The sequence below is a fragment of the Onychomys torridus genome, chromosome 18 (genome assembly GCF_903995425.1).
Source record: "Onychomys torridus chromosome 18, mOncTor1.1, whole genome shotgun sequence".
Classification (NCBI taxonomy): Eukaryota; Metazoa; Chordata; class Mammalia; order Rodentia; family Cricetidae; genus Onychomys; species Onychomys torridus.
In genome coordinates, this window is record NC_050460.1 from 35,513,929 (window position 1) to 35,614,974 (window position 101,046).

At 41.3% G+C, this 101,046-nt stretch overlaps 1 protein-coding gene across 1 annotated transcript; it reads left to right on the forward strand.

Moving 5' to 3' along the window:
- The first annotated feature begins 18,661 nt into the window (after positions 1 to 18,661).
- Positions 18,662 to 72,905, forward strand: Slc9a4 (solute carrier family 9 member A4). The gene is made up of 12 exons (XM_036168463.1): positions 18,662 to 19,467; positions 25,368 to 25,831; positions 42,219 to 42,478; positions 43,958 to 44,175; positions 47,754 to 47,956; positions 48,525 to 48,611; positions 50,844 to 50,914; positions 52,675 to 52,836; positions 60,557 to 60,653; positions 65,238 to 65,369; positions 66,149 to 66,236; positions 72,376 to 72,905. The coding sequence occupies exons 1-12, from the start codon at positions 19,161 to 19,163 to the stop codon at positions 72,732 to 72,734; spliced, it is 2,448 nt and encodes an 815-aa protein (XP_036024356.1). The 5' UTR covers positions 18,662 to 19,160; the 3' UTR covers positions 72,735 to 72,905.
- The last annotated feature ends 28,141 nt before the right edge of the window (positions 72,906 to 101,046 follow it).

A 101,046-nucleotide genomic window follows, 5' to 3' on the forward strand; every position in this document is an offset into this window, starting at 1 on the left:
CTTGGCCAGAGGCCTTTTATGCAGAAATCAAAGTAGATCATCTTACCCTGAATAAGTAGGACTGCAAGTAGGGACTAATTAGACACAGATCATTTGTCCAACAATGGAATGGACTAGCAGTTGCCTACAAATTGGAGAGGTAGCAATAGTGAAGATGAGAGTCTGGGGGATAAATGCATGCTTCTGTTGATAAGCAACAAGAATTGAGTTGGTTACCTTTGTATGAGCCATTTGCCTGCCTAGGGTGGTCCCTCTGCATGCACACTGACAGAGTGGTCTTAGTTTAAGTCTTCCTTGGTAAACAAGATGATGCACTTAAAGGCCAGCCCATCATTTTGGTTAGTAAGGTGAATTTGATTCTCATAAGTTGGTCTGCAGCTAAAATAGGGTTCTAGTTTGGTACAGATGTTTATGACCTTTGAACTCCACCTTCCCCAGGGTGGCTAGACATGGGGAGAGTAAAGGACAGCACCTCATGAACTGATTCACATGTCATGAGTCTCATCCACTGGGGACCAAATGAGAGCCACATGCAGTGGGTCAGCTCTTGCCATCTGGCCGCTTGGTGCCTGTGTGAAGTGCTTTTCTGGTCCTTCTGCATGGGAGCACCACATCATAAGAACCACTTCCATCCTTGCTGGAAATCTCAGAGTTAGAGAGGAGCCAAAGGGTATAAATTATGCTGGGAGGAAGTTTCTTGTGGGAAGGATCCCAGTGGGGAGGAACCCACACTTGTGGACCCACTGTGCCCTGGCTATGGCCAGGTTTCCTGGGTTTCCTGCCAACCTCTTTCTGAGATCATAGACTCAGAAACCTCTTCTGGCCAGTGCAGCCAGGTCTATCTTGTTCCAAGATAGCTGTGCTCCTGAGGATTCCAGAGCCTCCCCTGCCTTTGGCTTCACTGTGTCTCATGACTTGTACATACACGAAAGCAGAAATACCCAGTCCTCGTTTATAGAATGTTCTCTTTCCCATAGCTAGGTCCGATGAAGATGGGAGATTTGCATTTACGACAAAAAGTTATTTACCTCATGCGTCTTAGACAAAACAAAGAGAATAATCAAAACAGATTATTATTGTGTAGCAGAGACTGTGGCTGAGCATTGAGACTCAATAGAGTGAGAGCAAAGTGCTATTTCCTGACTCACCGTTCAGTCAAGGTGGCCATGTATCCTGCCTCTTGCTTTGTACGTACTGACTGAGCAAACACAATGGTCACAATGCTTTGCTTCACTATAAAAAGGCATTCCCCTTTAAATACAGGTGCTGTCCCTCTAGGACACACTTCCAGCCTGTCCTTATCCATCCTGTGTGGTCTCCCAGACTATTCTCCCAGACAGTTCTCAATAACCTTCCTATTATTCCCAGGTTGACACATCAGGGAAGATGAAATAAACACATACAATCCTGACTGCTTGTTTTAGGTCAGCTTGTTACAAGCTAAATCATTTTGGAAGAGGGGACCTTGATGGAGAATGTGCCCCCATCAGATTGGCCTGTGCCCAAGCCTGTGGAGCATTTACTTGATTGATGATTGATAGGGGAGGGCCCAGCTCACTGTGGGCAGCATCCCCCCTGGACTGGTGGTCCTGGATGCTGTGAGGAAGTAGGTTCAATAAGCTGTGAATAGGAAGCCAGTAAGCAGTACTCCTGTACTGCTCTGCTTCAGTTCCTGCCTCCAGGTTCCTGGCTAGCATTTCCTGGACAGTGGACCTGAGAATTGTGAGCTGGAATAAACCATTTACTCCCCAATTTGTTTTTGGTCATGGTGTCTTCTCACAGCAATAGAACCCCTAACTGAGATACTTTCCTTCTTGTTGCAGCCATAAAATCTGGAGACACGCATAGAAAACTCATGTTGAGGGCTGCTGAGATGATGTAGTAGGTGACAGCACTCTTAGTGCCCCCTGATGACCCAACCTCAACCTCTGGTGCCCACATAAAGGCAGAAAGAATGTCAATTTTCAAAAGTCATCCTCTGACTCAAAAGTCATCATCTGACCTCCCTGCATGCTGTATCATATGCATGTGTGCACACTCTTTCTCCCTCTCCCTCACATTCACCCAATAAGGATAAATAAAGTTATATTTTGAGAGGGTAAAAAAGATCAATTCCGGGATTCTGAAAAGTAAATAAAAACAAGTGGGTTAGAAAAGATAAGAATCCGAAGCTGACCAAATCTCCCCCCCTCCCCTTTTTTGGTATCTACTGATCTAGACCATGAGTTGGTCCAAGTCTTCTAAATGTGTGAGGTCTAACCAAAGAGCTGCAGGTAAGGCTTGAAGAATGCGAAAGGATTCCTAGCTCTCTTTCCTCTTGCATTTTCTCTGGGTCCCTGCCCAGAACTTACAGAATCCAGTGTCTAAAACAGTGGCCTCAACAAAGAGTGCCATTGGAGATACTCAGGTGCTTATTTCTCTAAGGACCGAGAACTGTCCCTGTAAGTATAAGGAGCTGGGGTCCCAACAGAGTACAGTGAATTCCTGTTGATATTTTTTCTCTGTCTTTTTACAATGTGAGATGTGCCTAGGAGAATGAGGTTAATACAGCCCTATCCTGGCTAGATAACTTCCAAGAGGTGAAGAGGGAATGCATGAAACCCAAAACAAGTATAGATATTTCAGACAGAAGCATAGGAAAGTAAAGCTACAAGACTGTTTATTACTCCAGGGATCATCAGCAAGCTGCTGCTGCTGCTGCTAAATGTGGTACCATATCCATTGAGAACTGCCATCCTTCCAGACAGGCCACTGGGACGGCATGTCGTGCATGTCATTGATCCTAGCACTCAGGAGATAGAGACAGGTGACAGGTGGATCTGTGTGAGTTTGAGACCAGCCTGGCTTACATAGTGTGTTCTGGGAAAGCTAAGGCTACAGAGTGAGATCCTGTCTCAAAGTGGGAGGGGCATTGGAAGATGAGTATGGAAGGGGTGGTCCCAAACAGAAATACACTACAGCCAAAGATTGGTTGAAGTTTGTGGCCTTCTTCTCATTGTGGGTTGTGCCATCATGGACTGGTGGTCCTGGGTTCTATAAGAAAGCAGTCTGAGCAAGCCATGGGAAGCCAGCCAGTAAGCATCACCCCTCCACAGCCTCTGTGTCAGCTCCTGCCTCCAGGATTCTGTTCTGTTTGAGTTCCTGTCCTGACTTCCTTCCATGATGGACTACAATGTGGAAATCAAGCCCAATAAACCTTTTCATCTCAACTTGTTTTTTGGTCATGGTATTTTGTTACAGCAATAGTAACCCTAAGAAAGAAAACCAGCATTCGAATACACAGCACCCAGCACCCATATAAAGGACACATATGGCAGCCACCTGTAATCCTATCACCTTGGAGACAGAGGATCTCAAACAAGCTGGTATTCAGGCTAACTGGGATCAACAGGCTACAGGTTCAGAGAGAGACAGCCTGCCTCAGAAAATTAAACAACAACAACAACAACAACAACAACAACAGCAGAGATTATCAAGAAAGACTCCGAAGGAGAACACTGAACCTTCACACACATATATGCACATATACACAAACATACACAGGAACATGCCTGCACACATGTATACTATACAAATGTGAACATGTAAATATACAAGCAAAAAAACCAATTATGATATTTCTGAGAAGATTTTTCAATGTAGGTACAGATATTTAATTGTAACACAGAGGAGCCAGGGCAAGATATCTAGTTATCTGTATCTATATCTGTATCTATATATCAGTTAAGGTATATATATATGTATATATATATCAGTTAAAGTGATGAAACATTGACTCTAAGGAGAATGAGAAAGTAATACTATATTATGCTTTAATTCAATGGACAGCCACTAAAAGAAATGAACAAAAATCTGAAAATTGCTAAAACATGATAGATGATGGGATGCTATTCCACCCACAAGGAAGAAATTTCTGCACTATCTCACAACATGGATGAATCTAGAGGACATGTTAGGTAAACAACAAACAAACAAACAAACAAAACCAGGCACGAAAAGACAAACACTAAACACTTACATGAAGACTCTAAAATGGTCAGATGCCTAGGATCAAAGGTTGGGATGGTAGGTACCAAGGGTTGGAGGCTTGGGTAGAAAAGGAGCCTTTGAAAGGCCGGAATGCAGGGTCAGTCCAGCAGAAGGAACGACTTCTGGAGATCTGCTTTGCCATGGTGCACATGTAGAAAGAAACAATGCTCGCACACCTGGAATTGGTCAGCTAGGTACATCTAGTGTTTAGTGTTCACACTGCAACAAAAATGTAAAATATTAAATATTAAAAATGCCCCCAAAAAACCAAAGAGGGAAAAAGAAAATAAGATGAGGAAACCAAGGAAAGAAGCAGAAATACGTCCAGGAAAGGGTAGATAGAATCCATGCGTACTAACATTTATATGAAATATTATGTGTCTACACAATAATTAAAAGTCATGTTATTACTAATACTTTTAATGAAACAATTTGATTTTATCGTATGCTTTTCTTTATAATAAATAGGTTAAAAGATAGATAAAATGGAAGAGGCTAGATATAAATACATGATAGATACAAATTCATGAAGACAAACACATACTTGAAATGTCCACACTGACATCAGTTAGAAAATTTCTCAGGATACAGACAGATGTCACATTATGAGAACAAGATAACTTTGCATAGAAACATAACAATATTAAATGCGGATGCACCTAACAACTGCGTTTCAGAACACACAAGACAAAACAGTGACATGAAGAGGAAGAGACAAATCAGCAGCTGTCATTGGAGACTGAAACTCCTCTCCTGAGTATCCACAGAACTGTAAAAAAGAAATCTTGTTGCATACAAAATCAGACAACAGAAGCGAACTGGCATTTTCACCACTGACTTGACAATTAATTATAAAGCGCTCACTCAACCACAGCAGAAGGGACATTCTTTCAACTTGTGTATGAAACCATTTTCCAAGGAAGGCTACATTCTAGACTGTAGAAACAAAGGTTACTAACAAGCCTGAAGAGCCAACTGAACACAAAGGCTAGGAATAGTGATGCATGTCTGCTAACCCATCTCTGGGGAGGCAGAGACAGGTGGATCTCTGGAGCTTGTTGGTCAGATAGCCTAGCCAATCAGTAAGCTACAAGGTTAGGGAAAGATCCTGTCTTAAAAAAATAAAGTAAGGAATGGCTGAAGGAGACACCCAGCATTGACCACCACTTACAGGCATGCACAGACATAGACAGAGACACAGACACAGAGAGACACTGACACACACAAACACACACAGACTGATACAGACATACACACAGACACAGACACTGACACATACAGACATACACATACACAGAGACACGAATACAGACATGCACAGACACACAGATAAACACAGACACTGACACTAATACATACAGCCACTCACACAGACATTGACACAGACATACACACAGACATGCACAGACAGACACACACACAGAGACAAAGACACACACAGTCACAGACAGACACACACTCACAGACACAAACACAGACACAGATACACACACACACACACACACACACACACACACACACACACAAGCATAGGCACAGACATAGCCACACACACACAAGTAATTTTAAACTTGAAAATATACTCTGCTATGATATTTTTAAACTAGAAATTGTTAACAGGAAGATGTCAGAAACATTTCAAAGCACTTGAAATTAAACCATTTCTAAGAAATCTATAGAAAAAAAAGAGAATGGCTGATGGGAAATTCAATATTACTTTCATGAGGGAAAATGAAAATGCAGCATATCAAAATGTGAGACTATATGGAGCTGTGCTGTGTGTGTGTGAGTGTGTAGTATTAATGGTTCTTACTAGACACGAGAAATATGAGGTTGGAATGATGGCTTTGCAACTAAGGTCACTTTCTACTCTTGGAGAAGACCCGAGTGTGTCTCCCACTACTATAGTCAAACAGCTCATGACCACCTGTACCTCCAGCTCCAGGGCATCTGATGACCTCTTCTTGCCTTCATAGTCCGCTCATTCACATGTGGGATCTATTAGATACCATTATTATATGTTACATACAATGTATCCTGTATTGTAGCTGTACCATGCAAAGAAAGTAGATCTTATATGATGAAATGACTCTTATTCCTCCTACAAAACTGAACTCAAAATGAACTATAGATCTCAAAAAAAGGAAAAAAAGAAAAGAAGAAACCAACCACAGATATATAAACTTTAGAAGAAACCCCCACCAGTTCTTAGGCAAAGACTCCTTAGATATGACACCAAAGCATAGTTCATAAGACAAAAGAGGGATGCATCAGAGATTTCTACAAAACTGAACACTTTATTCTGAACAGGCAGACATCTTTGAAAGGCATCCATGTATCAGAGGAATCCAGAATGTGTAGAGGTCTTTTGAAATTCACTCTTATCAAGAGAACTTCAATTTTCAAAAAGGAAGCCAAACCTTGAATGGACTGGAGGCAATTTCCAGATGGAAAGAAACATGTGAAAAGATGTATGACATCACCAGCAGAATGAAAAACCAGCAGAATGAAAAACCACCAGGACAGAAAAACTTCACACCACGCAAATGGCTAATTTTGCAGGGGTGTGGAGGAAGACCCATACAATGCTCTTCTTCTGCCAATGTCAAGTGCAAGTGAGGAGAGACAGGAGAGCAACATGGAACAGGCATTCTGTCCTGCAAAAATGGTTCAGAAAATCCTCTACTTAGCATATGGCCTCCAAACCCACTCCTTAATATTTGCCCTGAGGAAGTAAAAACCTATGTTCAAAACACAAAGACATTTGTGGCAGTTTCCTTTCTAATCACCCAAACCTGAAATCATCTCCTTGACTATTGTCTGGTATGTAACAGCTTATGTCCAACCAGGAGACAGAAGTCACACACACAGTGGCTTGTGCTATAGTTCTTTGTCAACTTGTTGCAAGCTGGAGTCCACTAAGAAGAGGGAGCTTCAGCTAAGAAAATGTCCCCATCAGACCGTAGGCAAATCTATGATGGATTTCCTTGATTGATGATTGATGCAGGAATGTCTAGCCCACTGTGGGTGGTGCCCCCTCTGGGCAGATGGTCCTGAGTGCTATAAAAAAGCAAGCTGAGCAAGCCAGTAAGAGTGTTCCTGCATGGCCTCTGCTTCCGTCCCTGTCTCCAGGTTCCTGTCTTGAGTTCCAGCCCTGACCTCATTCAAAGACAGAACTGTGATGTGGGACTGTAAACTGAAACAAACCCTTTCCTCTTCCAGTGTAAAGGTAAAGGTGTTTTTATCACAGCCACAGAGAACAAACTAAGGCTGACAGCAACTTAAAATTAGGAAGTTTTGATATAAATAAATTAGTTGTTTTCCAATGATAAGGAAGTGATTTAAAAACAGAACCCCAAGGAGCATCTCAGGACTGAGGGAGAATAGAAAAGCCAACTGGAAAAGGATCCAAGACCACCATGGACTGTGCTGTACATCCCAGCTAAGGACTGACATTCTGCCCTTATAGATCTTCCCTGTCTTCTGGCTGACCTCTTTTGTCAATAATATCAATCTGAAGGTCACACACCAGACATATCTTTGAACTTGAGCTAGAGGGTGAAAGGTCACTCTTCCCAAGCACCAGACAAAGCTAGTCTCTGTGAGTTACCCCCAAGAAGCTCATAGACTCTCTTATCTAGATCACCAAGGGCAGTAACTGCTGGGCTACAGTGTACCCTCAGCAAGTCTGGCAGGGGACATGGGTGTTGTCTGCAGCCCTGTGATAACACAGAGGACTCCTGCCACACTTTTGTTGTTAAATTTATGGCCTCTGTGAAAGCTCAATTTTCAACTGGAAGAGCCACACTTAGCAACCGATTAAACTCTCCCCCAGGTAAGTGTCTGTGCTCTCTGGCTACTTCAAAGCCAGCCACCAACAGATAGGTCTCTAAGCAGTTTGCACAGTTAAATATCACCCACTGGCTGGTCATATGACTCTGCTCAAGTTCACTTCATACCTAAGTTCTCCACAAGGCTCTCTGCTGTAATCTGATCTTTGAATAGGTAGATGTGGCTAAGCTATTTTAGGGAAACTGGTTTCTCTTCCATTGTTCCCTCTCTGTGCTCCTCCTTCACTGCCCCGTTCAGATCCCACAAGTACCAACTATGTATGGGTGATGGGTTATTTAATCAGACAGTAGAGACGGTAGCAAGCACTCACCAAAACTATTTTGTATTCCTGGGCAGAACCATCCATTTCCAGCCTCCTTTGCTTCTTTGTGTGAGCCATTTTCTGCTCCTTAACAAGTATCTGAGATAAACCAACTTATGAAGAGAGAAGATTTATTCTGGTTCATAATTTTGGAAGCTTCTGTCCACAATTCCTTCATCTCACTGCTTTGGGACCTGTGATGACATGGCAAGTTGTAGGAGTAGAAAGGTTGCTCATCTCAGGGCTGAGAAATGAAAAAGATGAACAGGAAGGGCTGGGGTTCCACTACTCTCTTCAGGGACCTTCTATAGATGTCCAGAAGTCAGTGTGACTCACCTTGGAAAGAGTCTATGTCATCGAGTTCGACCACACCCTTCCCTTGTGGGTCTTTGGGAGATCAAAGTCTCAGCCAACCACAGGAATCACTACCCCCCCCCCCCCAGAATGTAGGTATAGGTGGCATGTACTTTCTAGGCAAAAGCAACTCAGGACATTGTAACTTTTACACACCTTCTGCCCTGTCACCGTGACCTTGGCAGCCACATTGTGAAGAATGGCATTCCAACCCTCACCAAACTGTAGCAAATCAGAAACTCTGCCCCATTGGCTGTGCTGCAGTCGACACTGTCCAGACCCTCAAAAGAGAGACGTCTCTCCCCTCCCTTTACAAGATGCATGCTTGCCCTAGGAAATTGCATTGGGGACTCTCAAGCATTCCAGCTAAAGAAGTTCACATTGAAGCAGTTCTGTTTGGGTGGAGAGGGTCTCTACTACAGTTTGAACATTTCTCCTCTTCCATCGCTCATTCTCAAAATGGATTCTTATTGTCACAGTATCAGGAAGTGGGACTATCAGTGGATTCTTAGATGAAAAAGGTGTTTCCTTCATATATAAACTGATACCATTACAGTGAGAGTGGGTTCAGTGTGATCAGAGCTGGTGTGTGTGTGTGTGTGTGTGTGTGTGTGTGTGTGTGTGTGTGTGTGTGTTATGCATGTATATGCAAGTGGGAAGGGGGTGAATTATCTGTACATGTCCATATGGAGACCAGAGATATATGCCAAATACCTTCTATTTTAGCACTTAGCATGGGACTGCAGACATGTTGCCCCACCTGGCATTTTACATGGGTTCTAGGGATCTGAACACAGGTCGTCATGCTTGTATGCACATCAAGCTCTTTCTTTACCAGCGAGCCAAGTCTCAGCCACTTGCCTTATCTCTTCTTGCTCATTTCTTTGTCCTTCTTGGTCCACCATCAACTGTCTTCCAGATGTATAATGCAACAAGAAGGTCCTCATCAGCACCCTGATTTTGGGTTTGCAGACCCTAGACCTGTGAGCCAATTTATTTTGGCTCATTGTAAATGACTCGGCCAGTGATATTCTGATACAGCAACACAAAGTAAACCAAGATAATCACAGGATTTCCCGGCATCTCATTCGCCTATCAGTTGCTTTTATCCAAACATCACTTCTTCTGGGTAAACTATAGCCTCTCCCAAATGCTAGTCAGCATATGTGGTCTAGTGAGAATCCATACTTCTTGAACTCTAATGCCATTATCACTTTAGGAGAATGGGGGCAAAGAAAAAAGAGGACAAATCATCCCAGAATCAATTGAAGAGCAGTTTGACACTCCTAGCACAGGAGTCATGGTGAAGGGTGAGATAAGAGGCAGAAGGGAAGGACATCCACCCAGGAAGAGCATTGAGGTACACTTCTGAACTCAGCCTTCTTGCTCGGGGCTCAGCTGTCTTTGTGACTTGATCTCTGAATGGTAACTATGTGAGTGGGGAGAGTAAGGTGACAGGCTGCATTTGAAACATTTTGTACTTGCTGTTCTACTCCATTTCTCCATTAAATTTAGGTTGCATTGAAGAAAACTTATCACTTATAACAGCTTATTAGTGTGGTGATATTAAAGAATATAAAATGTCTATCTATATGGCATTTTTGACAATGAATATTATGTTGGGGTTATACTTACTGTGGACCAAGGATTTTCCATATGCTGTTATGCCACTTAATCTTCAGCCTATCTTCAAGACAGATGATACCATCACCGTCATCACCATCATCATCAAAATGCAACCAAGACTAGAGATTTAAAACATGCCTAATATCATATATCTTCAAGTTCCTTTTAAAAAAATACCAAGTGCTCTGGGAAAGTTGTCACATTAGACTTGTAAGAACATGGCATTAAAACCCTGGCGTGGAGTTGTGCCTCTTTTTCAGGATCACACTCATGTCTATCCTACCCACCTTGGTAGTCCTCTTCTCTTCCTGCTGGGGTGTTTCTTGAGTTGGTTATCACCAAGTTCGTTTCTCTCTGAGCTGTGGAGGTTTGACTTTGGATGGCAGGGACAGAGTTCATCTTTTCTGTCCTGAAGGCAAGGTCAAAGCTATTGACTCCTCTCCAGTTTGGGATGAAGACTTTCAATTTAGGGAGATGATATACCAGACGTTGATCCAAGGCCACACAGTTTAATTGCTAGCTAAGGACTTGGAAAGCAAATTATCTGGACAGAGCCAACCAGTTCTCTATCACGGCTCCTTCCCCCTTCCTTCCTAAAAAAAGACTAGAAATTTCAGCTTCAACAAAGACACAAGAGCTCAGGGCCAATGTCCAATGTTTAGGCCCAGATATACATGGCTCAAATACATTCTGATGAAGCCACTGACGACTCCTCACTGTGGTGAGGTGGGAAAAGGGGTGTTGGGGATTTTGTTGAAAGCTATTTTAGGGGAAATGTGCCTTTCAAATTTATCATATGGACATGAAGAAAATTATGGGAGGCTTGCTCATTTTTTTCTTTAGGAATGTCTCTGAAACAAAAGTCACCACTGGGTCTAAAGGTTAAGAAAATAGAAAAAGGAAGACCCTCCCCCCAAATCACTGCTTGTCATTGTACAGCTGAAGCCCTGAAGGATGTGAGACTTCCCCACGTGGTATACCACGTTCAATTAGTACCATAAGGGTAGACAGGATATGGTAACCTAAATTATAAGATATGAAGCAGACAGGCAAGTCAAGCTTTTCCTTATTCACTACTGGACTCCATGTGTAGACCAGTTTCCAAGAGCATATAGCAAGGATCACAAGGACTCTTAAGACTGGCTTCCAATGGGGTCAGAAAGGGAAGGCTTTTACTACCAACAGAATTGTCTTCTTATGATTAGATCATAAACTCCAGGCAATTTCAAATCCTAGTGCAGAATTAAGGTTCAGATAGATATTTTATTTATCTGCTATGTACACGATTTTTTCCAGTCTCCTTCAAGTCAATCCTCATTGTCAGTTTAACTGGATTTAGAATCACCTAGGAGACACACTTCTGGATAAGTCTGTGAGGGTGTTCCCAGAGCTGTTTAAAGGAGGAATGAGGAGAAGATCCACCCTGAATGTGAATTCCTTTATTCCATGGGCTTGGTTCCAGACTGGATGAAGAAGGGAAGAGAAGAAAGGGTGAAGCATTAGCTTTCTTCCCTTTCTAAGGGCACAATGAGACAGCTTCCATTTGCCCATCAAGAAGGACTGTACTCTCATACTGTTACATAAAAGTTTGCCCTTTCCACTGCCAAGATGAAAGACACATTTTGTTCATTAGACATTCAGAAGTTGACAATGAAGAGGAAAGATTGAATGGTTACATGCATCTGCTAGAATCACTTCACTCTGGGGACTTCATCTTCCCACTTCAGGTGACATCAGCACCTTAGGTCTCTATTTAGTGAAGCAGAGACTTTGCTTCTGACTCTCTAGAGAGATGCTTGGTAAATTACTCCACAACTGATGCAATTCAGACTTTGCATTTCTTTTAGTATAGAGCCCTGTTTAGTTGTTATGGAACACTTTGACAGTTTTGATGACTGGCTTTGTCTTTCAGAGTCCTGAGCCATTTGGTTTACTATTATTACAAAAAATCCTAACTTCTTGGGGGAGTGTTGTTTCAATCCTCTGATATCCAAAGGGAGGGCCATGGCATCTCTTTATAATGCCTCATTCCTGCCCTGGTGGCTACAAGCTCATCGATAAGCTATCACTTATATGACTGTAATTAGTGAGAAATCCCATCTAGGCTGCCATGTGTAGCGAGGGAGACTGAGGTCCTGTCTCATTAATAAAAGAGTTTAAGAACAGACCCAGAAAAAAGTTCAAGAGCAATTTTATTAAAGAATTTAAAAGAAAAATCACGGGTCAGGAATGCTAGAATCCCATCTGCTGGTGAAGGGAGATGTGGAAAAGGAAGGAGGAAAGCCTTGGTTTTTGTCAGACAGACATGACATTTCAGCAAGCAGCCACATGGAAAGAAGAGAGGTAGCTTCAGAGACAGAGTAAATATAGAGAAAGTAGATTTAAGATCGGGCCAATATCCGAAGAAATAGAAAGAAAAGAAGAAAGAGAAATGGTTTTGTGTTTCTGAGTTAAGACTTGAGAAGGCAAGCCAGGCAGTGATGACATACTCCTTTAATCCCAACACTTGGGAGGCAGAGGCATCCAGTCTTTAGATTCAAGGCCAGCCCAGTCTACAGAGTGAGTTCCAGGACAACCAGAGCTACACAGAGAAACCATGTCTTGAAAACTCAAAAACAAATACGCAAGCAAACACACAAATAGAAACAACAAGACTTGGAAAGGCAGACAGGGCTTCAAGGCAGGTCTGTAATCCCTAGGTTGGGATGTTGGGAAGGTGTGGGAGCCCATTTTCAGGTTCCTGTGGCTTTACCCAGAAGGGTCCACATAGAGAGGATGATTAGGACCACAGGCCTGAGTGCAGGTGTCTGAGTGTAGCATGAAACTTAAAAGGTTCTTATAAGCAAAATCAAACCTGAGGCCAGTTATTGGGGTGAATGCTGGAAGATCAGAGAAGCAGAACAAGCCACAGCTACCTCACCTTGCCAATCCCCCAGCTGATCTTGTTTCCTCAGACTGGAAGTTTCTATGTCCTCATCCCAATGGGTCTCAGCTGAACTGCTGCTCCAAAGCCTAATAGCTTAACCAGCCAAATGCTTCTAGTTTCTGGTCTTCATGCCTTAGGTATCTTTCTGTTTTGCCATCACTCCCTGTAATTAAAGGCTCACTTCTTGGGATTAAAGGCATGTGTTACCTTGCCTGGCTGTTTCCAATGTGGCCTTGAACTCACAGAGATCCAGAGGGATTTCTGTCTCTGGAATGCTAGGATTAAAGGCATGAGTGCCACCATTTTCTAGCCTCTGTGTCTAGTGGCTGTCTGTTCTTTGGTCCCTGATAAATTTATTAGGGTGCACAATATTTTAGGGAACACAATACTACCACATCTGAGATGGTCTGCACTTGGCTGTGCTGGGGGGAAGTCTTTTGCTCCACCCCTTGGCATCTCTATAAATACCTGGGGCAGAGATGGTCAGGGCCTGTTGGAATAGGTTCCAGGCCCTCTCAAGGCTATCCTTTATTTTCTATCTGTTTATCTCTACAATCTGAATCCTTCTATCTATTTCCTGCTGCTTGCACTCAAGAAAACCCTGGGGAACTGTGGGGTTGGTGGGTAAATGCCCCTCAGGAAAGAAAAGCACTTCCTCTTATTAGCATACCTTTAGGCAAATTAGCCTCTCTGAGAAGTGGTCCCTTGTCTAGGTGATTGACGGACCCAGATGGATTAACTCTTGAGTTTTTAAGAGCATGGAATATTAGGTCTCCACCTAAGGCTGGAAATAGATTTTATTATTTTAACCAGTAGGGAATAGCTTTGCCTTGACGGGCATCAACACAGCCTGATCAAGGCTACAGTAACATTCCCCTTTCAAAGGAGGTAACTTTAAAATCATTTACAAAATTAGCTGAAATTGGAATAGATGTATCCTGTCTCCACAACGAAAGTCTGAAGATCTAATTCTAAAGCTGTTTACCAGGGGGTATTAATGTCTGGACTAGAGTTTCAGCTATACCTTCCCATATGCCTCCAAGTGAAGTTTACTCATTTAGGAAGATCAGAAGTCAGATCTCCCTTCTGGCATTTCTAACCTCCAGCAATGATACTCCTGAAGCCACTCCTTTTGGGTTCCTGACCTTAAACTACCTAGTTAGATCCTGTCCAACACTATCAACACTATGCCATTTATGTGACAGGCTCCATCAAGTTGTTGACTCTTTTATAAATTCCAAAAGACAGAAAAGATAGATGTGGTGTCCATTAGCATAGCAAACACATGCCTGCCTCCATGTTTCCCCAGTGTCACAAGCACCTGTTACACATTTCTTCAAAGTCCATGCTAGTTAGCATCCTAGCTCTTCTTACTTCCTCCCCTACCTTAAACTCCCTCCAGCTCATTGGCTTCCCTACCCACAGCTACTTATTCTCCTTATAACCCTGCTATTTCTCAAAATACTCTCCCCATCTCCCCCCCCCCCCCCCACACCTCAACTCTGCTCTTGTTTCTCTCCTGGCAAGATCCACCCTACTGGCCGTGTTCAGTCTACTTTCTCTTTCTGCTCTGGATTTCTTCAGATGTTCTCTCCTTCACATCGACAATAAAAACCTTCCTCCTAACCACACCATGGGGTGGTTATGTTGCTCATTCCATCAGTTTATACAGTGTTCTGTTTCTGTTGAACTATTTGGGTCACTGCCATAATAGAAAAGATTGTAATGTTTGCCCTTTTGTGGCTCGATTGAACCATTTCAGATAGAGAAACAAAGTGTTAAAGAGACCTTGATTGTCATTTGGGTTACCAAGGAAAATGTTACCTGTTATCTTGGTACTTCCCAGGGAGAATTCTGCCTAGCCATCCTCTTCTAAACTTCTTCTAAATCGGCAAGAGGTAAACTTACATATATATATATATATATATATGACTTAAATATATAAGACTCTGTCTAAATTTTATGTATTTTGCAAAAGTTTGACATAGGTTGTTTCTTTGTTTTTGGGAGAAGGTTTTACTTTGTAGTGTTGACTGGCCTATAACTTGCTGTATAGACCAGGTTAGTTCTAAGTGCTGAGATTAAAGGTATGTACCACCATCCCTGGTAATATGTAAGTTTAATACATGCAAAAAATAATTACATGCTATTTATTCAGCATGCATCATGTTTAGACTGTCAACATATCAAATGAACAATAAGTTCTTTTGACATTTCTGCTTTATGAAAATCAGTACCATTAAGACACAAAGCCGAATTTGAGAAATTTTGCTATTTCAGACCTTGGGCGTAACTTTAGAACTAGGTGTCTGGCTTTTCATGATGGAAATGGGTTATATGTATCTTCTAGTTTCAACTGATCTTCTAAAAGATGTTATCACCTCTTCAGAGGGAAGGGTGATACCATGGTCCTAAAGAACATCAGGGCTCCATTAAAGCCTAGCAAGACAAAACTATTTGTTCCTGCTCAAAAGAATGGAATCTGCCTCCAGTTCTGAGTTGAGATAGGACATATCATTGTCATTGTCTCCTCCCTTAAGAGTTAATTTTGGGCTAGGCTCAGTAGTTAATGGTGCTTGTTTTCAAGTTTGAAAACCCGAGTTTGGTTCTATGTGATAAAAACAGAGAACAGACTCAAATAAGTTGTCCTCTGCTCTCCACATGCGTGCAGTGCCGTATACACATGATCACCACTCTACACAATGCAAAATAAACAAATAAGTAAATGAATCAAAAATGTGATTTTAAAAAGTTAATTTATCTGGAGTATTAATCGCTTGGCTCATCACCCACCCAATGGACCCTGTCTCAGGGAGACTAATTCACCTGAAGCCATGCTGAAGAATAAGAGGAATAATTATCGCTTCCATGATACAATGTACTTTTCAGTTGCAGAGATGGATAGGGGCCAACTTCCAGGCTTTCTCACTGTTTCTCAGAAGGACCTCCCAGCCCCCTCCACTTTACCTGCTCGTCCACCGTGGGGTTGTGTGCTGAACCTCCGTTGCTGAATATGGAAGTCTAACTCAAAAGCGTGGTTTCTCTCTTCCTGTTTTCCAACTCTCTTTTCTGGGCAGCTGCTGAGATTTCCAGCTTAATGCCCCCATTGCTTATCTTTAAACTCCTATCCATTTGATTTCTCCAACTTCCTTCTGAGTCTCTCCTTAAATTTTCTTATTAATGTGACTAAGAACCCAGAGAACCATAATTTCCTTGGTAACACATGGCAACCCAGATAGGATTTCCTAAATTTTCTGGTACTTCTAATTCTGGTAGTTTCTAACTGTTGTTGGGTCTTTTATATGTACTTATGCCTCTTGTATTATATAAATCCTCTGTTAGATTTCTGAGGCAGTGTGTAAAGACAGAAGGTAGAAAGGGACCAGAGTCTGACCTCAACAGATGACACTGTTAATTTTAAACAAGGAAAGACAGGCATGCTCCCATGAGATGGAGGTCCTGTGGAGAGAAAAACCTAGCTGAGACCCTTTATGGGAGTATGGGGGTCTTGGAATGAGAAAGTGGATAAAGCTTTGGATGCTACCTGTGGGTCTATCTGTGATCTCTCTTTCCTGGAATGGTCAGCTTCAAGCAACACAATTTATCTTGGGAGAAAGGCCGTTGCTGCAGACTATCCTTGCTGGGCTGAGCAAGGTCAGCTGTGATCTCATAGGGACCCTGGTTTTACAAAGCAGCCTATCACCTTCTACCACGCAAAGCACAAGAGCACACTTCAGATGTTCTTCAAGCTGAAATTGTTGGTGGTATGAAGCTTTTGCAGGCCTGTGTTCACGTGTTCCCATTTGTAGTATGATTAGTCACACTAAGCGCGTAGAGTTAGACAGGCCCTAACGTTGTGAACTCCAAACAGTACCTTGGAATAAATAATTAAAAGATATTGAAGACTGGCTATCTAAGAAGTACATCTGTAGACAGGTATGAATTCGTTAGAGACAATTGTGCCTGTTTCCTTGGCTGTCAGTCATTGGAATTTCCCCAGAAAGCTCAAACTGGGAGAAGAAAAAGGCTAAAGCCTGGTGCCAGGCAGAGGAGGAACTTGTTTCCAGGAACAGGGAGTTCACACATCAGGCCACCTGCGGGAGACAACTGACAGGTCAGTTATGGGCAAAGACTACGCTGATGAGGACTGCTTAGTGATGAACCCTTCTAGCCCTCTGTTAAAACCCAACGTCAGGTCAGGCCCCCAGAAGATGGATGTGGTGCGTGGGTGAGGATCACTGGACCATTTTGTCCTTTTCCCCAACATAGCCATATTCACTCAATCTCCTCTGTTTTCCAGTATTTCATGTCTAATTGGCATAATGAGGACAGGTATCTGGAGCCTGGCTCTTCCAGGCTGCCAAGGCCCAGGAACTGGTTCTGACGACTCTGCTCACAAGCTCCTTAAGTAGATCTAACAGATTTTTAGTCACTTATTAATGATTTTCCATTTAAAAAGATTGTATCACATGCACATAGAAGTAATTTTACTTTCTCAAATCCAACCCGGGTATTCCTTTCTTTATTGTTTAATTCTGCTGGATAGAACCTGCTTGGGGGTGTTGTAAGACCAGGGCAAAGTCTTTAGTTTTTGACCAAGAGGTAAGCTGCTGCCTGTGAATGCTATCATTTCAAGGCATGTTCCTCTACTCCTGTTTTTAATGTCTGTTTTAAAAATGAAAACATGTTGGCTTAGTCTCATATTTTTTGTGTCGGTTGAAATGATCTATATGACTTTGCCCTTCATCCTCCCACACTAAATGGTGTTGAAATTAATCCAATTTTTCTTCCCGGAGTTAAGCTTACTGTGTAAATGCATGCTTCAAATTGTTATGTATCTTCTTGAATGACTGACCTTTGCATTTCTCTAGTATACCGTTTGTAAAGGAAATCAGAAGGTTGTTCTGTAAGGCACACTGGACAAGAGAGGATGCTAACACGGTAAGACTCAAAGGAATACACGCTGTGGCCCTAAGCACAGCTTGTTTGTTGTTTTTAACATCCTTGCTTCAGCTATCTTTAGGAAAATACATAATAAATCTGTGGGAAATTTTGGCTCTTTTCGAAGGTTTTCTCCTTATTTATATTATTGTACTGTCCTATATGCTTCATGAAATGAATACAAGTAGCCACTTCCCGATAAAGAACCTTTGACAAAACCTGTTCTGAACCCTACAGACAGTCCATGCAGACACTTCTTTTGTACAGACAGATCACAATAACGAAATGGTTAACTACAGGTTTGGGCATTCTAGAACATTTTCTCAACTGGGTTTTCTGAAACAGTCTGAAGTTTATAAAGACTGAGAGTCTTGTTTCTTCCATACATTATTGGCCAGGAAATTCAGCGTTCATTATTTCCCTGGTCCTTGCCTTGCTTCCGCTTCCCTTGTCTATGAAGACTGTCTGATAGGTCTTCCAGGACAGACCTCATGGCTTGGTTTGGATGCTAACTCCCAAGGTCAGCAACTTGTCTTCACCAACTCCCAAAGGGTGCCATGTTGCAGGTGCCCACTAGGTGTCAGTAGCGTAGCCTGCCAAGAATCTTCAGAGCAAGCATTTCATCACAAAAATCAAAGCAAAGCAAATAATTAAGTGTGGATCAAGAGCTACCTGCAGCTTTGACCGGTTCAAAACAGGTGAGACAGAAGCGGGAGGTGTGGAGGATCAGGTACACTACAGGTGACTCCTTCCTAGGATCCAATAGGGCAGGAAGGATTCCCTTCCTTATTAAAGGACTTCAGTGATTCACGGAATGAGTATCCTTTCCAATTTACACTGGCAAGATGAAGCCGGTGTTCAATGAGTGAGGAAACAGCTTTGAATGAAGAGGGATTTCTCTTCGTAGATTTCTCTTCAATTCACAATCAGAGGAAGGTCCTGCAGGTAGATCCCATTGGAAACCTACATTTATTTGATCAAGAAGCTGAGCTGCCTGAATTGACAGATATTAAGATTTGAAAGCATGTACCTGCAGAATCATCAAACTGGACTCGTTTGGGAATGACTTCTGGATTGCACATATATTACCTCTCATCCGGGTAATGCGGCTGGAAACCTGCCCTGTCTCAGATGTATGGCACACATCAGCCTCCAGGTGTATATAGTAAGAGACCCACAGGCATGGGTCTTGCAGTGCATACGGCTTTCGGTTCTTGGAGCTGGTTGCTATGGCTGATGGTCCTTGCATTTTCGGAAGCATCATCGTATGTGAACGAATCCTCAAATTCCACTGCCCAACAGGCACCTGATGCTCGGTTTGCTGCTTCCAGCTCAGACCCTGATGAACGGATATCTGTGTTTGAACTGGATTATGACTATGTTCAAATTCCCTATGAGGTCACCCTCTGGATATTGCTTGCATCTCTTGCAAAGATCGGTAAGTTCTCAATATATGTTTAAGGGGGGAATGTATCTTATCTGAAGTATCACATATGAAACTCTCTTATAAATAGACCATGGGTTAAGTAGATATTAATTGTTACTTGTGGTGCATTAAAATTATAGTCCCTGAAATCAAGAGAAAGTCATGGCTTTTTAATGCTTCAGGATTGTGTTGAAATTTAAATGCATACTTCTACGCCCTTCATTGTTTGGAATTTGTAATTCAAGAACACAACCATGTGACTTATCTGTCATGTAAAAATCTCATGCTCTATGTTTTAAAAAATGTAAAATGTAAAGTGTCCAGAGCTTGGGAAATGCCAGAGAAATAATAATATTTCTTTGTACAAAATGGCCTGCCTTCATTCCTAGCCATGGACTGTAATTTGTCAATACCTTTAGTTGTTTATTCCTTCTGAGAGACCCAGGTTTCTTGGGAAGTGACAGGAGACAGGAGAAAGTAACAACAGGCAACTCTCACACCCCAGCAATGTGGGGTGGGGTATGTGAGACAATATCTGCAGGTAAAGTATGGCTTTCCTCCTAACTCAAATGCTGGCCACCTCTGCTTTCCTTTGTAAATGGAAGTGAGCCGAAGCAAATGGATTAAGTTCAAGTCAGGTGCTCTCCATCCACAAGCCACAGCAGTGATTCACATTCTACGACCAATCTGCCGCCCCTTCTCTCCTGAAAACAGCTCATTCCAATGTAGGAAATCCATACAATTTTGTCAGTTACTGCATATAATATTGCCTTTGCCTATGATGAACTGTAGATAATTTGAGTGCACAGATTGTCTTATTGATGTAGAATCTTCAAACATTTTTATTTTCATATGCATACATATATGTATATATATACATATATATGACAGATGCGGAATGTAGATTGAGCCATGTGTAGTGAATATTTATGGGCTCTTGTCTATCTATGTAATAACTCCTTCCTTCCCGTGGGCTGGAGGCCTCAGGTGTACTCAGGTACCTCTTTAAAGCAGCTTTGTATTTTGTATTAAGCTGTGAAGGTATTAAAATGGAATGGAAAGGGTTGGTTGGAAGAAATCTCTTGCGATTTGCTGAATGGTTAGCTTATACAAAGCATACATCATTTTAAAGGAGTATTTGAGGAAACTAAACTGGCTCTCTAAGTGAATATTGTGCTCAGGCCAGAGCAGGGTCTAGCAACTTTCATTTAGCCAGACGAATAATGAGAATTTTCATAGTTGTCTCCCATGACACTTCTGTGCCAGTTGTAAACAATGGGGAGTATTATTTGTCCCTACTTATCCCTCTCCCAAAGCTTTCCTCTCTCTGGTTAGCAACAGCTGAAGTTGTCTGGGTACTTAGAATACAGACCTTTTGCTGACCAGCTGGCCCCTTTATCTATTGATAGACACCTAGAAGCAAGGGAGGGTCCAATTTATCTTTTTTTTTTAACATTTGCATAAGGTGTTGATTGTTATTTAGATGTATTGCACTTGTTCAGAATTCACTATCAGGAAATAGTGAGGAGACTATGGGGGACACTTTTGTTCAAGGGACTCTCAGTTAAATGTTAGTGATTTTCATGATGATGTAATTCAGTACAATTTCAGAAAGGAAAATTACTGTTGGAGATTATCAGTTGGAACATACTTATTCAAAAATGATTTTAGAATTGCTAGTCTTCAGGAATCTAGATAAGTCTGTACTCCATAAGCATTTGAGAACTGAAAAGAAAAGAGGTGTATTTATTAAATGCATGTTATATGCCAAATATTATGCCTGACATTCTGTATAATATGATGGCTTATTTACTGAGAGATAAATAGTAATAATAGTAAAGATGATGGTAACTATGGTGGTTTCTAAACTTTAATATTTAAAGAATGACTATGAGTATTCAGATTATAGGTTCTGAATAATAACATAATTTTAATCCTTATTATCACCATCGCATATTATTTCTCATTCATTCAGGCACATTTGTGGAGTACACATGCAGTACCTGGAAACAGATGGTTTGGACCTTAAGGGATGTAGTTTAACCAGGATAAGAGGTGAACCTAGAACTCACTGGTAGGCACTTTGATGGGAAAATATCAAAATGCTCTCCATTCCTTTTAAATACCTAACTATGAACTATAACACATAGATACTATAGAACAAAGGTATTAAAGTCACTTCTGGCTTTGTGAGTTATCATTTGGTTCCATCAAACTTCTTGGAATGTTATGGGAACTGTTCCTGGACCCACTGGGAATACTAGCATTGAAGGTTCTCTCCCATTTCCCAGGACTTTAGTGTTTCTTTGCATTTCCTTTTCAAGCCCTGGGGTTCTAAAAGTTTAAAGTGACTGACTTTGGGATTCTGCTGTCCTTCATGAAAGGGGACAATGATTTAAAGTGTAGAATGCATTAAGTCCTTCCTATTGAAGTGTGACAAGCATGTGGCCTGTTGGTGCCACAGCTCTGCAGGCCCATTTTACCTTAAGGCAGGTAGATCCATTTCAAGAACCTCAGTTCAAGGGAATGGAGCCAGAATGGCAAACCATAGGTCCCGAGAAAACACACAGGCTCTTCAACATCCATTGCATAGTTTAGAAGTTAAGTTTGATTAACACTAACTGAAAGACAAAAATAAGGAAGGTGGAGATGAAAATAAGGAGGTCAAAAAAGTTATGATGAGAAAACTGAGAATCCAGGCTTTAGAAGGTCTTGAACTGATCTTGACACTCGTGAAGTCTAACTGAGAGTATCAGTGACATCCTTTGGGGATAATTATGCTCAACTGTATCAACCTGCATATATACATGCATATATGTCTCTCTCTCTCTCTATATATATATATATATATATATATATATATATAGAGAGAGAGAGAGAGAGAGAGAGAGACACAGACACACACTTATATACATAGATATATTTATGTATATATGTATAGATATATATATGTATATACACTAGATCATTTCAAAATAGTGCTGAAGGAAACCCATATCTTCTTTTTATACAGCTAAATATATAAAATGCTCCAAAGAGACATTATCTAGTTCCCCATAGCCTCTGGAAAGAAATCTACCTCAGTTAATTTAAAAGTCAAGCTCTCTCTTATATGATACAAAACCATCTTCCAGCTTTTACTCTTCCCAGTTCATACCTTGTTTAAGGCAGGTGACATTTCTCAATGAGGCAGCAAAGTGTCTCAAGTGTCTGCTAGGATCATTCCTACTTTTTTTCCCCCTAGTCTTGATGCTCTCCTCAATCTAAAATGTTCCTTATTTTATTATGTAACTATCCATATCTTAGCCATTTTCCAAGGTGCCCAGTTTCCTTCCATATGCAAAGCATCTCTGATGACCATTTAGCCCATTTATTTATTTATTTATTTTATTTATTTATTTATTTATTCATTCATTCATTCATTCATTCATTCATTCATTCATTCATTCGTACACTTTTAGACCCAGCTATCACACAGATTTAGCTGTTGATATTTGTTAAGCAATGTAATGATGTAAATTGCTAAGCAATATAATGATGTAAATCATCTACTTAATTTTGGGGGAATTTACAGACTAGTACAGATAAGTCATGCACAAAAGTAGGAGATAAGGATCACTGTTACTAAACAAGCATTGTAGAGATAAATTGTTTTGATAAGACACATTAATTTTTGAGGAAGACATATTAATTCCTCTGGTGAGGAGTCGGAAAGGCTTAGCCTCAAATTCTGAGCAGAGCCTAAAGACAAAGAAAAAGGATATTTTAAGCAGGGAAAACAGAGCAACAAGCCAGGAAAGTGGCCTGCTTGCAAAGGATTTTGACTGGCTCTACTGAAGGATGGATGCACTTGGGGTAGGAAGTGTGGCTTGAGGAACCCCATGATGATTCACTGAGTTCTGATGTCTTTGTCTTTATAGACTACTTCATGTACATTTTACTGAAGTCTCATGTGTCATACTATTTCTGTCTTCTCATTCATGTCTTACTGTTAAAATTTTGCCAACAGTAGGGGATGCAGTATAATTCCTATCTTTGGTTTTCTACCTCATTAAATTCAGTAGTACACTGTTCTTGACAGAAGAGTGCTTAAACGCTGTTAGTTTAAAATCTATGCAGTGCTCTGGAGTGCCTTCCACATCTTAGGTGGAAGTGAGATGATAAAATACCCAGGGTTGGAGAACACAGCTTCTTAAACCATGGCTTACAACCTCACCCATGGTCGTACGGTGGAATGTAGGGTTATAAAAAATTTAGCAACAACAATAGCCAAGAAGATTTCTGAAAATCTGGCCAACAATCAATCCAAAAATCAAATGTGTAATGAGGTCAGTGTGTCTTTGTGCTTGACCGTGTTGCACCACAAGGCTTCCACACAGTCTTGGTTGTGAGCACACAGTGTGTGCACAGCTGCTCACACAGGGAACACTGCCTGGGATGTTGGGTTCTTACTGGAGACAGCTGTACTTGCTGATGCACAGTGCTGTGCCTTACACACGAAAGTTTCTGATGGGAGGTTTCTGATTTTACAGAAATGCAGTGATTTTGATAGAAAACAAAGACTTGCGGTATTTTCCTATCATCATCCCTAAACACGTCAAATTCCTCCGGCTTTGAATTGTGTTGGGTTTGGATGCCTGACTTGAAAATTGCTGTTTGAGGTGTTAACATGAATTCTATATATGAAATAAAACTTAAATGCATTTTGGCTTAGGATCAGAGCAGAATTTATTACAAGTTCTGAAATATCCCTAAACATGCTTCTTCCCCTTTGTAGTATGTATTTACACAAAGTGACACCAGGATTGATAATTACGATTTCCCCCATTTTATCTATTCTTTTAGTATTTCTTGCATGCATGTATAGCCTTTTGATCATATTCACCTCCCCACTCTCCTCTTCCAACTCTTCCTGGATATTCCTGAGACTACTTCCCAACTTCATGTACTCTTTTCATTTTTTTTTTTTCCTTTTTATAATCCATGGAGTCCAACTAGTGCATGGGCCTGGGGCCACCCACTGGAGCCAGTCCACCAGGGCCCACACCCCTAAAGAAAACCCACTCTCCTTTCCCCTAGCAGCCCCTGACTTTTGATAGCTCCTCAGCTAGGAGCGGGTGTGGTGTGTCCCTCACCCACTAACGCTAGAATGTTGACTGGCTTGAGCTTGGGCATGCCTTGTGCCAGGAAGCGCTGCTCTTGGGACTTTACAGGTGCAAAGGTGTTGTCAGTAAATGTCTAGCATGTCCTTAGACATGAGCAGACGAATGGATTTTGGAGGGACGTTTAAGATCCAAACTGTAGAAGAGTTAAAGAGAGCTAGGCAAGCAGTAGCATGAGAAATGTAGGGGACCTAAATAAAGGCCCCGGATGTAGACATTCCGGAGAGAAAGGGATGGACTGCAGGGACAGATAATGAGAACAGTGATTGAGGAAATCTGGGTTGACTACATAATTAGCAAAAGTGACGGGGGACTGTTGGCTCTATTGCCTTCTTCCACGGGTCCAGTTGGCAACATTGTTAGTTAAGAAGGGGAGACAAAATAAAGAAGTGTCATTCCTATGATGTGGAATAAGTGTAGGACAAGAAGAGATCTGGGGGCCGGTCACACTGTGCCTGAGCTATGCACTGGGTTGTGCATGAGTGCACACTTTTCACCCACTTCTCTCCTTCTCCCTTGTGTGCCCTCTGGGACCCTTATAACAATCTGGAAGCAGGGAAGGAGTGAGCCTGTAAGCTGTGACTGGCGCTACTGATGGTACCTGATCTTATGCGAAACCGCCAAGTTCCGGCAGCAGATGGGATGCCCGACTTGAAGGTGCCAGCTCCTCATCCACTGTCCCACCTTCCTGACTCTAGACCTTGCCTGGTTCATAGGCAAAGATGATTATCCTGTCTTCTCTGCTCCCAGGTTTCCACCTTTACCACAAGCTACCCCACCTCATGCCAGAAAGCTGCCTCCTCATCATCGTGGGTGCGCTGGTGGGTAGCATCATCTTTGGCACCCATCACAAGTCGCCTCCAGTCATGGATTCGAGCATTTACTTCCTGTATCTCCTTCCACCCATCGTGCTCGAGAGCGGCTACTTCATGCCCACACGGCCCTTCTTTGAGAACATCGGCTCCATCCTGTGGTGGGCAGGTCTGGGGGCCCTGATCAATGCCTTTGGTATTGGTCTCTCCCTCTACTTCGTCTGCCAGATCAAGGCCTTCGGCCTTGGTGACATCAACCTGCTGCAGAATCTGCTGTTTGGTAGCCTGATCTCGGCGGTGGACCCTGTGGCGGTGCTGGCTGTGTTTGAGGAGGCACGTGTGAATGAGCAGCTTTACATGATGATCTTTGGGGAAGCCCTGCTCAATGACGGAATCAGTGTGGTGAGTCTCCCAGATCATGTTCCCGGAGGGGTGGAGCTGGGGTGGCCACAGAGGTCGGGGCTGCTTCGGCTCTCCATGTCATGGCTGTGGCCCGAATTCTGGTAACGTTCTGAAGGATCCACTTGGTGTATCAAATTTCTCATTAGTTGCTTTAAAGAGAGAAAAGGAATAAAAAACATAATTCAACTTACATTTTAATTCAAGGATTTTTTTTTTTATTTAGCATGGAGAAACTACTATTTTTAGCCATCCTGGGTACTCAGTGTGATCAAGACAGTGCCTTTGTTTCTAATATGTCTCTATACGTATTAAGCATACACACGCGTGCGCGCGCGCGCGCGCGCGCGCGCGCACACACACACACACACACACACACACACACACACACACATATATATACATATATATCATGAGACACTAGATGAAGTTAAATAAAATTCCTTTGGTCATTGAGACATGACAGAGCAATTATAGAAATAAATCAGCTTGTATGGTGCTCAGTCACATGTCATACGAAAAATGCTTAGGAATTCTCTAGAGACAAGCAGAGGAGGATGAATAGGCTAGAAAAAGCAAGGCTCAACACCAAGCCCCCGGAAATGTTCACAGCCTGGGTTGTTGCAATATTGAGGACACGTCAAGCTCGGTGATCAGTTTCACTAAAAACTACAGCATTCGCCAGCTGTTGGCTTATACGAGCTGTATACACCCTTTAATGGCCTTTCATTACTTAAAACTTACATTCCTGCACATAAGCAGAACTAGAATACATTTCACTGTAAAAGAGTCAGATAGCACAGAATAGTGAATCATAAACAGCAGCTTCTGTTGTCCTCTCCCTGTTCTGTGTGTAAAGAGCAAGCCTTTAACTCCTTTGCCCCTTGCCCTCCCCATCTTCACGGCATGCATACACGCACCTTCATAGCTGCAGATGCACCGTGTTTTGACAAACACTGAGGGATCATACTATATCTGTGGTTTAGCTGTAGCCACTTTGGGTCCTTCCACATCTCCTCAGTGGTTGCACACTATTTTGTAGATTAAGTTAACACAATTTGTTTCACAATTTCCTTCATAGGTGGTTATTTCAGTAGTTTCTAGTTTTTTTTTTTTTTATAAATAATGTTACAATAAACTATGCTTTTTTTTTCTTCCTGGCCCTGTTTTTGCATTTGGGACTATTTAAAAACAATATTTTGTTAGTAATGAAATGCCCAGGTTATATAGATTTAAAACTTGACGTGTGGGGCTATTTTCATCATTACTGGTTCACGCTATTGGGAAAGGAGAGGTTATCATCCTAGAGTTGTAGGGATGAGCAGAGACATGATACCCGTGTCTTAGTTTCTTTTCTATTGCTGTGACAATAGACACTAAGACCAAAGGTATGTCGAAAAGAAGTGTTTAATGGGGCTTGTGGTTTCAGGGGGCTAGAGTCCATGACGGCAGAGCAAAGGAAGCTGAGAGCTCACATCTTGATCCTCAAGAGGGATTCAGAGAGAATACTGAAAATGAAAATGGTGCAAGTCCTTTGAGAACTTAGAGCCAGCATCCAGTGGCACACCTCCTCCACCAAGACCACACCTGTTAATCCTCCCCAAACTGGTCCACCAACTGGGGACCAAGTATTCAAACACACGGCCGACCTTATGGGGGCCATTCTCATCCAAGCCAGTACAACTTGAAACTGTACAGATGGCTCCCACAGCAGCAGGTCATTAGAAAGTGTAAACACAGTTCAGGCAGGAGGCTGGAGCAACCCTGGTCTTCACAGATGCTTTTGAATTGTGTGGAGAATTTTGTGGACTAGCAAGGGTATGCAGGAATACTGCCTGGTCATTTTGCTCAGAAGACTTATCTGGCTGGGGCTGTGAAACATGGAGCAATGGGGCTAAGAGGAATTTGCAGCTCTGCTGGGCCCCTTTGAATTTTTCAAATGCCAAGGTAAAGCATGACATTGAACTTGGGTGACCTCAGTTGCTAAGCTTTTCCAGAAAGGCTTTATCAGCTCTTGCTTCTACAGATAGAGTTGGCTTCTTTAATTTGCCCAGAACACTCAGTCTCTTTATCAGGAGCATAATCATGTGTTATGCAAAAATTCTTGCTGAGAAATCATCTGTATTCATTACCAAAGCAAGTTCTTGCCTGCTGCCTCCGAGCGAGGATCAGTTCTCACCCGGAAGTTTCTCTTTAACAGTCTGTCCAGAGCAAACCCTATCGTGGTTTCCGGTGCCTATTCCATCACCAGTGACATTTGTTTGACTTTCTCAAGGCTAAATTGTGTCCATAGAGATGTTTCTAAAGAACGATCATTTCAAAATTAAATTGTAATTGCTGAATGACTCTAGCGTCTGCTGAGGGTATACTGTTGTGACCTCTGCTGGGCACCACTACCGTTACATTGGCTCTGGTGAGGTTGCCCACACGTTCATCTTTGGTGTCCCACAGCACAGTGAGTATTAAGTGTGTGTTGGGACACCACTGGGTCCCTAAGTGAAACCAGAGAAGCCCAGGGCCAGATTTAGAAAGCAGCTGAGAGCAACTGGTACTTTCTGTCGTCCAATGGTATTTTGAGCTGAGGGCTTTGAGCTCACCCTTTCATTGAGCAAAGAGCCTGGCCAAGGGCATCAGTCACAACCCTGCAGAAGGCCTGAGTCACCCAGAGGTGGCCTGTGATTGAGGGTTACATGTGATGGCAGTATAGATCTTATTTCTAGAATAGTCGAAATATCCACGAATCTGATTCACTAAGATTGAACCACACCAAGGGTTCAGCTCATGATTTCCCATTTAGTCCTTACTTTTGCTGAATTTCCAGGTATAGTATTGATAGCTAGGACCGACCCTCAGTGGCTGACAAACAGGGGAGAGACACAAGCCTTACTAAGTACTGCAGTCTGCACTGGAGATCTGTGGAGATTTGATATGAGGGTGGGGAGAGAGAAGAGAGAGAGAGAGAGAGAGAGAGAGAGAGAGAGAGAGAGAGAGAAGGAGGTAGATTTTCTACAACAATTGTTTCATCAGGATGTGCACATTGAGGATTGATAGATATTGTGTGACTTGAATATCTACAACTTTCTCTTTAAAAATAAAATATATTTCTAATATTGCTAAAAAAAAAAAAAAAAAAAAAAAAAAAGCTAAGATCACCTACATCCCCAATGGAGTTTCCTAGTTAAGATCCTAGAAAAAGGCAGAGACAGAGCTACCTACTCCTGGACCCATGATGGCCAGCTTTGCATTTACTACCTCATTAAATCCATGGATTTTATTATGAAGCGTGAGAGATGCCCTCCATGCAAAAATGAAGAAAACCAGGCGCAAGTTAAAATCCTGTGGGTTATAGAGCAGACCTAGGTGCCCAGCTCTATTCCTGCCGTTCCCTTTCCACTTTCTTCTTTCCTTTTGAAAGGTCAACCCTGAGTTGTAAGGGGGAGGAGAAAAACCTACCTATTCATGATTGGACTGGTCTCAAGCTCAGTGGCACAGCTGATCTTTCTCTTGGATAGAAATGGCAGACTTCGTGATTGCCACACAAGGCTTTAGGCAAGACTGTTCACTCATGTCTCTTCTTGCTATAGAACTGGGATAAAGACATTCTTTGGCTCACAGGGTCCATGGAAAATTCATATCCAGCTTTAAGTACAGTAACTTCCTGGACTGGAAATGGTGCCAAGTGGTTCCTATCTGTTTATCTGTGACCTTCACATCAGCTCATGGGCACTTCTGAATCAACATAACCAGACAGCTGATTTTAAATATGTCTCACTCCATGACTGTAGAATAGATGTTTCCCTATCTCTATGTATGTATGTATAAATGTATGTATGTATGTATGTATGTATGTATGTATCTATCCATCCATCCATCTAGTTGCCATATATCAACTTGCTGGAGCAACAGATAATTCCATTTATGTTTCTGTCCACCCACCCTATCTCTCCTCATCTCTTACTTACTCTACCTTCTCTGGAAGGATAAAGTTCCATGGGAGCAGGGCTGAGACTAGAACCCAGGCAGTCTTCCTCTGCTTTCTCTGGACCCCCTCCCCATGCCGTTTTGTCTACCTAACCCTCTCCTTCCACTGCCTTTCCCCTGTGTTCCCATGCCCTCTCCAGGCATTTCTCTAGGGAGTCTTCTAGGAATGCCACTGCAGAGGGCGATGACCAACACTTGCCGAGCATTGGTCTTAACCAACTTCACCAATGAGTGCTTTATCAGATTTTTCCCACTCAAGTCTCACGGAACCTCACGAGGTGAAGAATCTTGTCTCACTTCATGAAGTGACAGTCTGTAGTAGCCGAGGGTAGGGTGCCCCTAGGCCCATTCATTGAGGCCCATGGACCCATTCTGGCCATTCTTGTTAATATGTATACAAATTTCTTCACTGTCATGTATGAAATGAAGACAGACTCCCAATGAAATCAAGCACATATTTACTGAGAAGAATCTAGTTCGTGCAGTATAATATCCAGAAGACAGAGTGGCCATCTTCTTGCCTTGATCAGCCAGCGCTTCCCTTTAGCTGAGGCAATCAGTGGAGGTTTGTAGTAGAGACCCTTGGCTTCTCTTTAACTCTGGCATTTGATCCTCTCTGTATACACATTCTATTGGTAGCACTAGATCCTAAATTCCCTGACTCCCCTTCCCCCATATAGAGTTTGATGCCCCCCTTTTTCCCTCATGTATCACATAATCCTTGCTTTGCTGAAGGGATTCCTGGGGCCCTCTTGATTTCTATTCCAACTAATTTTTTGGCATCCATAAGACTCATCATCTAGTTCTGAGCAAGCAAAGGGTTCTCAAGTGTTCATCCTTTTAACATTACCATGGGGGAAGAGCAGTAACGTTCCCTAGACACTGCTTTTGAATGTGGGCCTGAAGGAGCTGGTGCAGTGTGTTCCGGTCATGTTTCTGAGTATTGAGCAGCAGCATTGAGCTGCCTTCCCAGTTAACATCCTGTTTGTGAGAGGAAATTATTGACATTCTGCAGTGTGCTGGTATGCTGAGCTGGGCTAAGAGCTAGATGAAGTAAGTTCAGTACACTTTAGCCATGGTCTTTCTAGCTTGTGATGAGTTCATTGAGATGGGAGACTCCATCCTATGTCAAGGTTGCTTGACCAGTTCTTGCAAGAAGCCATATGAGAGTTGGTGTATGAGAGGATATGAACTTACACATACATGATATTTGAGCAAGGATCTCAAGCCCACTTCCTTATATATGAAATGGGAAGGACTTATCCATCCTGAGAGGGTGGTTGTGAGGTCACAGAATGGGACTTCTGGACATCTGGCACATGGTAGGTGATAAATAAATATCCTTTTGTCCTCACAATCCAGAGGAAGATCCACACAAGAAGTGCAACATTTTTGGTGTCTGCCAGGCACAGAAACAAAGATAGAATCTCTGGCAAACAGAGTAGTGAACTCTTGGTTGGTCAGCTCATGAGCCTGTGACATGCCCAAAGTGCAAGGCCTTCCCAGGGTACTTCCAACCCACTGGAGGCAAGGGAGGAGTCAGATCTGCCTACTGTGATCCCAGCATTTGCCTTTAGAAAGGTGCTGTCAAAGTATTTGGAGGTTTATCTGGTGAGCTGACAGTGAGACACGGGATTAATGTGTGTGTGTGTGTGTGTGTGTGTGTGTGTGTGTGTGTGTGTGTGTGTGTAGTGCAGCAAATAGTAGCCAGTAGCCAGGTTAGAGAGGTAGAGGGTGGCAGGAGCTAGCATAAGTGAGGACAGTCAGAGTTACAGTCCCCATGAGTGTGTTTTGGAGAACAGTGTTTTACCAACACGGGGAGACATTTTTTGCTTTTTTTGTTTGTTTGTTTTTGGTTTTTTGAGACAGGGTTTCTCTATGTAGCTTTGCTCCTTTCCTGAAACTCACTCTGTAGCCCAGGCTGGCCTCGAACTCATAGAGATCTGCCTGCCTCTGCCTCCCGAGTGCTGGGATTAAAGGCGTGCGCCACCACCACCTGGCCAAGGGAGACACTTTTTAATCTTCAGCCCCTCCGCAAGTGGGTGACACCTTGCCTCCAATATATCTGGTGTCTAACTTATAGGCTCTCCAACAAGCAACTTGAAAGACTTGCCCCTTAGGGAGGACAACAGCCTCAGTGGCATGCTAGAAACACATATTGTTAAATAGGGGCCTTCAACTGTGATCTCCTAACAATTCCCCCAATTTGACTCCTGAGCACACATTTGAACCATTTGCTTCTGCCTGAAGGAAGAGACTACTTGAGATTAGAATTGTACCAATTTATCTTTAACCAGAAGACACTTTAGGGCCACTTGGGGTAATGGGTGTTCACTTCAGTCACGAGGGCAGGAAACAAGGATAAAGTTTAGCTAGTCACCAAGCTGCCTTTTCTTTGTCGGGAGGTGGAGTTGAGCATCTGTAGGAATAGATTCAGAGGAAGAAGAGCACTTAGTAGGAGAGCAATCACCCTTTAACTCCTTAGGGGATAATGAGAGAGAGGATAGAAAACCTTAGGAGCCATTCAGTCAACACCACAAAGGACCCTGAATCCCCCACCAACTGTGCCCAGTGCCTTAGACGTGAAAGCAAGCAAGTCTGTCTGCTGCCTTGAGTCCCCACGCCACAAGCCTTCAGAGTCCTTCTTGCTAAGCTATTATTCTTAACCTACAACTGTGTGCTCACCTCCTCTGTGTTTTCTTAGAACCTGTCCCAGCCCCAAGGTCCTGTAGGAGGTTATGTAATATTTTCATGGAAATTCCTGATGGGGGAGAACACCCCGGCATGCTAGATACAGCCAAGAGAACTTCCTAGTCCCTTGGCTTTTGCTAGGCCTTCCTTGGCCAGAGCCTGTGCTAATGACCTCAGTTGGGCATGTTGGGTTGCAGGGTGGAAATAATAAGATTAGTTTCATGTGGAAAATCACACAAGGCAGATTATGGAAGGAGGGGTTTCTGGCGGACAAGTACTTTCCCTATAGCTTCCTTGGTAATTATACAAATGACCATCATCTCATAGAACTTGTTGGACAGGCCTGCATTGCAGCCTTAGATTATGATTGGTGGGGAAGAAAGCCTCTGATTCTGCCTCTAGGATATGATAATCTATGTGTTCTTCCTCCTCAGTACTCAGGACCAGCTTTTGTTATTGGTGAATGTCTCAGTCATTTGGGGTTATTCTAACAAAATGTCTGAGTTTGATTAGATTATGAATAGAAGAGTTGAGTTTGGCTCATTATTAGGGGGCTGAAAGTCCCAAGACATAATGTTACCTGACAAAAACATTTTATCCATGTTATAATATGGCATGGCATAGAAAGTGAGCCTCTAAGGGTAGGAGCCATGTATGATTCAAGGGAGGATCCAGGTCCTCTAATCATCACTGTTCTCAAGAAATGTCCATTGAGAGTGGAAAAGCATTCCTCCAGGAAGAGTGTGTCCCATCGGAAGGTGCCCCCACGGGCCTCATTCTAAAAGCACCCATTTCCTAAAGATCCCTTTATCTCTCCCATCACCACATTGGCACCAAGCCTCTAGCAAATGAAAACTGTGTGACACAAACCACACCCAAGTCAAATCAGTGACTAATAGATTAAATCCACAAGAAAAACTGAGACATCATAAAAGGCTATTTCTTAAAACATTTTGTCTAGATTTCATGAACACTGTATTTACAGCATTCCCACCTCTTTGCCCCACTACAATTTTTCCTGTTCTCCCTCATAAGCCTTTCTTCAATAATTGTTGTTATATATGTATGTATATAAATGCAACCTATGGAGTGTAGTTAGTGTTGTTTATATGTATGTGTACAGGGGTGACCACTTGGAATTGGATAATCCTTTGAGGCTTTTGTCTCTGGAGAAAACTGAATATCTCTATCTATCTATCTATCTATCTATCTATCTATCTATCTATCTATCTATCTCTCTCTCTCTCTCTTCCAGCCACCATCAATTGCCTATAGTTCTTAGCCTAGTAATGGAGCCTTGTGAGATCCCCTCCATCCGAGTTAGCATGTCAACGATTGTCATTATGCTGGTCTTGTTTAAGCACACATGTTGTTGAGCTTCCTTGTCATATATATATATATATATATATATATATATATATATATATATATGTTATATATATAACACCATCTCTCAGTAGACTAGTCCTGCGGCTCTTACAATCTTTCTGTTTCTTCTTCTATGGTGTTCTCTAAGCCTCAGGTATTGTGGCTGTGTTGTAGAAGTATCAGTTGAAGTTGGGTATCTCACATACCAGAGAGCTATACTTATCTGTGAATATAAGGATTAGGTATTTGGAATGAAGTTAGAAAATATTTTGGTTTAGGAAAGCAGTAGTAGTAGGTTTCCTCTAGAGTCTGTGACCTCATCAGCCACAGGTAATTGCATAGGTCTATAGTACTAGGCATGGGTTCCTTTGTATTGAGGGGGACTTAAGTACAATTAGGCAGCTGTTGGTTACTCCAAGATGGAAGTACCACTATTGCATTTCTGTGTATATATCACCATGCTAGTCATTGTTGTCATTCACAAGCTTTACATATGGGTAGGATTATTGATTGCTATTTTTTTTAAATCTTGGCAGCTTGCATAGCAGTTTCATACACTGTAAGAGCTAGTCTTTAAGGAGGAGGTTTCCCAGTCTGTTCCAGCTTGAGTTTTCCAAGTCTTGAGTCTGAAGTGTGTTTTATCTTCAACAATATCATCTTTCTTTCAAGTTCTAGAAAGAAACGAAGGGCAACATCAATAGTCTATATTTTTCTGGTTGGGGGAAGTCTCTTGGACTCTCCTGACCAACAACTCAAGGGAGGCTTCTTATGCTGGTACTGGGGATTTTGAGATAATGTTCCCTCCAAAATCCATAGACTACCCTTTGTATTTTTTTTAATTAAAATAAACTTAAATTATGTCTCCATGTGTCTGTGTGTAGAAATATACTTGTGAATGTAAGTGGCTAGAAAGGCCAAAAGAAGTCATCTTATCCCCTGAAGCTGGAACTATTATTGGTGGCTGTGCGCATCTGGCTTGGGTTCTAGAAATGGAACTTGGATCTTCTCCAGTGGTAGTATGTACTCTTAAACCATTAACCATATCTTAAGCCCCAACACTTTCATTTTAATGATGTAGTTCAGTTGTCTTAGGTGGAGCCAAAGGTTCTGTGCCCTATCTATCCATCTATCCATCCATCCATCAATCAATCCATCCATCCATTCATCCATCCTTCCCTCCACCCATCCATCCAGTGCCTCATATCCAGTCATTTGTCTGTCCATCCAAAAACCACTACTGCACAGTTGCTTTATCAGATATTGCTCCTTCCAGGATGGTAAGAGTAACCTTTTAGGAAAAATGAACTTAAATTGACTGGTCATAGTTGATGTTTGCTTTTATGGCTGAAGAAGTAGCTCAGGTTTTAAATGACTCTTTGCATCATGTGGGTATGCTGACACCAGACAGCAAAAGATAGTATTTGGGGGATTTGCTTCAAGTTGGTGTAGAGCTGATAAAGAGAAATGTTTGTGTAGATGGAACAATGATGGACTTCACACTACCTTGGACAGCAGCAGAGGTGAGCAATGGGGTTGGTAGGGAGTGGGTATATTCTTAAGTTAGTTTTTAACTACTCACTTTAAAATGCTTTATGTCATTTAAAATAAACTATTTGGTACCTTTAGAGATGGGGTCTAGAACCTAGAAGAGAGATCTCACAGAGTCAGTGGCATGCCAGTGGCAACAGCAGCCAACATGTGGTAATGTTCTACGTCAGCATTCTTCAAGTTCAGAATTACATTCATTTTTTTTTTTTTTTTAAATAGAGGGGATTTCCTTAAAGGGCTCCTTCTTATTTGATTATTCTTCAAGGGAGCTGCCATTCAGTTTCTCTCTTTCCCAATGTATCCTCTGATCCCTTTTCAATTTGCCAACTTGACCCTAGCTTTCTGAACTTATGAACAAATGCTGAAAGATGTCCATCCCCAGGAGTTGGATCCCTTGTTAAGCTTTCCATTCTTGGATTGTAGGTCTGCAAGTTTGGGGCAGTGGGATTGTCTTTTCATGGTGGTTACCCAATATCCTGGGCTTTTTAAATCTAAAGCAGCTTTTGAAGCGATCTCCTTTGCTGTGCTCTAACTCAACAAAAGATATCATATAATATCTACCATATTGAATACCATGCCACAGTGAAAAGGATAGCGTCATATCAAGAAGTATGAGACCCATCCTGAAAATGACACATTCCTCATACTACCACACTCCAAACACAGCCAGAGAAACTGGTGATGACAGCCTCTAAAAGGTTGCAAGTGCAGTCCTAAAATGTGTCTATTAGCGGGAGAAACTTAAGGGTAAACAGTGCTGAGGGGCATCACTCCAGAATGAACATGTTTGGTCATTCATTTACATTCTGCTGCAATAGATCTTCTCATTTCTCTTCTCCTGCTGATCAGCTTTCATGGAATTGAGTCATAAAAGAAGTAGACAAATAGCATAAGGATGCTGGTACAGTTACACGGTCATCAGATCAAATAGCTATAGCAAGAGAAAGCATTGCACAGGTGAAGATGAGTAGACCCTCATGATGAAAATGTTAGTTCATAAGGATACCCCAAACTCATACGTGCATATGAGTCTACTTATAAGTGTTCCCTAAACATGAGATAAATTGTGACATATTCACAAGTAGGAGATGAATATTCTACAAGCAGTGCAGGAGAGTCTATTAACTTAGTCTCAGGACAAGCTAGGACAATACCTCCAAGACATAAAGGGTCTGCATCCTACCAACCACCTCGTTCTAGTTGCTATTTATGAGAACTATGCTGAACGACCCCAAATTAGACATTCTTTTTTAAGTACACACTTACCAAAAATGACCACTGTTTTCAACCATAATAAAACCTACATAAACTTAGCAACCTTCTGGCCATTCAGAGTGCTTTCAGTGTCCACTCATAACAGAATAAAATGAAAATAAAACTTCCAATAAGTAGAAATTAGACAATACATTTCTTCATACTCTGTAGCTCAAAAAAGAAACCATGAAAGAAATTAGATAACATTTTGATGAAATAATAAAAATACAGCATTCATAGCATTCATAATTTATGTGATATCTGCTTTAAGGAACATTTATAGCTTTAAAACCTCTTTATTAAAATCAAAATCAATGATATGAGGTTCTGCCTGTAACAAGAAAAGTTAGAGCTAAGTCAAAGGCAGCAATAGTGAGGCATTTGTAAGGATGGTAATAAATAATAATTTCTCATTTTAAAGTGGTACCTTGTCTATACCCAAAAGGGAAATCATATACACTCCTAATAAACTCTTTCAGATATAATGGAGGGAGGATCAATTTCCAACCTTATTATGTAGCCAACTTTGTCCTGACATCAAAACCAGATGAAGATATATTAAAGAAAGAAACCTACAGACCAATATCCATCATGACTACAGGCCAGGAAATTATTAATAAATTATTATAAAGTCAAATTTAACAATATATAAAAGCACAAAAAATTATGACCACAGTGAATTATATCTGTGAATTCAATTCATCACATAATTAAAATAAATGACTTTATTAACAAATACAGTCGATTATTTGACAGGATTCACCACCCATTTGTGATAAATACTTATGGCAATGTAGGAGGAGCAAGCAACCTTTTAGATCTTTATTTTTTTATTTTAAGAGGTTTTTGAAAATTGTATTTTATGTGTATGGATGTCTTACCTGCATATATATTCCTGCACCGCATATGTCCATGATGCTTGAAGATTTTCTGGAACTGGAGTTACAAATGATTATGAACGACAATGAAGGTGCTGGGAACTGAACCCAGTCCTCTGTAAGAAAAACACATGTTTTTACCCACTGAGCCATCTCTCCAGACCCATTTTTTCAGTCTTATAACACATTTAGATGGAAAACTTACAGCTTGCATCATACCAAAGGTTAAACATCAAACACATTTCTCCTAAGATGAAGATCAGTATGAGGATAGCCACTCTCAAAACTTCTACTTCCTATATTAGAGAGAAAAGCATGGAGCTAAGATCACCAAGAGTGTAGTATATAGTCAGCAGATAGCATGATGGCTTATGAAGATCATTAGGTATCCATAGCTCTACTAGAATAGAACTATCTTTAGTGAACTTATCAGGGCCATAGCATAGTAGTCACTCTGTGTCACTAAACACTGAGATGGTTAACACTAAGGAAGATTCGTTCAAGCTCATATTTTTAGTTCATGGTCTCTGTATATCCCCTAAAGTGTTTTTTAAGGGTGTGTAGCATGGCCAGAATCCACTCATCTCAGCAGTGCGTTCTATGGAAATCAATCCTCAACAAATTTGCTAAGATGGAAAAAGCATTCTCATTAGGAATTGATACTCTATTCCTGAGTCTCAGTGGGTCAGCTGATATACTTAGTTATCTCGTGAGGGTTTTCTGGATTGGATAGGCTTTATGAATGTTCACAGTGGCTTCAGTTATAGTCATGGGTGGCTGGAGGCATTTGTCAAAGGCAGCATGACCCTGAGATAATGAGTCAAGAGGGACAAATGAGTCTTATTCTTCATGTGTCAGGGACCTTTGTGAGATTTGGCTTCTTTGTTCATACATGAAAGATATACACATTTGAAATGAATCCAAAGAAAATCTTTTGACATTATAATGACAGCCAGAGATTGATATTTTGAAAAGTTAAAGATTTTTTTCACGGAGTAGTACAAATTGTGTGCAAATATAGTCTATTATTTGTGTGGGTCACTTAGCTACTAAAAGTCCCAAGTCATCTTTCTATACCTACCACTGCTGGAATCCAAGGTCAAAATAGGTCCCAATCATTGTATAGCCACTTGTAATCTGGAAATCTATGTAAAAGAGTTTGTGTTTGTGGCAACAGTATACAAATTTTTGAGCTGCAGTTTTTCTTCATGGATTTCCTCTGGATTTGTTAGTCAAATGAAGGCCCTCTTCACCTCATTTCAAACCTACTTTCTATGGGTTTGTGGAACCATTTTCAAAACAAATTCATAATGTTTCCAGTGGTCTCTGTGGGAGGGATTATGAGCATGCAAGGAGGTCATCTGCCACACTCTCCTTTCTCAACATTTCTGTATTTTAGTGCGTGTGTGTGTGTGTGTGTGTGTGTGTGTGTGTGTGTGTGTGTGCTTGTACTGCTTCCAGCAAATCTGCATGGTATTTTCTCCTTCTCCATTATCCCCAGCCTTTTCTTCTCCTGATGAGTTAAAACTTCTCTTTGGGGAAAGGCAGAAAACCTTGTCATAATCTCTTCATACTTCTATATCTGGCCAATCTTGCTACCAGCTGCTTATAACATTAAAATCAAACAGCCAGGGCACACACTCAGTGTGTCCTTGGCTTTTCCCTGGTGTTTTCATTCTCCCATCAGCAGGCTGTGGTCAATGAGGCATATCAAATGAGGTCTGTTGACAGATACTTGAACTGCTCTGAGGAAAACCTGCTCTGCCAGCTCACATTCTAAAGCTAAGGGCCATGCTGTAAAATTTTTGATATGCCACAAATTTAGGTGGGAAAATAAGTGGATACATACCATCTTAGTTAGGATTTCTATTGCTGTGGCAAAACACCATGACCAAAATGCAAGTTGGGAAGGAAAGGGCTTGTCTGGCTTACACTTCCATATTGCTGTTCATCCTTGAAGGAACTCAAGACAGGAACTCAACAAGGCAGGAACCTGGAGGCAGGAGCTGATGCAGAGGCCACGGACGGGTACTGCTTATTGACTTGCTCAACCTGCTTTCTTATACAACCCAGGACCATCAGCCCAGGGATAGCACCACCCACAATGGGCTGGGTCCTCCTCCAAGAATCACTAGCTAAGAAAATGCCCTATAGATGGATCTTATGGAGGCATTTTCTCAACTGAGGTTCTCTCCTTTCAGATAACTCTACCTTGTGTCAAGTTGACATAAGACTAGCCAGCACACACACATACACAAAATACATATGTATGTACACATACACATACATACATACCATTTTACAGTAAGACAAACAAGGTACATGGTGACTTCATGATCCTCAGAAAAGGAAATTTTCCTCATAGACCACTTGCTACTGTTTCTGCCCATATCTTAGAAGGCTAGAAGGGGCATTGGTTTTCAATGTACTTTCCTTATTCATGATTACATACATGGTAAGACATCAATCTAGAGATGACTTTAGAATGATTGCTCAGTGGTTAAGAACACATACTATTCTTTTAGAAGACCTGAATTTGGTTTCCAGCACCCTCATCAAGTTTCTCTCTCTTTTGCACACACACACACACACACACACACACACACACACACACACACACACACACTCACCTGTAACACCAGCTCCAGGAAATGTGATACCCTTTTCTGGATCCCACATGTAGTTTCACTCATACATGTACATGCCACACTCAGACAAACACATGTACACATAATTAATAATAAAATAATCAATTATGAGTAAATGATCATTAATTGCCAAGCTCTCTCTCTGTGAAATCAACAGAGGCAATTCATAGAAAAGATGCAGAGAGGTCAGAATTGGGAAATCATCTGTAAAGGAATGGCTGATGCAGCCTGCAGACCATGGTCGAGCTGCCAGCATCTGCAGACGCATGTCCTTCTGGCAAGCCCTGCAGGTAACGCCAAAGCCAGAGCTCAAAAGCTGTTAGGTTACAATGAAGAATGGAGGTACTCTGGCCTGATGGTGCATTCCCAGCTAAAAGGGAAGTAGAGGCAGGGAGATTACAAGCCTAAGGTCTACCTATGAATTAGTTACTTTTCCCTTTGCTGTGACCAAATACCTGACAAGAAGCACCATCAGGGAGGAAGGGGTTATTCCTGTTAGAAGACATAAAGACTGTCACAGTGGCAGGAGCTTGAGGCAGTGGGTCACTCTGCATTTACAGCCCAGAAGCTGAGAGAGATGCATGTTCATGCCAAGGTCCTTTTCTCCTTCCTGTGCAGTCTTGGACTCACAGCCACAGAACGGTGTTGCCCAGATTTAGAGTGGGTCTTCCCACCTCAGTGAACTCAGTCTAGACGTTCCCTCACAGACATGCACAGAATTACTGTTTTTATGGGAATTCTAAATCCCACCCAGTTGACAATGAAGATTAACCATCACAGCCTGCTTTGGCTATAAAAATGAGTTCAAGGCCAGATTGGGCAGCTTCTTAGGATCCAATCTCAAAATAAAATAAAATTAAATAAAATTTAAAAAGGATTAGAGATATGCTAGATGAACGCTCAATAATGGAGTACATACTTAGTATGCTTGAGACCCTACGTTCCTGGAGAGTCAATATAAGGAAGAATGCAAACCCAGCAACAAGCAGGAAGTGGTTCCCGGAGAAGCCTAACAGTGTGCAAAAGCCTGCTCGGATTCTGGTGTCACTGGGGAAGATGTGGATTGACCAGTGAGGAGCAGAGAAGTTGGCTGAGTCAGCCAAACTAGAGCTGGCCAAGAGGGACTGGGCAAACTAAAGGCCACTTTCTGAAAGGCAAGCATGACCAGACTTGATAAAACCCTGATGTTGTGAGATTCAGGGTTCTAGAGTGGGCAGAAGGTCGTCAGAGGAGAAGGCTGGGCCCAGGGAAGAAGGTTGAATTGGGCTAGCAGAGAACGTGCTGCTTGGGTTAGACCCCAGCACATGTATCATGCCGGGATTTTTGTAGAAAGCTTTGCAGCAGAACGATGCTGCATGGCTGCAAAGGAATTCTTTTCAGGGCATGTGACTCAGGCAGGCTCTACAGGAAGTCCTCATATCCACGTGGGTGACTCCTCCCAGAGGGACTGAAAGAAAATTTGAGAGGTCCCTTTCCCCTGAAAGTGTCCCTTCTGCACTCTGCTGAGGGAGCTTAACCTTGTGCCCACTTTATGCTCACTTTAAAGGAAAGGCTGAAAGGAATCACAGGGTTTATGACGCAGCGTACTAGGAAGTGTATGCTCAAAGCAGGGGAGCAATACATTAACCACATCTGGAATCACAGCCGAGAGGCTGACACACAGTGAGCGTTCATTTGTTATTAGCACTTTCCTTTGCTAGAAGATTTGCTCTTGTGCATGGGATGGAACAATAACTCAGTATGTGTATAAAATATGTAATAATCAAATTGAGATAATTAGGATCGCCACCTCCTCAAACATTCGTCATGCGCTCAATTATTGAAATCCAAATACTTGCCTTTTTCTTCAGTGAATCTGGATATGTCTAAACATGTTGGAGTGCATTTAAAAAATTGGATGGCTGTGTTAGTATTTGTGTCATTTACTCTTGTACTCTGTTTAACTGGATGCAAAGTTGAGAGAGTCCACGTGTAACATATTCTAATGTCTATTTCATGTTTCTCTCATTTGTATTTTTCCAGGTCTTATACAACATACTAATTGCCTTCACTAAGATGCATAAATTTGAGGACATAGAACCTGTGGACATTTTGGCCGGCTGCGCCAGATTCGTCATTGTGGGGTGTGGGGGAGTATTTTTCGGCATCATTTTTGGATTCATCTCTGCATTCATCACACGTTTCACTCAGAATATCTCTGCGATTGAGCCGCTCATCGTTTTCATGTTCAGTTATCTGTCTTACTTAGCAGCGGAGACACTTTATCTCTCTGGCATTCTGGCGTGAGTACAATCTATGGATGGAGTCCCATGGGAACATGTAGCCGATTTAAGAGCTGTATGGCCTGTGTATTTGGGAAAGGCCTGAAGCTAGTCCCCCGAGGCATCGCAGGGTGGAGGATTTCTTAACTTTCTGAAAACTGATTCTGGTCCTCTGCCAAACAAATGTTCTCTGCGACATTTGCCTGAGGAAAGTCTAGCAATCAGAATGTCAATTTAAAATGTTCAGGAACACTGGCTCGAAGAAGAGCTGGGAATGGTTCAAGCTTAAAGTCCATCTGAACAGTTTCTTTTCTTCCTCAAAAAATTCATTTTAGAGCCAGGCATGAGGGTGCACACTTTTACTCCCAGCACTCAGGAGGCAGAGGCAGGTGGAGCTCTGTGAGTTTGAGGGCAGCCTGATATAAATAGCAAGTTTTACGACACCCGGGGGAGACCCTGTCTGGAAAAAAATTTAAAAAATAAAGATAGTGATGATGATGATAACAACAATAATAACAATAATATTTTTGGAGAAGAAAGGAGGCATGCAGTGAGTAACTTCCATTCTCGGCTCTGTTTGTTGTTAATTCCGCTCCAACCCCATCACAACCTACACTCCCCCCAGGAGAGAAGAAAGCTGGGTACATGGTGTTCAACCTCATATCCTTGTAACTTGGAAAGGTTTTCCTAGAATGAGGCTTCTCAGTTTGGCTTATTAGCTCTGGTCACTTTCCAGGCAGAAAGTTTTAATTGTATTATATAGAAATCCATTTGCCAATTAAATATAATAATATGGACTTTAGGTACTATTGTTTTCCCTCTTTAAAATGACCACAATTGCTAGGACAAGAAAAGAGCCTTCTCTCCACCATCCTAGGTAAATAGCTCCAGAAAAGAAAAACTTGAAATATTTAAATAACGTGGTTGTAAGAAATACCACTTGGGAGCTGGATGGGATATGCATGTAAGGACAGCACTTAGGAGACAGAAGCAAGAAAATATTTGATTAAAAAAGAGAGACTACTGAGCATTCTATCTGTTGAACTCAAGTAGATTTAATTTGGCTTAAGGCAAAGTCAAGTATCCTCTAGCCAGATTTAAGGCTGAAAAAGTTCTCTTTGAGAAAAGAGAGATCCAAATGCATTTTGCTTCTGATTTTCCTGAGTGAATGACTTGCCAGTGTGCATGTATGCATGTGTGCGTGTGTGTGTGCGTGTGTGTGTGTGTGTGTGTGTGTGTGTGTGTGTGTGAAGGCTATGTCACACCCACCTTCCTACTACACTTGCTTTTTCCTGTACCTGGTTGAAGAGGCAGGAAGCAAATCTGTGGTCCACAGCCAGAGATCGACAGGTCCCCAGACAGGCTGAGACACTGATTTTGGATAGAGGTAGGCTTCCTCTCTATACAGCCTTGTTCTGCTCTGGGCAGGCAACCTTGGCGGTGGCAACCTTGGCGATATGACAAACGCGGTGTCTACCTGAACCTCTGCTTCTTCTGTAGAATCACGGCTTGTGCAGTGACAATGAAAAAGTATGTGGAAGAGAATGTGTCCCAGACATCCTACACGACCATCAAGTACTTCATGAAGATGCTGAGCAGTGTGAGCGAGACCTTGATCTTCATCTTCATGGGCGTGTCCACCGTTGGGAAGAACCACGAGTGGAACTGGGCATTCATTTGCTTCACGCTGGTCTTCTGCCAGATCTGGAGAGCCATCAGTAAGAGACATGAGGGCTCCAACGCTCTCCTGCCCTGCTTCCCACCCCAGCTTCCTTTTCCCTCTGTTGAACCAGGAGGGAATCGATGCTAACTGCTTCTCCTGTGCAGGGGCGTGCAGACAGCTCCTCCTTACTGACCAGAAACAGTTTATTGCCCTCCTCAGTCGACTCAGAGCCACCAGCTGACTAGAGGTTCTCCTCAGAAGTGAGGATGGAGCAGGGAGTATTTTGTGTTTTGATGAGAGAGAGAGAGAGAGAGAGAGAGAGAGAGAGAGAGAGAGAGAGAGAGAAGCAACTTTCACATACACATTTAAAAATAACTCAGTAAATATATGTGTTGCTCCACTTCCCTGCCAGTTTGTAGCCTTTTGCATGTTAACTCAGATATAGATCATAAACTGTGGGCGTTTACACTTCTGATACAGGACAAGTGAGATCTCACAACCTGCATTCTATGCAAGGCAAACACTGTTGGGAAGCATTTGGGTAAATGGTATGGCTGGCCTAGGGGAGAAGGGAGTGGTGTGAATATACAGCCAGCAAAGGACCAAGGAGGGAATTATTAATTTTAAGGTGCTCATTTTGGGGGCTAGGGAGATTGTTCAGTCAAGTAATGTGCTTGCTACACTAGAGTGAGGGCCTCATCATCAAAACTAGGAATGGGATTCCAGTGCTGGGGAGAGGGAGGCAGGAAGATCCCTGAGGCTTGTTTATGGTCAGCCAGTCCAGCCACTCGGTGAGTTTCAGTTTCAGGAAAAGCCTCTGCCTCAAAAATGAGGCAGAGAAGAGATTAAGGAAGATAATGACCTCTACCCACTCTGGCTCTGTTTACAAATAAACGCATACACACATACACACACACACACACACACACACACACACACACACACATACATGAACAGAGAGAGAGGGTGAGCACTCTTAATTATCACATTAATTAGTAAAAAGAGCAATACTATAAATAACCTAACTTCTGGAAAAAAAATTCCATTATAAGGAAAAAGATCCAATGGCTACTATGCACTCCTATTTTAGGAGCTAGAAAAGAACATTAGCACTGAACTGCATATATATATATGCTGCCCTTTTATGAATAGAGTAAATATGATTCTGCAAAAGGACCAGAGGCTGAGATCAAAACAAGTATTTACTACACCAACGAAGCAAGGTTGTATGTATAGGAAGCCCATATCTAATATACATTATATATAATATATTTGAGATAAGATCTTACTGTGTAGCCCTGGCTAGCCTGAAACTCTTTATATGACTCAGGTTGGCTTCAGACTCATGGAGATTAACCCATCAATAATGTGCTCAGTTCTGGACTTAAAGCAAGTTGTGTATCACCAGACCTATAGAAATGTGTGTGTGTGTGTGTGTGTGTGTGTGTGTGTGTGTGTGACAGAGAGAGAGAGAGAGAGAGAGAGAGAGAGACTCTTATAGAAATTATATTTTAAACAATGTGGCCAATTGTTTTCAGCCAATTTTTAACACATATGTATTAAAATTAATTTATGATAGCTTTGAGGATGCAAAAATGAATGACAAGAGGGTTGGGATGACTCAGCTGTTAAAAGCATGGTCTGCTCTTCCAGAGGACCTGGGTTTGAGTCCCAGCACCCACATGGTATCTCACAGCTATCTGTAACTCCAGTGCCAGAGGATCCAGTGCTCTGTGGACACTGCACACATGTTTTGCGCATACATGTATATATGGAGGCAAAACACTTGTACACGTAAAATAAAATAAATATTAATTTTTTAATGACAAGAATGTAGAAATATTAAAATAGTAATAAGAGTAGCTGAATATATGCTAATTTTTGGTGGAAAAAAATCAAAGCTGTTGTGATATAAACTGAAAATATCACATCAAATTTTTGCGTAATTTCTGACTCACTATTTGGAGCTGGACAGACATTAATCTATTTAAAGTCTTGTTCCTCAAGCTAAAAATAACAGTTTTGGATAAAAATTATCAGTCCCTTCCTGTTATGCTATTCAACAGATCTACAGGGAATCAGTACTGATGTCAAGAGAAGTGAAATGAGAAAGATTCAACCAAGCAAGCAGGAAAATGAGCCATCTGGATAGAGGGGTTCTGTTACCCTTAGTGATCGTCCATTCCCTCACACAGTCCTTTAACTGAGAGAATTCATGAACCACTGTTGTGAGAGTGGCTGGCTTGGGCAGGTCACCATGACTGTGAGAACCAGTGTGAGAAAACAGATCATTGCCTACTCTCTCCGTTCCAACTCAGTGTCTCTAACCATAGCTAATGACTATGAAGGCTTATGGATATGAGGCAATGTTCTCTGTTATTTATGAGAATAGTGTTTGTTTAACTTTTCACCTCCCTACTTAGGTAAGTACACTTGGTTTTCTGTATCTGTGGGCTCTGCAGATGTGATTTCAACCAGTCACAGATCAATACTTTTGCAGGAAGAAAACACATCTGCATTGCACATGTACAGACTTCATTTATTGTTATCACTTCCTAAATGATATAGCACAGCAACCATGCTGTAAGCAATCTAGAGATAGCTTCAAGTATCCAAGAGAATGTGTACAGGCTAGACCCAAATGCTTCATGCAATAGAAAGGGACTTAGGCATTCATGGAAATGGGCATCTGTGAGCGTCCTGGGCCCTGTCTCCTGTGGAAACTGAGGGTTGACTGTGCTCTTGTCTCTGGTTTCTGATGATATGGGATGATGTGGAACTTTTCGCAAGGTCACATGACTAGTAGGTAAAGAGAAGCTCAGAGAGACCCACCAAAAACCCCATGAATTCCATTGTCCCTTGTAGTCTAATATGCCTGATAGTAAATGCTTTCTATGAGATGTGGGGATAGGAGCACATAGGGACATAAAGAGATGACACTTTTGGAAGGTCCACTCAAAGCTTTAGCACAGGAACCTTTCTTGCCCAGAACCAGTATGTCAGTGGCGGCTTTCATGTGGAACAAATGGCCATGGAGAATCCGTATGGCGAAAAACACTTCTGTACTTTGCACAAGCTCCCTGCCTTCCAACCTCCATTTATTACTACACAGAAGGACAGTAAGAAGTATCCTATGCCCATCTCCAACCCCAAACCCTTGCAAACTTTCTTGTTTGTTTATATGAACCTCAAGCACCAAGTCAGCCAGAATGGATCTGCCCATCATGTACTGTCCACAGTCACTGAGGGATCTCCCCTCACATTCAAACTATAGATCTTTTGGAGGTATCTCCTGAGAACATGAGATAAGAGGTTTTTATTCCACAAACACCCTTCCTTTAACTGGTTTTGAAAGGCACCACAAGTGTGGATACAGTTTAGAAATATATGCCTTGTATTCATTTTAAATTAAGATTTTATTATTTTAAACACACACACACACACACAATGCTTGGGCTGGGAAAACCTCTAACTGGAGAGCCAAAATATCCCAGAAATGCAGAATCTTGAGAGAGGGTCTGGTTGAGATGAGTGATCTTGGGTGTGATAGAATTGGGCTACCTTTGCTTAGTCTCTGCGTTGTCACCACTCATGTCCTGCTGCCTGCTCTAATACGTATCTCCCCCTTTCCAGGCGTATTTACTCTCTTCTATGTCAGTAACCAGTTTCGGACTTTTCCCTTCTCCATCAAGGACCAGTTCATAATCTTCTACAGTGGCGTGAGAGGCGCGGGAAGCTTTTCCCTTGCGTTTTTGCTTCCTCTGTCCCTTTTTCCTAGGAAGAAATTATTTATTACTGCTACTTTAGTAGTTACGTACTTTACTGTATTCTTTCAGGTTGGTAGACTTCTTTCATATTTAATATACATACATCTCTCACAGCTACATACTAAATTCGTAAGATGTAAATAAAGATGCTGTATCTGGTGTTTAGAATTCTGGCTCATCCTCTAATATAGAGTCTAAATAGATTCTAAATTACTTAGAGGCCACGTTCATGATAAAGCTGTAACTTCTGAAACACACTGTCTTTGAGTCAATCCAACATAGTGATCAAAATATTCCCAGGTGAGGTGTGAAAAATTGTTAACTCTGTTTATCTTGGAAAATGTGACAGCAACTGGTACTCAATAACACAGTGTTTTGTTTTAGCGGATGTTAGGTCTTAATGAAGTAATGAAGATTTATTTTTAGAGACATCAAGATATTGTATTAACATAGATTATAACGTATATTTTGTTGGTGTGTGTAGAAGAACTAAGAATTAAAGTAAGTTTGATGCATTTAATCCCATAGAAAATAGAAACAAGCACATACAGATTGGGCATTTTATAGTTTTGATGATACAATGGTTCTCTATAGTAACAGTGTTCACCTCAGGAAAACCCTTTTTTTCATGACCCAGGGAATCACAATTGGCCCACTGGTCAGGTACCTGGATGTCAGAAAGACCAATAAAAAAGAATCCATCAATGAAGAGCTGCATATCCGGGTAAGTCAGCCCTGTCCTTTCTGATGAATGAATGAAATGTTTCCCATGTATCACTTTCAGTAGTCATCTGGAGCTTCCAGGAGACTGTGGACATGTCAGGAGACTCATAGACCTTTTCCTTCTGGCTCCACCAAATAGGACTGGACTTCTTTGCTATTGCTGCTTCAGGGAATTAATACAGCTGCAGTGGCTTCTAACAATGCAAGTGTGTTACCTTAGAGTTTGGGAAGAAGACCTTTGGAAATGGGTCCCATTAGTGGAGTTCAGTGCAATGCTCCCTTCGGGGGCTCCAGGGAAGGATATCTTTGTCTCCTTCAGCCTCTATCGGCTGCCTGCATTGCTGTGGTCAAAGAGTGAAAGCTAGGGGTCCTGTGTATGGTGGCAAATGCTGTGTCACTGGACTGTGTCCCCAGCCCAACGCCTGGCATTCTTAACTAGAGAATCCTAAATGCTTCTGATCTCAAGGTTTTCAGCTGATCTGGTCAGATCTCTTGGATTGTCTAGGACCCTTCTCCTGTTTAAAGCAACTGATGGTGAGCTCTACCTGCAACCACAGTCATAGCAACATACAAATTATCTCTTGTTTGGATGACTGGAGATTTGCCTAATCAAGTTAACACCTCAGAAGAATGTCACACTGACTAATGTTCATCGTGGTCCAAATGGCTGCTGAAGTAATTGTTTCATAGGAATATGGCTTCTACTTGTCTGCTTGAGTTCAACATGGTATCAAAACTATGACATTCAGAATGACCCCCATGAATAGAAACAAGAACTAGTGTGTGAAAGACATACAGGCACACCCAAGAGTGCACATACCCATGCACACATGATCACACAATCACACACAAAGTATTTGCCAAAATGGCTGTGTACAAGCAATGACTGGGAAGCCCTGTCATCATAGCTGCTCCAGAGACTCAAGCTTAGCAGGATGATTTGACTAGACCTTTTTGTTTGTTTTATTTTTACACCAAAGTAATCATACTTCTGATCATTTTAATGCTGTAAAGATTGGTGAAATCTTCATTTGTTAGTCTTGAATTTCATACAAATAGATGCCAGATGAAATAAAGTCATTTAAATTGCAGGAAATCAAAATTAAAAATTGCAAAATTATTTGAGAATATTTAACAAATTAGAAGAGAGAATGTTTAAAAACTATGTTAATACCTTCAACTGATTGTACATTTTTGTCTTTACCCTTATCACCTTATTAAGAGAAATCAGCAACATTCTTTAAATGGAAATTCAGTATTTCACCTCTTCCTCTTTTATTCTTCCTTCTTACAAAGTTATGACTAAAGCCAACTCTGAAGGTTCAAGTCTTTAATCTAACACTTGAGGACCAGAGGCAGATTGGATCTCTGTGAGTTTGAGGCCAGCCTGGTCTACACAGAGAGACTCTGTCTTGAAAAATAAACATTATGACTATCATTAGAAGACAGTAGATCAATTAAAGGTTTAAGTATTAATTTTGCATTTTTAATTTTCTTCAAAATAAAACAGGAGCCATCATAAACCTGCATAATTTTTTATTTCAATTATTTATAGACCTATTCATAGGATTTTAAGAGTATATCTCCTCAAAATTCTTATAAATCATTATGAACAGAACAAACATAGTATAATTGACTTGTGTGTTGAACTGTGAATTCCTGGACTAAAAGATTTAATTTTAAAATGAAAATGAAGATCATATATTGGTTTATAAGTATAAAGATTGGGTTTTTATGCCTTTACCTCCCTAACTACCTGTCTCATGTGGAAAAAAAATGAAAAATGTGGACAAGTGTGCTTATTATTATAATAGAACATCTGAGGAATAATATTTGGGAAACTATGCAAGTTAGACATGTGATTTTCTCTTCACAATGAAATAAAAGTAATACCTAATCATTATACTTTGCATCCATATGATTTCAATAATGAGAAATTTCTAAATCTTCCTAGAAAAGTATTATTCAAACCAATTGCCAGGTATACTATTTTCACTCTATTTTATGGAAATTATCAAGATGTTTATGTTCAGAATCTTTCAGTCATGAAGAGAAGGAATTACTATGAAAAGCCTGTCATATTCTAGCAACATAACCAGAGTGCTAGGAAAGAGGTTATGCTTAAGTAAATTAAAGCCTTCCTTAGTCTCCAAAGCCTATAGTTTGTGTGTGCGTGTGCCTTTCAGAGTTCATATTTTACTAACATTTCATCTTCTCATGTTTGGTTTGGCAGCTGATGGATCATCTAAAGGCTGGGATTGAAGATGTGTGTGGGCAATGGAGTCACTACCAAGTGAGAGACAAGTAAGTAGGTTAGAGTTTCATTGCTTAACAATGGCTCCTTGAGGGTGGCTCCTTGAGGAACAGGGATCCAGGAAGATGAAGGACTGGAGTAGTACTATAACAGAAACATGCCTAGCATGGAAGATGAGAGGTGTCAGGAGAGAGCTGTAGAGGTGGGGCAGATTGCTTTGAAGAGGAACAGCACAAGTAGTCAATGAAAAGTAGAGAGTCATACTTAAGTTGGAAACAAAGACAACACCCCCATCCTCCTGACAACAGTAGCTCAACCATGTGATAATCAACTTCATGAAGTTGTGGAGGCATTCAGTGACTCATTAAGGGCCTGGAGAAATCTTAGTTGGAGACCTCTAAGAGTCATTCATATACAGCAATTCTTCTGAGATGCCCAGAGCCTTCTTGCTCACCACATCCCACAGTTCTGAATGGATTCTTTTAATCTCAACTAGAGGAATGTGGCTGGAGACAGATGGTAAGGCATCATCAAGTAGTTAACAGCTACATCGTGGGCATGTGTGGGATCTTATCAAAGGTGTGAAGAGGAAACAAACTGAGCACAGGACTCGGAACTCCCTAGCTAATGGAGCTGATGAGAAAATGCAAGAGCAGATGAAGCCAGGGAGAAGTGACCAGAGAGGAATGGAGTGAGGCAGGAGAGAACCAACATGGAAGGGATGACCTGGTATATCAAGAGACTTAAGTGGCTAACAGGGTCAGGACAATGGCAGCCACAGGAGTTGACAATTACAAGGTCAAGATGGACTCAGCATCTTGAAAAGTCAAATGCATTGTGAAGACAGGTTATGGGAGGAGCTGATTATAGTGGTTTGAGGAGAAATCACAGCATCTCATAACAAAGGTCAAAAGGTCAAGGGGTGATCTACTTGAAAAGAACAGGTGGATCAAAACCAAAAAGATGACAAAGCTCTGGAGGTCAGTCTAACATACACAGAGAGGACTTAACTGATTTTGTCTGTCAACCTCACTGTCTAGGGAAACAAACACTAGACAATAAGCCAACATTCCAGGAAGTTATGTTCCCTATCAAAAAACAAAGCAGGCAGAAAACCACTCTTTGAATGTGAAATGATTAGAAGCATTGAAAATTGTGACTCCAGACAAGCTCTCAAGACATCATTGCATGTGTGCAGCTTAGGCTAATGGGTCGACCAGATGTTCACAACAGTAGTCAGCTAGCTTTCCTTTATTAAGATTGTTGGGATGTTTGGTGGGGGCAGCGAGCAATTCTTTTCCTTAGTTGGCAAGATTCAAAGTGATCTGCAACACAATGAGGCAAAGCTACTCTAACTGGCAGACAATTTAAACTTACTGGGTTCTGGCTGAATAGACCTATATTACTGTAAGTGAAACAGCTGCTGTGAGGAGCCTTTAGGAAACAATGCTTGTTCAAAAGCCTCAGCTACTTCAATTCTGTTCTTACAGTTAGAGCTGAGTAGGCCTAGCCACCCGCCCCCCGGGGGCCCTCCTCTTATGTGTACTTTCTACCCTGATTGCACCTTGTTCCTTTCTTTTTGTTTAGTTGATTTCATTGTATTCAAGCCACCAGGCCACTCTTTTTTATTAAAAACAAAGTAAAACATAAATACTATGGGTTTTTTGTTTTGTTTTGTTTTTTTTGAGACAGGGTTTCTCTGTACAATGTGTTCAAATGTGATGAGTTTTAGGCACTTGATGTTGTAATTTGTTTAAAGAAAAATCTGTACTTCCACAATACTGATGGATATGTTGGTTTTAATGTTTAGGTTCAAGAAGTTTGATCATAGATACTTACGGAAAATCCTAATCCGGAGGAACCTGCCAAAATCAAGCATTGTTTCTTTGTATAAGAAGCTTGAGATGAAACAGGCCATTGAGATGGTAGAGACCGGAATACTGACCTCAGCAGCTTTCCCCACACCCTATCAGTGAGTTCTATCTGCTTTTTGATCTAGATCAGTGGTTCTCAACCTTCCTAATGGGGATACCCTTTAATATAGTTCCTCTCGTCTTGGTGACCTCCAACCACAAGAATATTTCATTGCTACTTCATAACTGTAATTTTGCAACTGTTATGAATTATAATGTAAACATTGGTTATGTGACCCACAAGAGGGTCACAACCCACAGATTGATCTAAACTTTCAATATCTGAATTTCAAGGCTGAGTCATGGCTCCATTTGAAAGAAGTAGCAGAAGAGACTAGGCAGAAAGATGAATGTGGCAATTAACATTCTGAAATGTAACAAATACTTGAAGATGGGGAAAGGTTTATTGGGGCTCACAGTAGGAGCCAGGTAATTCATTCAATCTGTGACTGGTTGGTGCTTTTGGGCCTGAGGTGAGGTGGCATATTATGGTCACCATTATAACAAAACATTCACCTCATGGAGGAGAAGCTAGATGTTTCAATGTCTCACTCAACAACAGGTCCCCAAAGGCCTGAAGCCCTCCCCACTGGATACCATCTCATAAAGGTCCCCCATTTTTCAGTAGTGCCATGTTCTGAGATCCAAACAATTCTAACCTGGGCTTTAGCTCTGAGGATGGAATCATGGAATAATATTGTCTAGTTCTTGACATTTTGAGCATTGTTTCAAGCTTGACATGTTTTACCAGTTTGGGGGAATTGCTTTTTAACCCAGTTGAATTCTTTAAGTTATATGCCATCTTCTAAGTAAAGACATAGACTGGCAGGCTATTTGATAACATGTTTCTCTTTGGTTAGAAATTTCATACTTGGTGGTGGTGGTGCACATCTTTAATTCCAGCACTTGGGAGAGACAGAGCCAGGTGGATCTTTGTGAGTTTGAGGCCAGCCTGGTCTACAGAGGGAGATCCAAGACAGGTACCAAAACCTCACAGAAAAACCATACCTCAAAAAAAAAAAAAAAGAAAAAACAAGCAAACAAACAAAAAAGAAAGAAAGAAAGAAAAAGAAAGGAAGGAAGAAAGAAATGAAAAAAAAGAAAAAAAAAGAAAAGAAATTTCTCTCCTACAAGCTCTGTTCACTTGGTTCTGTTCTTCTGTTGCATTTTGTGCAAACTGTATTCCTCTTCCTGTCTTCCATGGGGAGAGGTATTAGGTGTCTGGGATGCTGACTTGGATTTGGGAGAGCCTCCTGTGGCACTACAATGAAATGTATGAAGCAGGTTACTTGTAAAAGTGCAGGGAGGTTAGGTGGGGCTCAGAGTTCTGGGGGTTCAAGGCTAATGTCAAGTCTATGGTTCTTTGATAACAGCAGAGTGGGAGAGGCATGCACCCTAGTGAGGGTGCATATTCTTAATCAAGGAGAGAAAGGAAGGATTAAGATGAGTCCTAAAATCCCCTTTGAGATCACACTTCCAGTGACCTAAAAACTTTTCACTAGGACACGCCATTTAAAAGCCCACAGAGACTTCTCAAGACTGGTACTGGAGACCAAGCTCTTACACATGGATCTCTGAGAAGGACTTCTTCTAAACCAAGGCAGGGGGGACAGGAGGTGCTAGTAAGAGGTGAGGTAGCTTGTGGCTCTTTAAAGTTAAAGAGGTGTTTGCAATACAAAGAGTCTATATGAGATTGTGAGTTGCGTCTCAAATCCCCGAGACAAGCTTGGATCAGGACCAGAAAGCCGACTGGCTTCTAGGTGAAGAGAAGACTATAAAGATTCAGTGTGGAGGCAAGGCAGGGGGAGAGGCCTTATTTGGTGTGTGGTTTCTACCATCTGGTAACCAATTGTCCCCAGAGCTGGATAGATATTTTTAAAAAACCGTTTTAATTGTCTGACATTTTACAGAAGCTCCTTCAGTATTTCAAGAATTAACTCCCAAAGATGCCCAGCTTTCTTCTAAGTGATGGCATATAGGTTGCAAAAATTAATCACAGCGTATATTTAGGGAAAGGACATACTGGCATCTCCATACTGTCATTGTCTTCAGATAATGACACTTGATCATGAGCTCCAGTTATGTCTTCACATCAGGGAAGTGAGAACAGAGCTAAGAATAGGTACCAATAAAATTGTCACAAACTGGCTGAGTGTTATTTCACAGGTAACACCTTCCCCCCTCGACCTGCTAATGAATCAGAAACACTAGCACCTTCTTACATGACCGGGGAAGATGTAAACAAGTGTCCTTAATGTCACCCCGTATAAACAGAAAGCTTTGTGCCTTGTTTATCCCTGGGATTGTTTCGGTGGCTTATTTGTCTGTGTTGCGCTGCCCATTACGTAACCAAAAGGAGACGCCTGGTGCTAAAATGGGAATGTGCTATCAAATATTTATTGGCAATGCTGTCCAGAGCCACAGTGGAGCCAGAGGTGGCTGGAAAAACCAGGAATGCTGATTCTGTTTTCATTCAACATGTTAGTATTTTATCCATCCAAGTTTCTCTCCTTGTGTTTTATTTCACTTTTTAAAGCAATGCATGCAAAAATCTTACTTTTGTCCAAGGTTTCTGGCTCTCCCTTACACTTCGTGCCTTAGCTCATGTCCTGCTAGTGTGTGTGCTAAACACACTGTGAAGACAGACATAAGTACTGCCCTTCCAGACCCCAAACATGGACAAGGCATCCCATTAATATAAGAGATCACACAGCGCAGTATAATAAAGGATGGGAATCAATGTGACTATAGGAGCAATGTGTCACACCGGATCTCCTGCTGTGTGGCCTACTCATCAAAGGATGAATTTTAGTTAATGCAGAGGTAGAGGAGGGCTGGACAGTTTCAGACAGAAACTGCCTCCACCAGTGTGCTTGATACTTCTGTGAGCACTTGGTCTAGGAATGTGAGGGTGTTTATCTCTTATCTCAGACTAGAATCTCATCCATGTTTCAGTCTATTGGTTTAAAACATATTTTGAACTTCTGTATAACATCACAATGTATTATTGGCCATAAGCAACTGCTTCAAATCTGACCACAAGGCAATTTTTAAACCAGTTTTATTTGGCACACTTCCCTGCTGACTTTAAGTCAATCATGTCTTCAGACACTGATCCAAGATTCCTAAGAGTCTTACAGGTAAGGGGTTTTTCCACCTCATATAGCCCTGTCAAGTAAGTTAACTGGAGTGAGAAAGATTTTGTTAAAGCTGATGTTTAATACATTTTTAGTATTTAACCTAACATTTATTTGATCTTGCTGGAAATCTGTAGGACACCAAGACAAAAGAAATTCCTCTCCTAAGATCAAAGTCGCCAATTTTTAAAACAAAACAAAACAAAACAAAACAAAACAAAATGCAAACCAAACCTTCATACAATAATAGGAAAAAGAACTGTGTACTCAGGTGCCTCTTGGCAGTCAGTATGAGATGATAACAGCCAAATGCACATATAGTTCTGCTTTATGATTTTAAGGAATTCTTATACAACAATTTAATTTCCAAATTCTTGGACCTTTAGGAGAAGGTTACTACCAGGGCTGACTCTGGTACAGCTGGGACGACATTGGCTCTGTGGGATCCCATTCCTTTCCTCATGGCATAATATTTCCTAGTAATACCTATTTGAATGCCCAGACCATCCTATGGGAGAGCTGGGATATGCATTTCTACTGTTATTTCAAATGTAGAGCGGTTCCTCTTGCACAGGACTGGTAATCTGTTAGACATTATAAACAGATATTGATTCTGATAAGTGTTGAAATGAAGCATATGGGCTTGTGTGATGGCTCTGGGAATGAAGGCACCTACTGCCTAGCCTGACAGCTTGAGTTTGATCCTCTGGACCCACATGGTGAAAGGAGAGAACCAACTCTTAACAAATTGTCCCCTCACCTTGAACGTGCACTGTTGCACATGTGCACCAACATATATATCTGCACATACACAGTAGGCAAATAAATGTAACACAGTGTTCTTCTTACAATTGGATTAGGGCTGAGGATAAAGCTCAGTTGTTATAGTACCTGTCTGGCATGCATGAAGCCCTGAGTTTATTCCCAGCATAAACTGGGTGTGGTGGTGGAGCCTGTAATCTTAGAGTTTGGGAAGTGGAGGTAGAAAGAGAATAAGTTCAAAGCCAGCCTGATTGACACAAAACTTTATCTCAGTTACACACACACACACACAAACACACATGCATATATATATATATATAATTTTATAGATATTAATATTTTAGTATTAAAATAGCTATAAAATTATTGGATAACTACAATTTTGCAATCTTAAATCATTTTATTTCCAAACTTTCAGGAGTTTGAGCATGTCATATTCTTTTTGTTTCCTTTTAAATTGTGTGTCTGTGTGAGTGTCTGTATGTAGTCAGATGTACATGAGTGCAGCTGCCCATGGAAACTAGAGGCATTTGATCTCCTTGGTGCTGATATGAGTGCTGGGAACTGTACCCAGGTCCCTTAAAAAAGTAGTAATATTCTCTACTGCCAAGTCCCCTCTCCAGCCTCCTTGGTTTTTTTATTGTTTGTTTATTTGTTTTGTTTTGTTTTGTTTTGATAATTAGGAAAATTCATTGTAGTATAAGAATTTTTTAATCAATTTCACATTAACAGGGTTACAGTCTTGTATTTGTGTTCTGACAAGAAACTATGGGATGTAGTTTCTTTTGCAAATTCTGTGACTGAATGTGTGTATCCTGTAAACCAGACTTCACTCAAGTTAGATATGGACATGATATGGATATGCATTGGCCTTTGAAAAAGATGCAAGCCAGCCAGCCACACAGATAGAATAACTGATGAAGAATGCTGCATGCATCCATGCAGATGGAGTAACTGATGAGGAATACTGCATGCATCCATGCAGATGGAGTAACTGATGAGGACTACTGCATGCATCCATGCAGATGGAGTAACTGATGAGGAATACTGCATGCAGCCATGCAGATGGAGTAACTGATGAGGAATACTGCATGCATCCATGCAGATGGAGTAACTGATGAGGACTACTGCATGCATCCATGCAGATGGAGTAACTGATGAGGAGTGTTGTATGCAGCCATGCAGATGGAGTAACTGATGAGGAATACTGCATGCAGCCATGCAGATGGAGTAACGATGAGGAATACTGCATGCAGCCATGCAGATGGAGTAACTGATGAGGAATACTTCACGACTGGGATATTCAAAGATGTATTCTCAAATAATTAGGGCACAGTAGTTGATCTTTGGGTATTCTTACTGTGTTGTGAATATACTGTTTGTTATGTTTTGTAATTTAATTAAAGTCTTTTTACATTAGTATAGCATCTCATGAAAGAAAGCAAAGAATGATGGACACAGAAGGAGAGAATCTATAAGAAATGTAAACAATGTATTCAGATGCAATTGGAATTAGTTGTCCTGGTTTATGTTAGCACTAGGGATTCCCTTTACCTGTAATAAATGAATGCTCCAGAGACAAGAGCTGTGCAGTTTACCCTCTGAATTACTGGTCCTAAAGATCCCCAGTAAGACTGTCTTCTAAGGAGTGTGTCTTTCTTGGACCTGTGATGTAAGTATTCCAGGGATGTCTGTGTTCATGAAGTGACATGAAGCCAATTCCAGCATCTCCTGGTTCAGGCTACCCAGCGCTTTTGTATAATTGTAGCTGCCACTTCTTGGTGTAAGTCAGAGAGAGGCACAGCTTTGAGAGTTCTGTGTTACTCATTCTAGCCAGCAGCCCAAGAGGGCTTTAATTAAGTCTGGTCCTTCCTAGAGTGATCAATTTCACACTGGGGAGAATGCCAAGCCCAATCTGCTGCTCTATCAAGTTTCACCTGCCATTTCCTTTATCAGTGGTTTTTTTCCTATTTGTTTTATATAAAGGTAGAACATAGAAATGTTTGGCTAGCTGGTGTTTCTGTTTAGTAATCCATTACACACACACACACACACACACACACACACGTACACACGTACACACACACACACATGAACACACACATACACATGTACACACACACACACACACACACACACACACACACACACACACACACACAATTACGGAATGTGTTCAGATTGTGTGAGCAGGGGTACCTAAATAGGAATAAATTGCATTTGGAGGACATTAGTACAATTACACTTATATAGTTTAGATCATTGAGGGTGGCATCCAATATCAGTACAAGTGACATTTGCAACTTAAGACAGAGAAACTGATTTTGGTCATTATGTAGAAAGGGTGTCGGTCATTCTGCATACCTCATATAAAAGCTCTTTATTCTACCACTGGCTCACTAAATCCAAACAGCTTATTCTTGAATGTCTATAAAGTTTTTGGGACAATACTGTACATGTAGCTTGTATTGAATTTATTGACTTATCCCTGTGACCAATCATCCTGACAACATGGGAAGGAGATATTAAAACCTTCAGTACCTGTATGCTTCCAAGAAACAGGCAGCCCCATGGGCTATAGCATGGTGTTAGGACGGTGGCTATGTTGAAAGGAAGGTTGAGCTTTCAGCTCCTTTTTTATACCCATGTTCTAGAGTAAATGTAAATTTCCAGTGCAATAAAAAGGTTTTCTCAATTACTGCTACTAGATTGCAATCAAATACATCTGTCACATGAGAATTCTTTTCATAGCAACATCTCAGCTTTGAAATTCTAGGGGACAATGGGCATTGATTGCTAACCTGGCCCTAAGGCTAAGTCTTAAGCTCTTTGGGTGCCCAGTGCCTCAGCTGGGTTGACCTCCATGGTACAGACAGTTTCATTCTGTTTAGAAAATGTTATTCCCATTTCTAGTTATTCCTCAATCATTAATAAGGCCCCATCCTAGTTTAGTTACCATTGCTGTGATTTAAAAAAATACTCTGATTCATAGCAATGTAGGGAGAAGGTGCTATCTTAATTCACAGTTCTAGATTATAGTCCATCATTGTGGGGAAGTCAAGGCAGGAACCTAAAGTAACTAGTGACACCACAGTCAAATCTGCAGAGAGAGAAAGAACACAAGCATGCCCAGTGCTCAGCCACCTTTGTGTGCTCCTACACAGCCTAGGGCCCCAAGCCAGGCAACGGGGCTTCCTCGGTCAGTCTGGGTCCTCCTACAGCAATTAAGGCAGTCAAGACAATCTTCCAGGGATTTGTCTGCAGGCCAACCTGATCTAGGAGATCCCTAATTAACACCCTCTTCTCAGGGGATTCTAGGTCATTTCAAGCTGACAATTAAAACTCACCATCGCAGACCTCTAACTGCACAATTCCCAGAAAGCTTTCTTTGCTCCTGTAGCCTCAATAACCCAACATAGCAGTGAGGCTCAGACTGGCGTGGTGTGGGTGGTGCTGGACTCTGAACGGTTTATTGTCCATCCACATGACACTGAGCACAGAACTAACAAAAACTGGCAACCTTTGATTGAGTGTTTTTATTTCTATTAAATTTAACAGTGAAATCTTGGGATTGTATTTTACGGCATCTTTTCCAAATAATAGACTTTTATTGTATTTTATAAATTAGTTGGTACTCATGACCTTAACCCCTCACCCCTTTAAAAATGGGTTGCAAGTGGAAACTGTAAGGGAGAAAATGTTTTTAAATCTTTCAATCAAAACGTATGTTTGGACCTGAAATTGATTTGCTAAGATGGCAAGAATGAGTATGTAAAAATCTGATCCTGGAATTTAGGAATTCCTCTAGGACAGGACAGGGCAATGCCCCACTTCTTGCCCAAATAGAAAAATAATGACTTTTCTCCAATGATGTTTCTAGGCCTAAGAGGATACAGGGAACCAAGCGGCTTTCCCCTGAAGACGTGGAGTCCATGCGGGACATTCTGACGAGAAACATGTACCAAGTTCGACAAAGAGTATGTGTGAGCCCTCTGGGCTGCCCCCTGCCCTGCCCTGCCCTGCCCTGCCCTGCCCTGCCTTGCGCTGCGCCCACCAGGTCTCAGGAGCCTGGTCTTGCTCACAGTGTCTTCTCAAGTAGCTGCTCTGCTGGGTTTGGGGGACAGAAAGCTGCCAGGTTGGCACCAGTGGCCTGAGAATAAATGCAAATCCAATCGCTGGCTCTAGGGGTCAGGCTGCCCCAGCCCTGCAGCCAAAGCTTTCGGAACCCACAGGTCTCCATCTTCAAAGGAAAGACAGATGCAGTCATCCTCCTTAGTGTAAGAAAAGCATGGCACCAGGGTGCTGATGAACCTCCAGTTGTCCTCTGGGGTCAACTATGATTAAAGTCAACAAACAGCACTCATTGGATTAGAACCATGAAGTTACAATGCTGAAAGCCAGAATGAAAAAGAAATACTGGCGTCTTAGTCTGGAAATAGGTCTGGACTCTCTCTTCATTAGTGTTTAGCAAAGGGTCCTTCAGAGACTCTGAGCTAATGACAGTTAAATCAGTGTCATCCCTGCAGAAGCTTTTTCAAGTTTGATGACTCGTTTGTCTGTCCTGTTTCTTGGCTATGATTAAGTATGTCTCTCGTGAGGATATTTGTTTTGGGTAATGGCACAGATTACGCTTTTGATGGGATCAAGAAACCATCTAGTCAAAGCTCTTCATTTTCCAGTAGCTGTTGGCATAAGCAGACTTGATGGTTGGATTTATTCAAGGTCATAAAGTAAATGTAAGTTAAGAGTTCTCTGCTGAGCACCGATCCTGTGTTCTAAGACTCCAGACTTAAACAGCCAGTGAAGGTCGGCGGTCTCCTCTGGAGTTCTGGGTCAGAAAGGTTGATGATTAAGGAGCTTATGTCAGGAAAAGAAAAGGCTGAAGGAATATAGCTCAGCTCTGTGATAGTGTTCTTAGGGTAACTTTCATGACTTTCAAATCATTCCAAGTGAAACTATTTCAGTAAGACTATCACATTTCACCTTCACTAAACAGATAAGAACTTCCTGGTGGGAAGAGTGGCTAGCTTTGGGAGAGCCAGGTCCACTGGGTACCTGGTACTCAGTGCTTTCTCATCTTAATGATACAGGGAAGGAGGTTGGAGTCCTGAAACTCTGATACATTCTGAAATGGTCCATTGCCCACATTCTCCTTTCTCTTTTATTCCCCAGATGTAGATGCCTAGATAGGCACTTTGTTGTTTCATCTGGTCTCCAGCATTCTCTCTTCTGAACTATGTAGCATCTCTCTTCCTTCCTCAATTTTTTCTGAATTTGAGTATGTTGGCTACTTTTCATTAAAGAATTTCTTGATAAACATCAAGTGGGTAAGCATAAATGTAGTTCATTGAAAATACAACTCACCAGTCCCTATTCCCTAGTATTCTAGTCTGATAAACACCATGACCAAAAGCAACTTGGAAGGAAGGGGGTTATTTGTCTTACACTTCCCAGTCACAGTCTATCACTGAGGGATGTCAGGGCAAGAACTAAAAGAGAAGCAGAGGCAGGAACCATGGAGGAGCACTGCTTCTGGGCTCATTCCCCTGGCTTCCACGGCTTGCTTTCTTCTACCACCCAGGACCACCTGTTCAGGGATGGCACCACATCAATCATTAATCAAGAAAATGCCCACAAACACTTGATTCCAGGCAATATTATAAATGCAATCCCTCAACTAAGATTTCTTCTTTCCAGATATCTCCAATTTGTATCAAATTAACAAAACAAATAAAACAAAACAAACAAACAAACAAAAACCATCAGTTTTTCCACCACCTCTAGTATTTCTATGGTTTAAAAAGTCTTCTACTACTCTTTCAAAGGAAAATCACTTCTGGAAATGCTACCCTGAACAATTGAACATCCACTGCTTATAGTGGACAGTCTACAATTTGAAGGATTGATACAAAGATTGTATAGAAGACATCTGTTGTTCTCAAGTCTGGACAAGAGGTGCAGGATTGATGGTTGGAGATGTTTATCACTGCACATTTTAGAAGAGTCTGTCTTGGGACTTAGCATTCACTTTGAGGCAGGGCCAAGCAGAGTATAGGGTCAGATTCTGGACGGTCCTAAGTTACAGTTGATATGAAACTGAGCTGGTCCACTGGCACTCTGGACACATCTTTTTGAAATACTTCCTCTTAACATGTCCAGGATAGATTCTACATGGGTAGGGAGGTGAAAGACTAACTTCTGGAGGTTTCCAGTGGCCAAAACACAAAGGAAACTGTGCAACACAGTGGGATGGAGACATAGAGGCACATTCCAAGCTTATCAGAAAATACACCTCAGTCTAGGCTCTATTACTCTCAATGTTTCTAAGCACTTCCAAAGTAAGTGAGAAGTATATTCTAACTCTGTTCTGTGTTGCTAATGATGTACATACATCAAGCATGTGCAAGGTCTAGGAACACCGTTAAGCCTTCTTTCTCAAGCAGAACTCAAGGTTTAGTGAGAATAAACAGGCTTTCTCCAGACACTGATTCCTTCTCAAGAGAATGGAAAAGGAAGAAAGAGAGAGAAGACACTAGCATAGGACATTGTATGTGTAGAAACTCCTGTGCTTGCTTTCCTTGTAGGATTGTGCTGTCTCCTGTGTGGAAGTCCAAATCGACATGGACAATGGCTTATCAGGGAAAATAGAAGCCTGGATGTCCAAATGTGACTTAAAGCCTCCTAAACAATGGTGTAGGGATATATAAATAAACTTATTAAATGTACTTAGTTTAGACCCGTCTTCACAGAAGATGGACAAACACCTTACATCAAACTGTATTTATAGTTATTTTCCCCTCAAATTATCAGAGCAGTAGACTTGTCCAAAGCAGTGGATAAGGATCTGCTAGGTAGAGCATAGTCATGGGCTTCCTCATTCTCCTTTGGCCTGGAGAACTCCTTGGTAACTCTTTGTTTTAGTAAGATTGAGTTCATTAATAAATAGATAGTGAAAACCACCTCTCTGTGACCTGGGTATTCAATAGAGCACAGTAAAGTGAAATCCATTGAAAGACACCAAGTCATAGCTCTCTTTTAGGAATACCCCCTCTATTCAGGCAGGAAACTGACTATCTCAACTCTGGGTAATGAACCTGGCTCATTACAAACCCTTATATTATATATCATAAAACTAATTTCTTCTGCAGTGTTTGATAAGAAACAATAGAATGGAAGTATGTATGCCTATTTCCACTTCTTATCCCTAGGGATCATCTCATGGTACCTGAGAGTGTGTTTCCCCAGCAGACATCTGGCTGGAAGACAGGGTCTTCACTCCTGGAAAGTGGGTGTGGCCTGTCATCAGCTCTCCTTGCTCATGCTCACTGTCTTTGAAGGCTGTATTTCAGTCACACAATAAGAAACTCACCGGTGGATTTTTCCCCCTGGTCCTCCCTACCGTCCCTTCAAGTTGGTTAGTCATCCCAACCTTAGTTCTCACACCCCTTCCATCTGCACTTCCCCCAGGAGAGTGCCCATCAGGTGCTTCAGGCTTAGCTCAGTGCAGTAAGCCTGCTCCATCTAAGCCTGATTACTTGCCCTACTCCACACCTCCCAGAGGATCCTAACATTTTGTCTCACCTGAACATACAAGCCAAAAATCTTGGTTAACTTGACTCTCCCAGATGGCTGTAGGCATTTAGAAGACCTGAATTGACATTATTTATTTTTAATCCCATGCTTGCTACAGCACCTAGTAGAATATTCATTTTTTTTTGTTATTGACTTGATTATCCTTTTTAAAGAAGCCACAAACCAGTAAGGATGACACAGGCAGCAGAGACCGTCTTACCCAACATTGCTTTGCAGTGTGTCCGCACACCCAGTGTGTCACCTACTGACTGCAGGCAATTTGGCATTCATTGAACTTGCAGTGAGCAGATGTGGGGACAAGAAGCTCCACTTAAGCATCTTTCAGACATACGTTTATGAGTAAATGTTGGCCTGCGATCAGTGACAGATTTCCACCGGTTTGAGGTCAAGGCAAGGAGGATAAGTACTTTAAAGCTCAGTGGGTCCAGTTTGTCAAGCTGTTCCTTCCTTGGCTCTGTTCTTTAAGTGAAGCCTCTTCCTTTCTGAATTTATGAGAATCATGATGGGGACAGTTTAACTGTGTGTGTGTGTGTGTGTGTGTGTGTGTGTGTGTGTGTGTGTGTGTGTGTGTAGGGAAATGTCCTTTATTGAAAATCAGAAATGTGGAAATCCCAAAATTTAATTTTAATATTTTTCTTACCCAATAACTCTGAAGGCCTAGCATGTAAAAATGACCCAAGAAAGAACATATGTGTGCAGGGTAGCCACAGTCTGTGGGTGATGCCTGTGGGGATGGGTAGAGGTGGTGATAGGGCTGCTGCAGGGATTACTGAAGGCACTGTTCACAACCCTAGCCAGGCCTGAGAGTCTGCTTGCTTGCTTTCCTCCCATGGAGGCTTTCTCAAATCATGCTAGAGGCAAAGCTGAGCGCAGGCGCTGTGTCTGCCCACTCAGCAGTCTCTGGACACTGCTGGGGCTCCTGGTAGCCCTGGATTTCATACCTGTCTATTTTTATACTCTTCCTACAGACCATGTCCTACAACAAATACAACCTCAAACCCCGAACAAGTGAGAAGCAAGCCAAGGAGATTTTGATCCGCCGCCAGAACACACTGAGGGAGAGCATGCGGAAAGGCCAAAGTCTGCCCTGGGGAAAGCCGGTATGTGGGGGCTGTCAGCTAATAACTGAGACAGTCCTTGGGGCAGAGCCTCATTAGCTGAGGGCAAATCACTATTAATACTTACTACATACTGAAAACCTCACATGCTGCCAGAGGGATGAAAAAGCCATAGAGGGCAACATAACACAGCAGCTCCCTACCCCCAATCTGAGACTCCCAAGGCCTTGAGCATCTGTGAATGAAATAGCCCCCTCTCTGGATCCAGGACTTCAGGGGGCTCAGACATCAGTGAATTAAGTACGGTGGTGAGATGCTTTCTAAAGTAGATCAGTGACATCTAGTGATCCCTGAGCTGAGTCTATATCCAGAACCCATGGTGGCCAAGTACTGAGCATCTCAGAACTCCTCCTCAGACCAAAGTTTCTAGGCCTCTCAGGATGTTGACTAGAAGGATTTACTTTTGCCTCGTCTCTCAAGCCTCCTTGTCACATGACCAGTGAGCCCCTGACATCTTACTAGTTGAGGCTATATAGCGTTCATCATGCAGGGACTCCTGGATGGACACTGGGTCTAGAACAGACTCTGATTCTAATCCTGTTGGAGGCTATGAGGGTAACTTCGGAAGGTTCAAAAGGGTTCTTTCAATGAGAAAGAGGTGGGGGGTAGATATTGAGCTCAGAAGTGCTTTGCTTCCTTTAAACAGAAGTAATAGTGTCAGTGAACTGCCCAGCCCAGGGCTGCATCCTTCCCTCTATCATCTGTTGGCCAATAGTAACTGCAGTAGCTCATTCTGCTTTGTGTCTTCCTGTTGCCCACAGGCAGGCACCAAGAACTTTCGCTACCTCTCCTTCCCCTACAGCAATCCTCAGGCATCGAGGAGAGAAGCAAGGGCTGCTGAGTCCACAGGTAACCCATGCTTGGCTGTGTTTCCTCCTGTGCAGGGTCAGATGGTGAACATTTGGGGACTCCGGGGCCAAGAGGTACAATCAAGGCTGTTATGTAGATACTTGAATGAGAAGAAAACGATAGTGTCCTTTATGATTAAATTTCAGAATTTTATTTATGGCACAGAAATTTGACTTTATCACAATTTTGTCATGCACTACTATCCTGTTTTAAATTTTCCAGCCATTTAGAGTGCATAGAGAATTAGTAGGTCACATGATCTTGTCACTGGTGTCTTACAGATATGTAAAAGAATCGCTTGAGGGCAGTTGTAAGAGTCTAATGCAATTTAAATATAAGATTAACTTTTATTGGAGTGTTTTAGTCATAGTTACTGATTACGGTTTTCCATCTAACACATAACTGAGATTCTTAGGTATTGAAAATGTTCATTATTCTAATTAAAGCCAATTTGCTATGTTTTAAATACTTATATAAAATGATTTCTGTTAGAAAAGGGCAATATATAATATAATAAAGTGCCATGCTACCTGCTATTTGAACCTTCAAAATCACTTTGGATATTCAAATAAACTAAAGGCACAGGATCTTAAAATAATTATTTGTTAAAGGCAATATAACTATTCTTTGAAGTAACAGGGATTTTTGCTATGTTTTTCTTGTTTAAAGTGGATTCATGTCAAACCCAACTCTGTCACTTGACAAACATAAGACTTTTAAAAACTCGAGTGTCATCACCACAGCACATTCTAGTTGGCACCCTTCTGTGGGTCTCTCTGTGTTATCTTGACCTTCCCAGAGCCAATATCCTATACAGAGAATCATGTAATCACAGAACCATCCTACCATCCTAGACATAAAATCAAACATTGGCCATTGCTTTGTCTCTCCCACCCATAAATTTCCTAGTTCATTTGACAGTGTCCTAGAGTAGACAGATTTCTCATCTCAACAGACAGGAATTTAGTTCTCATTTTTTAGTGATAAAATACTAGTCGATTGCATAGAGTAAATCATCATTTATTTACACTTCAACCCATCTTGAGCCTTTTCTTTGTATAGGGAGTATGTCAGGTGTACCCTTCAGATTGCTTGCTAGGACCATGTTCCTTCCAAAACCATCTTCTCCTATAAAATGAAATGTCACCAGTATTGTAAATTCCTTCCTTCTGAAGAGGGCTTTGGACTAGTAATTTTGTTCTGTTAATCTTGTTGTCTGCTCTTGATGACACTGTAGTAATTAGTGTCATTTGATATGATGAAGGCGTTTCACAAACAAAAGTGAAGACAATTAAAAAGAGATACACAGACATGGGTCATGCAACAGATTGGTTTTAAGATATCTTTCTTATCCTAATAACTTGTTTAATCTCATCATTTAACAGATTGGTTTTAAAATATCTTTCTTATTCTAAGAACTCAAGTGAAATCTCATCATTTAAGTGGATAAAAACAAGAAAGTGTCACAGATCTCTTCTGGGGTGGTCATCATTACTGCAGGATTCTGACAGGGGTGGCGACAGAGCAGGTTCCTGGAGAACAGATGTCCAAATGTAAATTAGCGTTATAGCAAATGGCTAAGTAGTCACTCCAGATACTAATCCTTGCAAAGTGTGCTTTATTCCAGAAGGTAGGAGTTGCTGAGCATTTGGAAATGTATTTATGTACTCGTCAGATTTAATTGGCAAAAGGACTCTACCATTTATCTTATTATAATATTTTATTAATTCTTTATAAATTTCATACAATATATTTTGACCATATTTCCCCTACTCCTTCCTACAAGTCCATATAGACACCTTGCCTCGTACCACTATCTACCTCCAATTTCATGTCTTTTTTTTTTTTTTTTAAGTAATTGACTCCTGGGGGTGAGGCCATCCACTGGAGTACAGTTGCCTTAACTGGAGCCACATCTTAAAGGAAAACGATTCTTCCTCCCCCAGAGGCCATTAACTGTCTATAGCTCCCCAGCTGGGGTGGGGGCTCATGAACTCCTCCCCATTCTGTGCTAGAACGCTGATTGGCTTGATCTTGTGCGGACAACCTCAGCTTCAGTGAATTCATGAGTTTAGTTGTCCCTAGCCCTTTAACAAATAGCATCTCAAGCATATTTTCAGTAAAAGCAATCAACGCCTGGAAATTCTATGCATTGCTCCCTTGGCATGCTTTTGTCATTGCTGCTAAACAGAACACCTAAGACCAAGCAATTTATAAAGAGGAGGTGTTTATTTGACTCATGCTTCTAGAGGCTGAGGAGTTCAAGATGGACTGCCCACACCATGCGAGGTTTTCATGAAATGTCCTACCATGACTGATGACATCACACAGTAGCAGTCTGTGAGAAAGCTGGGCAGGTGCATGGAAGACAAGGCAGGGTGCTCTCCTATGTAATAACAATCTGTTCAGAGAGCAGTAACCAACTTCATTACATTTAATAATTATTGCTCAACAGAAATTTATTGTGGGGACAAACTTCAGCAATAACATACAGGAAGAAAAAGTAAACATCTATAGCTTCACTGCTGTTACCTCTATAATAATATTGGTAGCTTTCATCTACGACAGCATTGACTGGAAATGAAGCTGGCCACAGGGACACAGCATACACACCCGAGCACGAACCATAAGGCTGTTAGAAGAAAGGCTGTTAGAAGAGGCTTGTAGCCAACTATGTGTGTAGGAAATACTAGCCATGGATGTTACTGGTGAGGGAGGAAGATTTGACATGAGTGATACTCATGTTTCTGGGAAAGACAAGATCTCTCCAAAATGTCAACTTCTCATGAATTAATCCAGAGTTGGAGTAAGATCTTAATCTCTGGGGGGTTTGTTTGCTTGTTTTTCTTTCTTTCTAATGTGTCAAATAGGTTCTAAATTTCATTCAGATGGAAGTGGTTGAACCAGAGAAGAAGGTAATGAAATTTAACTCACCAGTCACCCTTAAGTTTTAAAGGATGATGGTAAATGTTGGAAGCAACACTCAGGAAGTCTCACTAACATAGCTCCCTAGCCATGGTGTGAGCAGGGTGTCATCAATAGACATGCTAAGGAACAGCACACCAATTAATTATCTAATACCAAATGCTCAGCTCTGAAAACATATGCATTCAGGTAAGATTATCAACACTGAGCAGGTTGTATTTATATATTTAGCAATATATATGTAACAACAATTATCAAAAAAGAACACCCTCTCAAAGATTATGGAAGCAATCACAATGAAATGAAGAGAGTCCTCAATGTGTGGCTAACATTTTGATTATTTGAGAACACCTTCTGTCCAAAAACCAACAGAAGAGGGATATTCTAGCTAGGAGACCTTAGGTGGCATGATTTCCTCAACTAGGTAGTCTGGCCAACCAATGTGAATCCATGAATACACTTTCCTGCTTAGCTCTATGAAGACCCACCAAGGCTTGCTTGCCCCTGACGAGGATGTCTGTGAATTCCATGATTAGTTTTAGAGACCTGAATATTCTTTCAGTGCTCCTATACCCTTGAGGTTCATGTTTTATTACAATTACAGGGATCCCCATCCTAAAACACCTTTTATGTGTGAGACAGCTCTAAACCTATGGAATTAGGTTGATGGTGGTGAGAAATACACAGAAGCAGGAAAGCTCTTAGTGCTATTGAATTGTACTTGGAAATGACTGAAATGTTTATACATATATATGTATATATATTACATATATATAGGATATGTGTATAGTATTTTAAACTGTATGTATATACCTCTACATCTTCGAAAATGCGGAGATAAGGAAGTACTGCTTGCTCTCTGGGTCTGAGTCACTAGACAAAGCACATTGTATGGAGCAGCTAATCCCCTGTGGGTTTGGCTCCACCCTGTCCCAAGCAGAAGCACTTTCCCTGTTCTCTCCTTTAGCTTTGGTAGGTAAGCCTGTTAGTCTGGTGGAAGGTCAACATTCACCTGTTGTTAGAGAGGTAGCCATTGTTCTTCCCTGGGACGACAGGACTTGGCTCTCACCTGTAGGGAGACATGTGAAGGACCGAATACAGTCCCCATCCTTTCTCATTCCATCTTCTGCCTTATAGAAAGTTCCTTCCCATTTGGGGCAGAACTAGTCACTTACCTTGAACTCAACTTTGCAAGTGGAGCTTCTTCTAAATGTTTGGGGCTTCACTTTACATTAATCTAAAAGGAGGTAGTCCACTCATGGGGAGTTTCAGTAGTCAGAAGGAATGGGAAGAATAAAACAAGGACAGGACTTGTAGACCAAAGGAAGTGTCCACACCTCAGAGACTCTCCCAAATGCCAAAGGATCTGGAAGAACTGAGGTTCAAGCTCCACTCAGCACAAATTAAATGGTAATTGTTAAAGAAAATGGATTATGCTAAAATCTTTACCTCCATCAGAGCATCCCCTATGTTAGCCCCCAGCTACCTGCCTGTGATGATTTGGCTGCATTTTGGAAAAACATTTTTGAACAGGGATTTACACTTTTTTTTCTGTCAGTAATATATGCACATTTTTGTCAAGTACAAACCTTTGGGCATACAGTATTAATTTTATGTGGTTTCTTCTGGCTCTGTTTTCTTTTTACTTTTTCAGGGGGGAACAGAATGTGGGAGAAAGAACAGTTTTCAGGTTTATAAATAAATACCTGAAAATATTGAAATTCTGAGGAGATGTAAGGGAAAAATAAATTCACCAGTCTAAAACTTGGAGGAAATATTAAATGACATTTATGGAAAAAAAAGTCCTTTGTTGAAGTGGAGGAAAGGGCACTGTGTTTTAGGAATGGAAAAAAAAAACTTGAAATAACTCAAAAGCAGGGCATCACATGGATACCTGGTGGTCCTGTTGCCCATAACACAGCCTTAGCAACATACATGCGGTATATACAGTTGTCTTCTGCATCTAAGTTGACTTTTTTTCTCACCCCCATTCCTCCCAAAACACAATATAACAACTATTTGTGTAGCATTTACAATATATTCTATATTATAAGTAGTTTAGAGATTATTTAAATTAAACTGTAGGATGTGCATAGGTTACATGCAAATACTGTGCCATTTTCTATGAGAAACTGGAGGATGTGTGAATTTTAGTATATCTCCTGAGGATACAGAAGAATGCCTCCAATCCCACTTTTACCAGCATTATCATGTTGAAAGTCACCTCATCTTGAAGAACAACGCTAGGCACTTTCCATATGTTGTGAGGACGATAGTTTTACACACCTCACAGGGCCATTAAGATGATTAAGTGGCAGTCGGGTGGTGGTGGCGCACACCTTTAATCTCAGCACTTGGGAGGCAGAGCCAGGCGGATCTCTGTGAGTTTGAAGCCAGCCTGGTCTACAGAGTGAGTTCCAGGAAAGGTACAAAGCTACGCATAGAAACCCTGTCTCGAAAAAAAAAAAAAAAAAAAAAAAGATTAAGTGGCGTAAAATGTACAAAATGAGTAGGACAGAGGCAGGCACATGGTCACTCCCCCATGAGGGCAGGATCTCAGCCTCATTACGTCATCATGTACCACTGCAGTCTGCCCATCATCTACTCCATTGACAGAGGAGCCTCTGTCAATGTGTATCTCTGCCCCTCCCATCTCTGTTGTCTTCAAGGTTACATGTCCAAGGTCAAAGCCATGAAACCCTGTAGAAGAGCTTTTAGATAGCTGCTGATTAAGCATCAAACCAAGAGCCAGGCATGAGGCTCACCCCTGTAATCTCGACACTTTGGAAGGCAACACAAGGCCATCCTACATGACAGGATGAGACCTTGTCTCAATAAAACAGAAACAAACAGGGTGAAAACCAACTATTTTTATGGAACTTTTAGTATAGCATTTACCTTTTAGAAGACTATTTTTTTTTTAAAGTATATGCTTGATGTTATTATTAGTCCACTATTGTGAAAAGGTACTCTGCTACTCATCTAGGGAGACTGGCTAGATGCACAGGTTTCCGTGTATTCCCATTTATTTGTAATAGTAAGCATACAGCGCTGCCCCCCTGGTCTGCTGGGGTTGTGCTGTTGAACGGGAAGTCACGATGACCATAAAGCTGAGAGGAGGAGCTGTCAGTCTTGAGCATTCTTGCCACCTGGGCATGAAGTCTTAACTCTGATTTCAAACTTTCTTTCCCTTCTTGTCATCATGTCTCCTTAGATGACGATGGCATGGATCCAGGATTCCAGCCTTTGATGTTCAATGCACACTCTCGAGCAGGGTCCCTTCAGGAAAGACGTCAGACACAGGCGCTGATCCCCATGAAGAGCTTACACAGAGGAGAGAAGGCACTTAGCTTCAGTCACCGAAGAAGCAACCCCAGCTGGGAGGAGCATGCCGGATGGGGCAGGAGGGATGTCATCCGGCCAAAGCCACTGTTCTATGCAGTGGATGAGGAGTATGAATCCGGAGAGCAGACAGAGGAGGAGACATCAGCAACCAGGTCCAGATGGATAGCTGAGCACAGACATAACAGAGAATACTACAAATCCCACAGTCCTTTGCTCCATAGACAATAGTTCACTGTTCTAAGGATGCTGGGTCATTCCAGAGTCCCTATTCCATTACCATGAAACAAAAATTCTCACAATTGAGAACAGAGTTATTAAGTTTGCGTTTTTGAATCTTTTGGACACCTATATATATATATAAAAGGATGACTTTTCACAGCCAACTTGAAGGCTGAGCCACATACTTGTCTTGTGCCTTTTTGTGTAACAAAACTGAACTCCTTCTCAGAATAGCCAGCCATATCTAAGGATTACAGAAATCTACCAGGCTCTACTGGTTTTCTTCCAGATGTCAAGGGGGTGGGGGTAGGGCAGTGCTGGGATTAGGAAATATGTGATGATGGCAGCCATTAGGAAAACTCATTTTGGGAAAAAAACAAAACAAAACAAAACACCAAAATAACAAAGAATTAATCATTGAGAATTCATTATAACCATCTGAGCTATGTCATATTTTAAGAACTATTCGTTATTGGTCAGTAATTTCTATCAGCTGTATGCATGCACAACTTACAATCGATTAGAATTGGCAGCAATCTTTGAAGTCATCTGAGTCAGTTCCTTGTGTTTTCAGATTGGGACACTCTGACAAAGATTCCATGACATGTTGGCCACCTTATAAATTGAATGCTCTTGGCTTTGATTCTTTTTTGTTTTTTTTTTAAACAAACTCTTTTATTTTCAAAGGTACAATAATATACCTCAAATGAGAGGTAAAATTTCTTGCAACATTGTTATATTTAATCAGTGATATTAATAGATGTGATCTGCATTATAGGAGTTAATCTTTGAACAATGAATTTATACACTATTTTTATAATTAAAGTGTTAATTTAAAAATAAATTTTAGAAATAGAAGAGCCACAGTGAATTAGCATTGACATGAATTACTAGTATTTATCAGCCGTAAATTCGTCGTTAGTGATGTTTTGGCCTGGAGTTTAGTGACTATTCATCAGTTGAGTTTTTCGTGGTGATTATCCCAAAGCTGACTTTGAACATGACACTTCAGCTTGCCAGTTTGACCAATCACTTTTTTTCTCCTCCTTCCTTGTTCTTTCTCTCTCTTCGGTCTGGGCGTCTACAGGTGAATGGGCATGTCTGGAATGTTACTTACTATGCCAGATAGCTACACCCAGGATCATCAATCAGTTCAATCAATATCCATTTGCCTTTACTGCTTTACCCATCTCCACCATGCCCATCCGACTGAATCAAACACATCTTTAAATACCACCAGCAAACACTTCCTGCTGCTGAGAATTTCTTCGAGTCTCTTAAGCTCTAGGTGCCCCTGTGTTTCTTCTGGTGGGCCAGGAAACTTGCTTGTGAATCACGTGTACACATGTGCATGCGTGTTTAGTCTAAGGGCTCAAAGGACAAGGGGGGATAGTTCAATCATTTTCCTTTTGGCCCGTCTATCACTTGAGACTTTCCTCACTGGTTTCCTTCTTATTGTGCTTATGTGACTTTCACCAATTTCTTTTCCTTTTTTCTTTTTTTTTTTCTGAGACAGGGTTTCTCTGTGTAGTTTTGGTGCCTGTCCTGGACTCACTCTGTAGACCAGGCTGGCCTCAAACTCACAGAAATCTGCCTGGCTCTGCCTTCCAAGTGCAGGATTAAAGGGCATGCGCCGCCACCGCCACCGGGCAATTTTCTTTTCATTAGATGTCTCGGTGTCTTCTATGTGGGTGAATACATGTAAAAGCTGAACAGAAGACAGTATTTTTGAGCTGGGAGGGATATTAGAGAAGGTGTTGTCAACAGACATTACTGTTTTCCAGATGTCAAAAATCATGTCCTGAAGTATGACCTGAAGTCAGCACATGGTTTGATTTTACTTAAGGGGGGGGGGGGGGGGGGAGTAAGGATTTGTCCTTCAGCTTGACCTCTGGAAGTCAGCTCTCACCATGAGACTGCTCCAGATTCCCACTGTATGAGTGGTTTCACCCGGCTTCGTACGATTAGGAGTAGAAATGAAAATCAAAGAAGTGTATTGTTCTATGTTCTTGGGAATCTGAAATAGAATTTGTTTTCTAAATCCTACGATATTTTTATAATAAAAAACCATGCACTGCCTAAGTGAACGCAATAAGCTCAGAGGGAGGAAGCACACATAAAATTCAGGAAAGCATCTGTCAAAGGGAGAAAGACCTTTATGCTGCACAGAGAGGTGGTGAGTTAGGCTTTAATCAGCAGCTGAAAGCGCAGAGGCAGACGGGGTCACCAGAATGCACTGGTGCAAAGCTATGTGAGCAATCTATTCTTCAGAGGCAGAAGATGCCGCCTTCCTTTCTGGACTCCATCCACATAGCAACAGAAATCCAAGTAGCAAGGACTCCTTCCCAGAGTAGTCAGTCCAGGAATCCATCAGACTTTCCTAGTTTTCTCCCAGACATCGATGCCATTTAGAAGAGAAGGGAGCTAAGATTTAGAGAGATGTAATGGTGGAAGGTGTTAAGACAACTCACTGCTGAGCAGAGACCCACATTCTATTGGCAGAGTGCAACCTTAAAGCAGAGCAGAGGCAGAGCATCCCGGTTAATTGACAGGGAAACACTATCTATGACATAACTCTGAGGTCAAGAAGACAATGCTCAAAGGTATAGTACATGCCTGTCCAACCTTTACTTTGTAGAGTTCTCTTATCTATAGGGGGTCACACCTGGGACCCTGAGTGTATGTCTGTACTTGCCTATAGTCCTCAGATCTATAAATACTAGATTTTTTGCTACATAAACACAGCTACAATAAAGTAGGTCCAGTACATAAAGTAGTCCCAGTGAGAGATTGGCTGTAATAGTAAATAGAACAAGTGTGATAATGTGTTATTAACAGTTATTTCAAATGTGAGATTCACTCATCTCTGCAAATTTCCATTTAGTAGTTTGGCAGTCAATCACGTGTGATTAACATTGTGGAAAGTGGAACTTGGGAACAGGGAGGCCCACTCTACCATGAAGAACAAAGATAAGTGAGAAACAGAAAAAACGGCCCTGCTCGAGTGCTAAGCTATCTGTCTGCTTTCTTTACTCCTTTACTGCCCACTTCTGGGGGCTGGCTGGGCTCTCTGAATGCTGGTGATCATCCCTAGGGGAAAGATGTTTGGGATGGCTGTAGTCACTCTGACCCTCTTGGCCAATGAGTACTGCAGGCCAAACCGTCACACAAGCAGACTTTATTTTAGTAGGTGTTGTCCTCTTGAGGCCATCTCCATATCAGTTGGCTTTGGCTATTAGAGAGCAGAGGTGACTTCAAAGTTCCTTACTAAATGGTGACTGTTGAGGGCCCTGTGACTCTGGTGAGGCCGCTGGCTCTATCAGTCTGGGAAGCACATTGTGAAATGAGCTGTTTAGACATCCAGTAGGGTTTCCATGAGTGGTGTAACATTATTTTCCATGTTCTCCTAGAGGCAGCTCATGCTAGGAAGGGGCTGAGGGTTAGCAAGTGTCTAAGAATGCTCTGGGTTGTGGGTTTCATTCACTTAGTGAGTTTCTGCAGCAAGTGCCAAGCTGTACAGCAGAGGGAGTTTCCTCCTGGGTGTGGAGGACCGCTTGACCTTTTCTCCCTATTCACTGAGAGGGAGGAAAATAACATGAGGATTCCTATCTAGGGCCTGGCTTCTCACCACAAGCTGTCAACATTTCCCACCAGTGGCCCCAAAGAACTTAACATTTTATTTTCATTTTCAACCTAAAAAGACGAAAGTAAACAGAAAATAGAAAAACAAAACAAACAACAACAACAAAAACAGATGTACAGCCCACAAATCCTCGTTTCCTCCCGTGAGTACTGGTTTTGTTTGGTTTTAACTCTCTGAAAACTCTGCTGTTACCATGACGTGTTGGGTATCAGTGGGTTCTAAGGTTGAGTGAAATGTCATTTCCTTTAACCTCTCTAGTTTTCATCTGAAAGATTTTTCTCTTCATTTGATAAATGTCCTTGCCTTTCCTCTTCTGGGTTGACTTGGAGTCATACTTGTCAGCATTCTGCCCTCACTCCAGCTACACTGACTGCACATGTGCAGTCCGGGAGTTAAGTAAAGGGTCTTGCAATCTTATGTCTTCAGTGTGTGCTGGTGATCACCTATGTGATCCCCACCCTCTCTCTCTCCCGTTCTGCTCAGCTCTCTCTCCCCCCACCCCACCATCTTTCTCTCTTTTTCCTCCCCAGGCCTGGTCCTTTGGTCCTTCCTTCTAATAAAGCTCTCTGCTACTAAGCAACCAGGTTCTGTTGTGACCGTGGCCTTTCTGCCAGTAACCAGCACCGCCATTAACACTGTTTAGCATTCATTTCAATAGTTCCCTGTGCTGTCTTTGTCCACAAAGAGAGAAGCATTGGCCATGGACAGGGCCCTGTGACAGCAAAGTTGAGGAGGAGATTCCAGGAACTTGATCATCTTCCCATCCCTATTTCCTTTCTCTCAAGGAGGCTGTATGCCTCCACACTTTCCATCTTGGACAAAACTTACATGTTTTAAGGGGTAGGGCTGGAGATATCACTTAACCCTGTGATGGAATTGCCATTCCTACTTGAGGGATGCTTGCTCACCTAGGTGTGCAGGCAGATCTCGAGTCTTCAGCAAGGAATGCTGAATCCTGTAAGGAAGCCCCTTGTACCTACCTTCTTTACCAACTCAGAAGCTTACTACACCAGCATTTAGACAGCAAATGAGTATAGTTAATTCGAAACTCAGGCTCTGAAGCCATACATTTGGTAAGTTAATTGCATCCCTAAGCTGGAATTTGCCAGTTGACTAAAAGGTAATCTTATAGAGTGAAAGTGAGGATCAAATGGGATAATCCGTGTAATTTTCAGATTACTATCTTTCTTTGTAATAATAAGTATATTAATTTGCCGATTATTATTTAGGCTAATCATACATGGCCTTGTAACACAAGACACTCACTGATATAATGACCCCAAATGGTATAAACAACACATGGGATTTGCTAAGATGTCCTCTTGCTGGTGGAATGGTGAGTATTTAAGTGGCATTGGAGAAAGGTTTAACCCATGTCACCATGCTGCTTGGCATGTCTCATTCAGAGCCCACAGGTCATAAGCCGAAGCAGAGACAGCCTGGAAGTGGAGTCACAATGTTTAGGACAATCTCCACTTGCTTATTTTTAGCCAAATTTGGGACAATTGTCCTGGAATATAACTTTAATCTCCATTTATCTTCAGATGAATTTCTTGGTCACAATTTCATCCTCTTGTGCTGGACAGTCAGTGAAGACCAAAATATCACTGTCTAATCTTACAAATATTGAGGGAAAAGATGAATGTTCCAGCGTTTCCAGAATAAAAGAACTTCTAGTATATTCCATGATGCCCCAAAATCAGGCCAAGTAAAATTTAAAAATGTAAAAGCCAGTGATTATGCTGATGTTGCTAAAGGGTTTTGTAAATATATTTTAGCCACTAATAAAATAGGTAGTTTCTTGCATGTTTTAATTTTTTTTTTCTGACAACTCTGTCAACTATCTTATTTTAATCCCCCAAGAAAACCAGGTGGTACCAATGGAAAGCTTCTCTTTAGACTATCAGTCACAGCTGATTTTTTTCAAAGGGTCATTAGCCAAAAGGAATTAATTGAGAATCCCACAGAGTGCTAGTCACTCACTCCTGTGATTCCCTTTCATCTGCAAATACGTGGTTCAATAAATTCATTTTCTCCCCATAACTCTGCTGTATTCCCAAGCCAGGGATGTGTAAGTTACTGTAACAGGTCAGGGATAAAATTTTCCACTGCCCAGCCTTCTCCAAGATAGGGTTCTTTCAAGAAAGGGCAAGACGATCTCTGTGAGTTCGAGGCCAGCCTGGGCTACCAAGTGAGTTCCAGGAAAGGCACAAAGCTACACAGAGAAACCCTGTCTTGAAAAAAACCAAAAAAAAGAAAAGAAAAAAGGCAAGACCAAGGTGGTGCCCACTGCCAGCTTCAAGACAGAGAAACTGGTATTGTCACACATACTTCTCCATCAGTCTGCCGGCTGCTGACCTGCTACCTGAAGCTAACAGAAAGGCGATCTCCAGCAGAGGAAAAAGGAGGAGGAACACCGGCTCCTTTTACATCAGGTTTTTGGCTTCTGTATTTTTATTCTCATTGGCTTTTCTCTTGTGCTCAAGGCAACACTGGACGCAGAACCAATTGGACACATTTAAAGTAGAGGCTGTCCTAGTAGCGTGGTCTCTGCCAGATTAAAGGAAGGAAGGGCCTGGGGTGCCTCATTTAGTTTTGCTTCCTCGTAGGAGTATTTCTGAGTAAACCGGGAACAGGCGAGACCAACTCTGGGTTTCACCGGTGTTCTGTTTCAGGCTGAAGCAGCCCTTGTTTTGAGTTTGTGCTTCCTCTGGATCTCGTTCAGGAGTCAGCTCCATTATCTAACTGTGCCATCTCTAAAGGGGTTACATGCACAGGGAGGGGAGGGAACATGCCTCCAGAGTCCTTATCCCGCCAATTAAACCACCATTCAGAAAGTGGGATGCAGGGATAAATATTCTGTCCTCCAAAAAGAGGATATAGTCTTAGAAGAAAGGGGCAAAAGGGACTGATCCCAGGGTCCACCCATGGTACAAGGAGCCACAGGTTCACTCAGGGCAGACCAGCAGGGCTGAGGGCATGAGGTTTAATAAACAATACTTAGCATACCCCACCCATGCCCCCGGAGCTGAAGTTCAAGTCTGACAATGCAGCTAGTATTCCTGTAGTTTCTCTCCACAGCATGTGGCATTTCAGGTTGGGCTCAGTCAAACACACTGCAATACTGTTTCCAGAAGGAAATTGAGAACTTAAGAAGAAACTGTATCTATGGTGACCACAGGTAATTAAATGCTCCCAGGGAGAAGGGACAGACAATAAGATATTGAGGGCTGCCTAGCAGTGGTTAGTTTCATGATGACTTAGGGAGAAGGGGGAGGAGTCGAGGGAGAAAGGGTACTATTGCCATGCTGTCCCAACAATAGAGTAATAAGCACAGGAAACTCTCAGAATGGGAAGATGGCTTTACCATTGAGAAGGTATTGACAAGTCTTGGAGTACAGTCTGGTGTTCTGGCTTAGCATTACCGGGTGGGTTCTGCAGGCTTCTGAATTCTCTCCAGGATTACAGAGAACATACCCCGCAGCAGGTAACATACTACCACCATGAGCCACCACAGCATGAGGCTGTAGATGCTATAGTCCCTTCCTCCCACCACACAGTCACGTGAAAGAATCCAGAAGCAGAAGATGTGAGTTCAGGCACTGGCTTCGTCACTCTCTGTGTGACATCGACAGATCCCATTGATTACTCAAGTCAGTCCCTCATCACTAAATGGGTGGGGCATTGACATCTGCTCCATGGATCTCTTGAGGGGGATCTGAGATTCCAGTGAGAGCTAGAGCTCAGTAAACTCTGAAGTGTAGAGTCCTTTGTGTGTCTGTGGAAGAATTTAGGAAATGCAAGAGTCAGCGAGATGAACAACAGAAGTAAGATATGTCTGCACTTGAATCCTGCTCTGTGGTACTGCAAAACCTCACACAGGCAAGCACAGCGCCTGGCAGTCACGTAGTGAATGTCTCAGTCAGGGTTTACACTGGTGCGACGAAACGCTGTGGATAAAAAGCAACTTGGAAAGGATAGGGTTTATTTGGTTTACACTTCCACATCACACACCATCATCACAGGAATTAAGGGCAAGAAATCAAACAGGGCAGGAACCTGGAAGCAGGAGCTGATATACAGGCCGTGGAGGAGTGCTACTTAGTGTCTTGCTTCCATGGTTTGCTCAGCCTGCTTTCTTATAGAACCAAAGACCACGAGTCCAGGGTTGGCACCACCTATAGTAATCTAGGCCTTCCAATATCAATCATCAATCAAGAAAATGTACCACAGGCCAATCTGATCTGGTAGGGTCATTTTCTCTCAGGTTCCCTCTTCCAAAATAATGCTAGCTTGTGTTAAATTGACATTAAATTATTCAGTGTTCCAAAGGGGGGAAAAGTATTCAATGGCCCTTGCTGAAGCATGACAAAGACTATTAAGAACAATTGTGACAGCTATAGAGACTGTAGTGGGATCCTGTGAGGAGAGATTGGGGGGGAATCTCAATATGCCATGGACAAGTGAGAATTTATAGAGCTGGTCAAGTGGGTAGGAGGTAACCAAGGGAAGCCTTAGAAGTCAAGGGGATTCTGGCTAAACTGACCTGACAGGCTTCTTGGTGAAGAAAGGTCAGGTGACCAGGTATTTTGTGGAAGATGAACGACATGGAGCCCAATGAGATATGAAAGCTGATCAGATATCAGAGCTGTGGATTCTTGCTAAACTCACTGAGCAGGGCTCTTTTCTAAAGCAGATATTGAATGGAAGTACACAGATCAGTCTGGCAGAAAGTTCATGTTTGACCAAGAAAAGAATCTTGGTCATGTGTAGGCTGTGGAATCAGAGTATCTAGACCCTGTCAGAAGATAGAAAAAGATAAAAGTTTTTTTTTTAAAAAGGTCTATATTAAATAGGGAAATAAAGCATGAATTTCAACTATAAATGACCATTTGTTAAAGGACTGTTAATTCATTAATTGATGAAAGAATTAATACTATGGTTCAACCAATTTGAGGGAAAATTCAAAGTACCTTTTATTTAGGCATTTGGGATATGAATTTAGAAGTAGATGAAAAAAGTGTTTAGACTGGGAGCAAAGAAATAAGTTGTCTCTTTATCTGAAATAAACCATTTCTTATTTTTAGACAAAAACTATTTATAATTCTGTAAGTTTTGTACACTTTACAGAGCTGTCATTAACTGGAAGAAAACAATATTTTTTTATTTTTTCAAAACTCAAAATACTAAAACAACAGTGGTTGAAGAAGCTTAGAATTAATCTAGAGAGTTGGGATGGTGAAAATCTTTTTAGTGTAATGGGAATCAAATGTTTACATCTGCTGAAACTAATGGGAACAGCTCCCATCCCAGAAACATGCTTTCTCTGGCCATATACAGATCATTGCCTGCTGTTCAAACTTGCCTCTGATTCAAATCTCTCTTTTGTCTTATGTTTTCAATAGGCTTGACATTAAAGAATCTTCTGGTACAGCTGGTTCTCACGATTGCCTTCCATTCAGTCACTGTTAACTTTGTCAATGAATACCCTTTGAACACAACTCCATTTCCTTCCACGATGAGTGGTCATTATATTTACTTGTAAGCTACAATCAGTATTTGAAAGACTGCCTTAGAAATCAACTTACAAAGCTCTTCCTTTTTATATGCCAGCTGTTTATTTTGATATATTATAAATAATGGTTTGAGGAAGAAATTGGCATGGTCCGGATTTCAGTTTTGTAACATACAATCTGTGAGATAGTTGACAAATTCCTATAACCTTTTGTTGTGTAGCAATTTCCTCTAAATTGGGGCTAACTTAAACATTCTATCCTGGAGGGGAGCTAACAAAGATTCAGGAAGTTCTAAAGAGTATCTCTTAAGACTTAAAAGCAAACAACTCACAAGTCTCAAGCAATCCCTGAATCCTACCAGATTCACAAGGTCTCCAAAGCTATATAAACCATACAGATAAATGAGGAAAGGAAACTGACTATTTAACTGCTGATAAGACATGTAAGAAGGTTCAGGTTCTGATCATTTCTAACCATACTGGGTTAGAGTTTTCAGTGATGTATCTATCTTTGAATTATTTCTGCTCCTGTAAGTAACCCCAATAAGCTCATTGGTTCAGCAGGTTGGACTTAGATGTATTGTTATTTTGATCTGTTGTTGGTTTTCTATCTGCTATGAGTACATGTGTAGTTATGCTCCCCTAAGAATAGTGTCACACAACACAAACGACTCCTGAACAGGGACAAATAGTAACAAAGATGAGTTGTGGAGGAATGGCTGAATGACCTTTGAAGTGGGTGCTGTGAATGTGACATTGGCTGATCTGTGTGATGATGACCATGAGGAAGATGACAATATGGCTACCTTTCCCTGTGTGATATGGGATGGTGTGACTCCTTGCTGAAGTGGTGGTTGCTCCTTGTTTGGGTAATTGGATACACGATCACAGCTGAGCTGTCTGAGCATGAAACTTCCACAGAGGAGAATCCTAGACCATCTTCATCTACTTGACATGGGGTTACATGCTTCCTTGGTGAGTAGCATCTACTTCATAAGTACAGGGATGCCCCTCCCCAAGAGCTGATGAACTGAAGAAAACACTATGACCCATGAAAGCAACATGCATTAGGCATGATCATAACCAGGCTGTAGTGTCAGTTGCGTAGCTACAGAGCTTTTCTGTGGGTGGTATCCCATTCAACTAAGGCTCCACTGTTTTCTCAGAAAAAAAAAAATTGTTCCCCTTCTCCCCAGAGAATCTCTTTTCCCATAATGTGTGTGTGTGTGTGTGTGTGTGTGTGTGTGTGTGTGTGTGTGCACATATCCATGCAATCTTTTAAGACCATTTAGTGAAGCTCTACTTATGTACATATGTTTAGGGCTGACCCTTAGGAATGGCGATTTGTTCCTAAAGAGGTTACTTGTTTAAGGGAGGATTTACAATGGAAAGAGGACGTGTGGTTGCTAGCCTCTCTCTACATTAGCTTCTTGTTTTGGCTACTTTACTATTGCCGTGATAAAACACCATGGCCAAAAGCAGAAGAAGTGGTTTATTAAAGCTTACATCTTCTAGTCCATAATGAAGAAAAGTCAATGCAAGAGTTTAAGGCAGGAACCTGGAGGCAGAACCCAAAGCAGAGGCCAGAAGAAATAATGTTTGCTGGCTTGCTCCATATAACCTGCTCAGTTTGCTTTCTTATATACCCTAGGACAACCAGTCCAGGGATGACACAGCCCATATGAGCAAGGCTCTCCCACATTATCATTAATTTTTTAAAAAAATGCCCTACAGACTTGCATGTAGGCAATCTGATGGAGGCATTTTCTCAAGTGAGGTTCTCTCTTCTTAAATGCATCTAAGTTTATGTCAGGTTGACAAAAACAGCCAGGAAAGCTCTTATTTGGAAAAAGTGGAAAAAAAGAAAAAGATGAGATCGAGTTTCTTCTAATTGCTGGGAATGGGGGCTCAAGGCAAAGAAAACACAACTTGGGTCTAGTTAAAGAGCCCTTCTCAAGATCCAAAAAGTTGGTGCCGCAGGAAGAGCCAGGTAAAGCTGACAAAAGAGCTCTCCCCCTTTAAGATCCCCATCTGCATGCAGAATCATGGATTATCCCTTCCTCTGTATCAAAAGGTCAGACTAAATTCACTGGCTCATCAAGTTGGACTTGACTGATACTGTTCCTTTGGTCTGTTGTTGGTGCTTTATCTAGGGTGAGTAGATGCCTGTCTGTTAATGTCTCTCCCAGAATTATGCCATACACCTTTTGAGATTTTTTATTGATTTTTGTTCTATTTATCTGAAAAATGATGAAATAATACAAACTTCAGTGATTAAAAAAATAACTAAGATAATGCATTCAAATTCCTAAGAATGGCATCTATCAACCTTAATAAAAATTTAACTTCCTGGTAAGTAATTAAAGAACTGACATTATTTTACTTATATAATTAGTCCTCAGAACTCAGTTCTTCCTCAAATGACATTTTTTGCATGTCCTTCGGCCCTGCTGTAACTTGGTATGAAAAGCAAACATTCAGACACACACCCACACCCACCTCTCCCCCACACACACTTTTTATTTTCTAAGTGTGTATGTAGTATATGCATGCATGCATACGTGAATTCTTGTGTGTGAATATTTGCATCCAATTGTACATATGTGAAGGTCAAGGAACAACCTTTGGTATTGGTCCTTACCTTCTAAGGGACCTTCTATAGTTTTCCCACTGCATACACTGGCCTAGTTGGCCATGAACTTCTAAGGATTTTTTTCTCTGTCCACTTCTCATCTCCTTGTAAGAGAAACGAGGTTGCAAATGTCTACACTACAGCATCTCACGTTTACCTGGATTCTGGGGAATCTAATTCAAGTCCTCACAGGTTTGCAGCAAATGTTTTTTACTGTCATCGCGCTAGCTCAGACAAGGCCTTGCATAACATGGGTACATAAATGCTGAGATAACTTACAGAACTGAAAAAGTATTGTTCTGATTGTCTCCAGACCTTTTAGGATAAACCAAAACCTCAGCCCATTGCTGTAAGGACCCCAACTGAACTAGCACCACTGGCCTGGTGTTCAGTGAGAGCACTAATGCTGCATCTGAACGTGTGTGGAGCTGGGGCCAAGAGCACAGGTGACTGGGTACATGCAGAGTGGGTCATCTGCCTGCCACCACACATTCTTGGCATCCCCACACATGCTCCAATCCTGCCTTGATTGGCTTCAATCAATATATAAGCTTTCTATCATCAATTACAGTTCCTTCTGGGGTTGCTGAAAAACAAACCTTTCTAACTGAAGAAAAAATTCAGTGTGCATGGACATAGTGGTAAGATTATAAATTAATGTCTATAGGCAAACAGCAATTTCACCAGATATTAGCTCACGGCCCATCTCATTTTCAGGGCCAACACACCCTGCTGCAATCCTGCAATATGTTACACAATAATACTTGCTTCATTGGAGACTTATGAACATAAAAGTAGGCCGGCTGCAGCTTGGCCAAGGAGGAACAAAACAGCTTTGTGAGTAACAGAGATCTTATGTAGCAGGTCTCAGCTTGCTTCATAGACTCAGGTCACCCAACCTTCAACTTCCAGATGAAGAATGCTATCAGAAAGAATGTATTAACAAGACAATAGGTTGGAGTAGCTTCTAAGTAATGGTTATGAAGCTTTACTGATCACTCTAAACCTTGTAGCTTGCTGGTAACTCACTAGACATGTCACCCCAATGCCCTGACATCTGTCAGTCAGGTGTCCTGACACATAGCTTAATATATGAAAAGACCCCGCAGCAGCAAACTAAATTTTCAGAGTGACTCATGCAGTGAATGAGGGCAACCAGCAGCTGTTCATAACTTCTCCTTACCCCACTGTTTGCCTAAAACCCCAAGTTCTCTTCCCTTGATGGTATGTGTTCAATTTCTAAAGAAGCTTGTGTCTTCTAATTTAAAAAAAAAAATTTTTTTTTTTGGACCTAACTCTTTAAGATTTCTTGGTTTACAGTCTTTAAAGTTTTTTGTTGACTGTGACCACAGTAAAAGAAACATACATGGACCGAAACTCTGTTTGGAGAACTAAAACAATCCTGATAACAGGGAATGTATCAGTTTTAGTCCTATCTCCTTGCTCTTTACTCTTCCCCGTGGAGTTCAGTATCTGAAACTCAGTCTCATTATTCTGCACTTAAAGTTTTTCCCTAGAAATGTTCATTTCTATATGATACAGTATTAATTTATTTTCTTTCAAATATTGTGAAAATTACCCTATGTCATGTAACCACGTGTAAAAATGACAGAATATAAATCTTAGTACTTTGCTGGTCTTCCTAGTTGCTGCATGAACCAGGCCATTTCTGAAGCAGATACCTATTGATTTGGGAAAAATCAAACCCCAAACACTCTGTTGGTATGTTCACCCTGTGGAATGCCCTGCCTAACATGTTCCTAGCTGAGATATTCACATTCAGACACAAGTATTTGCTAGAGGCTAGGCCATACACTCATGTAGTCATAGTCAACATGGTGCTTTGATATGATTTGGGGTGTGACATACACAAGAATTCTCTTGTGCTATTCCAGAGCCTTCAAGAGTACATTTGCAGATAGACTTATACATACACAAGAGCTATGGAGGGAAGCATCTCTGAGAATAGATGGAGTGTCAGCGGGGATAGCAGGAAAGGAATTCAGACCATACTGTGGGATTTATAATCATGAAAGAAAATGGAAGAAATATGTAGATAGAAAGAGCCTCAGATGGTGGTCCAATCCTGAGAATGTCTTCAGCAAGCAGGAGTCTAACAGTAAGCAGGAATGGCTGCTTCAATTAGCTTCTTTGGGTGAGAGTAGCCCAAGGGACGCATAATGTGGTGTGTTGGCAGAGGATGGGTAGAATGCTTACCAGCAGAAGCAGTGAATGAGCTGCTTCCCAGAACAACAACTCCATAATGACCCAATGTTTCAAATGTGACAGCATTCAAGGGTTGCTGACCCGCCATAAATTTGGGAGAATGAACTTGCATACTGCCACCTTCTGAGGCACTCAACATCTATATAATGCTTGTTCCAAAGGATCTGACAGTCATAGTTCATTATTTCTATACCATAATGTAACTTATTCTTATAGGTCCCAAGTTCATTCTTAAACTGAAAAGAAATGATTGATGAGTAAGGATAGTCAGTGTCATCACAACAGAAAGAAAAAAATATTTAAAGGTAAAATAGTGGCAGCTGCAAAATATTTACATTGAGTATAGTAGAAACAAGAGCCAATGATGTGCCTGTCCTTGGGTCTCAGTTTGTTTATTTAGGTTACAATAAACAGGATCACAAACTGGCGACTGGCTAAGCCTACACACTAGAAATGAGCTAAGTCAGCAAGTCTGTGTCTCCAAGGAGGCTCTGTAACAGAGTTGTTGAGTAATTTTTCTTCTAGATATTAGGTAAATAGTAAAGTAAGTAAATAAGCCTAGTTGGCTCTAGCATATGCTATTAACTTCTTTTGCTATAAAACACAATATTTTATAAAACATCCTAACTATCAACACAGGTAAATCCATCAATGGTGTGTCTTCCAGAAGGCTGTGAAGAAGAGCTTAGAAAGAAGAGAATAGATCATTTCTAAAAAATTAAGGGAACCAGATAGAAATTCTGGAATTGAAATTATACCAATTGAAATAAAAAATTCACCAGATGATCTCAACAGCAATTTGAGTTTTCAGAAGAAAGAATCAACAAATATGAAGATAAATTACTAGATTCTACACAATCTGATTAAGTAAAATAATGAGTGAAATAAAATAAAAAACCTACAAAAAACTGAAGCAAGGAAGCAAACTAATAACCATAAAAACAACAACAAAAAAAGATTGATCAAATGATTGCTCAGAATATCCACACTTCATTGAAAGACCTTAATCTTTGACCACGTCAAATAAGGTTAAATAACTCATGCACGGAAACATCTATAAAAATCTTCATTTGGAGGTATCACAGCCAAGTTAATTAAAACAAAGAGGAACTTTCAAAAGCAGTAAGACCAAAATGCCTCATTTTATATATGAGGGTTCCACTAAAATCAGCAAGCAATTTCTCTGTAGAAACCATAGAGGGTTAAGCTGGGTTGGATGACATATGAATGTACCAAAAGAAAGCTGTGAACAGACAATTCTATGCCAATCAAACAACCACTCAAAACTGAAGGAAAGGCGCAAAGCTACACAGAGAAACCCTGTCTCGAAAAACAAAAAACAAACAAACAAAAAACAGAAGTGTGAGCCATGCCCAGCACTGTGTATCAATAATACCCACATTTGGAAGGTAGAGTAGGGGGATTGTAAGTTTAAGGACAGACTGGTCTATATAATAATAATACCCTGCCTCAAGAGGATTCATAACATAATTAAGTTGAAAAAGAAACCCATAGGAACTGTCTTAAGCAAGAAAGGATGCCTGCACACAAATGCTCTGCACATGGAGAAATTCAGAGTCCATTCCTTTTTCAAGTGTAGCAAATCACTGTTTGAGATTAAATAGCTGGCCAGTCCTTAGGAATGAGTGCTCCAGACTGGTCACACTGGAACCATGTTAAATGCCCATCTCTGATGAAAAGCCACTTTCTGTGAAAGAAAATAGGGTACTGAATTAGCACATAACTCAGGTTTCTGCTTTCATGATTTTTAATTTTGTTTTCATTTAATAAATTACAAATGGCATGAGAAAGAGGTCTGATGGTTATCTTAAATTTCAAGGGATTTTCAAGAGGATCTGAGCTGAAGAATCTTCTTCAGTATTAATGTGAAGTTTTTTTCTTTCCGAATAACAGATCCATCCATATTCCTTTGTCTTCTATCTAGTTATCAACCAATCTACCAGTTTCCTCATCCTCTGTCCTTTAAGAAATCAGATATATGAGCAATAATTGGGTCACTGGCCATGTTTGTAATGTATTTGATTGGGTAGCCTAGTCTTCCCAGAGCAAGGTGACAAATTGCTACATTCAGGTCCATGCCCACCTGCAGCTGTAATGCTGAACTACTTCATTCCCCACTCTTGCCAGCATCCTATGCAGATCTACTTGTTTAGAAGTTCAGCTGGCCTAGAGACATTTTCATGTTTGAGATGGTATCTCATGTCTTCCAGGCTAGCCTCAAACTCCCTAGGTAGCAAAGATGACCTTGAACTTCTGATCCTTCTGCTTCTCTCTCCCTAGTGCTGGAATAAAGGAGTGTACTGTCATGCTCCAGTGATGTAGTTCTAGGGGTTGAATTTATGGCTTTGTGCATGACTGGTAAATGCTCTACCAACTGAGTTACTTCCACAGCCCAGTAGGAAATGCTTTATCAACTAAGTGAGCAAGAGATGGGCACTGATTGAGTGTATAAGTCACATACTTATGTACTTCACCCTTTAAATAAAGTTCCAGCACAAGCCCAGTATACACAGGAAGTAGAAGATAGATTTTCTAGGAATCCTTGGGTATACTCTGTTTATTGCTGAGCATTGTGCTGTCTCGTATTCTCTGAACATTGGCCAGCTGTGGGTCTCTGTGTTAATCAACATCTACTGTGAATAGAAGCTGCTCAGATGAGGGTTGAGAGATGCATTTACTATATGGATATAAGAAGTCATTTAGAAGTTAGTTTGACTCTATATCCAATTACCAGCATAATGGTATTAGGTTCCCTTTTTAGTATCTATGATCTATCTAGGCATAGGCTCTTGTCCCAGTAATGATTTCAAGTATGGGTTTCATCTTGCAGACTGGAACTAAAAATTAATTAGAAAGTGTTTCGTTACTTCTGTGATAATCATGCCACTATTGCTCCAGGGAACATAGCTGGCCAGGCCAGTGTTGGTTGTAGTTCAGAGAGCTCACAGCTAGGTATGACTTACAATAGCTTTTCTCCTCTAGTCACTTCCACAGCACAGTTCAACACTGTGAGAGGCAGGAAGTAAGGATAAAACTTCCAAGTCAGTACCAGCACCAGCTTGATTTCTCCATGTTCTGTGACAAAAGTATGTGGTACTGTTTTCTGAATAGGGTTTTACTACTCAGTTCTGGGGGCAACCAAGAGGAAAGTTCCTGGAGCCAGAAGCTTCCAAATCTTAAACATTTTCTGATTTCCAATATTTGGATAGGCTTTAACAGGTGATTGTTCCCATCATGAAAATCAGAAAGCAAAAATGCTCTTCAGATCCTCCGAACATTTTGAGCATTATCTTTGTGCTCAAAAATATTCAAATTTGAAGCATTTCAAACTTTGAATTTTGAGTTAGGGAATGTTCAATCTATACTTTAATGCATGGATTAGACAATAACATGTTTGATGTTTGTCCTGTAGGTGATCCCTTGGGGATTCTACCAGTACTTTCCTGACCCTATCACCCCTTCTCTCTGTGTTTGGTAAGTAAACACTTGTAACAACTACAGGCTTAAAAGAGCTTATTTAGTATTAACTCAAGGCACTGAGGACATGAGTCTGAGACATCTCACCAGGAAAGATGAGCAAGAATTGGAAGGAATAGCAAATGATGTAGGAGGTAGATGACTAGTACTTGTTAGAGTCTCAAGACGAGATGCAGAATGAGGTCCTTCCCAGTGACCTTCCTGCTGTCAGTAACCTTCTGGGTCTCACAGGAGCCATTCCTGGATATGATCAATGTATTATCCAGTAATGGTATGAAGATCAGGCTGTATTAGATTCTGTAGAGAACCACACATCCTTCAGTTTGTTTTCTCACCTTCCAGGAAGGTTGCCTCTTGACAGATGAGTCCTTCCCCATAGCTTGCCATGGGTGATGATAAGGGCTTGGCCAACATCTTCTCTTCCTTCATGGTGGTAAAATGGATCTAGAAACACATTCAGACACTGTCTCCTATTCTCCTACCACAGTTCAGAACATTTATGAATTCTGATTCATAACTTTTTGTGGGGGTGGCTATGTCTCTGTGGCAGCCTGTTACAGTTTAACTTCTCTGGATGGCTAAAGTTACTTTCCTCAGAACTCATAATTGTTGCTCTTGATAAACTATCAAGTTAACTTTATGCACACAAACTTCCATATTAGAGACTGGTACCCTGGGGAACATGAACGAATTTATACAGAACTGATAAATTAACTCAAGTGTTTAAACATAAACTCTGGTGTTGAGTAGTAGCTATTGAACTAGAAAATACTTTCCTTTATTTATTCCAAGAAGAGAACACTGATGTCTGTTTTCTTTTGCTTGGAAGGGACAGGGCTATATTTCTGCTACTTTGTTTAAGGCTATCTAAACAAGTTACTTTCCACATATTTGCTGCATGAACATTGGTTATTCTGCCATTCCATTTGCTACATCAGGTTGCACACTGGTGATGTGCATGAATTCTAGTTTCCTTTCTATTAATGTGATAAACACCAAGAATAAGAGCAACTTGGACATAAAAAGGTTTATTTCATCTTATACTTTATAGTCTATCATGAAGGGAACTTGGGGGTAGGAACCAATCAGAGGAACATTGCTTACTGCTGTTCTCCAGACAAGCATTTTTATCTACCTGTCTTATACTCCCTAGGACCATATGCCCAGGGAAGTAGTGGGGGAGAGGCCACCCACAGTGGTCCGGATCTTCCCATATCAATTGTCAATCAAGAAAATGTCTCACAGACTTATATACAGGCCGCTTTTGTAGACATATTTTTCTCTATAGAGGTTCTCTTTACCTAGACAACCCTAGTTTGTATCAAGTGGACAAAAAAACTAACCAGCACAAAATATCAATAGGGCTCAGTAACCAGAAGGAAGGAATATTGAAGCTTTGATTAGACACATGTATAAGAGAAAGGGTGCTCTATTCAATAGAAGCAAGAGTTGTCCTAGAAAATACTTTTCTGAAAGCTGTCTTATGTCTGAAGCAGATTCTTTCTTTCTCTATTTCTTATCATTCATTCAGGAAACAATGAGACATCCATTATTGATCATTAAGAATCACTAAATAAACATTCTACTTAGAAAGGTAAAGAGAATCTTAGGATTTCCACAAAGAACAGTGACGCACCTTGTTGATGTCAGGCTATCAAGAGAGACAGGAAGTGCTGGTGAAATAGCGCTTCCGGTCTGGAGGAACCCAGAAGTCTACTTGTGCAGTTTATTTTATCTCTTTGTTACTGCTCATATTTATTCCTACATACACCAATTTGAGGGGCTTCTGTCAACTAGACTTATGGGTTCGTGGTATATTCTGAGAGGTCTCAGTTCATGCCCACTTTGCGTTTAATCATCAGACGCTACAAAAATCATAGTTGCAGAAAACAGGTTGTTAAAACAGAATTTTCCTCTACAGTTGTCACGGCCTTGCATGAAAATTCTAGGTATTGACTTTGTGTACCTGCTACATTAACTTTCTCCTAAATTCCATGCCATATCCTTTTCTTTCATATCCAATATTGAATCAAGCTGCCTCTGATGGCCAGGCAGCAAGATCGCTAGCAACATTTTCTGAAGCCATTGCAGAATGCTTTTCTATGGACTCCCATTCAAACCTTGAAGCTTTCTGTGTTACTTCCTAATTAGGTGATAGTTACATACACAAGTACAAAACAAACCATCTCCAAATGCTCAAAGTTCTATGCCTGGACTTGTTTCCTTGCCTTGTGCTGGTGAGAAGTGAGAGACTCAAACTTTACCTTCCTCTTTATTTCACTATGCTAAACCTTTGTTCTAAGAACACTTCACTGGTGTAGTAAGGCCCTCCTCTTTAATTTTTCAACTATTTCTTGCATACATCTTAACAAGACCTCCAAAATAATTGAGAGTCCTTACTCAGGTGGACCTGTAAGTATGGTGTGATTATATGTCAAATTTTTGAGGATCAAGTACCAAGTACCTTCTGGATGTATTACAACAGAGAGATAGAAAATTAACATAGTATTGGAGTACAAAGATATATCCTTCTGTTTTTTTTTTTCCTGTTCTTTCTCCTTGTTTTGCTATGAGAAGATGTGGAGGGAGGAAAAATTTGACAGCTGCTGCCATTAGGAATGAAATTAGTTGTGGAACCTTTTGTTTCTTGTTTTTTTGTTTTTTGAGACAGAGTTCCCTCTGTATATTTTGCACCTTTCCTGGAATTCACTCTGTAGCCCAGGCTGGCCTTGAACTCACAGAGATCTGCCTGGCACTGCCTCCCAAGTGAATTAAAGCTGAGTACCACCTCTGCCTGGCTAGTTGTGGAACTTTTTTATAAACACCAGCTATCAGCTTGAATTATTCCATTTCTAATTTAAGAACTTTTATTGTGCATTAAATGATTGACTGATATGTAGATAAAATAATCTTATCTGTTTTCTTCTTTGTTAATGGGGTAAAAATTAAAAGCATTGACTAGTTTTATAATATTCAACTATTCTTGCATTCCCAAAACAAATCTAACTTAGTTTACCTATACTACTCTATACTTTTGAATATTTGTTTGATTTCCTTCTTTGATTCCAGTCACACAATTGTTAGTGTATGATACTGTCTTCAAGTCTGTATAAAACATTCATTATGTGTATTTATATACATTTCTATATTACACACACACACACATACACACATGTATTCATATAAAGTAGGCAGCCAATGATTAGATCTTAATCTTGCCCTCAGTTACACTCACTTAAACTCAGTGTCTGTCTCAAACTGCTCTAGAACTTCCTATCTCTCTCATTAAATTGGCTTCTATTTCATTTAGTCGAAATGAATCATTTCCTCCTCTAAATAGCAATAGGACATTCAGTGATATTTTTGTTATATCACACCTCCTGTCTAGCATGTATAATATATTTGAGGACTATTTTTGTAAAAACAAAACTTCAGAATGCATGAAACTAAATATGAGCTCAGTATATCATCTGCCCATCCTGCACCTTCCTTTTTTTCAATGGCTTCTTACTCATGGGTGCTTGTTGTTCGCCCGAGTTCCCTTTCTCTGTCTGCATGAATTCAATGGACTGACTTGTCTCGCTCAACAAATTTCAAGTAATTAATAGTATCTATGATGAAACTGTTTATGGCCATTATAATACTGCAATCAGGACAAGCCAAGGCTAGCTTCACCACAGGTGGGCAGGTGGGAGCACTGTTCAACAAAAGCCCTGGACTGGCACCTCGATTCCTCTGCACTGTTAGTCGAGTCTATCAGTAATATAGTTGGTGTAATAAATACCAAAATTACTCTGCTCCTGCATACCTCCTGATTGATCAGTCATCAGCCAGAAGGCAATGCTCCCATTGATATGGTCTGCAATGGCCAATTATCCCGGGCAGAGGGGGAAAGGTAGAACATTTGGGGGAGTGTGTTTAGATTTGACTAGCAGCAGCCAAGGGCAGGAATTCAGACTGCAGTAAGCCATTAACTGAAAAGTTTTCTTGTTTTTTACTTTTGTGAAATGGCAAACTTCAATGAGAAACATTCAGGGAGAAACTCTTTTAGAAACCCCTGCAAGGTTAACTTCCTGTACATGCTAATTTCAGGAGCTGCCTCAGTATACCGTAGGCTGAAGTTGGTTATTTTGAATGGCTTCTCCAAGCTAACCAAACCCAGTTATCACACAAAGTCTACATGAAATGTTCAACCTTTGTAAATTTCTTCTTCCATCATTTTTTTAAACTTTTTGGTAGCAAATCACCTTTTAATTCTCTCTACTGGCTTTTTCTCATATAGTGTGCGTACAGTGGCCTATCGAACCACTTGAATAAGGCTGTTTTATAGCTGAAGAAAACTTGAGTATCATCACTCAAGGACAAACTTTACCCAACAAGAATTGGTGAATTAAAAAAACAAAATCTGTAGAATTCTTGTATTGATCGTTTCTGTCTCACACTAAAAATTATCAGTTGAAAGGACCAAGCAGATGCCATAACAGGCTGCTCAGTCTTCTCCCAGAGATCAGGCCTCAATTTCAGTTTCCTGGGACTTGAGCAAGTAGTTTCTGGGAGGGCCATGAACAAAAGACATAGTCCTTGCAGTATCTCCCTTTCTGCATGTACTCTGATTGCTCAAGGTTCAACCAGTCGTTTATTGTCTGGGACCCCTCACCAACTTAGAGCTATGTGCATGGGTCAATGTGAACATGCGAGGCCAGCCAGCCTCCATGGCAGCTCAAGGACAAAGCCTGGGACTTGTCCAGGCCTGCCCCCAAATGATAACTGTAACCCCAACCAGTAAATTCAAAGGTTACACACCCTCACCCAATCATATGGTGCCAAGGCTTATACCACCCTGTTTGTGGTTTTTCCCTTTAAAAAACCCTCACCTTGAGAGCTCAGGGCCATCCTCCTTCACCTGGCTAGCCAGTGTATTAGATTCGGACTAAGCCCAGGCTTGCTTGTTATCAATAAATCCCCCTGTGTTTTGTATTGGATATGGTCTCTGTGGTAACCTTGCTCGGGGGTCTCTTAAAGCAGCCACAACACAGTAATCTTCTATACTTAACAATCTCCCATAGTTTTCTGGGAACTGAGCCAGACAGTAGTCTTTCATGGGTTTCCTCTGTCTATGGTGATATAAGACTGAAAATTTAAATTATTCAAGTTTGAAAGGTGTTTGCAACAAAATGAAGAAAAATGTTTTCTTTAATGTAACATTGATAATTTATCCCAAAATATAACTACTATCCCAATAACAACAATAAAACTTATCTTGAAACATTTTTTTAATATTTATTGTTTGTTTAGGTATATGTCTGTGTCCTGAATGAGATTTATGAAGCCAGAAGGCATCAGGTCTCTCAGAACTAGAGTTATAAGTAGTAGTGATCTACCACATGGGCATTGGGAACAGAACCTGCATCCTCTGGCAGAGCATTAGACATTCTTAAGTACTCAGCCTTCTCTCCAGTCTGTAATCTATATTATTTTACTAAGTCTGTGACAAATCCCAGGTTGTTTGGGAGGTGGGTGTAGTGGCAATTTTCCAATTAATTACTTTTCTGTTGTAGTGATAAAACACCATGATCAAAAGCATTTTATAAAAGGAAGAGTTGATTTGGGACTATTGGCCCAGAGGGAGCGTCCATTATGATGGAGAGGCATGGTGGCAGGTTGTAGTGATATTTTATTTGTGCTCTAACAAATAAAGCTTGCCTGGAGATCAGAGGAAAAAGCCAACCAACCACTATATTAAACACGGAGGTCAGGTGGTGGTAGCACATGCCCTTAATCTTATCACTCAGGAGGCAGAGATTCATTTGGATCTCTGTGAGTTTAAGGCCACACTGGGAACAGGGCCAGGCCAGTATGGCACATGTCTTTAATCCCAACACTAGTTAACTATAGAGGTCTAGAGGTCTGTACAGACAGACAGGAAGTGATAGAGCTGGGTGGAAAGAGGAAGTGATGTAGCTGGGTGGAGAGAGGAAGTGATGTAGCTGGGCGGAGAGAGGGAGTAAGATGGCAGGGCACAGAAAGGTATATAGGCATGAGTATACAGGAAGTAGCTCTCTCTTGGGCTGAGGATTTCCTAGCTGTAAGAACTTGTGGCTGGCTTGTTTAATTCTTCTGATCCTTCAGCTTTCACCCCAATATCTGGCTCTGGGTTTTTTGTTTTGTTTTGTTTTTATTAATAAGACCTTTTAAGATTTGTGTTACAGCAGGTTGTCTGAGTAGCAAGGTGAAAGATCACATGTTCATATGAAAATACAAAGCAGAGGAAATAAACTGTGTGTGAGGTGACATTATGAACTCTCAAGGTCTGTCCCAGAAGATGCTATATACAGAGCACTATTTTTTAAAGGTGCATTTAACTATGTTTTGAGAATTGAGCTGCATCCCACTAGACTTAGAGATTCATTCAAGAAAACAAAAACAAAAACAAACAAGCAAAAACCCATCCCCAAAGCCCACCCCAGTGATGAACTTCCTCCAGCGAGGCTGCATCACCTCCCCAACAGTGTCACCAACTGAGGACCATGCACTGAAATACCTGAAGATTTCTCATTCAACCAACACTGCTGATATGTAGCAGAATGAGGATGGAAGATAGGAACACAGGCCCTCTGAGCTCATGGGTAGTTTGGTTTGGGTTCCAGTTTTGGTTGATTGGCGTCTTGTTCCTGTACATATTATACTGCTAATACATATCATCATCCAGTTCTTCCCTGTTCCTGACAGTCACCCAAACTCAACTTCTCATAGACATCTATGACATAAGTCTGTTTCCAGTGGACTCTTCCTTTCAACTCCCTTGCTATTCAGAATACCGGATGCTTCATAACTGGCCTGTCTCTCATATGCTCCTCATTATTATTTACTTCTGGCAACAGGGGAGGTGCTTCAGAAAATAATGACATCAGGGATGAGAAGGGGAAATGATTGTTTAATGCATCATGGGAAACTTGTTCAGCTGTTAGCAAAGGGCCTTGCTAGCCTATCACCCGTGTATGTACCAAAGAGTCAGACCCAAATAGATCTCTGGTTGGCCCCAGCATCTTTATTGACTAAATAAAGTTGGGCTCCAGTGCTCAGATGAGGCCATGAGCAGAGAGTCATCGTTCAAGAAAACATTATAATTATCAGTAATAGGGCAGCAGAAGAGTAGAGAAAATTAGATGAGCATTAAGAGTAAGGAAACAAGAATCCACATAGTGGTTCTATTTCTACTCTAGACTGTAGATGTGATGGGTCCCGCCTGGACTTCCTGCAAACAGTGAACTGTCATCTGTAATTATAAGCCAAATTAATCTTCTCTGCCCAAAGCTGACTTTGGTCAGGGTATTTTATCACCACAGAAATGAAACCAGATCAAATGGCTCTTCTGTGAATTTATTGGGTATTTATAGTTCATCTTTGAGAACTGTCTATTTATCTAATGTGTCTATTTATTGATTAGATAATTTCTTCACTCCGGGTTTACTGATTGATTTCTTTATATATTCTGAATGTATCTTCTGTTGGATAACTAGCTAGCAAAGTCATTCTCCCATTATCCAAAGTGTCTCCTCACTCTGGAAATAGCTTCCTTTTCTGTGCGGAAGCTTTTTATTTCCATGTAATCCCATCTGTTCAGTTCTCGATAGGAATCCCTGAGTTATTGGAGGCCAGAAAGCTTTTGCCTGTGCCTGAGCTTTCAAGTGACTCTGCTTTCCTCTCGTCGTTTCAAAGTTTTACATCTTACAGTAAGATCTGTGCTGATTCACTTTGATAAATTTTGTTCAGTATGAGAGTCAGGAAGACAAAGAAAACTTGCTTATCAAACAAAGAAAATTGGCAAATAGAAGTAGAAAAGGGAAGAAAAATGAAAACAAGTTTAAAAAAATAAAAAGAAGTAGAATACAAAAAATTGCAGTAAAAAGAACAGTAAACTGCTTTTTTCAAAAGTCACGAAATGGAGAAAGTTTCTTTCACTGAACCTCTAAAGCAATGTGGAGGAGTCGGGGTCCCAGCTAAAGTCTATTGCAGTTCTTCTGGGTAGTGTTATAGGCAGATTGAGCATTGAGACAGTCAAGGCTATGTGGTCACAATGGAAACTTGTGCATGCAGGACCACTGCTGGCCTTGCTAGCTTAGTTATCTGTGGGTTGATCAGGTTCCTACTCACTTCAGAAGCACCCAGGCTGTATATCCAATAGGAGCAAATGTCTAAGTGAAGAGGTATCTGTTAAATGCATTGCAGAGCAGCTAAAGCAAATAGAATGACAAGCTTTGCACTGCAAGAGGAGGCCTACTGGAGATGGGCATTCTGCCCACAGTCTTGGCAATTTCAGACTCATCCCGGATATGAACCACCCAGCAGAGGGAGGAAGCTAAGGATGCAGAGACAGCCACTGGCCACGGCCTTGGATTTCTTAGTTCCCACAGCACTCCACTGGCAATGTAGCTCCCTCCACTCAATAGAGGGTGAAGTTGCTCATCAACTACCACCTCCACAATCCAAGCTTCCCACGGCCAAGACATCTCAGCAGGTCTCCATCTGCCTCTGCCTTTCTCTGTGATTGGTCTCACTTAGCTGTCTCCACAGAAACTGTGGCAGGGTACTCCTGGGCTGGCTGACCTGGGATTGTTCCTTGTTTGACAATCCCTAGAGCATCGCCATCTGGAACAGTAGGCCCTCTCCCAAGATGGCACCTGGCTCTACCATTCTGAGACACAAGAAATAACAAAAAGCATTTGTTTGTGCTCCGATGCTGGCCTGCATTCAAGGCAGCTGTGGCTTTTTCCTGGCGCTAGGTGTAGCAGTATGCTGACACCAAGGCTGTCCGGGTGACCCTGTGGTTGTGGATTAGGGCTGCCTTCCCCCTGGACAGCCTGGACCATGCTGGTAGCTTTTCTCTGAGTTGCCTTTTAGCTCTCTGTGTTTCACTCTTCTGTCGCCTCTTCCTTGATTGCCAATGCTCTTCTACTCCCTTTCCCACATTACACTTACACCATTGTTGCCTCGACTCTTCTTTTCATCTGTGTCCCCCCAGCCCACTTCTTAGCTGCTGTCCTACACTGGAGGTCCCAAAGTTCTTTAACATTAAGACAATAGATTTTAAAACTCCTTCACTCCAACAGAGAGTCAAGGAAATACAAAGACATTTAATCCTCTAGCACAGATGTTTCCCATATAATTAGTCTTAGAATAAATCACTTGTGAGTCCAAGACTGCCTGATGACATCCTCTGAATAGAACTGCATTGAAAAGTAAGTCCAAATACACGGGACACCATCATCATTTTCTTAATGAATGAACAGCTTTAAGAAGTTGGAAAACTTCAAACCAAATATGCAAATATTTGAGGGAACCAAGGATTGGCATTACTATCTTTTATATATCCAAATGATTTGACATTCTAAAGAGAGACGTGAGATTGCCCCACAATCCCAGTCCAAGGTAGGCATTCAAGCAATTGAAATAGACTCATGATTTTTTTTTTCTTATTTTGATTTTTGAGACAGGATTTCTCTGTGTAGTTTTGGTGCCTGTCATGAATCTCACTCTGTAAACCAGGCTGGCCTTGAACTCACAGAGATCTGCCTGGCTCTGCCTCTTGAGTGTTGGGATTAAAGGTGTGCACCATTGCTGCCTGGCTAGACTCATGATTTTTAAAGGTTACTTTTATTTTATGTGTAAAGTTGTTTGCCTCCATGTATGCGTGTGCACAAGATGCATGAATGGTTCCTGTGGAAACCAGAAAAGGGCAGCAGATCCCCCAGAACCAGAGTTATAGATGGTTATGTGTGTGGGTGCTGGGAATCATATTCCACCCCAGTCCTCTGAAAGAGCATAAAGTACTCTCTGGTTCCAGACCCATGATTTTTAGGTAGGTACCTTGTAGGTTAATGGTGGCAATGTGGAATGTTAAGTTTTCTGATATTTGACAGATCTGACAGTCAAGATCATATTGGGAATATTTTTGACATATTTATTAATCTATAAAAGTCAGTTTGAAATGTTACAAGAAGCTGCTCTTTCCACACAGCTCAGATGTCCAAATACTTAGGAAGGCTAACTCTTTTGTTTTGCTTTTGTGAGCCAGAGTCTTGCTATATAGCCCAGGCTAGCTTTAAATTCACAACCTCGCTGATTTTGCCTCCCAAGCCTAGGACACACACAGGCATATGCCACCACACCCATTAATGAGTTTGCAACTTCATGGTTGAGGTTGAGAGTACAAAGTGATTCACATAAAGTAGAATGAAACCACTTCAATATTTGGCACCTAGGTGGGGAAGTAGGAGAGACTGGACTGCTTTCCCTCCACAATGCACTGCGCTGCCAGGGTACAATAGATGCAGGTTTTCAGTATGTCGCATGAGATTTTCAACACTGTGAAAGTGGGCTTTGTCTAACTCATGTAAGTGGTCTGGGTACATTTAATGCAGGCAAGGCTGAACTATGATGGTTGCATGTGTTAACTTCACTTTCAATTGCATGGTATTTTCAATTAAACACGATGCTGATTGAGATGCAAGCCCATTATAAACCAAGGGTTCTCTATAGACAAAACATGAGCTAAAATGATTCTTAAAGTCAGCTGGTGGTGGCGCACACCTTTAATCCCAGCACACGGAGAGTAGAGGCAGTTGGATCTCTGTGATTTTTGAGGCCAGCCTGCTCTACAGAGCTAGGATTCCAGGATATCCAGGACTACACAGAGAAACCGTGTCTTGAAAAACAAAAACCAAAAAGTCTTTAAAAATGACTAATAAACTTTGCTAGAACTATGTGCTCTTTAAAGTCAAGCTGGAAAGTTTATAAGTTGAGCAGG

Excerpts from the sequence above, each read along its gene's own strand:
- Slc9a4 (XM_036168463.1), top strand. The coding sequence starts at position 19,161 with ATGTATGGCACACATCAGCCTCCAGGTGTATATAGTAAGAGACCCACA. Across the intron at positions 19,468-25,367 it reads TGCATCTCTTGCAAAGATCG|GTTTCCACCTTTACCACAAG; the intron begins GTAAGTTCTCAA and ends CTCTGCTCCCAG. Across the intron at positions 25,832-42,218 it reads TCAATGACGGAATCAGTGTG|GTCTTATACAACATACTAAT; the intron begins GTGAGTCTCCCA and ends GTATTTTTCCAG.